Source organism: Neolamprologus brichardi, chromosome 2 (genome assembly GCF_056152115.1).
Source record: "Neolamprologus brichardi isolate AB-2024 chromosome 2, ASM5615211v1, whole genome shotgun sequence".
Taxonomy (NCBI): Eukaryota; Metazoa; Chordata; class Actinopteri; order Cichliformes; family Cichlidae; genus Neolamprologus; species Neolamprologus brichardi.
This window is the reverse complement of record NC_142105.1, coordinates 22335764-22477242: the sequence shown is the minus strand read 5'-3', so window position 1 is coordinate 22477242 and position 141479 is coordinate 22335764. Positions and strand designations below refer to the sequence as shown.

Below are 141479 nucleotides of genomic sequence, written 5' to 3'. Positions count from 1 at the left end.
CACATGACACTCTTTATCCAACTTATATGGGACATTATTACTCCTAAACACAAGCTGCAGTGCCAAGTAGAGACCACCAGGAGCAAAATATAAGCTTTTTCTCACCCAGAGAACAGTTTAGCCTTTCAGCAGACCTCCTACGATGTGTGGGATTTTGACTGTGCGATACAAAAACACTGCAAACACGGTCTCACGTTTCTTCCTGTAAGTGTAAAGACCATGAAAAACCTTCATATTTCACTGATTAAGTGTGGGACAATGTGAGTTCATGTTCCTCAGATAAATGACAACTGGAGTTGAAACCACACACACTGACCACTTCCTTGCCTTATTTGAATCATTGTGGTCACATTAACGTCTTGACTTCCGAATACTGTAGTCTCACTGACTACAACACCTTTTTCTCACTCTTTCCCCTTCCTTCTTGTTCTAATTTGGTTTGTTTCTGTGTGGGAGCTCCGGCTGTGTCATGCCACTGTGCCACCACATTCTTCCCTGACCAGTTCCTGTCCCGTCTCATAACAGAGAACGAAAGAGAGGAGAACAGAGCCAAGGGCTGAGGCTGGCTGCAGTGACAAATGGAGAGACGTCAAGAGAGGGTGGCCCAGTGAGATCACTGCGCCTCTGTGATGCCATGGAAATGCCGGTGGCCTCCGCTGGCCCCTGCGTGATAATTTTCAGTGAAAAAAACGAAATACATGTGACATAGCCAGTGTTCATACACTGATTGAGCTAATAGCAGAGCACAGTTTTAAGAGGAAATGGCCTCACAAGCTCCCCATTAAACAGTAGAGCTTCAGTCTATCCTCCATAAACACAGGGAAGCTGAAATAACAGTGTTTGAAGTGAGGAAGTTTAATTGTTGTGAGGATAAAAGAGCAGAAGTAGGCCATTTTTTCCCTTTTCGAAATAGCTTTTTGTTTTGTTGGCCTTACGGAAGAAATTTTTGTGTTTTGCTGTTAAAGTCGTGACCTTCAAGTGAATAAATGGGGAAAAAATGCCCTGGCTGGACACAATTCACAGACAGACAAAAACACAATACCACAATGGGGAGCCCTTTGTGGGGTGGTAGCACTTTCACATATTCCCCTCGGGTTTGGGCTATTTCAGTTTCATGTTAGTATTTTTACGCACACGGTCAAAAACACACTTCCTGGTTGTTTTTGGCCTTCTTAGTATCTATTAAAAAAGGCTATCCATTTTTAAAGGTTTAAAAGCTGAGCTTCCCGTTAAAGAGAACTGCCTTCATGAGCTTTTGTGTTTTTTCTATGGAATGCGTGTAAAATTATGCAAGACCCTTACTCGTTTATAACTAAAGTAAGTGTCCACCTCAGCCAGCAGACAAGGCCGGCATGCCAAGCATTACTAAGCAGCATTACTCTTTAACATTGCTATGTTAGGAGACAGCCAGGCACCAGGCCTTTTAAACCTGGATATATTATGCAGCCATGTTCAAGCTGCTGTGCTATGATTAGATCATTTCAAACACTCACCAATGGAAAAAAGTGTAATGAGTCTATTAAACATTGTCATAATGGAAGTTATATTGCAATTGTTCTTTCATGGCTTCAGTTTATGACTTTATTTTGATACCAAACTGCAGACAATCAAAAATATGCTTTACAAGCAGAGAATGATCAACAACCTCTGTTTAGATGTCAAAATGTATCCAATTCAATTCACCCATATGGTGCCAAATCACAACAACAATGACCTCAATGCAATTTTTATTGCAAGGTAAAGACCCTATGATAATAATAATAATAATAATAATAATAATAATAATGATGATGATGATGATAATAACAGTAGACAAAAACCCCTAGCAACCAGACAACCCCCTATGAACAAGCAGTGGGCAACATGATGATAAGTTGAGTGTTTTACAAATGCTCTTTCAAGAATTTTTGGAGATTGGTCTGTGAGACAGCTGGGTGTGATGATGGCTTTTTTAAGTAATGGTTTAATTCCTACCATCTAAAAGGCCTGTGGTATGTAGCCCAATACAGATAGATTGATAATATTTAATACTAAATCACTGATCAGTGGTAGGACTTCTTTGAGTATTCTTGTAGGAATGGAGGCTGATAGACACGTTGACAGTTTTACTAAAGATAACTGAGAAAGATCACTCTGAGAGAAAGAGTCGGAGTAACTATTAATAGTACTGAAAGTAGTGTCTTTGAGATGGTTATTAATAATTTTTCTCTCTTTGTTATTTGTTTATGAAAAGAACCATGAAGTCATTACTAGTTAAGGTTAAAGGAATGTTTGGCTGAACAGAGCTCTAACTCTTTGTCAGTCTGGCTACGGTGCTGAAAAGGGTTTTTTTTAAAAAATTTTCTTCAGTTAGCTATGAATAGTTTTACATACGGCTTTTTTTTAATACAGAGGACAGAGTCAAATGCTCTTGGTGCAACCTAGGTCCCGGCTGAAAACCAGAGGTGATCGTGCCTTTGCCATTGCTGCAACTAAACTCTGGAACAGTCTTCCAGCTGATATTTGCGCGTCTGGATCTATTCAAACTTTTAAAACACGATTGAAAACGTATTTATTTGATCTTGCATTTTAGATTAGTTAGTGATTTATCGGATGTACACTTTGTACTTTTATTGCATTTGTATGTAATTTTAACCTATTGTGTTGCTGGGGTTTTCTAGTTGATATTTCCGTGTTGATTTTACCTAATTTTTACACTAGGTGTGAAATATTTCTTTTAACATAGCACTCACGGGTTAATTAGTGCTTTGTTTAATCTGGGAATGTATTTGTACTTTATGTATCTGTATCCATATCTAATTAATTTTATTTCATATTTTATTATTGAGAAGCACTTTGGAGTACCTCTGGTCTTTTAAATGTGCAATATAAATAAAGGATTGATTGATTGATTGATTGATTTAGAGGAACAAACTCTTTTTGTAGATATAATGAAGACCTTATTTGTAGTGAGGATGTAGGACTATTAACAAGGCAAGGGAGCTGTGCTTTGTACTGTGTGGCATATGCCAAGATAACTTGAACTTAGTTACAGCACTTTCAGAGACATCTGCTAATGACGTTTATTCCCCACTGCGGTGCATTCCATAATTGTAAATTTAAAGGTTATTAAGAAATGAGCAGAGAATAGGAAATACCGTCAAGTGTTCAGTTTCTGTGCCATATGTCAGAACAAAAATTCATGTCAGCAGTAATGACACCCTATGACATCAATGGAGCTTGCTAACATTAATTTTGAATGAGTGTGTAACTTTGCCAGAATGAGAAGTGTGGAAAGCACTGATGAAGAAGCCATGCTGCTAGAGATTCAGCTAAGAGTTAACTGAATTGCCACAGTAAGCTAGGAAATCTTTATAAAGACACTGAGTGAATAATATGAATAAATAAAAAGGTTTACTCTGGAATTCCTATGAAAGCAATTACTACACTTTAAAGGTACAGAGACAAGACACAAGGTACAATAGGCATCGCAGTGTGGTTAGCACTGCTGCCACACTGTCAGGTTTTGAGGAGATAAGTGCGATGAACCAAATGCAGGCATGTAGAGGGTAAAATGAAAGACAAGCCTTTTATCCCAGCGAAAGACAGGGATGCAACAATGAGCAACACATAAAATACAAAAGGTAAACTAGAAACAAAGCGCCAGGAACTTAAACAGAGAAGAGCACTTAGGCTTGAAAACACAAGGGGAGACTGACTTGACATTGCAACAAGAAACAAAGGAAGGCTGAGACATTATAAGCACAATAGGGTGATCAGGAAAGTGGAGACAGCTGGGAACACAGCAGGGACAAATCAGAAGTAATGAATAAAGAGGCAATGCCTAACATAATGTGCATAAGACAAGGACTATGAAAATAAGACAGGAAACATGACAAATACAGAGACAGAGACTCATAATCATGACACAGAAACTGACGCAGAACGAGAGTAAGAAACACCCGATAGACAGAAAGAGAGTGAGACAGAGATTGAGGGGTGTGTTGGGTTGTGGAGACCAAAGATAAGCAAGCAGGGAGACATGACATGATAAACTTAACTTGATAAGAATAAGGGAACAGGATGTAAACTGGAGATCTCAAATATAGTAGCGAACTGACAGGGAATAGAAAAACTCAAACACAAGGAAATGAAACATAATAAATATAATCTAGAAACAATCCCACTTCTCAAAATCCAAACCATAATGAAATAATAAGTGTCAAAAAGACTAGAAAACCAAAAACAAGAATCATGACACTTACAGCAAGAAGGTTCTGCCTTCTCTGGGGCCTCTGAGCTCAGTCTGCATATTCTCGCTGGGTGTGCAAAGACAAGCATTAGGTTCACTGCTGATTTTAAATTGACTGTAGGTGTGACCGTGAGAATGAATGGTTGCCTGCGTCTTTGTGCTGGCAATGTTAACTAGCGTTTGGTTCCAGGGTGTACCATGTCTTCCATCCTATGGCAGATGCTCCAGCTCTACTATGACCCTAAATTGGACAAGAGGAAGTAAATATGTAAACACAACAACATCATTTTTAGACATAGACGATACGTACTATAATTCTCTGCATCAAGTTTTATTTCCAGACTATACGCTGCGAGATTTCCGATTATGTCTGTGATTATCTTCATTGCCTCGTCACTTCTTTTTCCTGTTTAAAATCAGTGTCCCCCCTGCTTTGAGATTTTGACTTGATTATGGTGGGAAGTTAAATGTCCAGGGAGCATTCACAGAGTAACTGTTGTTTGATGTTCAAGATGTTGCATCATGGTTGAAAAATTGTTCAGCAACAGAGTGGAGTGGCTGTTTCGGCCATTTCACAAACCAATAAACTGTCACTCAAATGTTGCTACGTTAAAAATGCCATGCATTCACTTTTATTAGGGCATTATGACTAATATCAGTCAATATCAGAAAGAGGGTGACACGGGTACTATTGGATTGGGAAACACTGTCTCCTCTGACCAACTACCTGACAACCACCTTGTATTTTTTGACCGCTGTCGGCCAGGTTTTATGAAGTCACTATTTCAACAATGTTTGCCAACAGCAGACCGCGATAACAACTGTGTTTGATCTCAAAATGTACTGGCAGGATTTCTGTGTGATATTGTCATATGGTGGCTCACTTGTGTATGATACATAAAGCACACAAACAGTTCAAATGCAGGAAATACAGGAAAGCAATAAATAAGGTGTGGCAGCAAAGTAGTATAATGAGGGCAAGGAGGGGCGGAAGTAATAAATGTAACCTGGGGCCAGCTTCTTCTTCTAACTCGATACAGGTAAGACCAGAACAGGACATGATTTACAGAAGGAGGTTTGACTCACAAAGATAACACTGTTTTACAACCTTGCTCGCTTAATCTCTCTCTCTTTAAAAGCAGAGCTCTAGGGCCAGCTGTTGTAACCCGAGTAAACGTATGACGACGCAGCAATGCTCAGGTAGCTTCAAAGCTCCTGCACAGTCAAACGTATCACATTGCTCCCATGGAATGTTCCACTGCCACAGAAATGGGCCTGTGTTTGATTGCTTTTATTGGAAAAGACAGAGAATCCCTTTGTTCGCCGCCGACCCATCTCAGTGGGTTCAGGCTTCAAGCCACGTGAAGAACTTGTTCGTATGCTGGGCTTTATTGAAGTTTCAGTTGCACAGTAGTACCTAGCCAGTGTATATGGAAACAAATGGTATGTTAGCTTTCCTTCAGGACAATGAGCAATATGTCTGAGGTTTCACAGCATTCCTCTAGCAGAGCAATCCAGAGATTATCTAAATTGTTTCCATACTTTGTTTACTCTAGGCCTTGTAAATGCATTTCAGAGACGGTTGAAATTGACATTCTTATCACTGAAACTCTGAAGGGACACGTAATGATCTTGGACCAGGGTTCCTGGTCGTGCTGGCAAATGCTCTCGTCATATTACATCAGCAAGAGCAGCAGCGGAGGGGATGTTATGCAATGCAGTGACTACTGAGAAGTCACTGCATTGCAGTGCAAAATGAAATTAGCTTTTTTGTTGTTTTTTTTCTTTTTTTTCTCTTTTTTTAAAATTACACCATAAGGAAAACATTAGGCCTTATTGTATGCATGCGGGATCATGAATGTTCCTCAACACAAAAATTGAATGTGAAATAATATAAGACCTGTAACCTAGCCAGGAGTTTCACCGAAAAAGAATGTTAAACCTTTCATTGTTGCCACTGGGACCAGTGAGGTCATCCAACAGTGAGCTAGAAACTTCTAAATCTGTTCTTTTCCGTGTCATTAAACACGCACAAAACTGATCTTTAAGCTACTTAAAGGAAATTTTGGTGAATTAATGGCCAAATTCTCAGTACCCTAGTCAATGACACAACACGGTACATTCCTTGCATTTTTAAAGAAAAAAATTACTTGATAGCAAAAACACGATCTGGTTAATGTGCAGCCATATTAACTTCCGCTTGTCATATGCTGTAGGAGTGTCTGGTCAGGTGTGGTCTAGGTTCCTGTTGCCCATCCCCTGGGGTGGATTTGGCCAGCTGTGATGGCTGCCCTTACAGCCACACAGTGGTAATATCCACCAAGTTAGTGTAGAGGCTTATACATAACATTGCATTCACATTTGTCTGTCTTTAAATATAGGAATTAATTTACAGGACAATAAATAACTGGTTTTGGTTTAGAATTAATTCACATATCCACACAACACTGCATTCTAAAATAAGTGCGCACATTTTAGTTTACACTATTATGTATGATTAATCTTTTGTTACCTTAGTTGCAGCTGTTCCAGTCCCTTGGTTAAGGAGCCAAGAGGTGGAAAAGGGGCGGAGCGAGCTTTAAAGGAAGACTACAAATTGGTTCATGCTATAACTCGGGACCATGGGGGGGGGGGGGGGGGGGGGGGGGAATTAGAGTTCATTATGTTAGGTTTAGTTAGGTTGTGTGTGTTTTACCCCTTCTTGTGTTTTTTGTGGGCTGATCAGCCACTATTTAAGTTTCCCCATTGTCTCGTAAGTTAGGTCAGTTTGTTTGAGTTTTCAGTAGTGCTGTCAACTTTAAGTAGAGTTCTGTTATTTTGACCTCTTTTATGGGCCCAAGATTTTGATTTGTTTTGCGTGAGTTAACCAATTATGTTTTTTGGATTAAATAAAAAATCTTTTTTTGGACTTTAACCTGTGCCTAAGTTTCTTTCACTGCTCAGTCCAGCACACCAGCGCATCACTTGCTTCCAGTTTCCAGGCCTCCATCTGGAGGGTTTTTAAGCCAGCGCTGCCTGCCACTCCTCGCCAGTTCGTCCTGCTACCACTAGTGGTAAACTTGGCCTCCACTGTGTTTGGCATCCATCCGCCTGGATCTTGGATTAATGTGTTCTCTGTCTCCAGTGTTCTCCAGATACATCACCCGTCATGCTCATCAGCAGCGCTGGTTCTGTTTTCAATCCGTTCTCCAGTCTACCTAGAACCCTAGGACTACATACCCACCATCTCCTCGGCCTGCCCTCCTGGCAGCTGTAATTGCAGCAAAAGGTCGTTCGACAAAGTATTGACTCAGGGGGCTGAATAATTACGCACACCCCACTTTTTAAGTTATTTATTTGTAAAAAATGTTTGGAATCATGTATGATTTTCGTTCCACTTCTCACGTGTACACCACTTTGTATTGGTCTTTCATGTGGAATTCCAATAAAATGGATTCATGTTTGTGGCTGTAATGGGACAAAGTTCAAGGGGGCCGAGTACTTTTGCAAGCCACTGTAGTTCGAGCAATTGAGTCTGCTCTTGAGTCCACAGTATTCTTGTTTGTGACACCGCTAAGTCCTAGATTACGTCACGTGACCTCCCAGAAAACTAGTCTCGAAACCTGCTCGAAAGGTTGGTGATAGAGCCATCTTCACTCTCTTTTCTGGCAGTTTTTTACTGTTTAGGGTTGGGCAACTCTGAGCAGGATGACCCAGTGATTCCGGTAGGGCTGAGTGGATTTAGACACACCTGCAGGAAGCTTTGCTGTCCATGCCTGTGTCATTGCCATTATTCCCAACTTGCAAAACTCCCAAATCTGGATGACTGCTGTTAGGTGTTTTATTTCATTATTTTCAGACAGTATGGTGATGGCGATCCTGATAAGACGTGCAGGCCAGAAAAATAAGTTAGCTGCTGTCAGAAAAGAAGCATTCCAGTGATTAATTATTTGCTTGGTTGTAGATGGTTAAACCATTTTATACAGAAATAGAAAGCATAACTCCGCCTCTGTGAGAGATCGATACTGTCAGCAGTCTCATTTTCGTACTTGGCAGGCTTCCTGCTGCTCAAGTCATTCCTGTAAATTAGTGTTGAGGCATTCTTCGGCGATGCTTTATAGTTTACGTACAGCCAACAGAAGGAGCCATATGACGGTTTGGGTGGGAGACAAAAAGAGGAAGACACAGAGGAAGTAAAAATTGCACTTCCTTTGTATTGCCTGCCTTGCCCTCCCTGTGGTTAATTTCTCAAGAAAGTTGAAGCAGTTCTTTTCTGTTCTGCTTGCAATCTAATGGCATCATCCGTATTACCTCGAGGTTTGATCACGTGAAACTCCAGTTACAAATCACTGAAACTGAACCTCCTCTCCACTTTCATTTTAAATTCAACAGAACCAGTTGTGTGTGTTTGTTGAGCACTTTGTGAGAAAGAAATCAGAGATACACCTGCGTCTTACTCATTTGTCGAATAAAACGAGAATCCCTGTCTACCTTACATTCTGTGGCTCCAGCATTCACACACATGCACGCACACAGACACAGACACCAGCACAGTATTAGGCCGCTTGCTTTTTATCCAGCTCTCCTCTGGTGCCTATGTAACAGGATCCGACTGACCAGCCTTTCTCACTGAATGGAGAATGTCACAACGATAGATCTCCACTCCACAGACTCTCCTGACCTTCACACAATGCTGCTTTTGAAACTAAATGTCTCTACACACAATGTAAATGAATGTGTGTGTGCGCGCAGTAGGCTATGAGAGGGGGAATCCCTGAGAAAAACAGATTTTTTTTTTCCTTTTTACAGGCGCAGCAATTATATGGTGCGTTTTGCCAGCATAAGCCTATGGAGCAGAAGTGTGTTGATTTGGAGAAGAAAATAAAGAGAAAACACATTTGTCAGTAAGTAAGACTGTCTGCCCTGGGTTTCCTTGACTAAGTGTTGCCTCCCGTGATGCCTTGTTTATTTTTCTGTCGTGGGCCACACTCACGTCCTTCGTCGAGGGAGTCTGCACACAGCCTCAGCTGCTCCCTGTGGATTATGTGAAATATGCAGAGGATGTGTGGGAGACAGACATATTCTGTTTGATACTGGAAATGAAACCAGTCTAAGCAGACAGACAGTCTGATGACTTGGCTGAAACACTGAGCTGACTGCGATGAAATGACATAGCTCACCCCGCAAAACAGATATCAACACTTGCACACGCCCAATTCCAACAAAGTTGGGAGATTGTGTAAAATATAAATAAGGACTCATATGGATTTATGAGAGGCTCATAAATCCATTTTGTATTCACGATAGAACATAGAAAAAAATTGAATGTTTGAAGTAAAAAAACCTTTTATTTTGTAAATGTCTGGGAATTGAGGGAACCAGCTGCTGGAGTTTTGGGAAACGAATGTTGTCTGATTCAGGATTCTAGCTTCTCCCCAGTCCTGAGTCTGATTCGTCGTATTTCTAATTTCAAAGTCTGGACTGCGGGGAGGCCACTTCAGCACCACGACAGGTGGAGTGTGCCATTTAGCACTGTCATGATGAAAAATGCAAGATATGGATGGGAGCATATGTTGCTCCAAAATCTGTATATACCTTTCATGATTGATGGAGCCTTTCCAGATACTGGAGCTGCCAATTTCATAGGCGCTGATGCATTCCTGTACTATCAGAGATGCAGGCTTTTCAACTGAATTTGAATTTGTCTGACCACAGAACAGTTTTTACTTTGCCTCTGTCCATTTTAAATGAGCTTTGGTCCACTGAAGAGAGCAGCGGTTTGGACCGTGTTCACACACACACGGCTTATACTTTGCACAATGGAGCTTTAACCTTGGTTTGCAAATGCCGCTCGTTCAGAGACAGGGATTTCTGGAATTGTTCCTGATCTCATGGTGTCTTTTCCATGGCAGAATCATGCCTGTTTTCAAAACAGAGCTGCCTGAGGGTCCAAAGATCACAGGCGTCCAATACTGATTATTAGGGATGGGTATTGTTTAGGTTTTATCCGATACCGGTGCCAAACCGGTACTTTTGAAACGGTGCGGGTGCTTAAACGGTGCTCAAACCGGTGCTTAAAGAATGGAGAACACAAACTTTGTCCAAAAACCTCTCATGTTCAGCTGTTTTTTTGTAAAAAGATAACAATGTTAGCCTTTTCTGCAGCTATGGGGCATATATGGTATCATTCTTGGCTGGAAGCAGTGCTTAAAGAATGGAAAAAACACAAACTTTGTCCAAAAACCTCTCATGTTTAACTGTTTTCCACTTTTTCTTTGGTCATTTTAGCCTTTTTGGCCAGGGTGAAGGGAGTATCTGCCATCAAACAAGAAGACAGCTGCATGTAGCTATGATGATGTTTGCTAGTTCACCTTACATGCATTAATGTAATAACGTGGTTAGCCTACTCAACGTAAATTACACACGGACAACATTAAGCTACTCACTCAGAGAAGAACGGCTGCTGCTGCCATCATCATCCATCATCATTTCTGCTACACTGGCAGGGCTAGGGGCCAGGACTCTACTCTTCGGGTTTTTGGGGGATTTTGCAAACTCCGGGTCCGATAACAGGCACCACACCCGCAGTAGATGTGCACGGTGTGAGGTCTCGCAGCAAGCTATCAAATACGGCGCATTTCTCGGCTTTTAAAAAAAACGCTATGCGTCGCCAGGTGTTTCATTAGATTCGAGGTGTTACCTCCTTTGCACAGTATCACCTTAAAGCACTTGTTGCAGGCTGCTGAGTTTGCATCTTTTGCTGTGAAGCAAAATGATTGGCTAGAATCTAAAGTGTATGACATCTCAGGAAAAAAAAGCACCGAAATGTGCTTTTCGGTCTGGTTACTACCGTTTATGACAGAACCGGTACCCATCCCTACTGATTATTGACTCTTTGAACCTACTAATGTCACCGACCTGTTGCCATTTAACCTAATTAGTTGTAAAATGTCAAAAATGGGTTTATGACATTTGCTAATCATTTACAATTTATACAGTGTCTCAACTTTTCACTTTATGGGTTTGACATTTGAGATACTTTGACAACCAGCTTGTTGAAAAGCCATAAATATGATATAGTAGGTTTATCACTGTTAAAAAAATCCACCCAGTGAAAGCTAGTTTTACATGTTACGTAACACCTGTAGCAACTATAGGTCAAGTGCTTTCCCACTGTTGGTTTAAACAAGACTCTACAGCCATGTGAGCTGTGAACTAGAGAATTTGAACGTCTTGGAATCATACCATGTTTTTTTGTTTTTTTGTTTTTTTTTTTCAAATTTAAGCCTATTAATATGTAGCTTAGACAGGATCAGAATGGGATCAACTCAAAAAAGACATTCATATGTGGGCAAGATTTCAGGTTTTCAGAACTGGAAGGTTTCTAGGCTGCATGCATGTAAATAGTCTGCGTGGGAAAATAGAAGAGGTTTGGCGAACTCCATCAGAAACTCTTATTCATTATTTAGAGATTATTGGATTATTGTCCTGTGGAACTTGTTTTACCATATTACCTGGTGGGAACCATCCATAAAGTTTTTCTTTATGTTGGTGGAGGTTTATCTGTGAACACGTAATTTAGAAAGACATCCAAAACTCAAAATCCCTTCAAGATCAGAGGAGAGGTCTGCTGAAATGTGTATCACTGTAATGTTAAAGAGAAATCACAAGAAAAAAAATCACAAAAAGATTTGAATATGAATCCAGAGGACAGCATGAACATTACATGTTACATTCCATCTAATAGCTGATGGCTTATTTCAGTCTAGACCACAGTTAAGGTTTACCGGTAACCTAATGATGTCAACTGCTGCAGTAATGCATCTTGGGAAACAAAGCTGTTACAATACTCAAGTAGAGAGAATAAAATGTTCTCTCCTGGAGAAGGTGTGTAGGGAAGTGTTGAAACCGGTGTCTGTCTGGGCATGTACATGAGCGCAACCTATGAACCTGCCGTGACATCACCAGGTGATTTCGCGACTCAGGAATGCAGTATAGGCTTCCCCCGTCTTCCAGGAGTCTCCTTGTGGTACTTTTCCAAACAAGAGCTTAATTACTTTTCCAAAACAACAGGAGAGACACAGCAACGTGCTTAACAGTTTATTACAGGACGCTTTGTTTAGTGCTCACAACATCCACTTTTACTTTTCTCCCTTTTATCTGTTGGGTTTTGTTTTTCCCCTGAATTTTTGGTTTCTTAAATGTGCAGCACCATCGATACCAACAAAAACACACGTCACCGTTTACAACAGTCAACAGATTCACAATTTATTGCACCGCTGCATCTGAGCCACTGTATCTGGAGAGCCTGTTCAGAGCCCAGAGGTTATAAAACACAGGGCTTGCCGAATGTGGCGGCTTAGAGCCCGGTTTACTCCACAACAGTTTTAGGTTTTTACGATAGGTCCACCTTTTTAAGACCTTTTTATTTTTAAGATCTCTGCAGCCTAGCAACCCGCAGCTTCCAAACAATGCGTGCAGGTGTGGCGAGAGACTCTAAAGATTAAAGAAGTCGAGATAGGGAAACCAAACATAGTAGCTATACAGTGCACTGTGTTTTCATAGCCAGAATCCCCACACCACCACCCCTACCCACCCTTACTCTGTATTTAGCACCCGACCCCCGCCTACATGACGGGGATCTACAGATCACCATGACCTCACCATCCAGGAGGCTTGTGCATCCACAGGATCGGGGGATGACATGATGTCATTAAACTGAACACGTACACCCCCCACTGATCACGACCTAGACTTGACCCCAACGTTAACACGAACCTCATGTTTGGTCTTCAGTGGGAGGGTATTTTTTCCCCAGAAATACACATGCTATTTAATGTTCTATATAAGGACTTTGATGAGAAAATGATTCTTCTTGAACGGACATATAGCAAAAAACTTTCCTTGCTATCAGTGTTGATCAGTAGGTGGATGCAAGGGTGTATATGGTTGTGTGTTATTAATACCTCAAAGCTAGTCAGTTGGGGCTGATTCGAGAGGCTTCTTGGGTTTCAGTGTTTCTGAGCTCACAGACAAATGTCCCTACATGGATGGTTTCTTCTCCAACGTGCTAACGACTTGGCCGCCTTGCTGGAGATGCCAGCCTAGTCCTGCAGGGCATTTCATGCAATCTATGCATTGTGCTGCCTGAGTAAGCACACATGCATGCCCACGCGTAGGGCAGCAGGAAACTTGTGACTGGGGTGTCATAGGTTTACTATTAATGTGATTTAATTACCAGCTTATTCGAGGGAAATCTATGTGGGATGGTTGACAACCAGTGTCAACGGTAGTTCAAATTTACAATTGTTAAACAGGATGCTGGAGCCCAAACTGTTCCCCTGGGGCTTTTTAGTGGTCAGCTAATCAAATGATTCTGATTCTGAGTCAAATGATAAAATTTGACTCAGAATCAGAAATATATTATCTTTCTGTATATTAAAGTTAATGCTTGTAATGATAATTGTAATGTAAAGGAAAAAAACCACCAAAAAACCTGCATGATGTGTGCACAAAAACTCTTGAGCGGTGACACAGCATGCCTATCTGTCAGCCACTCTCTGACCTTGTCTGTCTGTCTGTCTGCTTTAACACCATCATTGCAGGCAGCGCGCCTGCCTATCTGTCTAGCTGTCTATTTGCAGCTGCAGTCCTGTTTGTGTTTGACGGTTGATGTGCTATTTCATCCGCGCTTTTAGGTGATGTCATTCAGGTGCACTGTGCCAGGGCAGAAAGCTCAGGTGTCCATCAGCTTTTTTCAGACTGGACTGGAGCTTTCTGCTCTGATGCATGTGCAGCAAGTCTGATTTTGTGTTCCTGAGAGGTGAAGACACCTTCCAGACTTTTTTTTAAAACAATGCAAATGCTAGTTGTGAAGATATAAATCATGGACGCTCTTGCTTAATGCATTGTGCAAATTCAGAGGAAAGTCTGTTACCATAAAAGATATTGGATGTCACAGATTTAGTTTGATAAAATAAATAGTGACTAAAAGCAGTAATGCATAAAATCACATTACTGTAGCCTTTAGGAGACAAGACATTCACAGTGTTGCTGTTTCAGTACGAGCTCTGCAAACTACTTTGCGGCCCTCCTGCACATGTGCCTTCATTAATTTCTCCCTTAATTAGGAGATTTATGCATAAATGACTTAAAACATGAAATTATGGAAAGACAAATAAGAATTATGACATTAAATATGCCAACTTGTACCACCCACAATATGGCTTTGCTTAGTCTGGGGAGAATTTTAGGGGCAATGCCTACAACTCCAATGCATTTGTGCATACTAGGTGGCATGTTGTAAGGATGCAGATGTTTAACACTGTGCTGTGGGTCCGATAGCACAGCGTGACCTGTGGCACTGTTGTGGTCAAATTGTGTTTGAGTTTTAAATAGACAAACCCTTAGATTGGACTGTGGTGACTGATGGGCCACACTTTCCCTTCCTTGCTCTCTGGATGTCTGTGCATTTGCACCGCTATGATGGATGCCCATCCCTCCGTAAATATAGCCCTGCCGCAGCTAGTTAGCATGGCTGGCATGTTCCAGGCCGGCGGTCATAAGTTAAATATATATCCAAAATAAATACTTCCAGATTCAATTTTCAACTGTTGTTTAGACTAACTATAGTATAAATGTGAGAGAGAAAAGGGGTAAGAGAACCATTTCGTAACAAAGCAAAGTGCATGGTTTTAGCTTTGGAGCAATAAAAAGCTCTGAAGCCCACAGAGGGTTGCATTTTTTTTTAGAGAGCAGTGGAGGAAAACGCTGTGGTTCTGCAGCAGCCTATGGGAGCTGAGCCCAGAGCTGTGGCCACTGTGGTGACGAGTCACTGCAATGGTAACAAGTCATTGCCATGGTTTCCATCCAAACTCCGATTCTGTGTTCGAACGCACTGATGCTGTGGAATGGATGCTGTGGGTGGGGAATAGGAGACAGCCAGCCAGCAGAGACCGCAGCAAGTGACGTGAAATGAGAGACTGTGATGTTAGTGTTTCATTCAGGTGCTAAATGTAGATGGAAAACTCCACCTGCTTCATGCAGTTGCTTCTTGGTACTGACAGAAGAACAATGGCACATCCCCAAGGTGCCCTCCCGAAGGATCAGATCAAACAGCCAACACTGAACACATTCATCACCATCATCAAATCTGTAAGCTGCCGTCTGCATACACACCACAGAGGTATTCAAAAGGGGAGATTTTTTTGATATGGCTCACAACAGAGTCTTTGAGATCTCTTCAGATGAAGCTTATCACGCTCCCATTGTGACCACACTGGTAGGATGGAATGTCACTGTGTGAGAGTTTCTTTTCTCTCTGCAACAATAGAAGGCCTTCTCTGCTTGTTTCCACCCTGCATGACTCGCTGCGCTACAGTCACTCATACATATCTTCTGTTTTTTCCCTTCTGCTGTTTTTCTTTTATCTTTCAGACTATTGTGCATTATCACTTATGAAGCAGATTACACGGGAAAGCAAATGATAACAGTGTTAATAAACCGACCTTCCTTAAACCACTTGCCTAATGCTGTGTCGGCCAATCTCATGTTGCTACAAGTAGTGTTGGCATGGAAGCTGTGTAGAGGTCCTTTCCATGTGGGACGTTTGGAGACCAGGTGGTGTCTTTGTTCCATTGACTGTTCCTGAGGAGTTTTTGCAATGCTGCAGGGTCCTGAGGTTTGGTAGAGAAAGCTACTGTGGTTGGGGAGTGCTATTAGCAAGCTGGTTTTGACTGGGGCATCCCTCTCAGTGCATCAATACAAATATAACTATATAATGTTAAATAATATAATATTGTACTCTGAAAGCTTTACTTTATTCTAATTATATTATTCCTAACATGTCTTTTCAATGAAGAACTTGAAAAAAATGTGTGTGAGACATTGTTCAAATCAAATCAAATCAATTTATTTGTATAGCACTTTTCACAGGATCAAAACCACAAAGTGCTTCACAGTAATATAAAAAAGAAAAACATAAAATACATTAATAATAAAACACACAGCACAAATCTAATTAAAAGCCAATCTAAATAAATGAGTCTTAAGTTGCTTTTTAAAAGAATAAATACAATCAAGGCAACGTAATGATGTAGGGAGAGCATTCCACAACCTGGGGGCCAACGCTCTAAAAGATCTATCACCTCTGGTTTTAAAATATGTTCGAGGGACTACCAACAGCCTTTGATTAGAAGATCTCAGGCTGCGAGAGGGAGCGTGGGGTTCTAAAAGATCAGAAATGTAAGCAGGGGCATCACAATTCAAAGCTTTAAAAGTCAGTACCAAGATTTTAAAATGAATTCTGAAATGTACTGGAAGCCAGTGTAATGAACGTAACACTGGTGTAATGTGCTCTCTTTTTCGTGTCTTAGTTAAAAGCCTTGCAGCAGAATTCTGGACTAACTGGAGACGGTCAAGATTCCTTTTGCTCAAACAAAGAAAAAGGCTGTAACAATAATCTAAGCGAGAAGAAATAAAAGCATGAACAACCATTTCTAACTCAGATTTAGACAGCAAAGTTCGCAGTTTGGAGATGTTTCTTAGCTGAAAAAAGCAGTTCCTAATTAACTGGCGAGAGTGTTTTTCTAGGGACATGGCAGAATCAAACATCACACCAAGGTACCTGAGGCTCAGGTGAACAGATGAGCCAAGAGAACCAAGATGCTGTTTGATTAGAGATATCTGGTTGTCGGGGGCAATAATTAATGTTTCTGACTTCTCAGAGTTCAACTGTAAGTAGTTGTTGAGAAGTGAGGACAACTGTAAGTAGTCTTCACTTCTCAACAGGATAACACTGTCTTACATTTGTAACCAGACTGCATTGTGTTAACTCCATCACCTCGTAGCTGAATGTTGCGTTTCATTGCTGCTCTCATATAGTTACTTTTGAATTATGCTTCTGCGGTGAATCTATTTAGAGATTACAATGTAGCCCATGTAAGTGGCCGATGCCTTCGCCAATATTTATACCTGTATGGGCTGCGTCGATGGCAACGTGTAGTTATTTTTCTAGGAAGGTGCACGTCAGGCCATGGTGTAGGTGACGGTGTTGGGTTTCAGAAGGGTTTGTGCTTATGGCCTGTGGCACAGATTTAACACAGAGATATAACTATACTGTCACAGGGCCTAAAAATCTGCTGCTTTTAGTGATAGTTATTTCTAATTTCAGACTTTTCTGATTTCCAGTGAGCCCTCCCTGACATCACAGGTGGCTGTTGGTCCCTGGCTGCGCCACCCCATTTTAAAAAATCCATGTAACATGCCTGGGCGAAATCAGCTTTTCCAGCACTTTAACAAGAAGGTGACCTGTCAGTGTTTTTAATGTTGTGGCTAACTGCTGTACGCACACTTTATCTCACAGGGCTGCAGTCGTTTCCTGTGTCCCAGCGTGGTATTACTATGTGTTTATCCTATCTTGGTTTTGAACATGGACACAAATATGTACCGTTTTAAGTTTTTAAAAACAAACTGGTTTGGACATCAACTTTCTTTTCATGTATTTGATTTCTTCTTAGAAATATGTATTTTTAAAAGCCTAATAAATTCTTAAATTATCACTGGATTTGCACTAAAAACTGACTGCCATCTACACTGTGTGTGGCAGGAAAAGTTGCTGCAGGACCCAGCAGCAGCTTTATTGCTGAACTTGCAAGAATACACAGAACTTAAACCAGGCAGGTACTGAAGAATGCTAACTGGGAAACACTGAACAGGCAGAACACACAGCATTGAGGTATGAGGAAAAGAGGGGCTTAAATACACACAAGTTAATCAAGGAGATGGAATACATTACATAACACAGGTGAGCTAAGTCAGGAGTTAAAAGGGAGTTTTTCTTTCTTACTGTCACCAAATGTTTGGTAAAAGCGGGTTGTGTAATTGTTGGGATTGCTATGAATTGGCGCTATATAAATAAAATGTAATTGAATTAAAAACTTTGAAAAATAAAGAGCAAAGGCTTTTTTTACAGCACAGATTTTGACGTGTCAAAAGAATGAAGGTGTTTAAAATACCTCTAACAATGACTCTGAGGTATTCAAGTGGCGTAATACACCAACTGTGATGAGAATATGCGCAACAGCAGCATGCTGTAACAATGAGTGAGAAAAAGAAGTGCTAAGAATGTATCATTTTCACCCCTGCTTCTCCTTTTGTTGGAGATCAAAAGCCATGAAACCTATCTATTGTTTGTCACTAAGGCGTCATGCTGCATTTTCTTCAACACTGGGTACACCCACCTGAAGTTGTGTAAAATTTTCCAATACATACCTGCATGTTTGTATGTCCTTTCAGTTATATGCGAAAAGCTGCGCGACACAAAGCTCGTTTATCTGTTATCTCACTGTACCTCCACCCATCAGCTTAGCAGCATAACACGTGTCTGACCTCATATCCTGATATGACAAGTTTCACATTCAGCCTTATTTGATTCTAGAGAAAATCACTGTTAATCTCAGGAAAACTTATGAAAATATTTTTAAAAAAGCATGCTTTGGATTTTCTTGGCAATCTGCTAATGTGTGGCCCAAATAAAATAAAACACTGGATGGAAAAAAAACATTAGCTGGAACATGATACATAGCACCTCTCTGACACTTACCACGAACAATCTGGGGGCAGTTTGCTTGGCAGTTTATCCAATCAGTGCATCTAGTATGTTGGATCTCCCGCTGATCCCGTTTACCGCTTATTCTGCTTGTCTTGTCTTGTCAGTGTGATCATCAGTCCAGATGTAATCTTTATAATTACAAAAAAAAGCTTTGTTGCTCATGTTAAAAGTAAACAGTTTTTAAGGTCACATATGTACTTCGTGGGGAAAACTTGAGGGCCTACTTTACACTGCATTCATCCCGGTGGAGGGCACTGCTACTTCTCTGGCAGTTGTAATTTTGAGCCCTTATTGAGCCCCACTTTTTCTCTTTTACTTCAAAATACCAAAAAAAAAGACGCTACAACATTCGGATGTTTCAGTCAAGCTTCGAAATCATGATTAAAAATCAAACAAATTCATCAAAATACCACTTGATCAATGGTGACGTTTAATCGCTTTATATCATATAAAAACCTTACAAAGCTGGAAGCTAGAAAACCAAAAATAAAACCAAAATTTTTTTAACAGGCTTGTGGCAAACAGCCATCAGCTGCCGCTGGTTATGGAGTGAAGGGAAAATGATGAAGGGAACAGCACAGACAGATGTCAAACAACAAACTATAGGAGACATATGTGCAAATTAAAGCCCGTGGAGTGAAAGTGAGGAGAATGGAGGGGAGAAGGAGATCATCACAGGAGATCCCCTCTGCAGTCTGGGCCTAAAGTAGCAATAGAAAGGGTTGGATAACTCAACCCAGCCTTAACTATACCTATTGCTTTATTGGCTTTGATATGTTTATATTTAGTTGCCACTGCAACCTGTTACCTTTAACCTATTTACTCAATGATGATTAAATATGACAAAGAGTGCAAAGTGCAAGTGTGGCGTTCACCCCTTTGCCTTTGTTGGTGCATGGAAAATTTTTTCTTAACTCTTACGTTTGCTACTCCCGCATATCTCCATCCCAGCAGCTTGATGCCAAAGTGAAATGAACTCTGATAACGATACACAGTTCCCTTTAGTCTATTGTGCTTAACAGTCATGGCAGTGTTTCTGGTTAGTAAGAGGGATTAATAAAACCTGTATATTTGTTTTTAATGACACAGATGGTCCCCATCTGCACATAGGCGCTTTGTTCATTTGTTTTTAGAAGAAATTCATTTGTTGGGCTTTTATCCATGGATTATAGACTTCCTGTCTTCTCCAAATCCGACTTGGAAATCCTTGCTAGACTATTATGATGACCTTGTTTGAGATTCCTCGCCCATGATGACATACCAGTGGAGCAAAAAGTTCCTAAGTGAGAGCAGTGAAACATAAATATTTCTTTAACTGATGTATTAGTGTTAATGGCTGCAGCTTTAATGTCTGATACTTATATTATTAAATGTCTAATGCCCACAGTCTGCGAGGCCAGGCAACCTTTTTTTGACTCATTCTTTTTACTTCATACTCAAAGAATCCACTGATCCACTCAGATGACCCCACAGTGAAGGAGTTCCCCCAACATTAATGTTTAGCAGAGCTCTCTGCAGATGGTTGCAGACCACGTGGGATGTCCATCCCCCTGTGTGAAGCTCTAAGGAGCAAATAGCTGAGATGGCATGGTATCAATAAGAATTTAGACATGTCATCAGCCCTGAGTGATTCAGGATGGAGGCAGCAAAGAGCCCATTCCTGCCTATAACTCATGTGCCTCTTGTTCTCACCAAGCACTTAAACACACACACACACATACATACACACACATTCACTCAGTGCCTCTTTTCTCATTCCTTCCATTCCTCATTGATCTGCCATCCAGGTCCTTGGAGAAAGAGGAGGGAGAGGACGGGTAAAGTGATCAGGCCATGACATCATCTTCTGGCTACCTCATCCTCAACACTAGATCCTGCAAGTGTGTTTGTGTGTATGTACGCGTATGTGTGTTTCAGCCATGGAGACGAGGATAGACTCATACTTTCAACAACACTTTCCTCTCTAGACGTGAGGGGTCCGGGGATTAAAGAGAGAGAGAGAGAGACTAGACTAGTCTACAGTAATGATTTCCACTATGAATGAAAACATAGTACTTCCATCATAAGTAGCTGTTGTAGCTCAGTGTAAGCTTGCCCAAATCAGATGCAGTGCTGTACAAGATGACTCAGCCCGCCTCATGAATATGATCACTGAGGCTGTGGCTGAAGCAACCACAGGATGTGACATAAACAGACAGGTAGGGACACCACCTGGTGGAGAGAAGGTGGTCTGTCTGACATGCACAGGCAAGTGGGCGACTTGCAACACCCATCCATTATTAGTTGTGTGGTTGCTAGGCTACTTGGTTAATGCTGGAGGGTGAGGTTTTAAGTGTTTGTCAGCTTCTCGCCCTCCCATTTCTTATCTTCCCTCATTTTCTCACCGTCAAAGATCACACGTGCTTGCATAGTTGTAACCGCGCCCACTTCCTACAGGAACAGCCTTTTATGGGCATACAGGTAAGACGACCATAGGGATGTGACTTTCCTGGTGTTGTAAACAGACATCAAAAGGACGAAACATCTTTTGACACGTTGTGGCTTCTCACGGATGAAAGTGTGCCTACGTGAAGCAGGCACATCGCAGCGGTTCACGGTGCTGGGGTTGAGCTTCCTCCAGTAGGTCAGAAATCCGTAAAGGGTTTAATAACAGTAGTCACATATAAAATCATCAGTGGATTTTAAACGTCTTCTCTTTTAGTCTAAAAATACTTGATTACCTTACTTGTTCATTTATAACTATGCAAATTATATAAACTGACTCATAGTTCTGATACGGGTTAATTCAGGTCAATGCAGTTCCTTTATTTTCAATTTTATTCGTATATCACCAAAGCCTCAGGGGGCTTTATACTGTAAGGCAGAGACCCTACAGAGAAAAACACAACAATCAAACAACCAAGTGTGAGCATGCACTTTCTCCTTCTTGATTGATACATCTCACACACACACACACACACACACACACAGTCATGGACAAGAACCGCTCCATTTTATTGTGTCATGACTCAGATATACTATTAGTCACCGTTAATCAATTCTTGGAGGCTGCTGACATCCACTAATATCAGTGACTGCACATTCAGGGGGCACTTTGTGGAAAATGTCAGCACACCGCACAATTTATTCCCAAAGACTTCATGTGTCATCACCTAAACCTCTATCTCTTATCAGGCTGACCAAGCCTCCATGCCACCCACTCTTTTAAACATTCTTCATATTAGGCTTTTCCAGTGGTCAATCAGTGACCTCCGGTAGGTCTACATCAAAGAGACAATGTAGGTGGTTCTTGGGTGGGGTGAGGATGATGGAACTCCAACAGTTTGTGCGTGTGTGTATGTGTATATCTCTGCATGTGTCGACACACTGTGGGCTACAAAAGTGCCCACAGAACCATAACAATAACAGACACAGTGGAAAGAACCCAGAGCACTAATAATGATGTCATGGTGTCTGTTTTGTGTGTACCCACGATTGGAATTCACCTCAGTCAAACACAACGTGGAGGACGTGTCTGGAAAAAGCTGATTAATGTTAAAAGATCATTAACAACCTAAAATATTAGTGAATTTATAAAATGCATTATCCCTTTATTAAATGTCCCGACCACTGGCCGTCCCACTGATACCATAAGCGGTCTTGAATTTGCGTAATATTTGACACATTAAAGGTGTTAAGAGAAAATGTGCAGGGTCATCCAACAAAAAGAAAAAATGTTGCAAACCTTGGATTTTATGTAACCAAATGTATTTGTGTTTGTCTGGAAGTCATTTTGTACGAGGCGTGTCCGGAGGTTTACATAGATGAGTGTGTGTTCCCAAGGTGTGTCTTTAATAGTTATCCAGGTTGTGGTAATGTGGAATCATGGCAATAAACTTAGATGTATGACATTTCAGTGACTAGTTCATAAAAGAGGAAGTCATAAGAATGCAGACTGGCACGTAGTTTATTTGCTGTGAACAGTAAAGATTCGCTGTGCAGCTCTTACTCGCGGATTTTGTAGACACCCACTTTCTGAGTTATACATCTTCAGTGTCTTCCTTAGTGACATCCGTGGGAGGAATTAAGCCAATCTTATTTAAGTCAGTCACTCTCTAGATGTGAATGCACGCAGTCTTAGGATAAACAGGTATTTTTCTCAGTCATTCGAGCATATCTGTAGCTCAAATGATTGAGTGTCTGCAGCTGTCAGAGAGCTAGAGTACCACCTGGACTGACTGTCAGTGTATTTCAGGGCTAGAACAGAGATACAGACAGCCATTCACACTCACATCCACATCTACAGCCAATTTAGAATCACCAGTAAATCTAACATGCATGTGGGAGGAAGCATGGTAGAGAAACACACAAGTAAAGGGAGACTATGCCTCTCTCTGTGGACCCTTTTTTGCTCTGAGGCCACAGTGTTGACCATGTAGCACCAACAGATCATCCAATGAAAGTCTCAGTGTCTCACCTGGCCCTCTCACAAAAGGTTAGTAGATGTTCACATACCTTCAGGATGTGAGAGAGAGTCTGTAAAGTTGTAGTGGTCTGTGGCGCCCCCCAGTGGTCACAGTGTGATCTTACAAATTCAGACTGGGTACATTTTTTTGTGTTTTCTACGACTTACCAAAAATCATAGTGAGTTAATAATTTGCTTAAATAATTTACACACTATAAGACTTTCTTACTCCAAATGAACACATTAACGGGTCACTATCATATATGAAGGTTTATATAATCTGTTGTATCTTATGAGCTTAAGTGGTGTCCAAAGTTTCTGTGTTTTTTGGATCTCTTTAATTGTTTTTTAGACTATGAACTCTCAAAATATATTTTAAATAAGTCTATATTTTTTACATTGATGCATTGTTCCAAGGATGAGGAGTGGGGGCAGTGTCACACTACCTAATTTTCTTGTCCGTTCTGGCAGAATATCTCACTGATGTGTGGAGTATTAAATTAAAATAGTATTTCGCCTCCATTTTTAATGTTTCATCCTAAAACAAAGTACTTTAAAACTAAGCTACTGATATCAGGAAATAACCCGTGAATCAGATTGCTACGCTGGCGAAATTAAAGGTTGCATGACCAAAGATTTCCAGTATTTTAAAACAGCTTCAAAATAAAGGCTAAAGTATTGCATCAGAACAAAAAATACAAAGAAAGCAAGAAAAGAAAATTTTGTATGAGACATTTTATTGGCATTGATGTGTTGTTTTACAGCCAACTTAATCAAATAAGAGAAACACAATCATAAAATAAATATGAGGTTCTTTTAAAACACTATTTTCAAGTTTGTTTTGTTTTTCGAGATATTTGTAGAGAAAATACACACCTCAATAAACCCATTAATCAATAAACCTATGGATTTATAGTGTCTGCACATTACTAGTGACTTTAGAGTACGACCTGATTATCCTACATACACATTTTTGTTAGTACTTTTAAAGAGCGCCTCAAACACAAGGCCTTCTTGTTTGCATTTTGAATACCCAAGAGTCATCTATTTTGCATAGCACATAGCAGCAAATAAAAAATAAAACAACCAAAGACTTGCTGTCTTCAGTTGCAATGTGAAAACATTACAGGCTAACATTGGACACTCCATTTATACATTGTGTATTTTAAACCTAACAGGCTCCAGGAAGTCGGCCTCTACCCTCTATTTCAGGACCTTTTCCCCCCTGTTGGGGGTAAGTTGGGGGGATGTTTGTGGTAATAGTCTGGTGGGGTGGGATTGGGGCTTGTATTCATCCCTGTAGGGACATAATACATGCTCTCCAGGTAGCTGTGGTCCACTGGGGGATGATTCTGAGGCTCGGGCTTTGAACCCTGACCAGAGGGATTTCTGTAGCCGACCCCGGAGCCGCTTGGGTGCATTGCTGCTGCAGCTGATGCTTCGGGGTACCGGGGTGGCTGGGGCTGGGCCTGGGGCTGGGCTGGGGGAGCAGGAGCTGCATAGGGCATGTACTGTGGGGCAGGGGCGTACATGCTGGGGTTAGGGAGGGGTGGGTAGGGGGCTGCGGAGGGCGGATACAGGCCTGAATGTGATATTGTTTGCTGTGGGATGAGCACTTCCACATATTGGCCAGTCTCTGGGTCAAACAGCATCTTCCTCAGAGGCTGAACAGGCACCTCAATATAAAAGTACTTCCCTGTTTCAGGATCCAGGAGCACTCTGCGAGGCGTCTGCCCATAGCTGCTTTCTGAGTACAAACTGGAGCTGTCACCCCCGTATTCAGAGCCATAGGAAGGCCCTGCCATGCTTTGAGTGCCACATAGAAACTGAGGATCCATAGAGGGAAGGCCAGGGGAGTGATTGTGGCTGGGATCGCTGTAAGGAGCCCCAGTTATCAGCCCCGGTGGCTGCTGGTGGGGGGATCTGTGCACAGGAGGCCGTCGAGGGTCAATGTGCTGGGGTGGGGGCAACGAGCGGTCCACAGAGCAGGCCTGCATGAGTGAGGGGTGAGGAGCGCAGGGAGCAGGCTGGTGGAGAGGCTGGTATATTGTTGGCTGCTGGCTTGGACCAAAAGGGCTTGATTTGGGAGAGCCTGGCTGGTAGCTCATTGGCTGAGCATCGGGTCTGCACTGGTGGGGCCGAAGAGGAGGCTGTGCCACTGCGTAAGGTAGAGCCTGGCCCGGAGAATGCGTGGGGGCCGGTGGGGTGAGGTTATGGGGACTTCGGTGATGGTGAGGAGGGTGGAGACCAATGTGAGTGGGGCAACCAGCTGTGCAGGGGCAGGCCGGAGGACGGGAGGAGGGTTGAAAGCGATTTGATCTCAAGGGTGTCAAATCCGGGAGCGTCAGTGGACTGAAGCTCTCTCGTTCATCATAGCTTGGAGGGTCATCAGAGGCATAAAAATGCAGGTTGTCGGTCCTCTGTGAGCGCTCACTGGAGAGAGATCTGTGGCATGCCTGGTGCGTATATCTTGGCAGATGTGTTGTGGAAACAGCAGTGGGCTGTGTTGTATTGTTTGAAGTCAGTGGCACAGTTTGTTGTTGATGAGGGTTTGCTGCCCTGGGATACTGCAGCTGCCTGTCGCGATCCATAACAGCCGGCTGGCTTGGCTTGCTGACTCCTGCTGAGGCGGGTGCCGTAGTTTGGCTTGCAATCGTGTCAGAAACCGAACCTGCAGCTGAGGTCACACCTGAGCTGGTGGCTGATGTTGGAACTGAGGTTAAAGCTTTTTGTGCACATCTGGCAGTCTGAGGAGAGGCAGCTGGTTGCTGCATCTGCCCTCTGTCACTTATAGCCTCTGAGTCTGGAGGTTCTGCTGACTGGTTTGAGAGACTGGAGCTGGCAGTTGAAGTTGTTTTGCTGGGCGGAGGTTTGAGGCTGGACACCGCTGACACGGCTAGTTTTCTTGAAAAATTAGATGTTGCTGTGGAGTCAGTGGAAATCTTCCTGTAGATTGTTGGCGAGCTCACTACAATCGTCTGAGTCCTCTCGTCACTTTGTGACTTTGCAATCGATGTTGCTGCCGACAATCTATGCGCTTCATTTGATGTCACACCAAAATCCGCAGGTTTAAATTTGCAGTTCGGCTTTGGAGGCACGACTGGCTTTTGGGAATTTTTAGCTATGGATTTAACTTCAATGATTTGAGGCCTGCTGTTTCCACTAGAGTTTCCAGTAGAGCTTCCAGTAGAGCTTGAGGGAATGTCTTTTTTCTGTGGTTCTTTAGACATTGATTTCACCTGAATCGGCTGTGGTTTGAATCTCCTTATTGCAGGTGACCGCGGGGGGAAAGTGGGATCTAATCTCTTCACAGCTTCAAAATCTGACACGTCCCTCTGCTTGGTAGGGAGTGGGTCTTGTTCCTGAGAAAAACTCCTTAGTTTCGCAGTGTCTTTTTCTGCAGGATTTATGCTACCTCCCTCATCTTCCCTGGTTTTTGTGGTTGCATCTGTGCTGTCAGACACTGCTGAGGGGACGGAAGTGGTAGATGAGGAGGAGAATGTCCTCTCTCTATGAGACTCATTCCAACCTCCGTCAGAAGGAGCAACGGTCTGAAGGGGGATCTCCAGAGAGTTCACATGCTTGCGGGGAACTCCTTTAACTCCAGATGCATTCTGGCTGTCACCCACAACTGCTCCAATGTCAGCTTGGTAGCCTTTCTCCTTTAATAACATGGACACAGAGTGGCCACTAGTAGCAGGGGCACTACCAGGGGTAGTGGGTTTAGGTGAAATTGAAGCAGGCCGTGCTAGGATTGGGGTTTGGATCTCCATCTCCTGGGCGGGAGATGCAGATGTCCTGGTCTTGCTCGGTCCTTCCCTGATTAACACTACAGCAGTGGACACCTCTCTTTCCTTACTGGGCATTTTAGGAAGGTTTCCAAGCATGTGATGCTTCCTGTCTGTTCTTACAGCCGCAGGTTTATCCTCACTGTCTGGAACTTTGTGGATTTCTGGCAGCGTCTCTCGTGGTTCTGCTGTAATGTTTACACCAGGCTCACATGGTCTGGATATCTCAGTATCTGACGCTGTGTTGTTTGGTGCATTCAAAGACTGCAATTCTCTGCTCACATCGGTGACGGGCTTTGAAAAAACCTGGGATTTGTCACCTAGGTTCTCTGAGTCTTTTTTGACACGCAATGTTTTATTCTTGTCTTCTTTCAAGCAAACAGCTTTGTATTCTATTTGCATTGGCTGTGGACCAGACAGAGGCTTTCCTTTGCTGTGAGGTGGTGGAGATGGGGTTAACATTTTTGAGTCTTTTGCCTCCTCCTTCTCTTCCTCCGTCCTCTCTGCCATGAACTCCTCTGCTCTTTCCTCCCTCATCTCCTCCCTCCTTATCCCTTGTCTTAAATCCATCTCCTCTGCTGCTATGGCCTCTTCTTTATGTTTTTCATCAGCAGTTTCTACACTTTCTTCAGCACTAGATGCTTTAAAGGACAGATTATAAGTATTCTTCACGAGCCGCCTCACATCTCTAACTTTGTGAAGCGGGCCTTTTGCTTTATTGTTCTCGTCTCCGTCTTCTTCTTCTGTTTTCTCATCCATGTTTTGTCTAAAAAATATATCTGGTGAAGTACTCTCAGATTTGCTTTCTGCTTCAGGTGTGAGACACAGATTTAAAGAGGCTTTCTTTTTCCCCACAGCTTTCAGTTTGATCTCTTGCGTTTTAGACATGAAGGCACCGTTGTCACCCTGTTGCAACTGTTTCGGTTCCTCCCGGCTTTCACACACGCCCCCTCTCTTTGTTGGTCTGAACTGTGCGCTGTGGTCTGCGTCGGCAGAAGGAGTTTCTGTGGCATTTGCTGAGTCGTCACCCTCCCTTTTGTATGTTTTGCTGTAGTCTGCTTGTTGTTCTCCACTTCTGCGCTGCTTACTATCGAATGGCACCTTCAGTTCTGATCGCATTTCAGATCGCGACAGCACTGCATTCCTGCTTTGAGAATCGGCCTCTTCACTGTCAGTCAGGGAAAAGGTAACACTCCTGCAGCTGCTGGATGAGCTCGGCCTGTTACTAGATCTCACACCAAAGCTTCTGGGTGGTTTAGCTTCATCCTTGGCGCTTGGTTCCCCTCTCATGGGAATACTCTCCGATGAAAGGCTATAATCCGATTGAAAACTGGAACTTAGGTCATGTACGTCTGGTCTTGGTGATTCTTTAAGTGGTGCCACTTGACTCTCAGCTGGTGGACTGCTCTTCTCAAATGTGGGGCTCAATCCTTCGCCTGCTTGTTCATCAGGTTGTTTATCAGCACTTTGCATCTTTTTGGACAACACATTCTTGATCAGGCAAGAAGCCATCTGAGTTTTAGTGCATGTTTCATCCATAGAAGCAGATTTCTGGAGTTGGGATTTTCTGACATTGGGAAGATGGGGCTCAGGGCTGTGGTCAGATGGGTAGTGCTCGTGCATTGCTGCTGGTGTACTGTGTTGCCTCACAAACGTCCCTCTTGATTGACTTGCCTGGGAGTAGCTTTCCACCATGCTTGCTAGCCCAGGACTGCTATTTCCACTGCTTCCGTCTTGCTTCCCATCAGCATCATTCCTCTTTTTCAGCTGGATCTGTCTCTTTGGGACTCCTCTCCTCAGCTTCCTGGAGTCCTCCCTTTCTACAGCCACATCTACGCATTCAAAGCTGCCCAGTTCATAGCGCCTAGATGGATCTAAGCCATCTGAGAAGTATGCAGATGGTTGCTGGGAGGAGAGTTCATCATGGTCCAACTTTGGCACAGAACCTCTGAAGTCAGCATAGGCTTGCCAGGCAGTGCCGATCCCTGCCGGGCTCTCCTGGGTAGATGGCTGGGAGATGTTTGCGGATGAGTGGTGGCTTGAGTTGTACATGTCAAGGTAATCTATATCAGGGCTTGACAGGCTGCGGAAAGCCACATCTGTAAACCACTTCACCTCATCATCTGCCTCGTCAAGCTCACTCCCCATGCTGGAGCTGGAACTTCGGCCGGGCCTGTATGAGGCCGCACGTCCGGGAGCACTGCTCTTGGTTCGGGGTGCAGGAGGTTGAGGTCGTCTGCTGGCAGCACAACCCCTGGTGGCTTGTTGTGAAGCGAGTCTATGAACACTCTGTTGTTGCTGTAGCTGTCTTGTGGCAGACGAGCTCTCCGAATAGGAATGCGCTGTTGGCAACCCTTGTCGGGTCTCTCTGCTTGTGGGAGCTGCACCGCGACTCGCAGGTCCTTTTCTATTCCTGGCACTGAATGACAGCTCAACCTGTTCCCCTCTGTAACTGGTGTCCCCCTGCGACCCCTCCTCTTCCGTTTCAGGAACCTGCTCCTCCCTCTTCCTATTTCTTTCCATCTCCCTATCCTTTTGCCTCTCTCTGCCTCTCTGCCTCTCCTGCTCCAGTGGCATTCCCCTTTCCATTCCCAATTGCCTTCCTGGGCTGACCCAGTGGGCCTGTCTATTATTGTCGGGGCTTTCCCTATTTGTCACCACCTTCTTTAAATTGCCTCTAGGTGAGGATGCGGCAACATGAGTGGGACTGCGGCTTCTGTTCTGCCACTGTCTGTATGGTTTCTCAGGAGCGATGATGTGGACAGGTGTAAACCTGGTGAGTGGCGGAGAGGGGGTCCGCCTTCTGTTTGCATGATGGGACATGTCCTCTGTGAACCTCTCTCTGTTTTCAGGTCTAACTTTGGTTAACAGCTGTCCTCCCGAGGTCTCAGATGTAGATTTTAAAGAGCTGCTACTGTCAGAAGTGGGGGAATGAGCAGCAAACAGAGGCTGCGCAGGTGAATTTGATTTAGCCCCGTGAACAGGTGAGAGGTTTGGACTTCTCTTCTTGGGAACTAGAAGATTAGGAGAAGGACAGTTGATTTCAGAAGGGAGATTATTATCAGTGTCTTCTTTCTGAAAAAAGAGCGGATGAATATCTGTTTTTTCCTGAGGGAAAGAAGCTGCGCCTGATTTATCCTCTATATTTACTCCCTCTGGTGTTTCTTCTCTCTCTTCCCTTTGCAGTTTTAGAGGGCAATCTAACTTTCCCTCTGGTAAAATAGGTAAAGGAGGTAAAGGCAGAGGAGCTGGTGAACTGCCTTTGATTTCAGCAACCAAAGGTGGAGATTTGTCCCTTGTTACTGTCTCAAATAAGGGTGGCACACTCTCTTTTCTCAAATATGTGGGAGACTGTGTTTCTGTGATAACTGCTGAAGAAGAGTCCCTATCACTCAATAGGGTATTTAATCCAAGGGGAGGGTTGCAGTCTGCAGAGAGGGTTGCTGGTGATAGCTGACACCTGTGCGGAGAAGCAGCAGGTGATGGATCTCTACTTTTGTGCTGAGGTGAAGGACTTTGAAATCTTGGTTCAGGTGAGGAAGTTTGATGATTTGGCTGAGGTGAAGGTGTTTGGTGCCTGGGATGATGTAGCAGAGTTTTTTCAGTCTCTGGGGCAGAGCTTGTGAAGCAGCCAATGGACTCTGCTATATCGTCTCTGCTTGTGGTGAGGCTCCTTTCTTCAGAGGGGATGGGTGTATTATCTGGCTCTGGGACGGGGAGATGAGAGAGTTCAGGAAATGGGGGACTGCTCCTGTCCTCGGGTTGAACAACAGAGTAAGAAATTCCTGTGATGTGAGGGGAGGAAGTGAGGCTTCTTGATGGGGATGTGTCGAAGAGAGGCTCCAGCAGAGGAGAAGCTGATAAAGGTCGCTCTTTCCTGCCAACCTCAGGAGAGGATGCTGTAATCCTGATTTCAGGTGAGGGAGAAGTATATCTGTGCTCGATGGGAGAGCAGCTGTCTCTAAATGCAGGTGAAGGAGATAAACTATAACTTACCACAGGGGAAGTCGCCTGTCTTATTTCTGGTGAGCGTTCAGGAGAGGGAGTTGTTGACCCAGGTCTGGTCAGAGAGGCAGCGCTGAGCAGGCCAGGTGAGGGAGCTGTGTTTCTGAAATCAGGTGAGACCGAACCCTCCACAAGTTCAGGGGATGATGCTTTTGAAATGACAGGTGAGGAAGGGGTGTATCGTGGGCCAGGAGTGGAAACAGAACTGCCTGCTTCCACTGATAACCTTTGGCTTTCAGGAGTAGCTGCTGTTTCTCTTTCTGCAGTAGAGGGACCTGATGTGCAGGGAGAATCTTTTATCTCAGGCGTAGAGCCTCTGCTGAAGAGATCAGGTAAAGAGATCCTCCCTCTTAGGTCAGGGAAAGGAGATGAAGCCTGAGTGTCAGAGGAGGAGGACCTATGAATAAGCTCAGGGGAGTCTGGTGTTTCTCTTAAATTAGATAATAAATCTGTGGGTGAAGGTGAAGGAGATAAATGAGAGGTTCTTAATTCAAAGGCTGATTCTGTAAAATCCTGAAAAAAGTCTTTGGATGGGAGCTCAGCTGATGGACTGCTGTTTTGATTTAAGTTGGCAGCTTTTGGCTCAGGTGTGTCTTGTGCTACTCCAAACTCAGGTAAAAACTGAGGGTTCACCGATTCACAGCACGAGTGGCTGATACAGTTTCTGGGTTCAAGAGAGGGACTTGGAGTTAGAGACTGATGTGACGAGCTGCTGTTGCTGTCTTTGAATGAAGGAGTTGTTCTTATTGGTTCAGGTTCTGAAAGCGTTTGTTTTGGATCAGGTGAGGACGATGAAGGCCTTCTTTCAGCCGAAGAGGAGGACAAAGATGATAGTCTTCTCTCTGGACTGAAGATACAGGGGCTGTTATGTTCAGGAGAAGGTGTCCTCTCACCAGTGCTGGGATTTTGGAAAGAAGGGCTTGCTGTGCTAAGCTGAGGTGCTGGTGATTGCCTTCTTGGTTGTGAATTTGCGCTGCTGTCCCCAGAAACCTCTGGATGACTAGAGCTCAGCCCTTTGGCCTCCAGAAGCCTCTGCAGTGGGGGACTGTAAAGCTTGTCTCTCGAATCTTCAAAGCCTTCCTCGCCTTCACTGGAGCCCTGTGCTGTGTGGTAAGAGCCAGAGGAATCGTTCAGCTCGTCCAACAGAGGTGACGCAGCAGCCGTCCCATCCACCTCCCTCTGGGAAGGGACAAAGGGCCCTACAGCGGGGCTGCTTGAGAGAGACGCCGACTCACAGTCGTCTCCAAAAATGTCACACAGGCAAGTGGTCTCGGAGATGGCGCTGCGCTGAGAAGGGATGTTGATAATGTCGAATATTTCAACGTGGTTGGGGGTGCCGTCACGATGGCAAAGGGAAAAGGTGCGGGGGGCACTACGCAGGAAGGAGTAGCTGTCCCCCTGGAGAGTCCAGCTGTCCATTGCTAGTCCACAAGCTCCAAATTCTCACTGTGGCCAGTCCAGTCTGCTCCTCTTGCCTGTTCTGGGCTCCGTTCCTGGACTAGAAATAAGATACAGTCATCTGCACATTGTGTAGCTCATTCATTTGTAGCACCAGTAATAGCTGATAAATATCTGTGAGAGGCAAAAGTATAGAAATTACAAATGTAGAACCTAGAATTGGATTGATTCCTTTTACTTAACTTCCCTAGAGTGAAATTATCTTTCGGTGCCCTAATGTTCTAATAATAACTCCATCTACAATACCTTTGTTATGTAACTTGTAATTAAACCAATACAGCAAGCTATATGAACATTTATTTTGACTCCAAATCTTTTTGTGCTACAGACTCAAAATCTCACAAGAAGAGATTTTGAATCTCACAAAGAGATTATCCTAGATACATAGAGTAACAATATTTAAATTAACTTTCACCAACACATATCCCTTATCCAAACTTTAGAAAAAGCCCTCTCCTTGTGCAAGTAGACAGAGAAAGGCTGGTACTCTACCTTTAGCCACTGATGAAGACTTCCCAGGGACATTGAATTCTTCTTTGTTGTGGTATCCGTCCTAAATCGGACAAACTACCCGTTCAATCCACAAAACACCCCAAACTGACAAAACCTCTCTTCATAAGCTGAATCCAGGACTGAGAAGATCCGTCCAGCTCTGTCTGCTGGTGGCCCACTGACAGCACAGTGTCAGAGGCACTGCCATGTATCAGACTTGAATAGAAAAAGCAAAGAGGGGCATCTAACCCAGACATATTACATCTCCTGGACTGTATTTCTGCCCCTCCCTTCTGCTCTGGCAACAGGGAAAGTGCTTACTGTATCTAATGTGGATCTCTTTTCTTCTGCAGACTGGGGTTTGGTTGGGCACAGACTTTCCTGTGTGAGCTGGGATGGGGTGCGGCACAGGGGTGGGTGGGTGTATAGTTAGCAGCAGGTGCTGATATAGCCAGGACGGATGAGTGCGCCTGGAATCTGACACTTATAGCCAGCTCAGTCACAGGGCTCCTCTATATATAGACCAATACTATCGGGGCCAGATAGCCATAGTCATTTCACTGTGTGCTGGAGGAGAAAAAAAAGGGAAAAGTGGAATTTGAAGTACAGCACACACATTGTCCAGGTGTTAAATACATGCAACTTAATTTACACCTTTGCTTATCTGTGTGTATCTGAGGAAAAGGTCAAAGTCTAGCACAGATTATCAAGTTTTAATAATAACTCACATGCAGACCTCTGCTGAATTGCATTTTTGCGGCATGCAACAATTAAAGGTCTTAAACTTTCTACATCCTGCTGTTTTCCCCTAATAATATTGTTAAATATTAAGATCCGTGATCTTCGTAGCCTATGAACATCCTTAGCTTTAATTAAACATTCATGAGTGCCCATCAATCAAATGCATGTAAAGTGTTAAGCCAAACCTACCAAACAAAAAGGGGTCATGTCATTTTACTGTTCTTATTACTGTTGCTACAACTGTATTGCCCAATGAGTCTCAGGTTGCCTAAACATGTTGGTTGGTAGTGAGTGTGGATAAGCCCTCTGTCCCATACCTAATACCTCATGAGATTATCATTCAATCTCAGTCATTAAGTCATCCGTAGGAAGTGAAAAATGTTTGAGCACACAGGACTGTGATTATGTTTGTACAGTGGAACGTTAATGACATGTTTTGTGTATGGTATTGTAATTTCCACTAAGCCTATTCTATTGTATTAAGTGACACACATTGCTAAATTAAATTTTATGGTTGACTGTGGAATTTGGAGTCACTGACCTCTGTGGAGCTGTTTACTGTGGCTCTAATCACACAACATAAATACAGATATATGCTTTTTTTCCCCCAACAGTCATTGCAAAGATATCATGTGATTTTATGTGCAATGGGTTGCTGTAAAAAACAAACAAAACAAAACTGGGAATATCACTAGGGAAATGTGTAAAATATGGCTGTTCAGACCTGTAAAGTATAAACTGCTGGACAGAAATGCATGCATACTTGCATCAATGTGTAAGGGTGCACTGGGTGTGAGATAAAGGGTAAAGGAGGGCTGATAAATTTGAACCTCTGCGGTTATGGCAGTGCAGCAGACTGGAGGAGGACTCAGAGGGAAAGAATGATGAGCACCTCGGCAATGGGGAGCTTTGGTCTACATCACTGATAGATTAGTCACACCATACTGCTCAAGTCCAAAGACCTCACCCACCCTTGCCCTCATAAGTTGGGCATGAACAATAAGCTCCAGTTGTGCTCAGATGTTTACAGGCATTCATCACGGGCATGGATGTCATGGGAATTTGGGTTTTTTAAAGATTTCTTTGAACTGTTCTTTTTCCAGGTTGGAATGATTGTACAAAATGCATCTTTAATGGCTTAAAAAACATGAATTTAGTGCACCAGTTTGAATATATTTTGGATCTCCTCTCATTTGCATGGGGTCAAAGCATACATGCTCAATTCACTAATATTTGGTTAATTGTCCAGTATCAAGTTGCACCTCAATTAGATGCTTTTGGTAGCTATCAACAAGCTTCTGGCATAATTGTGCCTGGATATTTGACCACTCTTCTCAGCCTGTTTGGTATACTTCATCTAAATCGGTTAGTTAACTGGCAAAGACTCTGGTTTCAAGCTTATTCCACAACCTGTCAATAGGGTTGCAGTCAGGGCTTTGGGAAGGCCATTCCAGAAGCTTTAATTAGCCTGTTTATCCATTTGATGTGTGTTTGTTATCACTGTCCCGTTACAACACCCAGTTGCTTCCAAGTTTCAACCATCCAGCTGTTGATTTAAGGTGGAGTTAAAGAATTTAGAGGCAGTCCTCCTCCTTCATTAATCTAACCATTTTGTGTAATATACCAGCACCAGTGGCAGCAAAATAGCCCCAGAGCATGATGCTAACACTACCATGCTTGACTGCTGGTACAGTGTTCTTAGATTGAAAGCCTCACCTTAACTCATCCAAACATACCTCTTCTCATTGTGGCCCAGTAGCTCATTATCTTTCTCGCCTGACCATAAAACTTTTCTTCAGAAGGATTTGACTTGTCCATGAGAGCAAACGTCAGTCAAGCTTGAAGGTGTCATTTTTGGAGGAAGGGCCTTTTTCTTGGTGGGTACCCTCTCAATACACAAAAATTCAAAATAAATATAAAATTTAAGCACCCAAATCTTGTGTTTTTTTAAGCAATTAAAGATGCTTTCTGTACAATATTCCACCCCTAAAAAAGAATAACTCAAAGAAATCATTAAAAGCCCAAAATTACCATGATATTCATGCCCAAATTGAGTGCATGTAAACTTCTGACCTCAACTGTACATGCATAAAAAAAACTAGAACCTTGCACAGAGCTTGGTAGGGAGGCTGATGTTCAGTGTTCACATGCAGAGCAAATGCCAAATGCTGTCTGCTCACAGCACTCCCTTGTGTGTGAAGATAAACATGAGTTACTTAAAAAAAATCATTATAGGTAGGATACTTTTGCTGCTGGTGTTCTAACTGAGGGATATGATGCTAAACAAGGCTCTAGTCTCATGATGGGCTATTTAAGTGCCAGTATTTATGACAAACAGAAAGAATATAAACATATATATCACATTTCAAATCTATCTTTTTTGAACTGACCTAGTTGCTCTTTTAGGATGTGATTAACTTTGCACAGGCAGGGGCAACAGTAGACACACTTCCAGCTCTCTCTCTCATTATTATTTGTTTTCATTATAACTGATTTTTAAAGCTTCGCCAGAACTAAATGACACTATAGGTTGAGACATAATATTTAAAAGGTGACATGATAAATTTTCTACAAATAAACTCAGAAACTAAAATTGGGTTAACTATTTAGATTTGTTAATATAGATCTAAATAATAATATAGTATCCCGTGCTAACCACTTAACCTATGAACCGCATACAAGTATTAAAGTCTTGTACCCTTGAAGTCGTGCTTGAATTAGTCTGTCGCAGAGACACTGACTTTTATTTTGAAACGATACGTTAGCGTAGGATGCGACGCAGGAAGATCCGCATTACGGTGCTGCCGAAGTGTTGTCATAACACAGAAGTGGCTAACGCTAATGTTTGCTAAGTAATTAGCACGGCAGGTGAGTGCATTTTTTATTTAAAAAAATATCTGTCAAAATTCAGCTGAACCGCGACGTGTGTGTTGACTGTTAGGATAAGGCAAAATAGTGCAGACAAGCGGGTTGACATTCTCTCCTGAAATTATTTGGGCCTTGTCAGTTAGCAGATCGCTAACATCTACTAGTTAACTAGCTGCTAGCAATGACGAGCTTTTGTAGCCAGCTAGCGACTGCGATTCCGTTTGTTTATGTTAGCTGTGCGGCGGCTTGTGTTTTTTTCCTTAGTTAATATATTAATTAATTACGTAAAAATTTATGGTACTTAAAAATAGTAATTTTGAGTGAAAATAACAACGTAGGAAACTTGTCATTAAAACGTTAAAAGAGAAGTCCGTTTGAGCCTTAATGTTGGCTAGCTCCTTTACGGTAGGTGGACATATTCTGTTGTCGGCTTACTAGCGGTGAGCTACGGCAAAGCGTTACCATTAAGTAAAGCTTTTCTATTTAAAAAGTCTTAATTTCAGCATGCAGACATACAATGTTTAATATCATCACTTGGTTAAATTACAGTTACAGCTGAGACGTAAATAGCAGGCCGCAGCATACATTGTGTGCTTGTTTGTGATGTTGGTAGGCCTTGCTAATGTTATCACGTAGGCCAAACTTTGAATCGGGGTAGGACCGAACAGCTGTTGGAGGTATTTTAAGACATTATTACTGATCGGGCATACTTGTTTTAGAGGCAGCTGTGCGATAGTCATTGTATTGTCAGTGTGAAATAAAATTTGTTAATATTTCTGTCATTAAAAACCTGTAGTGTTTTATCCTAAATCTTGTGTTTAGCTCTTAAAATGTCAGATAAAAAAAAAAAATCTTTGTTCGGCTTATTTAATTACAAATGTTATTTGTTAAAACGTATCTTTATAGAAATGCACATTTGTGTTCACTGAGAATCCCAAAGATTCTTTAGAACTTTTAAATGACTTAAAATTTATTTAAGTTGGGGATTCCCAGTATGCGGCCATTCTCTGTAAATGGTACTATTTATCGATAGTCATGGCAATTTGCACATTAAAGAACATGAAACTGACCTCAGGCAAAGTATGCAAATGCTTTGTTATAAGGCTGGGGAACCCTGTAGTCAGTCTTAAGAGACTGAAGAAGATACGTGGATGAGTGACAAAACATTCCTCTCATTGAAAATGCAACTTCCAGATGATATGCAGTGCTGTGCAAGAGCTACCCCTCATTCCATTATAATCATGTATTTTTTTTTTCAAGTAGTCTAGTTCTTCAGGTTTTCTAAAGGGCATCTTTTACACTAATTTTTACATTTTTATTTTGTTGTTGTTAGCTAACAGTCACCTACGAATGACTCGAGTGTAAAAAGGCACCAACACATCTCAAGGTTTCAACAAGGTTTTTCCAGTGTTGTATCTACACATGAGTGAAAATTTGGCAATGAACCAATTTAGGATTGCATCTTTAAGCATTTTGTTAATAGGAGCCTGTTGCAGAAACACATAAGTTGTTGAATCAAAGATTTTTTTTGGTTCAAATCATGGTTGGTATTTACAGAGGAGGTAGGGCGAGAATGTCAACTGTCTGTAAAACATGGTGGAGGCTGTCTGGGTTTGCATTTCACCCAGTGGTGTTGGAGATCATGTCAAAATTGCTGGAATTTGAACCACCGTGAAATAACATGTGATTGGAAGAACTTAATTTTTCACCATGACAATGATCCCAAACACACTGCCAGTACAGTAAAAGCATACGTAGATAGAGAACACCAACATCCAAAGAAGAACTTTAAATATTCCTTCAAGAAGCCTGGAGAACTATTCCTGGAGACCACACAGAATAAATTACAAGAAAGCTGCTTAAGAGAGTTCAGGCTGTGTTATTATAAGTAGGCATATCAAATATTTCTTGTAGAATGTAAACAAATGATTGGTGGCTCAATACTGCATGCTACTGTATCATCACTACAGTTTCAAAAGTCTTTCAAATAAATATCAAAACATTTAGTTAATAACATATTTCTGTTTTTCTAGGTGTTATTGTTATTGTGTGTGCGGGTTCCAGCCTGAACCATGGAACAGTGTGCATGTGTGGAGCGGGAGCTGGAGAAGGTGCTCCATCGCTTTGTAATGTACGGCCACCAGTCTGAGGAGAGGCTAGATGAACTCCTGCGCAGCGTCTGTGAGATACGAGGACAGCTAGTTGCTTTTGGTAAGACTGAACACTGTTAGTTTAATATGTATCAATGATTGAAATTGTATGGAAGGTTCATGGTCTCTCTGTGCTCCATCTTCTCTGGTTTGGCACATTAAACCTTTACCTTTTTTCTCCAACAGGAGTACAAGATGCAGATTTATCGGTCCTATCACAGACTATGGCGCAGTGTTGTAAAAATATCAAAGAAACAGTGCAGATGCTAGCCTCTCGACACAAGGACATCCACGGCAGTGTGTCTAAAGTTGGCAAAGCCATTGACAGGGTGAGGAACGGCTACAGGTTTCTCTTCAATTTTCCTTGAAAATGTTTTAGAACATGTCCGTCACCTCTGGCATGCTTTTCTGTAGAATTTCGATGCAGAGATCAGTGCTGTTGTGGCAGAGACCGTGTGGGACACCCCAGAGAGACAGAAATACCTGAGTGAATCCATTGTGGAACACCTTTACAGACAAGGGATGCTTAGTGTAGCAGAAGACCTTTGTCAGGTAAAAAGCTGAAACCTCCAACCTTTATTTTTTATTTATCTATTTATTGCAAAATATTTTTGGCTGAAATGTTGTGTAATGCTGTTTTTGTGAAGATAAGTCTTAGAAATTCTTAAAAGTAGTTTTATTTTCTAGGAGTCTGGTGTAGTTATAGACATGAGCATGAAGCAGCCTTTCCTGGAGCTAAACAGGATCCTTGAAGCTCTGAGGATGCAGGACCTTAGGCCAGCACTAGAGTATGTGGTCTTTCTGTATCTATTGTTTTAATCATCTGCTTCCTTCTAACACAACTGATAAATCTTTAGTTGAGGAGTGTTTACATTCAGTAGCTGAGTGTTTCTTCCGTGTCTTTGTAGGTGGGCTGTGACGAATCGGCAGCGTCTTCTGGACCTGAACAGCAGTTTAGAGTTCAAGTTGCACCGCTTGTACTTCATCAGCTTGCTCAGTGGAGGAATCAGCAACCAAATGGAGGCCTTGCAGTATGCCAGGCACTTCCAGCCCTTTGCTTCACAGCACCAGAGAGGTAAGCATTATAGTATCTCCATGTAACAAGAATTTAGATATTTTCTTTTTCTTTTTGTGTGTGTGTATTTTCCACCACTTTTATGTATTCATTTTTTGAAGACATCCAGATTCTGATGGGCAGCTTGGTGTACCTGCGTCATGGCATTGAAAACTCACCGTACCGCAGCTTGCTGGAGACAAATCAGTGGGCTGAGATCTGCAACATCTTCACCCGGGACGCCTGCGCTTTGCTGGGCCTCTCTGTAGAATCGCCACTAAGTGTTAGGTTAGGAAAAACATGAACAGTCAACTAGATCACCTGTCATCAAGTTTAACACCGGAAGTGGAACAGTTCTTAGTGTCATCTTTATGCTGTCTTATCAACAATGCCATATCTATTTCTTTGCAGTTTTGCATCTGGATGTATGGCCTTGCCTGTGCTGATGAACATCAAACAGGTGATAGAGCAGAGACAGTGCAGTGGAGTGTGGACACACAAAGACGAGCTGCCTGTAAGTCCTTTTAGAGTTTTTCAAATGCAGTTATCCCTCCTCAGAATAATTTCTGAACCGTTAGCTCACTCGTGTCCTGTCTGTACCTGACAGATTGAAATTGACCTCGGGAAGAAGTGCTGGTACCACTCTGTGTTCGCCTGCCCAATTCTTCGACAGCAAACATCAGAGAGCAATCCTCCCATGAAGCTCATCTGTGGACACGTCATCTCCAGAGATGCTCTCAACAAACTAACCAATGCTGGGAAGTAAGTCAGCAAAAAAGGAATTTATTTATTTTGGAAGTCAGTGTTGGTTTGAAAGCACTTTTACTATTTTCCAGGATCAAAACGTTCAGATTTACTAGTCACCCAGATGCAAAGAAATTTAGACTTATAAGTTACATGCTGAGTCTGATGTTGACTGTAATTTCAGTCACTGCTTTCCCAAAAGATTTATTCCTGAACAAAATTATAATTGCAGTTAGAAAATAAAATACAAGTGGTTCACTGAAAGGTACAAATGTAGGATAAAAGAATTCAAAGATGCTAACACCTTGACTCTTGTCCTCCTCAGGTTGAAATGCCCATACTGCCCCATGGAGCAGAATCCGTCACATGCCAAGCAGATCTACTTTTGATACGCTACTCTCTCCTCATCAAGGATGAAGTTGCCTGGAGCTGTTTGCGTCTTCAGGACCTTTTGCTCTGACCCTTTTCCTCTGTCCCTGGCCTTCTGGCCTGTTATGGTAAGCATTAAGGTTTTTTCCCCCAGTGCTCCTCTGGACTGCCTTGGGCATCCCGTCACCCACCTCGGACCCTCTAACTTTGCATAATATAAGGAGTCCAGAAAGGGATGGTCCATTGACAAACCTGTAGTAGAGTGAGGAGTCAGTCGGTAATGGGAACATCCTCACGAAGCAGCACCTATGAGAAAGGATCATCTATTGGAAGTCGTTTGCAAATACCTGCAGAGTTATACGCTTATCCTTTTCAAGTATGTAATACTTGCTAGTGTTTGCTTTCTTGGCTTTATCAACTTAATTTGAGTTTGATGACTGCTTCTTTTTTTTCTTTTGTTTCTTTTCCTTTTATTTTGTTGGACAAAAGCAGAATGATAATGAATGGGTGTAGAGTGTGGGTACATGGTGTAGATAAGCAGTTTCTGATTTCAGGTTGGTAATAAACTTCCGTTATACATGAAAGCAACACGCTGAGTTACAAACTATTGAAGGTGTAATATTTGCTGGTGAGGGGAAACTGAAGGTCTCTCTTGAGCCGAACTCTGATTGTGACCCATTAGTCCTCCATAGTGTAATAAAGTCCTCACGTAGCTTAAAACTCACTGTCAGCTGATGCATCTGTTCAGATCAGATTATCCACCGACGGTGGGAACGGCTTTTCTTTTGTGTATGACCACACCAGCAAAACTTTCCTCATTATAGAAGCCATTTGTCTTGTTCTATGTATGTATTTAACAAATACTGAAAAAGCAAACAAAAAAAAAATATATATATATCTATATATACTACTGTGAAATGTGTTTTGTTCCTGTTTTCTTTTGGGGTTTTTTAATCACAATCACTGCAGTGGCTTGTGTAAAATAGTAAACAGAAGAGCAACAGGCACATTCAACACTACTACTGCGTAACTTTGAGAGCCGACGACTCCACAGATCACATCACGGCTGCGCCATCGCTTTACTGTGCCCCCTTGTCGTATGTCCTGAGCTTGCACGCCATGTGATTTGGAGATGTAAATTGGTGTGATGGTAGCCGCATGGTCTGGCTTGCAGTGACTGTAGGCTTGTGGTTAAGCTTTACTTTTTGTGGATACAGAAGCCCTCTGGTCACTGTGGCTGTTGTTTAATATATAGAAAACGCCTCTGCTGCGTAGGGTTGGCTTTTATTAGAGATGGAGTCTGAATAAGTGACATTTAAAAACCCCCTACATTTCCTCAGGGCTCATTGTAACAGTTCATACCACACTTTGCATTTAGTATTAAAGTTGTACATTTATAAAAGGAGTCTTGAACAAAGATTATACATCTATAGATGCAGATTGCTTTGAAGGTTGTGGAACCTGTGTGTGTGTGTGTGTGTGTGTGTGTGTGTGTGGATAAACAGTCAATTTCTGTAGTCTCACAACATCCAAGGCAATGTTTACCATGTTTAGATGTTAATAGTGCAAGTTCCTAGTGATGTCACCTCGCACATTAGTGAGGCTTTTTTTTTCTCTCTCAGCAAGCACTGCACCAGCATTACTCAGCTTTAGGTTTGATTTTGAATCAGTTCGGCTTTGTGTGGAGTTTCCTCTCCGCTTTCCTCCTCTTTGGTTGACAATCATTCTCTGCTTCTTTGACTGTCCCTGCAGATAGACCGCTAGTGCTTCGTACTACATGTATTAACTTTTTTTTTTTTTTTTTTTTTTTTTTTAAGCTGAATGTGTGTGTTTCCTGCTTTTGTGTTATGCGACTTTTATTGTAAATATTTATCCTCTAACATGTTTCATATACTTGCATCTGAAATTAAAATAAAAATTTATACTCCAGTTGGTTTATGGAGGCTTGTACTGGGACTTGGTGATGGACTGCTCCTACCACACGGGGAGGGATTTGTGTAGCTACCACTTGGTGGCACTAGTGTCAATCTAAATAGCGTTTGTGTTTGAGAAAACAGATTAGTATTCCAGTTTCACAGCTAGAAATGTTATCTTCTGAAATAATTCACTAATATTTAACAAGCACATTAATTTATTTGATAAACCGTGGTGCTGCCTTGCAGTGCTGCAGTACTCCCACAGACAGCATGACAGCATGTGAGAGGTAAGAATCTTTCCTCATCCCACTTCAGTAAATCACTCAGCCTCTCTGGAGCTGCACGGTTATATTAAGCCTTAGTTTATATAATGTTTTAAATGCCAAGGTAAGGGCCTCTGAGTCAGCTGCAGCTCGTATCTATTCAGATTATCACCCTGCATTATGGACTTACATGTGCTCTGCCTTTTTCTCACTTTTGTGTTTCCATTGCACATTTTTTCACCTGGAAAAAAGTCAGGTGTTAAACCTTCATTCCTGCCAACATTTTCTTGGCATTCAGTTCAGGCTTGTGCATTTGTTGATTTCTACAGAGGCACCCCCCACCAATCAGGGATCCTCCTATGTTTCCATCTGAGCTGACCTTCCACCTCTTTCCTGTCTGTACTGCAGGCGATGGTATGTGAGGGCTGGCTGAGGTAGAACAGGGAGGGCCTCAGGGAGAGAGTGAGATAAGGATCCAAGGATAAACCCCTAAAAGCCATATTAGTCCCAAAAGCCTGCACAACTCTGTCATAAAGCTCCTATCAGCGGGCTTTATTGGTATACTCTCTGTGGATTTTAAGCCCCTTCAAAGCAGGCAGGTCGAGTCCTTGAGCAAATACCATCAGTCACCCTTCTAACGTTTTCTCAAGTGATTTCTAGCCGTTCAGTTTGGGCTACGCTGTATAGAAAAGGGTTATTGTAACACTTTTTTCAGCCCAGATTTACAAAAAGGGATCTGAGCTGATTTTGCTCTTCTTCAGGAATAATTCACAAACCGAAAACAAATCTTTATACTGTACAGTTTTATTTCCAGTAAATAGACGTGAATCACAGTATGCGGAAAGGTCAAATGAGAGCTGGTTTTTGAATGTTTGTAATATCAATAATAACAATACCAGAGGACATATTTTCACTACGGGCATGCATTTGATGTTATGTGCTGGGTTTGTGCAACAAATCGCACCAAATAAGCATGGCAATCATAAATGCATCTACCAATTGATTTTGTTAAAGTATGCATATTTAAGACGACAGTGCTCTTGAAGTACCATGGCAAATAAAAGTTACAGTTATGTACAAAATACATATTTATATATAAACCTCACCTGTCTGGAAACTGAAGGAAGTAAGGTGAGTATTTCCAGTTTACTATGCACAGTTTTCTCTGCCTTGGCACCATTCTTCATAATTAACCCAAAGAAGCTGTTTGCTCCAAAGGTCCAGGTGAACCCTGAATTTATAGATCGTCTGCAAACACTGAAGAGGCTGTGAGATGTTAACTACTGTATAATCCAAGGGTCCCCAATCCCAGTCCACGAGGCCCAGTGTCCCTGCAGGTTTTAGATCTCACCCTGGGTCAACACACCTGAATCACATGATTAGTTCATTACCAGGCCTCTGGAGAACTTCGGTACATGTTGAGGAGGTAATTTATCCATTTAAATCAGCTGTGATGGATCGAGGACACATCTAAAACTTGCAGGGCCCTCGTGGACTGGGATTGGGGACCCCTGGTATAATCGGTCAGGCTCAACCCAAATCAACACAAAGCAGTCACAATCATCATGTCAATTTTCTCATTTACAGGTTTATCAATAAAAAGAAGTCTTAAGTTGGACCGTTTAGGTGCTTGGCTGTATTTTTTTTCTTTTTACAGCGTTAACACAACAAGGATAGACGAACCTCAATATCACTTGGCTCTGTGTGAGGTTGGGGGTCCAGCTTTAGCAGGAAAAGGGTTTTAATTAAACAAGGGTGGAGTGGAAGAGATGGAAGAAGGGTGAGCAGTCTGTGGAAGTCCTTCTGTACCATGAAAAGAAGAAAAAAATCAAAGAAAAGCTAATTATGCTAAAAATAAATACTCTTCAGTAAGTCCAGGTTGACTTACTTAATTTGGGATAATAGATATAAATTTTGATGTGATAATTTAAAAAAAAAAATGTAGCACATTAAATTTTGACCTATTTTTGTCTTTTTTATGGTCATCACTTGGAGTAGCGTATGATAGCGTATGATGCTTGTTTTTGGACTGAATGTTTGGTATCACATGTTTTTGGACTTACGGTTCAAGTCAAGAATTGGATTACACACAAAGTATAAAATCTGACTAATAATTTTACAGTTTTGACTTGTTAAATCAAAATTTTTAATCATTTATCCTTTATTTTGACACAAGTCTTTTAGTTTTTATTATTATTATTATTATTATTATTATTATTATTATTATCAGTAAATATTTGCTTGTTATCTCACAATTTTATTACAGCAACATCAATTCATTTGATTTTTTTCCCCCTTGTCCTGGCAGATATGGTCTTCCATAGACACACTTTGCATTGCAAACAAGTAGGTCACAGTCAAATTTCCGATGATTCGATCCGCTCTATCCACGGCAGACCAGGGGAAGGTGTGTCCTCTTGTTTGTCACCTGCTCTCTCTTTCCTAAGCTCAGGCGCTTCTTTTTCCAAAGTGCCATCTCTGCTTCCTCCGCCTGCTCCTCCACCTTGTTGCTCGCTGCTCGCCCTCAGCTGTTGCACTTCCCTCTCGAGCGCTTCGTTGCGGTGGTACATGTCTAAGTAGCTGGCCTGCAGCTCCTTCTGGTAGCGGATGACCTTGTCCTTTTCCATCTGCCACGTGTGCCTCTCTTCCTCGAAAGCCATGGCCTGGGCCTCGCTCTGGCGTCGCTCCAGCAGCAGTTCTGCGCGCAGACGCTCCTCTGTGGGGCCCCCGCACCCTCCTGCAGAGAAAGTGGTTCACATGGCTTCAGCTAGAGCCGTCGGGAGGGGGGGGGGGCTATGATGAAAAACACTGGCTGATTTTAAATTCCTGCCCCGGTTACTGAAACGACCTGATTTTTGGGTTGAGACATTGAAATGTCAGAACTGAAAATAAGCCAATCATCTATCTGAGACGACTCGCTTAGTTTAATTTTAAAAACACATCTGTGGCCTACAAACACTGTGGTGTGAAAGAGCTGCTGTGCCCAAAAGTGCAACTAACCCAAATATATGAAGACATGAGAGATGTAACTCTACCTATCGCCCGAGCAGATGGATTCTCTTCAGCTTCTTTTTCGTCTTCATGTGCGGCCTGAGAAGGTCGTCTGTGACGCTGTGTCCCCTGCAGGACAAGCTTTAAAGCATCTATCTGGCGTTCCCTGTTGCGCAGCTCTGTTCGCGTCTCCCTGAGCTCTGTCTTCACCTGGAAGATCTCACTCAGCTTCTGAGTTACCTCTGCCTGGGAGTCCCTCAGCTGCTGCTTCAACAAGGAGATCTCCCCCGACTTCTGGCAAACCTGAGAGGGAGAGAGTCAAAGGGAAATGAAGGAGGCTAGGGGTCGCCATGATTCAAAAAGGACAAACAAGGAATCCAGATATCTTGTCTCTTCCCTGTAGTTACTTTTATGTGCTTCTCCCTGCCATGAACTGTGACTGCCCTGGCCTTCCACAGCCTCACCTCCCACTGCGTCTCCTCCAGAGTCGGACTGGTTTGCCTGGGCACTGCTCCAGCCTCCCGGCACATTTCCTTTCTCATGCCGTCGAGCTCCTCTTGCAGCCGGTTCTTCTCCTGCTGGACCTTAAACAGCTGCAACTGCAGGCTGCGCTGGGAACGCTGGGCATGCTGGGAAACCTGACGCAGCTTAGCAGCATACAGGCGCTTCAGCTCCTCCACCTCCTTCTCCCACAGACGCTGCTTCCCTTCAAACACCTGAACGCGGTGTAGGAGATGAAAAGGTCAGACGTTAAAGGGTGATGAAGACGGGTGCGTAGACTGATGCTGAAGAAGAAGATGATTAGAGTCACCTGTGCGATGGCGCCCTCGCTCTCATCCAGATTTCTCTTCATTTGCTTGAGTTCATGCTCTTTCTCCACCAGGCGCTCCTCCAGATCCCGCACCTGGAAAAGACAACAGCATGAAGCATTTAGGAATCTTTAAATCACACCCACCACTCATCCCCCACCCCCCAGCACTCACCACCTCCTCCACAGACAGGGAGAGCGTCCATTCATAAGGAGGTGGAGCCTCCGCGCTATATGGAGCAATACGGCTCAGAGTAGCCATGCTTCGACATGCCATCTCCCCAATAGGCACGCCCCCTGACCCCACAGCCTTCATTCCCAGAGAGGTGCGGTCCAGGGAGCCGATGGTATTGATGTGGCCCATAGATGCACTATTTTTTTTTTAAAAAAAGAAAAGAATCCACAAAGGCCATTAAAATCTCTTCTATTATCACAACCCACACAGTCATTAACCATGAAAAAAAAATCAAATATAGCAACACTGCTTTTCAGCTCAAAGTATAGTTAAGACTAATACTGCAGCAGACCTGATGTGAGACAGGTGTGGGCGGAAGGGAGGTCGGTACGGCGGCAGGCTGCTCATGGAGTTATGGCCCGAGTCTGACAAGTTGTCATCTTCTTGGCCCATCCCACACACCGAGGAGAGGGCCTACACAGTCATAATTATACAGCTGTTCATCAGTGTAGCATTAATGAGCTGAAAAAAGTTTAATTTTAGCCATAAATAATGGATGGAAATGAATTTTATAATAAGTCGCGCATAGTTAATTGTTGTGCACCTATGATCTCGCTCCCCCGGCTCGCAACTCGCAGCTTTCCGCCAAGATTAACAAATGTAAGCGAGATAATAATAACAGGATGGATGAAGGTTGTAGCGTTAGCTCACCTTGTTGCCGGCTGACGTCGGTCCTCCGTGACGTGACGGTGAGGAAGAAGAAGACGAGGTGGAGACCGCTTTGGGAACATGGGCGTACGCTCTGTTCAAGCCGTTAGAGAGGCCATGATCCACGTCCTCTGATTTGGAAGACGGGTAGAGGTTTTGCATTGAGCTAAAATTCTTGGGGGTCACAGGCTTAAAGGCCGAAGACCTCAAACGTGCCTAAAGGAGAGGAAGCAAGATAGTAGCGAGAGGTGGCAAGGCTACGAAACATGAATCACAATGTCTCTTTTAAATCAATAGCGTTGATTAATTCAAGCAGGGAAATAAAGGTGATATTTGATTGGTGCAATACATTCAGAGCAGGTTGTCAATCTGTGCCAGTGAGATGGAAGATGTTTACAGCTAGGTGACAACGCCATGGGGGTATTTCAGCATGCTGCCAGTGATGTATAAATGTGATATGGATCAATTTACCACAGCCCTAGAAGTATTTCACTGACTGTAAATCATTTCTAAAAAGGAAACAATGGGAAGTCATTCATCTGCATTTGTGCAGATCTGTGCAGAACGCCTCATATTGACTGTTGTATTGACCGTTGTAGAGAATGCTATAGGTAGTTTTACTCAAATTACTAAAAATATTGAGTTTTTTCTTATATTTACTGAGTCTCCTTGGTCATGAAGTTAACATTTTGACTTTTATAGTTTTAGTTGTATTTTGCAGCCATGTAATAAACTTGCTGAAAATGAGAATATCCTCCTTTGAGTTTCTTTGATACATCAAGAAATAAAACTTCTGAACGGATCTATTCGCAGTACTTTAAAGAAACATAGTCACCTTTTCGTACTTGCCCGCGCTTGGCAGGGAGTTCTTTGTAAGATCTACCTCAGTGCCATCCTTATGGTAAACCTTAGCATAAACGTTATCCTCCTCCCGTGCGCTGACAGCGCTGAGGCCCGGGATAATATCCTTCTTGCCGTCGTTGCTCGGGCTCGCTTTAGGCTCTTTTCTGTTTGGAAGCAAAGTAAGCCTGCTTAGGTCAAGTTCTATCATTTTTATAACACCTTGCAGACTTTTTCACCTTCAAAAACCTGCTGTTTCGAATTCCTACGAGGGAACTTTTTCCTCATCAGGACCCACCTGTTGATGTTGAGGTAGTTGAGCAGCTCTCTCTGGGTGAAGCCTTTCTTCAAGAGCCCGTTGCTGTGTTTCGGTCTCACCTGGGGCACTGCTCGGTTGCCTTTAGTCGGAGAAACATCCGGCCTCTCCACCAGACTGCCTACACTTCCCATGCCGCAACGTGGGGACAGGGGTGGGGCTGGGCAGGGGTCGCGGAAGTTTTTGCTGGGGCCACGAGTCAAAGGAAGAGTCTGGACCGAGGTTGCCATTGATTACAGGTCACAGTGGGGAGAGAAGGTGCTCTGTAAAAAAGAGAAAAACAAAGAATTAGTTAATTTGATGTTTGTCCATAGCGTTTTCACTGTGGCCTCAAATGAATTGTTGACCTAGAGTTTTGTCATTCTTTAGTAGATAAACTGATCATAAATATTGCTAGTGGTAAATTTTATACATGTCAAACTATAGAAAAGGAGTCTGTGACTGTGGTAGCAGCTCTGCAGAGCTGCAAAGTCGAGCTTCCATTGTCATGCCATGACAATAAGCTGATGTTTACCACCAGCACTGTAGAAGGCATGCATTTACAAGGCATCTTTTGCATCGCAATGCAAATGCATGCAAACCAAAACACTGGGAGTAAACAGGAAGTAGAGGTCAGAGAATGAGTCACTGGATTAATACAATGGAAACCGCAGGGGTGGCTGTAGCTCAGGGGGTAGATCAGGTCATCTACTGATCGGAAGGTTGGTGGTTTGATTCCTGGCTTCCCCTTGTCTGCATGCCAAATATCCTTGGGCAAGATACTAACCTAAAATACTAAAATTGCTCTCTGATGCATCCAATGTGCTTGTGCGAATGGGTGAAGGCACAAGTTGTGTAAAGCGCTTTGAGTGCTCAGAAGAGTAGAAAAGGACTATATAAGAACCAGTCCATTTACCATTTACCAAACCATGAATATCTGTATAACAACAGTTCCAACAAAGGGATGCTGGATGGTTCTCTTAAAAGCTAAAGCTATAACTGCCAGTCACACAGGCACTGATACACTCATATACCATCAGAGATGCAAGCTTTAGAACAGAGCGATAACAAACCGGATGGTCCCTCTCTGTGTCTGGAGGTCATGACATCTATGTTTTCCAAAAGCAATTTCAAATTCCGATTCTTCTGACCACATAACAGTTTTCTGCTTTTCCTATTTTAAATGAGCTTTGGCCCAGAGAAGAAAGCAGTGTTTCTGGATCACATTCACATACAGCTTCTTCTTGATACAGCTTTAACCTATACCTGTGGATATAATTTCGATGATATCATGTACTGTTGATAATGACATATTCAAGGTCTTTGCAATTTCATGTTGTACATTATAATGAATTTGATATACTATTTGTAGACCCAATTTTGTGCAGATTTGTGAATACTCTTTTTATGCCCAGTCATGTTACTGAACTGCTGCCAGTTAACCTAATTAGTTATAAAAGTGTTCCTCCAGCTTTTTGTTTTTTAGTACCACTTATTTTTCCATCTTTTAACTGCCCATGTTCCAATATTTGGGGGGGGGGGGGGGGGGGGGGGAATTGGGGTTGTAATAAATGTGCCAATCCATTTATAATGTCCTGACATATTTTACTGGAAAGATTCACATCCAGTATTTTTTTAGATTTTCACTGTGGACCAAAATGTTGGAGTGACTGACACTGGCTTTTCTCCTTTGCTGAAATAAACCCCACCTCTTGCCCCTCTTACTACTGTTAGTGGATGTTAATCCTCTGAGGACGCGGTTGAGCTGACACGCGTTTGTCCGTACAGACAGCTGTCCAACAGCACAGCTAGAACAACGCAGCCTCCCACTGCAGCCGAGCACAGCACCGCACTAGAAAACAAACTTGTAAAAGCTGAGCTCAATGCGCGTTAGACGACAGCAATGAAACTGAAATGATGTAAAAAGAGGGCAAATCCCCAAAAAGTGTTATCACGGTTATCTCTGAGGCTTGAGTTATGTTTCCCCACAGGGAAAAGACCACAGGATTATGTGAAACGTGTACCCTGTCAGGGTAATGCTGTTTTCCTCTGAGGTCAGACAGCATATGTCCCATCGTAAGCCTGTTATGCAACTCTGATCCAGCTAGGTTACTACAACTCATTTCCTTAAAAAAGGCAGAGTGAGGTGCTTTTTGGTTGACAATGCACATTATGGAAAATCAAGTCCTGTGGCAGCTCATTTTCTTTGCAAATTTTCCTACCTTTCATGAAAGCCTGTCACACCGTGTGTTGTTTTATGACACTAAATTTACTGTTGGAAATACACTCATTTGCATTATCTGTTGCCAAAACGAAACAAGCTGTTAAATCACCAGAATACCCAAGTAAGAGGCCTGATTACTTTGTCAGCGTGTTCACCATACAGCCTCCCTCTCACTGCCGGCATATCCGCTCCTTTCCTTCTTTTCAGCAACCTCATTAAGGATCACTATTGATTTCACCCTTTTGACCCTCTCTCTTCCCGTGCATAAACACCCCCAGCAGCCATAAAACGTTCTCGAGACCATAAAACATGCAAGTGCGCCGCAGCCTTTCCGACTATAAACAGGACCCGAGGGAGGAGGGGGTTCCCTTCATGTTCAGCCAACTGATGTGGCACCTAAAGAACAGGTAGACTTCAAAGAGGCCATATAGGGACCTTTTACTTGTTTTAGCCCATTTACTACCAATCTCGAATACTTAGCATCGGTCCTGACCGCACATACTTGTCAGCAACTATCTGTATTTACATTATACATTAACAGACAGCCTGGGTGGAGGGGGGTGATAAATTTGCCTTCTTTGTGCAATTTGTCACTATTTGAGATGCAGCTGCCAAAAAACACTCTAAGGTAAAAGTATGCCAGCATGAGACTGAACCCGACAGAGCAAGCATGCTCTAAGAGAAGTGTGGGTATTTGATTATTTCTCTCCCAGGATGCTGCTTAGCAGGTGACTCATAAATCTCACAAGAGTCCCTAAAAGCATTGTAAAATGAGAGTTTTCTTGCTCCTACTGAAGCCTGCATTAGTAAGAGCAATAAAGGGAAAATAAGCAAAGACTAGTCAGTGGAACTGACTGCTAATCAGCAGCACATTTCCAGTTATGCAACAGCAAAATGCCATCAAAGTTAACACTATGTGCATTACTATGTGCATTACTTAGCAGGCACAAGCATGAAGAAACAGCCTGTACTTATTAAAGAGAAACTTCATGTGCAATTTCCATTTAAAATGTTGTGTTGCTTAACGATTCAAATGAATCTTGAAATTAGAAAAAAAAAGTCTGCGTGCCGGGCAGGAATATATTGGAGATCAGATCTAGGATCATCCCAGCTGATGACTGGGCCTTCCAGGTGTCGATTCACGTTCGTGACATACTCGCATCCTTATTTTATTCTTACTTTCTACCACATTTGAGAACAGACACCCACAGTGGCACTCCGGCATTTCCTCTCGCTTCTAATACAATCCACATTTATCAAGTGTTTTGCACTGCTGGCCTCAACAGTTATGGCAATTATGCAAATGGTTAAAATGGGCAGAGAGAGCTGTGCAAAGGCAGCTCCAGCCCACTCCATTCGGGGCTCTCAGCCAGGCCCAGATCAAAGCAGGCCAAGCAACTCATGTTTATATTCATGAGATACTATCTTCCCCCCCCCCCCCGAAACGTTAAAAAACAAAACAAAACAAAATTCCCACTAAAAAATCTGCTTCCTAATAAGCCGATATAACATGCTGAGCTCAGGCTGAGGAAAGAAACCCGATAATCACTGGTAATGAATGTCAGACGCTTTGTTAACAAGTGTGGTTCTCTGCTGCTGTCCATCTGAGACCTGGGTCAGAGAGTGACATGAACTATGTGAGTCAGCCTAAATGAGTGTGTGTGTTTGAATGTGTTTGACACCAAATGAATAAATCATGAGTGTGCCAAACCTAATGGGCACTGGTCAAGGTCTGACTCAGTATTTTTAGCCCGACTACTTTACTCGGCACGTGCCTTCTATCTACCAAATATACGAGAGCCCAATCGATTCTTGATGGGAAGCCGAGCTCGGGGTGAGGGGGTGGGCGAGGCAATGCTATTCCTTTTGGGTAGATAAGAGGATACAAATCCTTTCAGCAGGCAACCACAAGTCTTGAAGGACGGAAGAAATCTTGCATCCAGTTGTTTTCCATAATTGCTTTCTAGTTTATGGGCCCGAGTAAACTGGGAGACAAGGCCAGATTTACGGCCCAGCCCTGACTAGCCAAAGGGGCCCTGAAATGCAACACTCCCCCTTAAATCGCACACGTGCGTGCGTGCACATCAAAGCAGCACCTTCAACCAGCCTTGAATAGTTATAGTCCGATTCAAAGTAGTCTGCCCTTGATTTATGCTTCCTTTAAAGCAGCGATCAGCTTTTTTTAAACCTTTTTTTTAATTCAAGCCTTGTGAAGATAACAGATGCTTCCTATGCTTTACACTTTCACATGCACACGCATTCTTCTGATGTGTTTCTTTGCAAGAGATGCACAGGGGCTATGTTTTGCTAGCACCACTTGTCAACTTTGTTGTACAGAGCTGACCATCACGTCCTGTCTCCAAACAACACCATAATTGCAATTTCCAAAATGAGAAAATATTTGTCAGGAGACACATACTTCACACATCTTGCTAAACAAAAAAAAACCCTGCATGCGCCTTTCTCCATGTCCTCTAGAAAACCATACCCTTACCACTTTACTGCAATCACAAAGAAAACAAAACACGCCTTGAAGAAGAGCACTTCAAGGACGATCCCTCCTGAGATCTTGTAATCAGACCTCCTGTATGCTTTTCAATGAAATGCTCGAGTTTGAAGAGGGAACATTTCAAACCCTTACAACGGGTCTCCGACAGAGGAGAGAATCGCGGTGAAGCCAAATTCCAAAGATGCTTAGCAGAACACAAGCTCGGGCTCGTCAGTGTTTGATGCACTAAAGGCTCACTCCCACGGACATTCACTCACACTTGTGTGTGCGCCGGTCACTCAGCGCACTCCCGAAAAAAAAGAAAAGAAAGAAAGGCATGTGCACAACTCGCAGCTCCAGATCCCCTGCCCTCTTCCCTCGGCACTCACTCTCTCGCTCCCCTGCTCACGATCAAAGTTTGTTTACATTTGTGGGGTAAGTTTTACAGGTTACATCTAAAACTCCCACACAGCACACACTCTCTGTTTCATTATATAAGCTCTATCAAAGCTGCACTCGCTAGATTTTCTGTCAGTTGTGGAAAATGCAGCTGCTACCATTAGGCCGAGTTCTTTTATTCTACAGAGAATTCTGCAACTATATTTAACACCTACTCTGACAGCCTGTCCTGAGGGACACTTCCCATCAAAAAATAAGGCCGTGACAGCATCTTGTGGTAGTCATAATGCACAGTGCAAACACCTTATAGGAGCTGCTGAGCACGGTGGTGGGGATGTGATGATTTGGGCTCGTTTTGCAGCCACAGGACCCGGGCACCTTGCAGTTGTTGAACTGACCATGAATGCCTCTGTATAACAAAGCATTCTGAAGTCAGATATGAGGCCATCTGTCTGACAGCTGAAGCTTGACTAAAATTGGGTCATGCTACAGGATAGTGATCCAGGCATGGCAGCAGATCTACAACAGAATGACTGAAAAAGAGAGTGTCGCGAAGGCCCAGCCAAAAGTCCGGTGTTCAACCTGCCTGAAATGCTGTGGTGGGACCTTCAGAGAGCTGTGCACAAATAAATCCCTGCACATGATAATAAACTGAAACAACATCCGAAAGAAGAGTGAGAGACTGATAAAGTTATACATTAAACAATTACTTCAAGTTAATGCTGCTCACGGTGATTATTCAAGCTAATGAGTCATGGTGTTTACTTAAGGATATACCTTGATATACCCACCACACTAGTCACTTTGCATATGGCCAGCAACGTCATCGTTACAAAAATCAAGAGGTGCACTTTGTCCTACGGTGCCGTTCGGCAAGCACCGCACACCAGATGTAACAGAGTCCCGGGTGAATTTCCAGCACAAGCTCTATTCTTGTGTTAGTTATTCATTTAATTATAAATTGTTTAAAAACGTAATATACGGTAATTATTAATGTCCTACTTTAAAGTTTAAGAGTCTAAGTCTAGAGTCTAGAGTCTTAGATGGAACTGATGTAAGTGAATGTGAGTCTCGTTTTATATGAGCGTGCTTTGAGAGTCTAAATGTGTCAGCAGCAGGAACAGCAGCAGTGTGGTAAGCTGTGCCTGAGGCCGATAGGGAAGGTACCTTATACTACACGTGAAGCAAAGAAGAGCTCTGCTCTGTGATTGACTGTTACATGCTAGTCTGTAATGAGTGAGTGTGAGAGTGTCTCTCTGGCTTTGGGGCATGACAGCACAGGAGTGCTACGCAGCAGTCTCTAATTGTTAGCAGGTTATTCATTACAGACGGGCGATGTAGTTCCTCTCCACAGGCCCAGAGGCCATTCAGAAGAAACTAGACACTAAAGAGCAGGCTCATTAAATGTTATTTCTTCTGCGTCTCCGATGGTAGCTTTTATGTCATTTAGCATCTGTGAAGTCCAAACGGATGCAACTGGAAATGCCGCCTCAAGCACAAGTGCTTCTGGGTGATTCTTGTCTGCTTTCTAACTGAGGGACAGGGAGGGCGGCGCATGAAAGGTTAAACTTCATGTTATGAAACCCATGATGACAACTGGTCTGTCTGTGAAACATGGGCTATAATTTGCCTGATGGTTGGACGTGGCATTGCCCAGTGTTTGGTTTCAGACTGCCCCTATTCTTGATGAATACGCCAGAGGTTAACGGAGGTTAAAGGTCATATTTTGTCATGGCTATAGATACATGCTACTGAGCACATACCTGAGAGCAGACACAGACATTTCATTCTGCAACTTCCAAGAAGCAAGTGCCGATGGATTTTAGGAACCCTCGTCTGTAAACCCTACTATTACTGCACATGTTCGTTCATTATACGCTAAGCGGAAGGAAGGAGGCCGGGGACTGGTGAGTGTCAGTACCACAGTCTAGGATGAGACAACAAAGATCCACGAATACATCAGGAAGATGACCTCAACCGACCGCATGCTCAGTGAATACCTCAGGCAGCAAAAACCCAAGAAAGAGGAGGAAGGAGAGAAACCATCATGGAAGGATAGGAAGTGGCTAACATCCAGAAATCCTACCAGTGGCTGGACAAAGCTGGACTGAAAGACAGCACAGAGGCACTAATCATGGCAGCACAAGAACAAGCTCTGAGCACAAGATCCATAGAGGCTGGGGTCTATCTCACCAGGCAAGACCCCAGGTGCAGGCTGTGTAAAGATGCCCCTGAAACAATTCAGCATATAATAGCAGACTGCAAGATGCTAGCAGGCAGGGCATACATTGAACGCCATAACCAAGTGGCCGGCATAGTGTACAGAAACATCTGTGCCGACTATGGCCTGGAAGTCCCGAGGTCAAAATGGGAGATGCCCCCTATGGTGGTGGAGAATGACCGAGCTAAGATCCTGTGGGACTTCCAGATACAGACGGACAAAATGGTGGTGGCTAACCAACCAGACATAGTGGTGGTAGACGGCCGTGGTGATAGACGTAGTGATACCGAATGACAGCAACATCAGAAAGAAGGAACATGAGAAGCTGGAGAAGTACCAAGGGCTCAGAGAAGAGCTTAAGAAGATGTGGAAGGTGAAGGTAACGGTGGTCCCAGTGGTAATCGGAGCACTAGGTGCATTGACTCCCAAGCTAGGCGAGTGGCTCCAGCAGATCCCAGGAACAACATTCGAGATCTCTGTTCAGAAGAGCGCAGTCCTAGGAACAGCTAAGATACTCTGCAGGACCCTCAAGCTCACAGGCCTCTGGTAGAGGACCCGAGCTTGAAGGACAGACCACCCGCAGTGGCGAGAGGGGATTTATTTTTAATGATATCAGTGGCTGTTGTTTGATTTTAATTCATAAACTGTACCTATGGGGTCTGAAAAGCTGCAAAGCCAATGTGTCTATTAGCACCTGTGTTTTAAAAGGAGGCTCCTCTGCCTTAAAATTGAAGTTTGACTGTATAGAAACCTACAAGAAAGAAATTGTTAGAATCTCGCTTGATTTATGACCTCGGCAAACACTTTCCTACTGAGCTTATGGTCTTAATCACTGGTTACAGCATGATATCCATTTTGTAAATTATAGTTTCAGTTAGAGGAAAATGAATGATTAGGTAGGGTATGATTTAGGACTGGCGTACTGTGTGCTTGACAAGTTTCCACCATGCACTTAGATCCCAAATTTGTTGGAAAAAAACAACTTTATAATTTTGCCACCGCAGCAGTTTTGAAGTCAAACAATCAATATGTGATTGAAGTGAAGACTTTTAGTCGTAAATCAAAGGCTTTAGCAACAGTTTTGCATTGACTGTCTAGGCCACTTGTATACACAGTTGCCAATTTTCAGACTAAAAATTAATGGACAACTAACTGATAAGCGGTTTTATGGCAAAGTGAGGCCTGTTGCCTTATTATTTCACAAGCAGCAGCATATCTAAAGCTGATTCAGAGTGTTGAATTTGCAGTTTAGGTCTTTCACTGTTGCATTTCAGCCTCAGACAGTGCGAGTGATGGAGGCCATTATTAGGCTGGAGAAACAAAATAACACTATAAGACAGAGAGCACAAACTTTAGGAATAACCAAATCAACAGTCTGATGCATTCTTAAAAGGTAGGAATGCACTGGCCTGCTCAGCAACACCAAAAGACCTGGACGACCACAGGAGACAACTAAAGTGTATCATTGTCAAAGTCTACAATCAAGAGCCAGAGAGGGTTTAGATGAGGCGCAAACCATTGCTTACACTCAAGAGTGAGAGGACCAGATAAGACTTTGCCAGAAATAACCTGAGAGAACCTGCTTTAAAAAAGTATTTGAACAGATGAAACCAAAACACATGGTATTATCTGTCAAATGTGGCAGGATAAATGTTACTCCATGTGCACGCATGTCTGCCTGTGGACCCTGGTCACTGGTGTTTATTGGTGATGTGACTGCTGACTGAAGTAGCAGGACGAATTCTGAAGTGCACAGGGCCATACGCTCTGCTCAGATTCAGACAAATGTTGCAAGACTCAAGGCAAAGCAATCAGATCTTATCAATGGACAAGTCTGTCACCTGATCTCAACTCAGAAGAGCATGCTTTTCAGTTATTACACACAAAATTGAAGGCTGAGAGACCCACAAACAAGCAGCAACTGAAGGTGGCTGCTGTAAAGGCCTGGCAGAGCATCTCAAGGGAGGAAACGGAACAATGGGTGACGCCTGTGGGTTCCAGATTTCAGGCAGTCACTTGTAGAGGGTTCATCCAAAAGAATCATCTGATTTTAAAGTGCTTTCTGCAGCTGTTCTTTGGTAATGGTTGAAACACATAGTGTGCGAAAGAGTGGATTTGTAAGTATGTCTGTGAAGGTTCTCAGTCATCCAGGTCATTGTAGTCAAAGGAGCTTGCAAAGAAAAGCGTCTGGACTTCTCTAAGTTGCTTGAAGACGTTTCACCTCTCATCTGAGAAGCTTCTTCAGTTCTAAGGTCAAATGGTGGGGAGTCCCAGATTTAAACCTAAACCACAGCGGCCCATCTTTTATGTACTTTCATGTGGTGCAGTGCTTTACTTGAAATACCTCAAGGTCTCAATACCTCTTTTAGATTCAATTTAGCCAGTGAAGAGAAACTAATATGGTAGAAAAATGCTCTTCACATAAAAACAGAAGCCACTGAGCACCAGTACCACCAGTACCAGTATCAGCTGCATGTGGCATGTCACATATATTTACTACAAAATCCTGCCATGCATATCATTCATCTTGTTTTCCTTTTACTCTCAAAATTGATGTTGTCAGTGGATGTGAGCTGGCAACTTAATCGCTCTGATCCCTGAGTAGACAGATGAGACCTCGAACTAATAATTTTCGCAGCTGGATCAACAATTACTGACCCAGAAAAGAAAACCACGAAACTTACGTGAAACTCAAAGTTCAGCAGGGTTTTTTTTAAAAAAAAAAATCTGCAGGATTACTCTTAAGAGATTTTCAGCTCGATACAGAAGTCTAACGTTTGTGATCTGACTGGCTGCGTCTGCCTTTCAGTAAATCAGGTGATGACTTCCTCTCAGGCTGATGTGGGTTTCCTCACTTTGCATCAGTTTGCCTATCGACGCAGGCCTGCACAGTGTGCTTTGGCTATAATGTCTCTGTTGACTTCGCAGTATTTCTGCAAAGAATCCAATGACCACAGCTGTTGGTGTTATCTGGATTGACCGGCTGCACCATATTGATCTGTAGCTGACTGATGTTACATAAATCAGTTTGATTTTGGCAAGACAGCACAAGTGAGAGCCCTCGCAGGGACCTGCTCTCACAGCGCCACGGGTATTATTTGTGTTATTTATGGGGGGAATTTATTCACCAACCCTTCTGTGGTTTTTATGTAACTGTGACTCAGTAATAAGAGCAGGTTTTGTTAAAATATAATCAATTTGCAGTGTGAAAAGAATTGCATAAGTTTGTTTGGACAAATGCCTGCGTTGCTCCATCTGTGAGGTTATAAGTTCAACCTCTACATGTGGGTTTGTCTATGTTCATCTAGTCCTGATATGACTCATGTTTCGGGGATCCACATATGTTTACGCGATCACAGTATGAATCTGCGTCTCCCTTACGAGGACAAAAAAAATATTTATAGGTGTTTTAGGATTAGGCAAGTTATGATTGTGTGGATTTGTTCTGCTGAGGTGTAGATACACAGCTGTGTGGAGCAGCTGACCTCACTGCTGTTTTAGGTTGCCCCTTTCACTCCTTTACATATCACACTTCCACAAAGCATACATGCTTATCCATCCCACAGAGCAACTGCATGTCGCACCAGATCATCAACATCCAGCCCCTCGGTGACCCTGATGAGGACAATCTGGAGAGGATGGATGGATGGAATATTTAATTATTACAAAAAAATTATTAATTATGTGTAAAATTTTTTTTAATTATTTCATGGTTCAGGCTTTAAAGGGTTAAAGTATTGTTTTGCGTTTCCATCTTTATTTTTATCCTTATAATCAGTTGATTTTAGTGATATTAATGGGAAGGTTAACGTGTTCAAAGTCGTTTCCTCTTTTAGTGTCTGTGTAAACGTGTCGTTTTTAAACACTGCTCAAAGGAGTATGATTATGACTTATAGGTAGATCAAGGCTCGCAAACAACATAAAAGAAATGTATAACAATCAATGTAAATAGCTGATGATGATATAAGCTGTATGACATACAGGATGGGGCTGTTGCTACTCCCATCTTTTGCCATAACTTACACGTTCCTATTGGATTTCTGATGGTGCCAAATTGTTAGCATTTCCATATGTTCACAAATATAACTGTACAAATTCTGACTCAGGCTTTGGCTTGCATCTAATAAAAAATAGAAATGATACAGGACGACACGACTAGTTCCACAAGACGCTTTAAACGAAGCTTTAGAAAAACATGTGGATCCGCTATTCAAAACAAAAACTGCTCTTCAGCCACAAGAGACGATGAGTTAGATAGTAGCGTGGGAGCCGAGATGAAGGCCTTAATCTCTGAACAAACTAAACAACGTATTGTTCCATAAGCCCTTCCTATTACAGTACTTGTTGCTACAATAGTCTGGATCATAGTTTGCAATTACAGCAGTATCAGGTTTAGCAATCAGAAGTCCGGAGTTTACTGACAACTCTATGATGGGAAAAGAATTTGAAGCTAATCAGGAATCAAAGAGTTGCCAAGAAATTTTGCTGATTGTAGGTGTTGTTTTTAAAGCGACTTTTTAGCTAAGGAATGACACACGTGGAGGATATGAAAATAAAGAATGTTGCACACTAAAGAGTGCTGCTATTTTTTTGGTAGCTGAACTCATTAAAAATGCTAAGATTTACTAGAGAATTGTTTTTTGAAATGGTGTAAAAACAAAACAAGGACAAAAAAACAGAGAGAGAAATCTTATTTTCCTGAAACCAACAATATGCAGAGAAAGCCTTTTTTAGGCGATGCACTACGGAGGAAAAACTGAATCCTTGACCCCTTCAGTGATAGGATCCAGCAGCAGCTCTTCTTTGTTGGTAGGAGGCAGGTCACTTCAAATCAATATGGAGAAGAGAGTTGCTCTTTGTTCTAATAATATGCTTTTGACTTTTACAGTCCAGATTTACACCAAACTGAACATTTTATGGGAGAATTTGGACGTGTTGGATGTGTTAGTCAGCGCTCTCCACCGCCATCATCAAAACACAGAGTGCAGAAATATGGGGGAGAATGCTGCTCCCACCCTACAGCAGCGCTTTAGAGGAATAGAGAATAAAAGCCACGAAGAACTGAAGCTGTTCAATTCAGTGCAGTTTCATTTGTACTGAACAATAACCTCAAAGATATCTAACTTTATAAAGGGAAACCCAACGATCCAACAGTGCCTCTCCGAGCAAGCTCCTGATGACATGTGCCATCGTTCTTGTTTTTTCATTTTATCTATCAAGATAAACTTATTATGGTGATTTTCATGGTTCATTTCTCACTTTTTGCCTTCTAAATATGAGGTTCGCTGCTCATGAGCTGGTCAGCATATCACATCTTTTACTCTTTAGCTTATGCAATTTCAACTAACCAAGAATGACACAATTTGGCGCTGGATTATAATTTTCTTACTTTCATACTTGGATCTAGTCTGCGTGATAATTTTGTATTAATATGCAGTTTATGATGCCTGACATGCTGAGAAAATGCATGTCCGGCATTCTGTAAAAGGAAAATATCGATTTTTTTTCTGTATTTTCCGTATTTTAAAAAGGAAATCAACAGCTATGAAACCAGCAACATGCTAAAATATTTCTTTACTCACCTTCGCTGGCATTTGTAAGCACAACGGCATGATATTTATTACACTTGATTCTGAATCCGGTTCAAGTTCTGCTTGGTTTCTGTGGATAACACGTAAAGCCTGTATAGTGTTTGCCAACTGCTGCTATCAGCAGAGCCATGTTCAGCGCAGAGCATAAGTCCACCGAGAGCGGTGTGAGGAAACAAACCCACATTCCTTACATTTCTCACTGGGTAATGATTAAATGTGCCATGCCGTTACTTAACACGTGGAGCTCTGATGTGGCTGATGTTGTCCGTTTCCCCTGCTGGAGGACTTTGAGGGCTTTGGGACATTTTTAATCTGTTATCAAAAGTAACTTTATTCCCATGAGAACCTGGTAACGGCAGCCCAACAACAACAAGTCAGTGACCGATTATTCAGCCACATAATCATAGGCTGCAGGTAACATAATGTTAAACTGAGCTGATAAAGGCTTTTTATTAAATTCTTTACAGTAAGGAGGGGTGAGCAGAGGCTCACTGTGGCTTCTTTGTTTCCTGGAGCGGTTCACACAGGAGTCACCGTTCTGTGATTACATCGATGGAAATTGAGTGGTTCCCACATCAACCTACACCTGAACCAATTCCACTTAACAGCTGCAGTGAGTGTGCAAGCCCTGGATGTTAGGCCACACACTCGGCACAATCGACACGGGAACACGGATGCACCGCAGCTAAAAATTGGTTTGGACTCAGAAGCTAACAGGCACACGTGGAGTGACCCGTGTGCAGGTGAAACTGCTCTGCCGATCACATCCCAGCAAATCCTTCTGATCTCATTTGCACCAGAGAGAGAGAGAACTGATCAGGGATGATGTCGGGTAGTAAACACTGATGCTGACGAAGGCCAATGCCCAGTCAGAAGATCAGCGCTCCTCCCCCCCCCCCCCCAGGCTGAAGTTTCCCTGTAAATGACTTGAGTGCTACTGGAAAACACCTTATTCAGCCAAATGAGGTCATAGGTTTACTGTAGAGAGTTTACACTAACAACAAAAGCCGCAAGAAAAACTGTGATATGTGAAATATCACCTAGATGAGGTTGTTTTGTTTTGATTGCTGTTGCAAAAATAAAAAAAATCTCAAAAACAATTAGATTTAATTTAATTGACTGGAGAACACAGTCAGTTAAATTAAATCTAATTGCTCAGCCTGGGTACAGAATTCATGAATAGACCTCAGGGGGAATTCCAGAGACACAAATAGACCATCAGACCAGAGATAATTCAGATATAACAGAAAAAGAAAGCGTGATTTTATTAATGAGCTCTCGATGCACCGCTCGCTGGAAGGCAAGTACCCCCGTTTATTATTATTTGAGGACCGTACGGCTTCATTTTGCACCATTCAATAATTAACCGTTAATTAGCACATCACTTCCAAGCTGGAAGGCTGATTCTGCTGCTCCGAGTGACGTCACATCCCCGTAGGGAAAAGATTCAGTTATAAAGTTAGCTAATTCCAAATCAGCTTCACTGCAAACAAGAATTCCTCGTGGGCAAAGTAAATAACAATCAGGATGCTTCCCTCTTCTCTCTGCAGCTTAGGCTGCTCTTTGACAGCGCTGCCTTAAATCTCAGTGCATTAGAGAGCATTTTAAGGTTACTGGCATGCAAATTAGTCAAGTTTTCCCTGGAGAAATCGGGGCTGCGTATTAAATGCTAGTAGATACACGGATCTTTGAGCTGAAACCAGAATTGAGGTACTTTCACTTTTATAAAAGGAACATTGTAAACAAATCTAAACCCAAATCATAAGCAGACATGAGGTGAACAGAGAGGCAAAGTTAACTTTTCACACTAAGAGTGTCTTTAAATAGTAGGGAATGTAGACGGAAAAAAAACACTTGTTTACCTGTGTTTGTCCACCTGAAACTTCACTTCTCTGCTCCTGATCCCATGCACGCCCTGTTTCTCTCTGTCACCCTCGCGCTACTGATGATGACATCACATGACTCGTGTTTCCCAGCCTGCGATGGCAGCTGGGAGGTGTGTGGATAAAGAGGAAACTGCTTCAGCCACTGACCTGCAAGAAGACTTTGCACTGGTCTAAACAGATGGTTTGGTCCCATATCAACATTTTGGACTAAGCTAAGCGAGCTCTGTACGTTCCTAGTTACACTACACCCTTCCCTCCTGCTCACTTCTTTGTGCACTGTGAGGCTGGCCCTCTCAAAGGCCAGTGTGGTCAGACTGGTTCTTCCAGTTCCAGAAACAAAAGCCCCCGCATGTGAAAACGCTTTGAAGCCTTCAATGCAGACCTTAAATAAAACTCCCAGCTTCACTGGACAACGGCAACGCAGTGCGTCTGTTTGCTTGAGGATAATAAGACAATCAGGAGGGATTTGACTTAGGTTACAAAGCAGACAGCATAAATGGGGAAAGAAGGATGAGGGTATGAAAAGAAAATAAGAGGAAGATGGGAAGGAGGAAGAAGTGGAAAATGAGGGCATGTGGAGGGGGATGAGTCTGAGTGGACTGTCTGGACAAGAGTCTGAGTGTAAGTCTCCCTTCCTGAGAGGCTAACTTACTGGATGGGTTGGACACCATATCAAGTTACACATCTCAAACTAAAGATGCTGGGATCTGAGAAGGAAGAAGAGAGAAGACATTGTTCCCTGCTCTGTAACCAGAAGAGAGTGGCTCCTTTCTTCTGTCCTCACCATCCGATGTGGGCCAATGAGCTGAGGTGGGTATCCGGACCAACGGGTGGGCACACAAGAATCTCAGCTCATAAAAGCACCTTGCCAGCCAGGGATGCACTATGTTGAGACTGGCAAACTATTAAAGGCATTCCAGTGGAGTATGATGTTTTATGGTGCCCCTTGGCCTGCTGTAATCTGAAGAAAATCAGCAGAAAAATGAAAAGAGGGGCTAACCCCATCAAAGCTGGACAGCCCAGCCCAAAACCTGAGCAGGTGCTGTCATTACTGTATGTGTGGGCCCCTACAGGGCCTCAGATTTCAAAGGCAGTCACTCCCAGCTGGCTGATAGAGAAGTTCAACCAAAAAGAAGAAAAAGAAAAGAAAGAAAAACAAAGTAAGAGACGGAGGATCCTGAAAAATGAAGGCGGTGCATGCATGTGAATGGCAGCAAGCATTGCAGAAGGAGAGGAGACAAAGAAGAGAAGATAGGAACGTGTCAGAGCCTGCTTACAGTTACTGTACCTGTATGACCAATCAACTAAACAACAAACTCATTGTCAGCTAGACTCATTTCCTCTGGCTAATCTCTTCTGGACAATGTCATCACTGGAAAGTGCTATGGGAGGTATGCTGGCTGTCTGGTTCTTGAGAAATACCATTATCCTGTTTTAGACCGGAGCTTACTGTGTCTGCCACACAGGAGTTAGCTCTTGTAAACAAATTTTGCAACTCTGTCTGTAAGGATTCGGAAGACGTTAATGCGATTAGTTAACGCAACTTTAAAAACTGAAGAGTCACAAGTGTTAGACTGTTAGATGACAACACCGATGCCAGTCTCAGATCTGTACGGCAAACATACACAGCATTCAGTTAGCTTAGCGTAAAAAACAGGAAACCATTATTCTGGTTCTGTCCGAAGGTCACATAATCCACTCACCAGCTCCTGTAAAGCTCACGCGCTGGCACACAATGTCTCATTTCTTTAATTTGTACCAAAATATAAGCTTTTGGCAGGGCTGTATTACTGATTCTTCCCTGTTTCAAGCATGCGGCAACTGCTGGGATAAAAAATGAAGCCAATGCAACAGTGTAGCCACTTGAGGCTGTAAGCAGATAGGTATCTGTGTTTGGCTCATGAAGTGTGCGAATACAACTTGCTAACCAAGAATATAAAAACATAGCCTGTCCACATACAGTGAATCAGACATTTTTGTGGTTATGTTTGAAAACTCGGCTTTAAAATTGAACCACTGTATGGCACACCACAAAACATCACGGCCTACATCATCAAATTCGTGCTGGTATGGTTCTGACCTTGAAGGCACCTAAAGGCTTTTACACCTAGTGTGTGTATATATATATATATATATATATACACACTAGGTGTAAGAATGTCCATGATTTTTTTTATCCATGACCCGTCTCTAATGTTTCTTGTAGTCACTTTCTTTTGTTGTTGAATGTATCAATAAAACAATAAAGAAGAAAAGGAATAGAAGCATTTTATAACACAATTTCAGCCTTGCTTGTTTAGTTAGCTGCAGTTCATTAAAAGTATATTATAAAAGAAGTTATGTGTGTACAGATAACACATGTTAGACCTCAATGTCTTTGTTAAGGTAAATTAAACAAAACTTAAAATTAAAAACAATAAGGGGTCCATATCCTTCAATATTTGGTTTACAGAGTGAAATAATTATGAAAAGCTGGTACGCAATCGTGAAGCAATATTAAATGGAATAATGTTGGACATCCACTCACTGGACACTTTTTACAAGTACACCTTGATGGTATTGGGTTGGACCTCCTTTTGCGTTCAGTGTTGCCTTAATTCTTCATTCACAGATTGAAGAAGGTGCTGGAAACATTCCTCAGAGATTTTGGTCAATATTGACAGGACATGCAGTTTGTTTGTTGGCTGCACATCCACAATGTTGCTCTATTGGATTGAGGTCTGCTGACTGTGGAGCCCAACTGAGTACACTGATCTCATTGTCATGTTCAAGAAACTAGTTTGAGATGATCTGAACTTTGTGGCATGCTTTCATGTTGTTTACATCAACAGTCCCCAACCCCCGGGCCACGGACCGGTACCGGTCCTTGAGTCGTTTGGTAAGAGAGGGCGGCTCGGGTGTAAAATGTTATGGTTTTTCAGGATTTTTATCATTGACTCAGTTTCCCTGGGTCTTTTCTCGTGTTGTAGTTGTGCGTCTTATTTTAAAAGAAATAGTTACACGTTACTATAGCGGCCAGAATGCATTAAGGAGGGTGTTACTCTCAATGTTGTTGGCGGTTTACAGGAGGATGCTGCTAATAAAGTTAAACAATTACACAGGAAATTCGCGTTTATTATTATATTTGCAAAATACCACAGTTTTTGTCTTGGTCGTGTCATTTAATTTTGTTGTATTTATCTGCGACACCTTAAAGGACGGTCTGTGAAAATATTGTCTGACATTAAACCGGTCCGTTGCGCAAAAATGTTTGGGGACTGCTGATTTAGATCACGTTCTGACTCCACCGTCAAAACGTTGCAGTAAAAAATTGAGACCCATCAGACCAGGCAACTTTGTTCCAGTTTTCTATTGTGCAATTTTGGTGACCCAGTGCGAATTGTACCCTCAGTTTTCCGTTCTTAGCTGTGGCGTTTGGTGCGGTCTTCTGCTGCTCTGACCCATCTGCTTCGAGGTTTGACGTGTTGTGCACTCAGAAATGCTTTTCTGCATAGCTCGGTTGTAATAAGTAGTAATTAGAGTTACTGTTGCTATTGTTCTCTGACCTCTGATTTCAACAAGACATTTTCTCCAGAGAACTGCCACTACCTAGGTATCTTCCCTTTTTCAGATAATTCCTCAGAGATGATTCTGTGGGGAATCCCAGTAGATCTGCAATTTTTTAAAATACTCAGCCAATCACGCCAGATTCAAAGTCACTTAAATCACCTTTCTTCCCCATTCTGATATTTGGTTTAAGCTTCAGCAGGTCGTCTTGACCACGTCTACATGCATAAATACAATGAGGTGCTGCCATGTGATTGGGTAGATATTTGCATTAGATATTTGCAATGAGGGGCAGTTGATAAAGTGCCTGCTGAGTGTATATCAATAGCTGTCTGCTTGTGTTTGGTCTTCCAAACACTATACAGGGAGTGAATAAGTGTAAAAGCCAAATACAGCTTTAGCACTTCATCCTCCTGCCCCCACATATCTGGTTCCAAAAATTAAAAAAGCTAAAATCGAGCCATAAAAACAGGAGTTCACTAACCATTAGGTGACATTACAGCGGCTATATTCATACTTTTATACATAAGGGAGACACTAGGAGGTCATGGAAGCTCACTGTACCCTTTAAAACCACCACGTTGATTTCTTTTGAGAGCACACGATGTGACAGCAAACTGAAATGCCGTTGGAGAGAACAGAGCCGCGGCTGCCTCGACGACCGCTACTTGTACGCGCGGATATAAATACAACAATGCCCACTCACAGAGGAGGGCTTTGACTCGTGGCCTTTTGTTCTGCAACACTACAACTCTTCAGAATAAATAGGAGACACGGGCTGAGCGCAACGCAACAGACACACACAAAAGGTAAACGCTGCTGCTGATAACTACAGGGAGGAGGTGAGTGTGAGCGCTTCTCACAGTGAGATAAGCCCGATCAATAAAAACACAAGCAAGCGATAAGGCTGAGATGAGGTGAACAGGTTGCATTTGACTCACGGGAAAATGCTGCGTTCCATAAACGAGTCTGTAGTCCCAGGATGAGGCGATGCCAGAGTGAGCGGCGGAGCTATTCACGTCATCCTTCTGAGTTGGTGACATTTAAAGACAAAAGGGTCTGTCCGGCCTCCTACACTCTCAGACCTTTCCCCTCTAAAGGTCAAAGGGTTCGGTCTGTCTCATGAGGATGAGGTAATTGTTAAGCAGTCAGTTGGGAGGTCAACTAACCACGCAGTCAGTTATATACCACCAAATAATGGGCAAAGTACACTTTTGCAGGGATTAAATGTCAAAAAGTGAGTCTGGCAGTTAAACTGATTTTGATTGACAGAAATGAGTGTGGGCCACCAAGCCAACTCCCGATGATGCCAAATCCACCCATGCTCACTCACACTTACACTTAAAACTGTTATACATCATGAATCTGTGATGTTCTGTACTTTGCAGTACTTATGTGAAAGTGTGAAAGTTGGGGACTTTCAGAATATCTCTGGCAGATAGCGCTGGACAACTTTAGGATTAAACCTGCATAGCAGCCATGTTACCTCATAGCTAAACAATCGCAATCAGTGTTAGCCAACTGACACAACCACTGCTCTGCAGGTTTAATTTGCAAAGTTGTGACTTTGCTGCATTTAAGTTTCAAAATCTGTTAAGAGGAAGTGGCAGGAACGGTAAAATACTCCCAAAGATTAATCTCGAGCTATAAGGAAACACCTGCCACTTGGGGCCAATGATTAACTTGGGTGTGTTCTCTGTATGGGCACTTGTAACTTCTGAGTGAGAACAGGGGCCATGCTAATGCAGCGAGCATTGTGGTTCACATGGTTAATACGCTGGTTAGAAATTACACAGAACTTGCTGCCAGTTACTTACACAGTTCCTGATAGAAACTACTCTTGACTGTGGTGGGTTCGAAAGCTAAACAGCATTAAATCAAACCGTGGCAGAATAAAGGCTGGCAGCCCTGCACGCTTGGCCAGGTCCTGCAGTGATTTTCTTAACCTGGCCTGGCTTTAATTGCAGTGACAGACGGCCTTGAGTGCAGATCAGGCCAAGCCACGGGGAGAGGGATGAGCGAAGGGGAGGAGTGTTGAGTGTAAGAACATGACACTTTCACCTTAGAGCAATCAGACATGGAGTTTTGGGGATGACCGCACACAAAACGGACAAGGAGAATAGGGTAACGGGATAAGCTCGGGATCAGGAGAAGTGAGAACAGAGGTTGGAGGAAGGGGAAATCTGTGGAACGCTGAGGCAGACCAAAACCAGTGAGTGGAAGGAGAGCTGATTAGTGTTTGATTAGGTGGCTAGCCTGAGGGGAAATATCACATGAGGAGGACTGTGCCATTACTGCTGTGCTCTCCCCATTCCACCATCTGCTAGAGTGTAGTACACACGATTGGCTTTCTGTACACTTTTGTGCCACAAAATAATATCAAGATAAACAGCATATTGCATGGTATGGAGCACAATGGGGGGGGGGGGGGACATTCAGTTGCACCTTTGGTGCCTGCATTAAAACAAGCAAAGTATGAGGGTGCAGAGCTGGGAGAGCCCACTAAACATCAGTCTGATTGATGGACCACAATCTGGATCCTCTAATCTTTACTACGCTCACCAAATAGTCAGCAGAATATGTGTTTCATCAGCTGCTTGTGCTTTAGGGAGACAGACACAGAGGCACACTCACAAACGCACACTCACCGGGGGAGCATCAATCCCCCAGAGCTCAAACAGCTGAACGAGGAGCTCTCATCAGCTGTTTGGCTGATTCTGCTGAGAGAAGAGCACCAAAGACTGTCTGTGTCAAAAGAAATAAACAAAAAGCCCTAAAAAAAATCCAACAATCTCCCGCATAGAGCTTAGATTTAATATTCTAGAGTGTACAATGTGCCTATAAATAGTGTCACAGCCTTTTTTTTTCTTTAATAGATCGAGAGCACATGATCATTTGGGATTATTTGAGCTTAAATCAATATACAGTGTGACAGCCAAGGTATTAGTTTTACACTGACACAAAAGAGAGATCGTTATATTTGCTCTGCAGATTCTTCAAATAGTTATCAAATTATTACTTCTCTGTACATGTACTGATTGGCGTAACAAGTTTCTGCACACACACAAAAAAACAAACTACATGAAAGCAATCTGCTGTCACAGACACAGAGGTTAAAGCTCTGACTGCAGAATTTTATCTCCTGGGTGATCACACGGAGGAATGTGTTTTTATGTGGCGACTTGAAGCCTAAACAGCACTTAAGCTGTCTGGGTGATTGCCATGCAGTGACGAGCGCAATCTCACAGCAGCAGAGACAGCAGCATCACCCCGCCATCACCTCCAATTCTAAATTACAGGAATGGTTAGCGCGCAGTCTCCAACAACAGCCTGCACTTGTCTCTCTGATGTGCGCTTGCTCTTGCGTCAGCATACGCCCATAACCACGGCAGTCAAAGGACTCCTTCTGCAACGCTCCGCGACTTCTCGGGTCAGAGGTCACCTGTGGCCTCTGGTCTCCACGACGACAGCCTGGCAGTCCCCAAGACATCCCCCCACAGGCACCAACCTCCTTCCCCCTCCCACGCCATCCAAACAGAGACGCTCACAGAGAAACAGCTTTTGTCCCCAAACTCCTGGGCATCAAACAGAGAGCCAAACATTTACAACCGTGCAGGCCCAACAGTAGACGTGCAGGAGACCACCAAAGCTGCAAAGTGACCAGAGTTAAAGGCTAAAAAAAACAAAAATATATGGGTCCAACAACCCCCCTTCTCTTTAACATACTCACTGACAGGGTGAAAGCACTGCAGACGGCTGGGTAGCCGTAAGGATTAACCCTGATTTAGGAGCTAAAAACTTTGGGAGAGCGACACTGTGTCACTTTAAAGGCTTTAATCTGCACAGGCAGTCTTATCAAGCGCGGTCCTTTCACGTCATAAGTTTTTATTTATTGATTGATTTATTGGATCATCATTGACCACAACGCACCATGCACTGACACAATTTCCAGCTGCAGCTCTGCATGCGCAGCAGTGGAAGCAGATCACGGCAAGATTAGGAAAAACAAACTGGCACTCACCATATTCCGCATGCAGGACATCTCTGGAACCAGCACGGCCACTCTGCTGCAGTTCTGTATCCCGGTGCTTATAAGCAGGGAGGAAAAAAAGATTTAAAAAAAGAAGAAGAAGAAGAAAGGTGGCTCCCCGGAGGTATTTTCCAGTACTTTGGCGATCGACCGGCGTGCAGAGAGTGGAGTTCAGACTGGGACTGTGTGGTTTCCCTCTCAGAGGTTTGAATAGCGGAGAGCAGAATGAGGGAAAACACGAGAGGCAGGGAAACATGCGCCTGTCCTGTCCCCCGGTAACACTGACACACTTAGCTGAGAGGAGGAGAGGCAGCGACATCTACCGACAGTAGAAGCTCATGCAAGAAAATCAGAAGCAGCGCATATAATATGATTAATAATAGCAATAAAACAATAAAGTAATAATAAAAATAAATAGATAGAAATCTTTTAGGTGATACCAGATCTAGACTACTAGCAGGTAAAGAGGGCGAACACTACTGGAGTACTCACTTTTAGTAGCTTTAATCTATACAAATTTGTAAGAGAAAAAATCAGCTGATTCAAGTTTAACCAGAAACTAACCTCTCATCTTTTCTGTGGGACTCTGTACAATAATAAAACTGTTATCTACAACTTTATTGTACACATGCTCCATGAATAATACTTTGGGGTTAATAGGTAACAAAATGGGTAGAAAAGGAAGTCATAGTGAGGGCCAGTTTCCACTTTTTATCTCTGAAGTGCTTGTTAATTTATCACAACATCCATCCATCTTCTTCTACTTGTGTAATTCAACAAGGAGAGCTGGAAGCCAATCCAAGCTAGTGAGAAGTCAGGTGCACACGGTGACAGCACATCACAATACACCCGTTTATAAGGGAAATCTGGGTTGTTGCTGCACAGCCACGACGTGAATCCTCTGTTCTGCCACATCTCAAAGGTGCTCTGTTTGATTGTGACTGCCGAGGCCGTTTGAGTACAGTGAACTCATTGACAAACTTCATGATAAGGTCAATGGTCATAAAGGGAAAGAGGAATAGATATGGTCAGCAACATTACTCAGGTAGACTGTGCTCAGTTGCTACTAGAAAACATCCCACATACCATTAAATTACTGCCAGCTTGAGCTGTTAATTCAAGGCAGGATGGATCCATGCTTTCATGCTGTTTATGCCACCAGAAATCAAAATTCATCAGGGCAGTTAACCTTCTCCTAACCTTCTATTGAGCAGTTTAGCCTCAGTTTTCTGTTCTCAGCTGACATTAGCCACACCCGGCATGGTCTTCTGCTGCTGTAGTCCATCCGCTTCAAGTTCTGAAGTGTTGTACCACGCGAATATTTGAATTACTGTTGCCTTCCCAGCTTAAAGCAGTCTGACCATTCCCCTATATCACCAATAAGACATTTTTTCCTCCAGAGAAATTGATATTTTATCCTTTTCTTTTCATCTTCTGTAAAGCTAGAGATGGTCGTGCAGGAAAATCCCAGCAGATCAGCAGTTTCTGAAATACTCAGACCACATTCGAAGTCACTTAAATCACCTTTTCCCCCCTCTTATCCTGCGTTTACCTTTGGGAGGATCTTTCACAATGACACGACTGTCAGGCTTGTGAGTGTATGGAAATAAAAGTTTAATATACAAACATTTACCTAAACAAACACATTTCTATTCTTGAGCAATACAGTTTGGAGAGCATAATGTTTTGTTGTGATCATATATTTTTATCTTTAAAAAGAAGAAAAAACATTTAATGCTCAGACAGTCAAATCTCAGCTGTGATCTCTCACCACGACTTTCTGTCTGTAATGTCATCCAACTTATGGTTTCTTAGGTTTGGCTTTAGGGACCACTTTAATGGTTGTGGATGCTGAGTTGGCTCCTTGCATGTTCTGAGCAGTGCAGGTGTACGTTCCCTGGTCCACGTCTCTAACTTCATCCACGAGGAGCACAGACTGAGACTGCTGCTGAGCAGTTCCTCCGCTGACCGGAATAACGCTCTCCTGTGTGTACGGAGGTCTCCCAATCTGGACCAAGCATAGGAACACACACACACACACACACACACACACACACACACACACACACAGCACAGGAGTAAACATTACAATGAGTTATCATGATGCAGTTTATTTCCTCATGGCTCACCAATAAATACGTATCTATTAAATCCCTGTTTAAAGGGGATAAGGTTCAGGCAGTCCATAGGTTGAATACTTTTTGACTAATAATAAACTTGCTAAAAAGGCAACGCAAGCTAAACCGACTGAAGATATTTGCCAACTGCAGGACTTTTTTTGAGTAGTATTTCAGTTCACAACCTAGAATTCATGTTCATACTATTTCAGAAAGAAAGCTTATTCGAATTAATACAAAAGCCATACAGAACTAAGTTAAGTTTGTATTAAAGCGTACAAGCCCTGTTTCCACGAGTGTCTGACCTCTTGTCCTGGGTAATCCCAGGTGAACTCTATGGCCACGTTTCGTTCTCCCATCGCAGAGCAGGTGACACGTAGATTCTCCCCCACAGTCACTGTGCTCGGTGACGCTTGGATCACTGGAGCGGGAGGAGCCCTAGGATCTGAGAGCAAATGTGATGTATTAGTAAGTAAAATGTTGTGTCGTCACCAGTAATCCTGTAATTGAGGGTGATTTTCATCCTTAATTTTCAAAAGTTTTCATTGATTTACAATAAAAAAAACCCCATAAATTCTAAAATTCTGAAAAAATTTCTAAAACTTTGAAAACCTGAACTCACAGTTAACATAGATGAGCATGTACTTCATAGAGCTCTGCCGCAGGTTTCCCAGACTGGCAACACAGTACAAAGCTCCGGCATGATATGGCCGAGGTCGATGGATTGTGAAGCCCTTCTTGACATCAAAGGAGATCTCCCTCCTGTCCACGTCCAGCTCCACAGGTGGGTACTCACGGTGCAGAGTTACTTTAGCCTCAGGTGACGTCACCTGACAGGGTAGGACTGTAGGCCAGTTGCTCCTCAGCTGAATCACCTTGTAATAGTCAGACGATGGAACAAATAGTTCTTGTGGATCTGGTCCATACAGAGAGGAGATATGGCAGATTTATGATAAGATTATTAGAATGTAAAAAAGAGTCTGCAGTTCAAAGAAATGCAAGCCTAAGCATCAATAAAATGTATTAATCACACCTGGAAAGAAGACGAAGACTTTAACAGCTTTGCTGTATTCCTTCCTGCAGTCAGTGTCTTCACAGTACATTGGGTAGCATGTGTACTCCCCCGTGTCTGCACCAGTGGTGTTGACCAACGTCAGAACCCCATATCGCTCATACTGAACAATTCTGCACAGCCAGAGCAAAAAGGAGTGAAAGAACACATTTACTTCCTTACTTACTCAAGCTTATGCTGCACTTTATGATTAAAGATCTGTAGACATGAAAAGTTACCTGAGCCTCCCATCATTATCCTCCTCCAGGTATAGGGGGACGCTCCACTGCACAGGTTTGCCCCTGCACCTCAGCTCCAGAGTATCTCCTGTTTGCACATTTATGGTCTCACCCACCTTCTTAAACTTGCCTTTGTTTAACACCTTTATTAGTCAGACACAGACATGTACTTTAGTCGTGAACTTTGCAAAATCAAAAAGTTAATTTATAACATACGTAATACCTGCGTGAGGAGGGTCTGCTCTGCACGTGCAGCTTTGACCTTTGGTTTGACTGTTATCGCTCTGGGCCCTTTGTTTGTTGATTTCTCATGCTTTGGTTTCCTTGGCTTTGGTGTCCTTCCCAGAACAGCCTTCTGCTCTTGGGCATCTTTTTGGCAATAAGATACACAGTACGCAGAGCACATGTTTCAGAATATTTTACAAACAAAGACAAGGCTGCTACAAATGAGAAAAAAAGTATCATTTTTGCTTCTAGAATAAGCCACATTGTGCAAAAGACAGAAAGAAAATTGCCCTCCTCAGCAAATCTATGAATATCACGTTCACCGAATTGGATGACAAGGGACTAATGTCACTTACCCAACTCGAAGATTAAGGCACAAGTAAGGAGAGCAATGAGTACCAGTCTCCACTTTGACCCAGACATGTTCGCCAAAGGCATGGCTGATGAGCTGATTGTTAGTTCATGGAGTTCAACCCAGAGAAATATACAACAGAAATGAAAATGAGAGAAGAAGAAAGAGAAGGAAGGAGGAGGGCAAAGCTTGCAAAGTGAGCAGTCTGCTGTTTATTAGAGTCACGCAAATTCCTTTTCCTCGGAGTGGCATTAGTACCCTAAATTCCTTCAGTGTGGCTCAATGGAGGCTTTCAAGCCTGTCCGAACCAATGAGGGTCCAGAGAATGAGGCCCCTCCAATCTGGAATGGCACAGCCTGTTTATTTAGCTGCCGGACTGTAAGTGTGCTAGCAGCATGAGTCTGAGCCTCAGAAACACTGCCTGGAAAAGGAGCATTTGGTGTTTAATACACTTTATGTCCTTCATTACTGTTTTTTATGGGTAAATAAAAGTTTTGTCTCAGTTAGCTCTAGATTAATATGTTGTTGTTTTTTTAATATGCCTGAAAGATTTGCACCTGAAATATTCACACATTACTTAAAGTACATTTTTGACATGATGCAGTGGAAACAATGTAAACCTTTCCTTGTGAGCGGCCAGCTAAGCCGTGATTTTGAACATGACACAGATAAGCTTCTTTTCAAAGGTCCTTTTGTTCTCAGTCGACTCTAAATAGTGAGCCATATCTGCTTCTTTGCGCACGTCTGCAGTGGGAGTGAACTTATAGTAGTCCTTTATTTTTACCTCTTTATCAACACAGACTGCAACAAGGTAACTCCATATTTAAGTGTTTTACAAAAGCGAATCATTTAATTTTTAATTCAAGTGTACAGTGGCAGTCGTTTAGTTAACAATCGCATGCAGTTTCCATATTTACAAATGGAAGATGAAATCCCATAAAAGGTTTTCTGTATCAGCTCTGTAAAATATAAGGTCTTCAGTCAAATTCTGCACATTTAAAAATATATATTAAAATAAAATTAAAATAATGTAAAACTGAAATAAAAATAATTTACATTTTGCACTTGATAAGAAAAGTGTAAACCTGTTATTTCAGAATTATAAAAAGCAAATAATCTACAGAATATTTTTTCTTTGGAACAGGCTCACTAATACGACAAGACATACAGATAAATATCGTTAACAACAATGTGAAAATCAGTGATAAGTGAAGATCTTCTAGGTCCAAATATATCTTAGGGAGTGTTTCATTTTGGACCATTTAGATAACAAACAGACTGCGTTAGGATGTAATAAACCGTCGAGTTAACAAGTTATCTGGCCATTTGCTTCGGTGCTGTCGTAGATTGAAGACTGCTGAAAGGCAGCAGCACCGGTGCATCTCAAGCAGTGGTTATAAGTTAAAGCAAGTCGCTCACTGTAACATCTCAGTTTATCTGTCTTCACCCCGCTTGAGCTCAGAATTTCTCTTCTTTAATGGTATCCTTGTCTGTTTTGCCGCTGACTGTTTCGAGCTCTGTGTGGTCGGTCATGAGTCGCTTCCTCTGGACGCTGTTACGCATTCCGTAGATAAAATAGATAAGTAACCCTGCAGAAGAGAAGAAAAGAGAAGAGTGGTGGTCACCCAGCTAGATAAAGCCCCTTTAATCTTCTCAAACAAAAATATAGCCATCATACCTATTAGCATCCAGACAGCATATCGGATCCATGTTTGACCACCTAACTGCACCATCAGGTAGACATTGATTAAAGTACTCAGTAAAGGCAGAAGAGGGATTAAAGGTACCTGAAGAAGGAGAAAATGCAGAAATGTGAGATTCCTGGTTGGTGATTACAAGAAATTGCTTGAACCACTTCTTACCATGAACGATGCCTTCGTGGGATTCTCTGGGTGTCTCCAGATGAGGAACAAGTTGACCAGCAGGAGCACTCCAAAGATACAGACAAGCACGATGCTCCATGCTTGAGTGTTGGCAAGAGCTTCCATACCTTGGCTCAGAGTAATGCACAGTGCAAGAATGCACAGAACTGCAGTGGGAAAGTAAAAGACGAGGGAGAAAGATTAGAGGCGAGAAAGCTCGTCATGAACCTGTCAAGAAAAGAACTTCAGTGCTACAGAAGCATCAGTAAAGATGCCTCAGTGATGTTTTCCTTACTTACCAGAAAGTACGGTCAAGAGCGTGACTGTTCGCGCTGTGGAAGAGTTGGGTGTTTTTGGAGGTTTGAAGAAGCTAAACTTTTTCTTTGATTCTGTGATCTTAAGTTCTGTGTCTTCAGATGGACCCACCTGGTACCTACAACGAGCACAAAAAAATCAGTCGATTTGCACAGCAGAGTGAATACATAGCTGCAGGGTGTTAACAGATAAGTGTACCTCAGTATCAGGATGCATACTGCCACGAGTGTGTAAGCAAACAGAGTACCAATGGACATCAGTTCCACCAAGGCATTCAGATCAAACAGTAGAGCCATGATGGCTAAAGCCAGGGAGAAAAATGGAATTAAATGTTATTTCTAGCCCATAAACTTCGACCTCTGTGGATCATGCAGAACAGCATTAGCATAAGTACAAAATATTATACACATGACACCTACGGGAGCTGCTCAGCTATAGAAACCTACATCATGAAGCTCCTGGCACACAGTTTTTGTGCTGATGTTAATACCAGAAGAGGTTGGAGTCATCAGTGTTGGTTACTTTTTCTATGGTGGTATCCTATTACAGTACCACAGCATACCACTTAAGTCCAGTAAGCTCTTTAGAGCAATGTTCACATGCGATTGTACAGGCAGACTGCATGGCTGGATTCCAAACGCATATTGCAATGACAATAAAAAGAGCTGAATTCAAAGATTAAGAGTGAGAGTCAGAGAGACTTTATTTATCCCCAAGGGGCAATTAAGATAGATACCTTGCCAACCGTATCTCTGTTCATATAATGTATGAACCAAAAGCTGATGTAAGCATCATTAAAATAAGAGTTATTACTGGACACATTCAAAAGTATTTTATTACATGTACTATTTTTTGTTTTAGGTTTATTACTTCTATTATATTTACAGTACTTTTGTTTATAAAGTGTATACCTGTACCTGCCACGATGCCAGATGATATTGTAGCTATTGCTGGACTGCCTCTGGTGGTGACTTTGGACAAAGGTTTGAAAAGCAGCCCGTCTCTCGCCATGGCAAAAAGTACTCGAGGCATCGGGAACATGGAACCTAGCAGACTGGAAAGACAAACAACAAAATGAATGCAATTTGTAATCTAAATTCGTCATTTCATAAATCAGTGTCAAAAACTCACACTCTCTCTTAACCAACTGATGTGACGCATGGCTTGTTTTTAACAGCTTAATCTGCTATGATGACTGAAGTCGGAAGAATGTACTGGCAATTTCACAATTTATCCACCTAGCAAACATCACAGGCAGTGGAAGAATCATTCACAGCCTCTGGAACCTGACATGTCCTCCACACCTTGTCTGTTAATTATTACTTAGCTGAGTTATTTTACGTTAACGTTACATTGTTAATGAACTTTTTGAGTTAGCTACTGTTTAGTAGCTACTTTTCTAGATTTATTTTTCAACATTTTGGACTTTTCAACATCCATTACAATTTTTCTATTTTTTTCCAAATGAGATACATTTATTTTTGCACCTTTTTCTTTCTGACTTTGAGCTTTAAACATCACTTGATCCATGCATGCACTACCCATGCTGTCATACCTAGTTGACAGGGCACACAGTGAACCCACAGCCACGGCATATTTGGCAGGACCCCATCCAATGTAGTCAAAGGCTATTGGCAGTGGGCTCGTTTCACTTAGCAGGTAGTAGGGCATCATAAGGGTGAGAGCAGCAGACACAGCAAAGTAGGCCAGGAAACATATAAGCAATGAGACCACAATGCTAATAGGGACAGACTTCTTCGGGTTCTTCACCTCCTCTCCTAAAAGAAAGGAAACCAAGAAGTTAGTGACCCCCTTACAAGATAAATCTCCTGCAGGGGTTTCATGCATTGTTACACAAAAATCATAAAAACTAGTGGAGAGAATCATCTGCAAATTATGTCCTCAACATTAAACTTTGTCAGTCTGTTTTAGCCAATAAGATAAAGTTATCCCACTTCAGTTATTTATTTATTTATTTTTGCTACAAAATGGAATTGTCAAGCATACCAACACAGTTACTGAAACCTGCCATAAATGTTGCGTTAAGACGGAGTCAATCTGCTATCTCACTGCAACTATATGAGGTCAGTTTGGAAATTACATGTAATCTGTGTCTGATAACACAGACATAATTTCAAATCTAACTATTAATCTGCACTTCCTGTTCTATAGGAATGCAACCAGCTGCAGCCAGCTGAGTCCAGTTCCCTCGAGTTTTTCTCATTGATATCTGACTGATGGCAACATGCTGGCAATCTGTCTGCATTTATAAATCAGATGCAAGTTATTTGTAAATTTGTAGATCCCTCTGAGTGATTACAGTCGGTCCAAGTCCAACCGTGATTATTTACAGGAAGATTGTTCGTTGTTCATATTATTCCCAGAGTGTTGTCCCTGCATCGATACAATGTTGCCACACAAAATATTGCGATACAATAGCGTACTGTATCGATTTTTCTAACCCTTTCCCAGCACCACTAAAAAACCCACCATAAAAATGTAAAGAATCTATGGTGAAAAAAATCAGCTGCTCTATTAAATCAAAGGAGATACTCGGCGATACTGAGGTAATATTTTTAGTGTGCTTTATTAATGAATGTAGAGGAAATACTCATCATTATAATTGTCATTTACTCCTCTCTGGAATTAAAGCACTATTTCATCCATTATCCACGATTGCAATATTTTTTCCATCCATTCATTCTCTTCCAATTATCTTTGTCCTTTATGTTATGTTATGTTATGTTATGTTATGTTATGTTATGTTATGTTATGTTATGTTGGATACATAGTGTAGTGGTAAAAGATCCCCAGTTTGATCCTGGGAGGAGATAAAAAAAATCCCTTTTGGGGTTGTGTCAGTCAAAAAATTTTATAAGGAAGCAGCTGAAAGAAGCTTGAACTAAGCTAAACTGACAAATTGTCTTCTTACCTGTTGTAGCAATGCAGTCAAATCCAACAAAAGCATAGAAGCATGTTGCAGCTCCAGCCACGGTTCCACCAAAGCCATAGGGGAAAAATCCGCCCACTCCAAACTCGCTTGTTGCATTAGCAATGTCAGTTCCGTTTCTGCAGTGGGTAGAGAGCAATACTTTGTAGTTATTTCCAGTTAGCTCATCCAGGAGAACAATAATGCTTTAATTATATAGGTCGTGATTTACTTGAGTGTTTTTTTTTTGTTTTGTTTTTGCATTTATTTACATGGCAGTGGCGTTTAACACATCTTCTTTGCTGATTTTCCAGTTGGAGATGTCTCCCTTGATGAATCCAGAAATGATCACAAACAGCAGCACCAGGATGTTGATCGCTGTGAAGATCTTGTTGATCATCGTTGACTCTTTGACTCCAAAAGACAGGAGACCTTTGTGGAAAACGTGGTTAATTCAGCGATCTCATCCTCATTTGTGGTCACCATTTAACACCAGTTTTACTATTTTACCTGACAAGAGCACGATCAGAGCTGCAGCAAAGACATCTGGGTAAGGTGCTAAGCCAGGCAGGCCCATGGCAGCATTTTCTGCAAAGTATTTTGACATGACTCCCCCAATGAGTTCATCAAATGTTCCGCTCCATGCCAGTGCAACAGTCGATGTCCCTGAGCAGATAGTGAATAGATAGTCAATGTAATAAACTAATTAATCAGCCATAATTTACCTGCAGCCATAAACAAAAGAAAAAGAAACTTCCTACCCTCTTTATAACTCAGGGTTTTGAACCACAGTCCTGGTTTATGAGGTTATTATTGGGATTGTTGCAAAGCAGTGATGTGCTATGTATGTGCTATTGATAAAATTAATGTAGCAAGAGATATGACACAGTGAGGTAGAAAAAAAGCAGTCAAGAATTCGCTGTTCCACTCTTTGAAAGGTCAAAGTATTAAATAGTCTCTTAATGGTGGTTGATCATTTATGAGCATCAGAGGGTGGTAAAAAGATTATGTTAGGTTTATGCACTGTTTGCATATACAGCTAGGAGGAGAGATCACTAAATCATCAATAAAAGAAGAAAATATCATTGAATAATAGATGTTACAATTTGCACATACTCACCTATGACGTAGGAGAGCAGCAGATTCCAGCCAGAGATAAAAGCAAGGAGCTCTCCCACCGTCACATAGCTGTAAAGGTATGCTGAGCCTGTTTTAGGAACCCGGGCACCAAACTCTGCGTAGCATAGCCCAGCAAATATAGAGGCCAGGGCAGCGATGAAGAAGGAGATGATGATGCTGGGTCCCGCGGTGTCTCTGGCCACCTCTCCAGAGAGGACATAGACACCAGCCCCCAGGGTGCTGCCCACACCGAGGGCCACCAAGTCCAGAGTGGTCAAGCATCGATTAAAGGTGGACTCTTCCCCGTCGGGCTCGAGGGGCTTCCTCCGGGATAGGCTCACCAGAAAGGACTTCACTACGCTGCACGACATACTTCTGTGGGTTTGGATCAGGATGGAGGATGAGTGAACGAGAGAGATTTAAGGAGCGACCTAGTGGGGCAAAAGGTGAGGAGTGTTTTTCAGTGAGTGAATAATTGTCAGGTCAGCCTCCGGAAGAAGATTCTTTCTTCTGAGAAACATGATTTTCAAAGTCTATTAGTGTTTTTATTTGTGTAGAAAGAGAACAGAACGCTACTGTAATTAAACTGAGGCACTGAAGAGCACATGCAAGCTGTTAAGACTTAAGAAAATCTGTTTTATTAAAGCTTAATCATTATCACATGACAGCTAACATGCTCTCCTAACACTTGAGAGAAGTGAGACTAAGAACACATTCACTTACCTCTTTGGTGTGATCTTGTACCTCGTAGATGTGCTAAGAAGTAGGAATAGGATGTGTCATTCGGCTCAGTTACAGTATCCCTTTATAAATGTATCTCTTTATCATTCTCCTGATATGATAGTGCTGATACCTGAGATTTCCAGAATGCCACCCCCAGCACAGAAATCCACGCCCCGGCTTCAGGATTGCACTTTAAGCCTTCATTCACAGCACAATTACTTCTTTGAATATTTCTGAAGAGTCCAAAAGCTTTATGTGTTAGATGTGTTCTCACAGCAGCAGTGCCTTTCAGGGCTGCCCTTTAATCAACTACTGTTAAAATCAAATTAAATCAAATCAAAGTTAAGGCACAGTGAGAAAACAAAGATGACATAGCTTTTTCCTATATTTACTTTAATATAAGATCAAAAATTACATGCACCTATTCTTATTTTTGAGGGTTTTCTACAGATTTCTATATTTTATTTCTTGTCTTGTGATCATATAATTTGTCTATAAGTTTGCTCTTCACTGAAAGAAACCTGTAAAAATAAGCATTTCTAAACAAAAGGAACACAAAGAAATACCTTTTTAATGCTCTGTGTCCAGGATCTATGAATAAAACAATAACTGTGTCTTCTCAGAGGGCCCTTACATTGTTGTGTCGCTTAAAACCAAGCCTGCGGTCTTATTACTACAGCTATGTTGTGGAGTTTGTCCGCTTGCACTGAAGCAGCTGTATCTCCATCTCAACATGAAGGTGTGAGCCTGCCGCTCTAATGGCCCGGTGAGTTCATGACATAGGGGAGGACAAAGCAGCTTTTATGACTTATTCGGGCAGGAGGCTGCACACTTTGAGAGGCAGCATTTACCTTCTCATCTCCAATCAGGGGATTTGAGCTCTCCTAATCCCTTGTGGCATCTACCTCAGCAGGCAGGAGGTGAGTGGGGAGGAAGCCTGTGCGGTCAAAGTACTTTTGACTAAACTTAAGCATTCGTATCTGCGGATCTCACTTGCTGAGATAGCATATCGAGGGTAATGCTTAACTAAAAAAAACATGGTTTGTTTAGCCAGATGTCCCATTAATCGTTGCAGTTAAGCAGTTAATGTTTATAATGTTGTTTTTCGGCTGCCTACTGTGCATTTAAAGAAGCACAGTCATTAAAATGCACAGATTCTTATTAAAGAAAAGGTCAGGGATTTGAAACTGACGTCATATTTTTATGCAGCAGACACACAAGTTCATTACCTTGCGTTCAGTCCCACGAGGAGTTACTGGTGACTTCAAAAGTAGAGTGGAACGAAAATATCCGTGATGCTGACTTGGATGAAAGAAGCATGACTTTTACAGCGATATATACAAGACTGGCCTGCATGACCCTCCCACTCAGTGGAATTATTTACAAAGTAGCCTTTCTTACTCCCAACCAGTGTGGATCATAATGTGGTCATTATTGCAATGAAAGCACAGGGTGAGAACTGTGAACAGAAAATCCTGTTCAGAATGTAAAAAATGCTTTTGTACCCATTCATTTGTTGTTGCATTTCAGATTTGCAATTTGCTGTATAAAGTGCACGTATTTGATCAGAAATAACTATTACTGATGTTTGGAAATGTGTCGAAAAAAATATAATTATGTTTTACCAGATGCCTCTATAACTTTGTTTATTTTCTGCCATCTAATAGTGGTATAGATGTGGCTACTCCTAATAATCATGGCTTTGAATAATCTGTGTATGTGGATGTAATCACTGTGACTGCTCCTAATTCTTTATTTCCATCTGTTTTTCTGCTTCGGGATTTGTATGACATCAGTGAGAGTGAATAACTTAATATGGCACACAACTCTTGCTGTGAGCACAGAAACTCCACCCACCCACTGTTCAAGTCATTTGTTTGCAAAGGACAGCCAATCAGACTAGAGCTGCTTTAAAAACTCGCAGGCCTTAAACAGTAAGGAGCTTGATTCAGACAGAGGATGAACTGACCTCTTAGGGACTGAGTACAAAAATAAAGATACAGGGCTGAAAGGGAGTATAATAGCTTTGATGCTTTCACTGTAAAATGTAATATTGTGTTTAATTAAAAATATTAAATAGGCTGAACTCAGTTTTTATCAATTTGTTATCAGAACTCGATTTAAATAAGTTACCAGTACTTTTTATGCAAAAATGCTGATAAACTCAATTTATTTGAGTTGTCTTAACTTAGAGAAACTAAGTTTCTCTAAGTTAAGGCTCCGAACCGGCTCTTCAGGTTGTTTTGTTGCTTTAATTATTTAATCATTAACAATAATATAAAATTATGCAGAAAAGGAATTACTAATGTAAAATAAGTGGTTTTATTTATATATGTTTATATATGGCCCCTAGAGACAAAGCACGTACAAACTCCAAAACACATTTCTAGTGTTAACTGAACTTCCAAAACAGAGCTACCCAGATCACTTAAATTACACAACTGAAAGCATGTGTGTATTGTTTGTGTATTTATAGACAAGCACTCATATTTATTCAAATAATTAAAAAAATCATTTACCTGTTACTACCACACACCAAATCCGGTTGTTGATACTTCCTGGCTTGTGTAGCCACTAGGTAACAAAAGCTCAACACTGCGCCCAGCATCCTGGAGCACTTCTGTTGTGTTTTGTACGTGATTCTGAGTTTTTACGTGTTTTGGAGTTTGTACATGCTTCCGGGTTTGTAAGTGCGTCTGAGTTTTTACGCGTTTTGGAGTTTGTACATGCTTAGGAGTTTGTACGTGTGTTGGAGTTTGTAGGTGCTTTGTCTCTAAGGGCCACCGTAAATATACTTTTATTTATTCACTCCACATTAAATGTAATAAATAAATCATATAATACAAAAAACAACTATTTACATTTTAAACTTTTAACTATTTAAATTTTCAGCTTTTTCCTTTTAAACAAATTTAACGTGAAATAACACAAAACACTGCAAACCACAACACAATTAAATATAAATTAAAATATTAAAACAAAAAGAAGATGCACATTCTCTGTCATATGGGCCTGCATGTTTTCTGAATCCTTTATCATCTGCAACTGAAAATAGTGGATGATTACTATACCTTTCTAATGTGTTGTCCCTCGCTCTCTTTCTCTCTGGCTCTGTTCCTGTGCTACTGCGAGTGTAACTAACGCCCCTTCCCCCTCTGCCCAGCGCAAAGTACAGGCCGCGCGTGCAGAGTTTAGCGGAAAAAAGGGCGAGAGAGAGGGTGAGAGAAAGAAAAAAAAACTCACGGCTCCCAATAAGGAGCCGGCTCGCGTCGTTCACTTCAAAGAGACGGCTCTAAGAGCCATTTCGTTCGCGAACGACCCATCACTACTAACAAGTGCACTGGGACTGTTGTGACACTTCAAAGAAGCGGAGCGGCCAAAGAGTAAACTTTCAAAAGTAAGTTCTGAATATTATGTCACTTATTTATGTGCAAATGTTTAATAATGAAGAACATTAAAACATTACTGTTGGCCACATGCCGGCAAAGTTATGTGACATTAGCGATGTTTGTACTTTCAGCGTTTACTTTGATTTAAAGCCTTTACTTTAAAATATACGCCATTCGATAGTCGACCTTAATCTTACAGAGAATGTGATGATTTTGTGGATAATTAAAGTCAGTCATATATCCACAAACACAACAAGCTGAAAGTCAGTGATGCTGCTCGGTTTGCAGTCCTGAATATCACGGCACAAGCAGGATTCACTGCACTGTTAATGTTAGCTATGTTATATTGCTGCCTCTGTTCGGTGGTGTCGAGCCAAACGGACTTTAACGTGCGTTTGAATGAGCTGACGGTTCACTTGTTAAGCTGAAAGAAAGATGCTTTAATCACAGGAGTCACACATGTGTCCACTTTACCATCTGGCAACTCTTCTTGTTTAGCACTCGTAATAACACAAACAAAATCCTCCTCCTCTTGTGCTGTTTTGTAGCAGTGTATACACCTGAGACTGTCACCTGTCTGTCCTGCACTCTCTCTCTCTTTCTTTCTCTCTGATTGTGTAATAAAAGTATGAACATGTATTTATAAGTTACACTTGTGTTTGAATCCTGCAGCTTATCACACATTTGATTTGTGTATGACAACTGCAAGTGTCCAGAGTGAGGACAGACTGAGGGACCCACTGCTGCACATCATCTGTGAGGCTTTGCACCCCTGATGATCCACCAGGACAAACTCAGCAGTGTGTGAGGAAGAGCAGGAGGAAGAGCCAGCAGCAGCTGATAGATGGAGAGAATAGACAGACTGTTCCCTGTTTGTGAAGGACTGCTAGAAAAGTTTAGAATAACTAATTGTCTGTCCTGAATCAGTCTTATTAGGTAATGTTCAAATAATTTGATCATTCCAGTGTTTTCAGTGTGGGAGAAAGTACTCAGGGCCTTCAAGTTACACACTATGAAAGGCAGCAACAAGTTTAATATTCAGAAACCTAAAGTATGTATCAGCAGCAGAATGGACCTAAAAATAAATGTTTGTTTCAGTTCTATGAAGCTTTGAGTATTTTGGATTAGTAGTACTGCTGTGTTTGTTGCATCATATCGCTGTAATTGTTTATATGCTTTATATATTCTGAGGTAAGTTGATCTATAGTGTTACATCATATTCTATAAGGATGTTATGTGTTTGTATACTTTGTGCCCAGTTTGACCCATTTAGCAGAAGTCAGCCTGTTTAAGGCTCTGATATCTATTCTGTATGACTTAAAGCAGTTATGACATGGTCTGATTTTCTCACCCAATAAAGGAATATTTAATATATCAGTCTACTCTTCATTCTATCAGAAACAGTTATCACAGCTCGTACATTTGCTTCTTCCACACATATATAAGCACTGAGCCAAATTTAGTAATGCCAACATATTAAAAGAACAATATTTGTCTCTTATATATAATACATCTATATATACACTGTCACAGATACTTGTCTTTAAGTGAAGATTTAAGGTGATAGGAAATATAAATAAATGCAACTTGAATCTCTACTGAAGCTCAGTGTTTGGCACAGAATTCATGTTCACTGCTGTAATAACTAATAATGATTAATATAATATTGGCCATATTATATTTACATTACCAAAGTGAGATGACTTTAGTCTCATGAACAACATTAGCTAATTGTTATTTACTAGCTAATCTTAAATGACTGTTCAGTACAGAAATGAAGCCCAACAATCATGTTTTACAGTCCTGTGGTCTCAGCCTCAGATACTTATCAAATCACACAAAGCTCATGTAGAAACAAATGTACAAAATATGTTCTCCTTCATTTCTGTCAAACAAAGCTGTATGAAACGTTTCCAGCTGTTAGTATCATGATTGCTAGGCAACCTGGGCAGCGCGACGGAGGCTAGACCGTCCCATCTCACAAGCCTACAAGCCCCGCACTTCCGGCCGCAGCGGTCTTTGAGTACGCGGCCCTTGAGGACCGTTAAGGCTGCGTACTTTAAGGCTGCAGACCCTGAATTGGGAAACAGTCCCTGAATTGGGACACTAGCCATACATACATGTTGGGCCTTTCTCAATATGCGTACTTGTGCGTACTTGCGTTCTTGTGTACTCGTGATACGTCATCAGTCGGAGACCAAGTACTGTTCCAATTCGAAGTACGCATCAAGCCGAGAACGCGAAAAAGTCCCGGATGTGTTCTCGCTCCGCCCGTTTTATCGAGCATGCATCGGTGGTGACTTGTGTGGACTTGGTACAGCTAAATATCCCAGAATGCATTTCGTCCAAAACTCAAACGCGGCAATGGCGGACGAGCGGGGCTAAAAACTTTTAAATATTACTCTTTCTGGGTCACAAAATAAACTTTTAAGTTCTTTTCAAGCGAGAATGTAGCTGTGTAAACTTCAAATATCTGCTCAGTTTATCAAGATATCATATATTTCCAAACGAGGTCCGACGTTTTCGGAGACGTCTGTGACCCGCCAGCTCCATAGCAGACAGCGAGGTCGAGGATTATTACAGCCGGCGAGAACAGCCGACTCACGGCAGATCGTTTTCAACCCCCCCGCGGTCTTTTCGCTACTCAGGTTAAACAAACCCCAGTAGCTGTCTATTGTATTGAGTGTCCACTAAAATAAAAATAAAAGCGTTCTAACATCTCACCTGCTTGTTTTTATTAAGGTATGTACACGTATGTACATGTACACTATTTTTATTAATAGAGATTTCACTAGTGAGGTTAAACATGATATATAAGTCACTTAGATCACTTCTAAATGTTAATGTTTGGCTTATTTCGGCTTTTTATTTGTTCCTGAGTAAACCGGTTTGACTGTGATTAAAGTTAAGCTTCATAACATATTACTCACAGTTAAATTAAGGACGGCAGTAAAAACTCCGGACCTGTGACATCATCAAGTACGCTGGTGGTCCAATTGTACAAATCGCGAGTCAGTGCTCGCGTTCTCGGCGAGTCCGTACTTCCGTGCGTTCTCGGTGAGTACGTACCCGCCGAGAACGCGAGTACGTACTCGCGTACTTGAGAATTGAGAAAGGGCCGTTTTGGTTCGTGCAACTGGTCCGTCCAGTTATTGTCTCCCCAGAAACATTTCCGTTGTCTTTTTTCCTATTTCCGTTGTGTTGTGTGCGCTTTTGCAGCGTTGTGTTGTTTAAATCAGAGACCCTACGGTGGCCCCTAGAGACAAAGCACGTACAAACTCCAAAACACTTGCAAACTCCAAAACACTTGCAAACTCCAAAACACATGCAAACTCCAAAACACTTGCAAACTCCAAAACACTTGCAAACTCCAAAACACATGCAAACTCCAAAACACTTGCAAACTCCAAAACACATGCAAACTCCAAAACACTTGCAAACTCCAAAACACATGCAAACTCCAAAACACTTGCAAACTCCAAAACACATGCAAACCCCAAAGCACATGCAAATTCCAAAACACAACGGAAGTGCTCCAGGACGCTAGGGGCAGTGTTGAGCTCAATTTGCAAAATAAACGGCAAGTTTGTCTGTATGGGACGGTCTAGTCTCCGTCGCGCTTCCCAGGTTGCCTAGCAACCATGATACTAACCGCTGGAAACGTGTCATACAACTTTGTTTGACAGAAATGAAGGAAAACATATTTTGTTCATTTGTTTGTTTGTTTCTACAAGAGCTTTGTGTGATTTGATAAGTATCTGAGGCTGAGACCACAGGACAGTAAAACATGATTTTTGGGCTTCATTTCTGTACTGAACAGTCATTTAAGATTAGTTAGTAAATAACAATTAGCTAATGTTGTTCATGAGACTAAAGTCATATCACTTTGGTAATGTAACTATAATATGGCCAATATTATAGTTATTATATTAATCATTATGAGCTATTACAGCAGTGAACAACTCTGTGTCAAATACTGAGCCTCAGTACAGATTCAAGTTGCAGTTATTTATATGTCTTATCACCTTAAATCTTCACTCAAAGACAAGTATCTTTGACAGTGCATATATAGGTGTATCATATATAAGAGACAAATGTTGTTCCTTCAGTATGTTGGCATTACTAAATTTGGCTCATTGCTTACATATATTTATAAAAAGAAAATGTACAAGCTGTGATAACTGTTTCTGATAAAATGAAGAGTAGACTGATATATTGAATATTCCTTTATTGGGTGAGAAAATCAGACCATGTCATAACTGCTTTAAGTCATACAGAATAGATATCAAAGCCTTACACAGGCTGACTTCTGCTAAATGGGTCAAACTGGGCACAAAGTATACAAACACATAACATCCTTATAGAATATGATGTAACACTATAGATCAACTTACCTCAGAATATATAAAGCATATAAACAATTACAGCAATATGATGCAACAAACACAGCAGTGCTACTAATCCAAAATACTCAAAGCTTCATAGAACTGAAACAAACATTTATTTTTAGCTCCATTCTGCTGCTGATACATACTTTAGGTTTCTGAACATTAAACTTGTTTCTTCCTTTCACAGTGTGTAACTTGAAGGCCCTGAGTACTTTCTCCCACACTGAAAACACTGGAATGATAAAATTATTTGAACATTACCTAATAAGACTGATTCAGGACAGACAATTAGTTATTTTAAACTTTTCTAGCAGTCCTTCACAAACAGGGAACAGTCTGTCTATTCTCTCCATCTGTCAGCTGCTGCTGGCTCTTCCTCCTCCTCTTCCTCACACACTGCTGAGTCCTGGTGGATCATCAGGGGTGCAAAGCCTCACAGATGATGTGCAGCAGTGAGTCCCTCAGTCTGTCCTCACTCTGGACACTTGCAGTTGTCACACATGGAAATCAAATGTGTGATAAGCTGCAGGATTCAAACACACGTGTAACTTATAAATACATGTTCATACTTTTATTCCACAATCAGAGAGAAAGAAAAAGAGAGAGAGTGCAGGACAGACAGACAGGTGACAGTCTCAGGTGTATACACTGCTACAAAACAGCACAAAAGAAGGAGGATTGTGTTATTACGAAACGAGAAGAGTTCCCAGATGGTACAGTGGACACATGTGTGACTGCTGTGATTAAAGCATCTTTCTTTCAGCTTAACGAGTGAACCGTCAGCTCGTTCAAACACACGTTAAAGAGTGGCTAGACACCACCGAACAAAGGCAGCAATATAACAAAGCTAACATTAACAGTGCAGTGAATCCTGCTTGTGCTGTGATATTCAGGACTGCAAACCGAGCAGCATCACTGACTTTCAGCTTGTTGTGTTTGTGGATATATGATTGATTTTAATTATCCATAAAATCATCACATTCTCTGTAAGATTAAAGTCAACTATTGAACAGCGTATATTTTGAAGTAAAGGCTTTAAAACCAAGTTAGTACAAACATCGCTAATGTCACATAACTTTCCCGACATGTGGCCAACAGTAATGTTTTAATGTTCTTCATTATAAAAAACATTTGCGCATAAATAAGTGACATAATATTCAGTACTTACTTCTGAAAGTTTACTCTTCAGCGGCTCCGCTTCCGCCGTTATTTTCGGCAAAATTATCCACACCACAGCCGCTATGAAATCTGGGATATGTTGGGCCATGAAGGCTACACCGACCCATCCTTAAAATTCAGGGAAATTAAGGACGCATTTGAGGGCCGCCTTTGAATTGGGACAGCCTTCGTCATGTCGCTGTGACGTAATCGGCCTTAAAATGCGGCCTTTAAGGCTGCAGACCCCAAATCCGGTCATTGGTACTTCCTGGCTTGTGTAGTTACTAGGTAACAAAAGCTCAACACTGCCCCTAGCGTCCTGGAGCACTTCCGTTGTGTTTTGGAATTTGCATGTGCTTTGGAGTTTGCATGTGTTTTGGAGTTTGCAAGCGTTTTGGAGTTTGCAAGCGTTTTGGACTTTGCAAGCGTTTTGGAGTTTGCAAGTGTTTTGGAGTTTGCAAGTGTTTTGGAGTTTGTACGTGCTTTGTCTCTAGGGGCCACCGTAAGAGACTGCACTTGTGACAGAACAACAAATATTTTATTTTGATTATATAAGTAATGTAAGTACAAAACAAACTTGTGGTAGGCCTAAACTTATTTTCAGAATAATTACATCTGAGACTTTGTTTCATTGTGAGATTATAACAGTGATGGCAATATAATTGTTTGTTGTTCAGCAGAACAGTGTCCAGTATGTTGGCTGTTATACTTTGTTGTGTTTGAAAATAAAAGTTGGGCTGATTTTAACATCGTTACAAAAAGTGTTGTTAATTATTTTTAATCATATTCAGGTTACCACAAATTGTTTTTTCATTTAGTTGAACTTGGAATGTTTGTCAGTAAGTAAACAATTATTATTGTACAGTCAGAAATATCAAGTTATTCTTAATACTGCAGACTTGCAATGATGGCTGTTGTCCTAACAGTCATCTTAAGTAAGCTTTACTTTGTTTTTTTGAGGCAACGAGTTTCCTCAATTTTTTTGAGTTCTGGGAACTAACAAGGCTGTACAGTGTACTCAAAATGAGTAAGTTGCCCTAACTTGGTCATCTTACGTAAACTTGATCCAATTTTCTTGAGTTCTGGGAACAAATGAGCTTGTACAGAGTACTCAAAATAAATAAGTTATCCCAATTTAGTCATTTTTAGCTAAGCTTTACTCAATTTTTTTGAGGCAACGAGTTTCCTCAATTTTTTTGAGTTCTGGGAACTAATTCGATTTTACAGTGTTGTTAATTTTTTTTAAACAAAGATTTAATGTTTCATGCGAAAAAAGAGAGAGAAAGACAGAAGTTTGTTTGTTTTTTGTTTTGTTTTGGTTTTTTGGCTGTAAAAAGAGTGGAAACATCTGGGGAAAAGAAAACAGCTGATACTAGTCAAAGACAACAAGACAGGGAGGTAAACTAAAAAAGAGCTGAGGCTCAAAATACAAGAGAATATTAAAAACAAATATACCAATAAGCAACCTAAGAACCAAGAGAAGACTTAATAAGGAAGCATTAAAAGCCCCAAAAGACTGCAAAATTCAGAGCTAAAGACCCAGAATCCACAATCATAGACTCATCATAGATGAAATGTTTATTAATGATTACATATCTAACGAATACAGTTTACATAGTTTGAAAATTAATTTGTTTTCATTACAACAATAAATAAAATGAATATGCATTAATATATATTTCCCATCTCAGCCAGAATGAAATTGTTATGTTGGGTATGCAGTATATCTTCAAACCACAAGAGGTCACTGTGCAACAAAAGAAATTCCTCTCTGCTGCTTCACTGTTTCCACCATATGGACACCCCATTCTTTCAACACTGGTTGGGGGCGAAGATGAAAAGGGTACACTAAAGGAGAGGAAACCAAAAGAACAAAGAAAAACATATCAGCGGACTCATTTCATTCATAGATCAAAGCTAAAGCCTCTGACGTTATAGGTTTTTGCCCAATACATCCACTTTAAAGTTCATAGTACCAGAGGCACACACCAAAACATATTCTTCAAGTAACAAGGAGTACAACATTCAAATGTAAAACCTACAGGGCCTCCAAAACAGGACATTTTTTTCCTTTTAAACAGCTTGATCAACATTTACACAATGATCTAATTGGTCTAATCTAAAATGTTGCTGAAACATCACTACAGATGTTCATAACCACCTCCCCATCATCAGTCTGTCTTTCCCTCCCATAGACATAGCGTGCTTATCTCTGCTCCCTCCCCAACCTTTGAAGAGAGCAAACAGGGTTTAATGTTAATCTTATCTCCCTGTCTTCTGTGCCTCACTGAGCATATGATGTGCGAATTGCATCTGAACACAGTAAATAAGATCATTTATCAAGCACATAGACCAGGTGTAAACTTTTATCACATTTTTATTCACCTAATGAAATACTGAGTCATGCCCCCTTTTTTTTTCTTTGCTGTTGCGAAGTGGAGCACTGGACTCCCTGTCGGCTTCCTGTAAGTCACCTCTAGTTTCTCATCATCTCTTCCGTCACCTTTCTCTCCACATGCGGTGTCACCAGTATCATCATGAATGAATGAAGTAAAAAGCCCAACATAAAAGATCACAGGAAATACACATGCAACACGCAAATTTGTGGGCAAAACATGCATGCATGCATTCCAGGAATAGAGCAATGAATGCGGCACTCGTTTTACTGTCATACCGCAGCTATGCTCCCCCTCCCCTCCCACTAAACACACACACACACACACACACACACGCACTCACACGCCCCTCCACACTTACTGGAGGTCTTCTGACAGGACAGAAATAGAACAAATTGTCACGTCAGTGTCAGTAAGCTGCCCTCTGTTAAAACTCAGACTCGTGCGCATGTGCCAAAGTTCAGAAAGTTATGCTTGCCTGTTACCAGCTCCAAGTGGTGGCTCAATATATAAAAGAAAGAAAGGTGTCAATTAATCGTTCATATATATATATTTATATATATATATTTCAACATTAGGGTGTGGGGGAAATAATAGAAATAAGCAACTATTACCCAGTCACATTTACACCCGTGTTTGAAGCATTTTCTTGCATTAAGCACGTATATATCAAAGCACCGCTCTCTCTTTCTCTCTCAAGCGCGCACTTTCTCTCTCTCTCACACACTCGCAGACATGCGCGCACGCTTTACAGAAGCCGCGCGAGAGAGCGCCGCAGTCACCACGTCACTGAGGACGAGTAACTGGCCGGCCTGAATTCATCCGACCGGGGGGAAAAGACAGACCGAGTTTAGGGGCCGCTGTCACTCTGCACCGATACTTCCTGCACAGAGAAGGTAAGCTCTCTGTCGTTCGCTGTCGGCTCCATATAATGGGTCACAAATTAACAGAAAAGTTTGCTGAGGTTTCATTTTTAAATGTGCCCCTGGCACCCGTGGCTGCATAAGGAACGGCTGTAATAAAATCCAACTCGAGGAAAGTTTAAAATGAAACTTAATTCAGAAAAACAATATGCCATTAGATTTAAAGCCTCTGATTTAAAGAATATCCTTCGGTGTGTGTGTGTGTGGGGGGGGGAATTAACAGCGAAGGGTGTGGCCCTGTGTACATATAAAGAGAGAGAGAGAGGGAGAGGGAGAGAGAGGCCGAGAGGCCCTGTCCCCCGTCCCCCAGACCTGTCTTCTGATATTAAGATAAACTGCGCGCGTGCTATTTTTGGGAAAGCCTCACTGGAGTCTTAAACAAACAGTACACGATTTCAAACCATGTGGAGTACTCTTTTCCCCCCTCAATTTAGCATAAATTCTTTATTCCTTAAAAAATATTTGTGTGTAAGTTCAGTGTAGCCTACTTCTGTGTTGTGATTCTTAATTAAGCATCGTCAGTCTAGAAGAAGTAGCTTCTCTGTACTGACGCCTCAACATGTTTACCTTGTCTGAATGTCTGCATTATAGTCAGAATATAGCTGCATGGGAAAATGTGGCTCCAGCTTTCCTGCAAGTTTAAATAAAACATATTCCATCCATCAATGTATTTTTGTGTGAATATGAGGTTGAGTCGAATAGAAAGCAGGCCCCCGTCTGCTTTTTGCTCCTGCGCTCTAGCTAAGAACAGCCTGGATACTGAACAGTACCTCTTTGTATTTACTCAGGAAATAAAGATCATCATTGTTTGCAACATAGTTTCAACCAAAGCTGAGGTGAAGGTCACCTTTCACATTGCAGGGATGTTTTCCAGTGCAACTGGCTACCCGTACCTCAGCATTTCTGTTTTCCCTTTAGGCCTGAAACTATTGATTCCTGAGCAGTGTTGACATATAAGACCCAATATAGACATGGTAAGTGGACAAGAGCTTGGTCATCTGGCCTTGTATCATGTTAGCTATAATCAAACTGCAGACCAGATCTTGTATCAGTGCAGCAGAATGAATTGTTTTGTGTGACGTGGATAGAGTGAGGCTGCCATCTGCCACCATGTGAGCCCTGCGCAACATCAAAAACAGGAGTGTAGAGTGTCAGTGCTACCTGCGCCACCTCGTTATACCTGACGGCATTTTTCCAGAATGACTTTGTAAAATTATTTAAGGTTAAACACAAACTAACTCTTACCTCTTTTAAAGTTTGGGCACCAGATGAAACAAGCTGCACTTATAGGGGGAGGGATGCATAGAAATCAACTTAATGTTATTAAATTTACTTTACCGCCCTTCTGAACCGTGATTAGTTTAGTTAAAATCTGTTGCTAGGGGCTTGTGTTTGTGGCCTGTTGCCACGTGGGTGAAGCTTTACAGCTGTCCTGAGGAGTGATGTTAAGCAGAGCATATACAGTGGCTTCTGTAGCTGGGCGGAGAGCACAACTTGGCTGACAGCCTCAATGCAGCAGTAACCTCGAGAGCAGCTGCTGCAGTTTCATTTTTCAGTACATGGGCCGTTTTTGTGAAGATCTTATTATTACAAGATCATAATGTTGATATTTTTCATCCTTTTTGAGCTATTGCATATTAGACGGTCGGATGTGTAAAAGTTCTGTGTGCAACCCGACCCTGTCTACTTTCCCGCCCCTGCACAAACAGGCAGGCAACATACACACACTCTGATCTGTTGGGGTGAGACAGGTGCAAATTCTCAGCTGCTGTCACTGCTGCTACACCACTCCACTACTCTCAGCATGCAAGGAGGTGTGGGTTGAGATAATGCATTGTTAGAGAATGGGACATAAAGTGCAAATCTATTAAAAAAGCAAAGTGTGTGGTTAAAAAAAGGGTTTACAACTGGTCTGCTCTGGAGGTGAGCAGCATATGCAAAGTCATAGCAAAGCCAAGCCCACTGCTGTTTCGAGCCATCTGCAAAATGCAAGCTGTGGCTCAAAATGTGAGATCCTCTTCTCTCATACTAGCCTTTCTTTTTTAGTCTCCTTTTTTCTACAGAAAAGCTACACTGATATGTTGTAACATGAAGAATGCTCACGTTTGGTTGTGTTAGCATAATTAGCACAGAAATGTAGTGACAAAAATTAGAGGAATTTATCCTGATGGGAACATTAATGTATCAAATTTCATGGCTGTCGACTAAAAACCCAATATTTTAATGACACATGGCAGTAGAGGAAAACTGTATGAAGCAGCAAAGTCACTGGACTTGATGACTGATTGTATCAAGCTTCATAGCAGTCCATTTAACGGTTTTAAAATGCCATCTCCAGAATCACATTGCTAATATAGCAAATAATCAAAAATACTAATGTAGTATATTTATGTTGTATCAGGAATTGTAGACCCTTGTTGTTGCTCTTGGCTGGTAGCTGGTGGCCTCACCTCTGTAACCACAGACCAGTGTCATTGCTGTATTTATTTATTATTCAGTTTATTATTAAAAGACACCTTTGACCTAACCATACCGAACAACAGAAATCTTGTTTCAGATGTACTTTGTGCAAAGAGGACTGATATCATATGTTCTTGTCACTTCTTATTTAAGCATGAAAGAGTAGCATGTCTGTGTTATTTATTCTTATCTTAACTGAAAATGTTTGAAATTGACTTGAACTGTTCACTCTTTCAGGTGTTCAGAGGTACAATAACAGACGCTCCCGATTTTGACCCCACCGCTGATGCCGAGGCCCTTTACAGTGCTATGAAAGGCATTGGTGAGTGCCCCGCTCCTCCGTGATTCTTGGCCACGGAGGTGTAAAGGTCATCGTTTGTCCTCCTCACTAGTCAGTTGAATCATCACTTGAAGAATTTCTCGATGCTCTCTAAGATGAGTTTTTAGGTCTTTGTTGAAAATGTTTCTTTTCTGTTTCTCAGGAAGTGACAAAGAGGCCATCTTGGACCTGGTCACCTCTCGAAGCAATGCGCAAAGGCAAGAAATCATCGCAGCTTACAAAAGCAACTTTGGACAGGTAAACAAATACATTTTTAAATGCTACAGCTGTGGTCAGAAGTTTACTTGGCATTCATCTGTTAATTTCAATGATCTAATGATTTATTTTAACTATTATTTTTTCCCAGGTTGCAATAAATGTAGAGTATACATATTTAATGGGTTTAAAATAAGAATTAGGTGCACAATTTTGAATTTATTTTGGAGTGTCTTCAATCCATGCAGGGTCAAATGTATTTTACTGACCAATATTTAGAGAAACTCAGTAACGATCTAAGAAGGACAATTGTAGATTTACGCAGTTTGGGAAGGTCTCCTGGAGCCATTCCTAACCAGCTGCAGATTCCAGGATCATCACTACAAACAACTGTACGTAAAGTTATTCAGATGTGTCACCATCTTGTCAAGGGAGTAGACCAAAACTGCCATTCTCAGAACCCAGGAACCACCGAGGCTCAAGCCTGCCATGAACTGGAAACTGTTGGAACACCAGCATTACTGTCTCCAATGAAGAGAGTTTGAAATCACCACGGACCGAGAGGATAGTGAGGAGCATCTACTCCAAAATCAGCACCTTCAAGCTTGACTGAAATTTGCATACCGTTGTAGAAAAGTCAAATACTTTCTCGAGAAATCTTTATGGTTAGATGAGACAAAGATTGAGTTAACTGGCCAAAATGATAAGAGGTATGTTTGACGGAGTAAAGCCGAGGCACCCAATTCTTGTTTTTGTTTAAGCCATTAAAGATCTATGCCATATAGTCATTTCACTGTGGGAAAATAACAGCTCAAAGAAATTATTGAAAGCCCAAAATGACCAGACATTTACGCCCATGATGAGTGTATGTGAACATCTAAGCACAACTGTAATTTCCAGACATTGCTTAGACACTTTAAAAGCTTAAGATAGCAGTTTTGAGTCCAGCATCACTGAAATTCTCTTTCATCAGGACCTGATTGATGATCTCAAATATGAGCTCACGGGAAAATTTGAGCGCCTCATTGTCAGTCTGATGAGAACCCGGGCCTACCACGATGCCAAAGAAATCCATGATGCAATCAAAGTAAGCCAAAAATGTAATTCGCTCTCACTCCGTATTAAATGAGGCAGAAACTGTTTCACATCCGCCTTCATACTCTGTTTTAAGGGTGCTGGAACAAATGAGAGATGCCTGATTGAAGTACTGGCTTCTAGGAACAACAAACAAATACATGACATGGTTGCAGCATACAAGGACGGTAAGATGTTTTATCTAAGACGTCACTTGAATTACGCATCTGATAGTATTTAGAACTGTCATCTGTGTACCCAGCCTATGGCAGAGACATGGAGGAGGATGTAATCGCAGACACTTCAGGCCACTTTAAGAAGATGCTGGTTGTTTTACTTCAGGTGAGTTGACTAAGTAGGAAACTCAAACACACTTTGATCACTGTGCCTTTAACCTCTGACTAATCTTCAGTCTGTTGTTTTGATTAAATACTTCTAGGGGACCAGAGATGAGTCAGGAGTAGTGGATGCAGACCTGGTTCAGCAGGATGCCCAAGTAAGCATTTTATAGCCAACATAAAAGCTAAACATGCACATGCTGTTTGACTTTACACAGCCTTTGTTTGAAGAATACTTGAAGTGTCCTGTTGTAAGAGCATCCTTTCCTTTCCTTTTAAAGTATCATATTGGTGGCAGTGCTGAATGGCCTCTGTTGCTTTAAATGAGTATTGTGCTGACATGTGGAAGCGCTGCAGTCAGTTTAGCAAAAATTAGTTCAGCAGATGTGTATGCATTTTTTTTTAAATTAAGACTAAACATAAAAGCTAATGTCAATCAAGAATTTTAGGCATCCAGGATAGTGCAGTGGGTATTTGGCTTATTAATTAAGGTCAGTACAGCTTCCTGTGACCCTGAGATAAATCTTGCACCAAGGTTGTTATAGTTAACTAAAACTCAACTAAGAAATAAATGTAGATGTGGAAAAAACATTTTAAATAACTAAGATAAGAATTAAAAAGTACAGATCAGAATAAAATCAATTAACTGAAATGATTTTCTGATTTTGTAAAATTAACTGAAATAAAATAAAAATATAAATATCATTAGTTTTAGTGTTTGTTATTGTTGTTATTTTGGTAAAATTTCATCAAAATTTGCCTTATGAGGCTTTCATGAACGTATTTCTAGAAATGTTAATGTCTATAAGACTGTAAGTCAGCTGCTCAAAAAGTCCTGTGTTTCTGTTGTAATACCTGTACTGATTTACTTAAATCTTGCCTCTGACACGATGCCCTGCTCACAGTAATAATTACTAAAGACTAAAACTAAGACTGAAAGTAATAGAAACTAAACTAAAACTAAACATTTTCAAACAATAAAAAACTGAACTGAAACGAGTAAACTCACTCTGGAAACCACCTGAAACGAAACCGAATTAAAACCAAAAAAGTTAAAACTAAATAAAAATGAAATATAATTACAAAATACAAAATTATAATAACTCTGCCCTGGACCATATCTGTTTTCTAAACTCTCTGTAGGATCTCTATGCAGCTGGAGAGGAGCAGTGGGGGACGGACGAGGCCAAATTTATCATGATCCTGGGAAGCCGTAGTGTGACCCACCTCCACATGGGTGAGCTCAGTTCTCCGAGAAAATATCTCAACAATGAGGCGTTCCAGTCATCCCCACTCTGACCTCAAGTGACTCAGAAGCTGGCGGTCCTCAGTATTAGCCTCCTGCTACTATGTGTGTTACCTAAACTTGCTAACATGCCAGGACAACCATTTTAGTCAAATCTGGGGGGAATTAAAGCACAAAGGCAAACTCAAGATTTTACACAATAATGACCCAAAAGGATGAGATTGATACTTTTGTGCAATATTTTCCTCTGTTTGTTTAGTTTTTGATGAATATGAGAAGATTGCAGAGCTGAGCATTGAGGACAGCATTAAGAACGAGCTGTCTGGAGACTTTGAGAGACTGATGCTGGCCGTTGGTAGGAAATACACTGAATGCACCATTGTACTTTACATTGTGACACAACACAGTGCCTAATTTGGTCATTTTTCTCATAGTCCAGTGCATAAGGAGCGTTCCCATGTTCTTTGCCAAGCGCCTCTACAAGTCAATGAAGGTAAGCTCAAGTAGCCATTCAGTTTGGTTCCAGTGTGTTTGTAGGCAGAAAGGCCTTACTGGTACAGTTATGATGAATGAGGTCTTGTTAGTGACAGATTGTTAAATTTATTAAAATTGCTTAGGATTACTTAACTGTTGCCACAATGCATCGTCCCTCAATCCCTCCAGGGTCTCGGTACAGCTGACAACACTCTGATCCGGATCATGATTTCTCGCTCTGAAATTGACATGTTGGACATTCGAGAGTGTTTCCGCCTCAGATATGAGAAGTCACTTTATAACATGATTAAGGTGAGAAAGAGAGGTACAGCATGTTTTATATGCACTCTGTATGTGAATGTAGAGCACTTATATGACTTTGTGTGTGTGTATGTCAACCAGGATGATACATCAGGGGATTACAAGCGGACTCTGCTCAACCTCTGTGGAGGGGATGATGAGTAAGTTTTAGGAATGCTGCATCCAGAAGGGGGTGCTAGAGGACCACTGTATGGCGTTACTACTGTTACTTTGAACTGTATAAAAGCTTTATTATCTTAATGAATGCTGAGGCTAATGGAAACTTTTTGTTGAAGCTTATAATTGAGTTAAACAAACTTATGGTGCAGAGACTGTATTTTAGTCTTCTTCCTAGAAATGTTCCCACTATTTACCGCTTGAGGTTCTGGCTTTGCTGAGTGTGCTATGTTTTGTCAAACCGGTCATTGCAGCTTAGCTGGAGAATTCTTCCCTGAAGCTGCTCAGATAGCCTACAAGATGTGGGAATTAAGTGCCATGACCAGAGTGCAGGTTTGGGCTCTATCTGCTCCCACCTTAGATGTGTGATTGCATGTTTGCCTCAGCAGAGCCTTGCATCTCCACTACCTGCTGGCCCTGTAATGATGTGCTATGGCAATATGCTAACAGTGTTATGTCTATACAGTGAAGGCTTTGTCTAGATGTGATCAGAGTGCTGTTCGCTGAAACACAAATAGTTTTCTGTTAGAATGAACTCTCCAAACCCCCATTTGGAGAGTGAATGTCAAAAAGATCTCAGCATTTTTGACAACAAAAGGCTGTCTCACTAATGCTTCCTGAAACTGAGCTGTTTTTCATCCTACCAACCTTTTGCATTGTTAGCGGTGTCATGAATTCTAAACTCAAGAGGGCACCCGCCCCCTCAGATGTCAAGAGATTATTATCATAAAGCCAAATGTGTTGCTTCATAATTTTTTATCAGATAATAAAAAAAAATCTTGAATAACAAATAATTTATTTTGCATGTTCTTCAGACCTCTTTGTGCTTTTAGTTCAAGCTTACAGATATGGATTTAATTAACGGATATTAGTAACTTTGCCACTCTGTGAGTAAATACTAATTGTCAGTCTTTCAAATTTGTAATGTGCACTACCTCAGCTGAGGCCTACAGTCCGCCCGGCGCCTAATTTCGACCCTGCTGCTGATGCACAAGCACTGAGGAAAGCCATGAAGGGATTTGGTATGCAAACCCTGCTATATAAAACACACTGACACTATCCTGGCAACTTTGCAAAACTCTTTTGTTTTACATATGGCATTTCCTTTTTCTTTATAACAGGAACAGATGAAGATGCAATCATTGATATTGTTGCACAGAGAACTAATGCCCAGAGGCAAGAGATCAGACAGGCCTTCAAATCCCTACTTGGAAGGGTAAGACACAGGAATGATAGAAAATATGGCTAAATCACAAAATATTACCTTTATTCATTTATTGTTATATGTCCTCCACTGGATACGACAGCTTTTAACAACTCACTGTGTTCGGCGTTCCAGGATCTGATGAAGGACCTGAAGTCTGAATTGTCAAAGAACTTAGAGAGGCTGATAATTGGGCTCATGCTGACGCCAGCTGAATTTGATGCCAAAATGATGAGAAAAGCAATGGAGGTAAAGTAGGAGTTAAACCAAAACACCCACTGATTTCTCTCTTAAATGACACTCCAGTGCTAATATGTTACATTTCTATGAGTAGTGAACACGGTTCACATATAACCCTCCATATACTGATACCTGTTTCCCAAACATGTGGTGGTTGATATTTGGCCGAGATAAATTACACAGAACATATTTTATAGTCAAATAAAAATGTATTTATAACTTTTCAACCTGACTGAATTTCCTTATGTGGCAAACCTGACTCATCCTCTGCTCTCAGCAGAGAGCACTTGCGTGCAGATGGTGTTTCATAATTGTTTGTGTCCTCGTTTTATGCATTTTCAAATACTGAAATATAATAATTTGGTTATTTGAAGGCAAACAGTCAAATTATCACCTAATATGGGAACTGAACAGATGAAACCTGTTTTGGATAAGTAGTAAGTCTTGGATGTTGACAACAGCTTGGAAGTCCAGTGTGTTATTTAGAATTAAACAGGCAGCTAAACATTGAAATGGGCTCTTGTACCTTTTTATATTTCTCAAAGCACTACCTTGCTGGGTCCCACACATACAATAATCAGCATAGAGTTAGAAAGCCTATTTCTCTAAAAAAAAAACCAACAAAAAAAAAAAAAAACAGGCACCAAAATAGCAAAAAATGACGCTCACACTAGCTTCTATTTCCTAGGGGGCTGGGACTGATGAACACGCTCTCATTGAGATCCTGGTTACCAGGAGCAATCAGGAAATACATGCCATGAATGCTGCCTATCAGGGTGGTAAGTTTGGCACCAGAATAAGGCTTAAAGAATCACTTGCTTTGTCCTAAAAACCTTTGTCAGGGCATGTAATATATCATACTTTGCAGCCTATAAAAAGTCTTTGGAGGATGCCATTCAGTCAGACACATCAGGCCATTTCTGTCGGATCCTCGTTTCTCTCGTGCAGGTAATGTCTGTCATCATCATGAGAACTCACACTGTGTGTAATTTCCACGCCCACTCACAAGTTGCAGTCTGGTAGTCTGGTTTGTGTTCTCTGTTACACATAGATCTATTTAATCACCTCCCTAACTGTCTTTTATAGTGTCTTACAAAAAAAAAAAATACGTTTTTGGTTAACCGCTAGCCTTACAGAGCGGCACTAATTTGCATTTAATCTCCTTGTCTGTTCAGGGTGCAAGAGAGGAGGGCCCTGCAGATGTAGAAAGAGCTAATGCAGATGCTCAGGTGACTGAATACATCCTTTTCTTTACTGTGTTTAAATATGAAATGGAAGAATGGATCTGAAGGTTTTGTGTTCCCACTGTTCTTCCTGAACAAACCAGGAACTTGCCGATGCATGCAATGCTGACTCAGATGACATGGTGATGAAGTTCATGAGCATCCTGTGCACCAGGAGCTTCCCTCATCTCAGGAAAGGTAAAGGTCATCACAGATATGTAGGTTGCAATGATCTTTACAAGTGTTCAACTAAATTTCTCCAACAAAATGCAGTGGATTCAGGTCACAATAACTTTCCGTGCTCTTTGCTGTTCACAGTGTTCCAGGAGTTTGTCAAATGCAGTAACAAGGACATTGAACAGATTATTAAGAAGGAGATGTCTGGAGATGTGAAAAATGCATTTTATGCAATAGGTAATAATTATTTTTCACTACAGACTTTATTCTCTTTTACTTTCAAGTTTGCCACAGCGGATGATGCTGTTGATGAATCCAATCTGGGTGACAACTTCTCAGCTGTTGCATGTTTCTCTTGTCTTTGCAGTGCGCAGTGTAAAGAACCAGCCCTCTTATTTTGCAGACCGTTTGTACAAAGCCATGAAGGTATCTCTTCATTCTGTTTTAGATGAGTTAGGGTTAGATCAGTTATTCAGCATGTCATCTGGATACTAGATGTCAGCCATAACACGTGATTAGGTCACTTTTATTGGTGCAGAATCTCTGTTGTCTATGTCAGAATATACAAAGTATTTATTGATCTCCTCTGCAGGGTCTTGGTACAGACGACAGAGCGCTGATCCGCATCATGGTGTCCCGTAGCGAGATCGACCTTTTTAACATCCGAAAAGAGTTCAAAGAAACTCACGATGCCTCCCTCCATGAATTCATCCAGGTAGAAACTATGATTGTAAGTCTGACTCTTTGTCTACTAACACCTCTACTTGGCATGCTGTGTTCACATGTGACTTGTGTGTCTGTGGAGGTTTGGTTTAATTGCTTTGGTCCCGCTGTGTGCAGAGCATGCAGTGCACATCCTTTTTCTGTTGCTGCGGTAAGGTGGTGGGGTACGGTAATCTATAGCTCTCTGCGGTGGACTATGGGTCTGTGGCCACAACACAGCTGTTTAGGAATTTCCCTCTTGCATGCTTCCTCTATCTCTGCTCTGTGATTGGCTGACAGATGCAGAGACAGGAAGTTCCTAAAAGCAGTTCTATAATAACTTACAGATGAAATCACTGTGACACCAATAAAAACAAGCTGCCCTGGATTGGTTTGGAAAACACATTTCCACATTATGCAAGAGCAAGGATTGCTTTATCTTGTTTTTATGAGTTGTGCAGAGAAATAACTGAATTGATCATTTATTAAATTAATTCAATTTAATTGTACATTTTCAGTTTGCTAGCTTCAGTTACAAAAGCGGTTTCGATTTGAGCAGTTTCTCAAAGTTTAAATCTGTGCATGTTTTGAGAAATATGCTTATTTATGTTCCTCTGAGAGTTTGGGGGAAAGCTTCAAATCCCAATCTACGCTATTAATCCACCTTCCAGCACCTCTTAAAGCCAACAGCAGGAGATTTATTGGTTCTGTTGCCTCTGGAAAATGCCAGCTTGTGTTACCCTTGTTTCTAAAATGTATACTAATATAAGCTAACCAGTTGCCCTGCATAGTTTCGTTTTTGCCATACAAATGTGAAATCTTGATCGAGATTATAAAGTAGAAATCTTTATCTACTGTATGAGTGTCAGCTGATAAACAGGGGAAATTCCACTTTTAACTCCTTTGTTGATATAGACCGATTTCACAGCTTCTCTTCTGCATTTAACTATTGTGTGAGCCAGAAATAAGCACTGCCTTCCAAAACATGACCAAATGATTTTTCCACTATTTGTGTTTTTATGACCATGCACAGGGTGACACATCAGGAGACTATCGCAAAACCCTGCTGACTCTCTGTGGAGGGGAAGATTAACGCAGTTACAGCCCCGCTGCAGCTCAGTTCACAGACTTTAGTGACCACAAGACTGTTGACAGAGTGAAACTGTGATGGTTCACGTCAGCATCTTTTCTCAGTGTAACTGCTGCCACTCTTCAGCCAAATCAAGTGACCTACGACCTCGCAGCCTTGAAAGCCAGTTTTCTGCTCTCATGTCTCAACTTCCTGTCCAGCAGGATGAGATGGTTCTTTTTTTACAGTGTTATACGCTCACGATGAAGATGATCATGTTTGCATCTATAGTGTATTTAACAAGTAGGTACTAAAGCAGAACCTTTAATTTATAGGCCATCCAACAAATACTGTGATTTGAAGGTAACACACACCTGAATAAAAAAAAATACACAATTGAAAACAGTTGTCTCTTCTGTTTTTTCCTACATGTTGTTATTACAGTTTTTAATTTGTCTCATCAGACCACACATTCTCTTGCTGTACCTTTTTTATGACGTGGGTTCCTGTATTTGACAAGGCACTTTAATAATTAACCATGTTGATACTGGCAACAGTACAGAGGTGAGCAAAATGGGAACTAGAATATTTAAGATCAGGAAACCCCCCTTCCATTTTAATACCTCTTCTGCTTAGCAAAAATACCCATATGTTATTGTTACTCATAAAAGAGAACTAGTGTAAATAAAGGCTGACAATGCCAGAATAGCATCTTATGCAAAGCAAAGATTTAAGATATTGAATAGCAGCTAATAGATAGTTAACACGCTCATATTAGCTCTTCCACATTTGCGCGTATTAACACGTCACTTTACGCTTCATTTCATGTGTGTCAGTTGCACTTGTACACTTGTTAATGCAGAGGAAAAGTGCAAGACAGCTGTCTTTTTCTTGTTAGTGTTTCAGCTCATTGCATATGTGTGAGCGCAGCTGTTGTCGGGCCACTGCAAGTTAAAAGAGGAAAGAAGAAAAAAAAGATGTATGTGGCGAGGAAATCCCCTGCAGTACGCCAAATCCAAGGCAACAAATAAGAGTCTGCAGCTCTTGCTGCTCTCAGTGGCACACCCAACTTGAAATTGCTCTATTTGATCATAATTACAGGAGATTAAGAGATTACTGCAATAACACTTTGTTAATGTCAATACATACACTGTTCTTGAATTTCCCTTTTGATAACGGGGGATTTTTTTTTTTTTTTTTTGCTGTAGCAATGATGAGCTCGTACTGCATAAATTAAACGGATTCAAGTTTACATATTTCAAAGGTGCTCATTTCTCAGAGGGAGTCGAAGATATTGCTTTAGCCGTTGACTTCATGTTGTTATAGTTTTCATAACTGTGGTTCCTTCATGCAAACAAGCCAAGCACTGTTCTGCATGTAGGCCTACCACACTGTGCATACGCACTAGAATAAGTTGTCTATGCATTTTTCTCTGTTATACCTGTCACATTATGTGCCAAGTGGCTCTTTTGTATCATTCAGTATTGTAGGTTTTTTGCCATGCATCCTTATATGAAGCACGTGCATGTGCTGCAAACTGCAAGCTGCTGCACATAAATGATTTAAATGTATACAGCTTTCCATTCATGTGTTGGCAAAGGCAGGCCAAACAGTTGGACACACACCAGGTTCTGAGCCTTCAGTATCAGGCCATTTTATGGGTTATGGGAATTCCCCAAGTCTCACAGTGAAATCGCTTCCCCCAATTCACCAGTTTCCTTAAAAAGTGCCTCTCCGATACGAGCTAAATGTGTGGGTGAGTTGTTGTTTATTTGTTTTAACATTTGAAATGTAAGTAAAGAATATTTTAGATGTGTGAATATTTATAGATATGTGGATTTTTTTAAATATAGTTTTGGGTGGGTCAGTTTTTGTTCTCAGTTATAGGCTGCCCTTTGTTTGCAACAGAATGTTTTGGGCAAATGGAACAGTGAAAACATGCATCACGCTAGAAAAGAAGAGATTTGTGATAAATATTGTATAAAAATCTGTTGTATATACTAACCACGGTGTATATTATCATCACTCTCAAAACTTGTTTTGCTTTTGTTTTTTCGAGTTTTCAATACGTTGTGGATTATAAAAACTGAAGATAAAAGAACTCAAATTATACTTTAAAACTGATTTACTCACTATCATAAAAAAAATCTGTTAGTATCCATTACACACAGGCCTAGACGAACTGTATTTGTCAAGCTAATACAAAGTCTTGGATTTTATAAAGTCTACAACTTTAACTAAAATTGATGTAAGTAACCTGTAAAATGTTAAAATACATTTGTATCTGTTGCCAGTGATATGTAGCCCAGTTCTTGAGGTTTTTTTGCATTGCGATAGAGTCTCAGCAGCAATAATGTCCCTGATTTAATGCCTCGAGAACGATGGCTGGTCACTACTCGGCTAACAAAAGGACTTTTTGTATTAAGTAGCACAGAGCTAATGACTATCAGCTGCTAATTTCCACTGCTGGGAGATGAGAAAGCGTCCATGTCTCAGCAGGGTGAGGTGCCTACTCTGTGCTACAGACAAAAAGGGTTTAGAGAAGGGCTCAAATTTGAAAATTTCTCATTTAAAAAATAAACAAACAAACATACCATGTGTTCATTCTGCTAGCTTTGTGGAGTGCTTTAAAATATTGTCAGATGTTGGTGGGAGCATAAGAAAAAGTGTGCAGTTTGTCACCCAGCAAGACTGAATGATGGGTGACATTTCCTGTATCCTCAGGCCTGTAGTTTTTGTTTTCTTCTAGCAGTCTCAGAGTCATCAGCATGTTTATAATTTCTGTACACATCACAGCAGCCCGAAGTGGAAACACTTTGCACCAAAAAAATATGGGCAATGTAAATGTTGGCAGGCACAGGAATGAGGAAAAAACAACTTCTGTTTGTGTGACAGCCACATGAGCTGTGCTGTTGCTTTTTCCTGTAGACACTAAATGGCTCTCTGGGGACCACAGTCACACATTTTTACCAGACTTTTATGGCCAAAGGGATAGATACCCTTTGTGTGTGCATGTGTGCGTATGCCTATTGTTTCATTGTTGTACGTGGCTTTAGTTGAAGCATGTGACTTTTCACTTGACTTGAAAAGGGCATTTATAGCTGATTTGTGAAAGGATTTTCAAATAAGGCGTGTTGTCTTAAATCACATGCTGTCCACCCACTGTCTCTTGTTTTCTCACTTATTCTCTTTCTTTACAGTAAGATTTTCTGTCAGAGAGGTTAAGTCAAAGACATCAATGAGTAAAAGGAAATTCTATTGAAAGTCAAGCTGATTTCTCTGTTAAAGCAGTTTTAACACTATGTCAGTAACACACCAGTAGAGTTTTTACATGACAGGAAGTAACAATAATAGAAAAGCTAAACACAAGTATAAGATTAGATGAGGTTTGGTATAAATTATGTCATGTATGGCAGTTTTACTTGTTATTTGTGTAAGATTTTTATTACAAATTACGCAGGAGGCTTCTTAGCTGGGAATATCCTTGTGTGTTTCAGTGTGATTGTGTGTAGCCACAAGCTGAATGATCAAGTATCACACTTTGTGTTTCCAGCTACCAGAGGAACAGCGTACATTACTCCCTGAGGAAGAAACACAACCGCAGATTATCTGTTCGTCAATTCCCACAAGATGTCACTATTGCTCCAAGTGATTAATTTTAGCCTTCTTGGGGGGTCTTCAATAAAGTTGGGACAGTTCTGGTGAAATATAGTGAGCAATGTGTGAGAAACACGGTTTTAAGTAAAAGTTCCATCCAATAAATGATGAGTCTGTTAATTTTGCACTGTACATGTTTTCCTTGTCTAACAATATATGGGTGTTCCTCCTTTCCTGGGACAACACAGATATAACTGAAGTGGACAGTTAATTAAAAAGAGTTAGGTCAGCACTGAAAAAACTAATATTTGGGGTTGATTGTGTTATAGGTACAGTGTGCACTCTTAATACCTCATATTAATGGACTGGAAAAAAGAATATTACTACTGTAATATTCACATCTCACAGGCTGAACTCTTATACAAGCTCAAAAAACATAAAAGTCAGTTATTCACCTTATTTATAAAACATATTGTTCATCTTCATTTTATTTGTTATATCACAGTTAAAACTAATCAATTTCTTGATCAACTAGATAGTTAATCAGGAAATAGACCAAACACAGTGTGTTTGGACGTTTTTCAGGAAACTACTTTTTTAAAATGTATTTTTTAACGACATTTACGATTTGCTCTTTTTTTTTTTTTTTTTTAAATGTAAACAGATGTTTAATTTATCCAGTATTTCATTTGCATAAAAATGTGGATGGAATAACAAGTTTTCTTCCAGCTCTAAACTCATCACTACACATCTCTTAACAATAATTTAGTTCAGCTTAAAAAAAAATCTGCGTAACTCGAACTAAAACGTATTGCCCTCTCAGTTCAGAGGAAATATGTGATGCAATCACAGAAACCCCCACCAGCTCCATCTCTGAATTTATCAATGAGGGAAAAAAGTCACTGAGTGAAAAAGGTCGGGGTTTGTCTCATGACTTTGGGGGGATGGGAGTGGTAGTCGGGGTTCAGTGAGTACACAGTAAAAACAATAATAATGTTAATACGAAATATAATTAAAATGATTAAAATTCAAGAGAAAATATAGGGGATTTAAAAAATATTATTATTATTATTATTATTATTATGAGTCTTACTTACCATCGAATTATTGCATCATTCACTATTTTGCCATATATGGATATTAGTGCCTAAAAGTAGATCATGTGAACAGGTTTGGCAATTCTGGTAATACCGCCACGGTTAGAATACATGTAGAGCGTTTGCTCCAGTGTTTACATTAAGGTCAGCTGCTCCTGTTGGTGCCCCTCTGATAGAGCCGAGCTGCGATTGGCCACGTTGCTGTCAATCATCGCTGTTTACCAAACGTTGCGAGGTGGAATTTCCCAGGTTACAGCATAGACTCAGTAGACCACTTCCGCAATACATGTCTGGGCAGACGAGAGGCCACTGCGAGCTGAAAGGTACTGAGCAAAAAAAGCCACCTCTTTGTTGTTTTGGCTTGGCGTTTATCTCCGCGTTTCCAGCGATTTACCGAATCGATTACAGTCTCTGTAGAGGAAAAATAAGGGGAGTTTAGCGCCTTCGTTTCCCGCACAGTCATCTAGTGTTAGCTAGCCGACAGCTAACGAGGATGTTGCTAGCAATTTGCATGACAACAGCGAAAACTAATATTAGCTTTCTTCAGCCAATCAAGGTAGCTGTCATTTGCTAGAATGTGGTGTATTTGAGCCTGGTCTCCTGGATAGATGTGTGTTACTTGGATTTGCATTACATTTTGTTTTGTTTTGTTATTTTTTTGCTCTGCTTTTGTTCCCCTTTTCCCAGGATAAGAACGTTGTAGTTGTCATATTTTGCCATCACCATAGCTAACACATTTTTGCCATATGTCCGACTCTGTCAGGGTTCATAGTACAGCATTTGTCCTCTCAAAGTCGTCGTCGGATTTTTATTTTCCGTCCAACGTTTCGCTCATAGTCTACAGTCGTCCTGTTAGAAATGATAACTTAGAAACAGGTCGTTAGTGTCACGCTGTATAGTATAAAACAAAAAGCGGGTGGTATTAATGTCATTTGAGCATATTTGCTTTTACTTTCGAGCTCCTGTTATAAAACTTTATCTTATGTTCAAGTGTTCAACTTTGAGAGAGAGTACTAGCGTATTTGGTGATCTTGTGGTGTACCTGTTATACTTTCAAATCACCTATGTCACTGACACAATTTTAAGTCGGAACTTAAATATAACCTCACAATGTAAAAATTGCCAAGATTTCTTTTTCCAGTTGTTTACTTTTTCAGCCTGTTAGAAAACTCTTTGTTTTCTGGAAAGGTCAGCTACTCCTGACTTCTTCTGTGTGTTCTTGTGTCTCCTGCTGCGTAGCTTCTGATATTTTTGTTAAGTTAAAAATACCAGTTTGTGTCTTCTTTCCACAGTTCAGAGGACAATGTGTAGGAAGTGAGCAACTGCAATGGAGGGGAAAGGACCATACCGCATCTATGATCCAGGTGGGAGTGAGGTCAAGGCCAGGGATGAGGCTGGAGGAGGGAGCAGCTATCGGCAGCTGCTGGAGGAGAACAGCATGCTGAGAGAACGGATGAAGGGACTTAAGAGCTTAGGTATGTTTCTAAAGACTAGTTATCTCAAGTTGAAGTTAAGGCCGTGTGTGTCTGTTTGTGTGTCAGTCCTTTTCAACCCCTGGGGGTGTGGTGATCCTTTACCAGAGGCTTGGAAGTTTGAGTTCTGTGCAGTATCTAGGATTGCACTCCTCTGGACAGCGACCTCTGACATTGTGCCTGGAATCTGCTGGAGCCATTCTTTCAGTCTTGGGGTTACACCTGCTAATGCTCCTTTTACCAAACTGTTCCAGTTTTTCTTTCAGCCACTGGTACTTTTTTGTTTTCTTGTGAACTCGCTTTCAGATCATGCTCACCACTGGCATTACCATGTCTATCGCTGCTGCATTGTGATAGACGAGGCTTTTTCTGCTCTTTGTCGTCCACCACTATGGTTAGCAGCTACACGACTGTCTGGAACTTGAAATCCTGTAGGACCTTAGGCTTGTTGTTCTCACCCATCCTTGGCTGTATCTCCCATCAAGAAGTGTGGATTTTTATTCCATATGTAGCACAGATGTTCCTGTACACTATCCCAGCCACTTTATTGTGCCGACAATGCACTACATAGTCTCCGGGGCTCCTTTGCACAGCCTTCAACTTGGGTCCTTGGACCCAGTGCTGTTATTTCCAGTGCTCTTCTGGTCTGCATGTGTCATATATTGACTCATGTGGCCACTCAGCCTAGTTCACGAGACCCTGAGTTGATCATCCATGTTAAGGGGAAGCAGGTAATTGGCTGGCTTGTAGTTTGATGGTGTTGTACCTTTGTGGGGGATCCTTCATGCTCAGATTGTTCTGGCCTGCAGTGCGGAAGAGTACCTGCTGTTAGCAGTCCCTTTTATTTGTGCTGCCAGGTGTGTTATCATCTTCAATTATTTTAGGTCTTGGTGCTGTCTAGCTCTTCATTCTTGGGGCTCGTTGCTGGATGTCTGCCTTTGTGATCTTGATTGGCACTTTTTCTGTGAAGTTGGTGCTCTTAGATCCACCAGCCACTTGGCTTTGGTGTTGTGTCGTTTCTCTTCTCAGATGTTCTTCCATTATTTCTCCAGCCTACTTGGACTAAAAGTAGATAAATATTTTTAGGATGATTGTGGCAGTGACATATATAAGCTCATTGGTTTTAGTGATATTGGTAGTCGGGAGAGCTAGAGGTAGAGCTGCGTTCACATCTACAAGTATCTCCTGTGATGGGATTTTGTCAGTGAGTGAGGGGAGTTGTGTCCTTTGTTTCGGGTCTACCTTTTAATTTTGTCACGATCTTCATCCTCAGCTCAGTAAGATGGAACGTCTACTTCAGTTAGACTGCTCTTTTCGGCTCATTATGTCCGTAATACCACTGGATTTCCAACTTCGATGGTGGCTTTCTTTTACTGATGTTAGAGTGCCGAGTCACCATGTGCTTCTTGGTCACAGTGGAAGCTCATAAAGTTTTTTCCAAAATTTTCTACACAGAAAGTTGAGATTGTTCAGCTTGAATTCTGTAGCAGCAGAAAGTTGAACAGACATTTTAAATAACACATTTGTTATTAAAACAAATTTGACATAGGCACAAAGACAACATGTGATGTTGTAGCATCATATATGTTTGTAGTCAAAACAAAATCCTAAAGTGTCATTCAGCAATTGTGGTGAATGTAGTGAAACCTGAAAATCTGCTTTGGTCATCCAGTTAAAAACTCACATGCTAACAACGTGAATGGCTCAGTGACTAACTAAACGAGTCCTTACTTTCTCACAGAGTTTCTGTCACACGTTGTTTGATGTTGTGCTGATATTTTTAGTGACAACAGGGTTTGCCGGTAGAAACAAAGCAAGATTAAGTGAAGGTGTTACTAGATACTCTCTAATACCTGCAGGTGATTTGCTGGAAGAGTCTCAGTCAGAGGCGTCGAGGCTTCGACAGCGAGTGGAGGAACTTGTGAGAGACAACGAAGCCCTGAAATCGTCCAGCTTCGCAGCCAGTTTGTGTATGGGAGGGCCCATTCAAACTGAGACACAAAGTAGGTTTTACACACTTAAAGGCAACGAAGAAGACTTTTCTTCACATTTTTGGATTATTACACAGTGTGGCCAGCATTTGGCTGATTGTTACCATTAATATTCATTTGGTGTATTTCAGGTAATAAACCCTGTTTACATACCACAGCTGAGCAGAAGGAGGAGCAATCGAGCTGTTTAGGAAAGACTCTTCAGCCAGAGAAGCCCAATGTAAATAATTTGTTTCTGCTTTCTGTTCAGGTAGAAATGACCCTGTTATTATTTTAAGACTAGATGTAGGCATTATCAGGGCCTAAAGTATAACATCCGACTGGAGAATGTTCACTTTGTTGTTGTTTTTTGGGATCATGTTCAAGTTGTGTGTGTGTGTGTGTGTATATGTTTTTTTATAGGATGCCATGTCAGAGTTTGAGGTGGTGAATATGGAGGGAAAGACTTCAGAGGCATTGACAGTACGTACCAGATGAATAGCTCAAATCTATTTGAATCATATGGTTATTTTTAGCATTTATTCTTTACCCTTTAAAAGGATATTATTTTGTATAGGTTTCTGTTTAGTGAGGTTAAATTTAATCATTCCTCTTTATAGCCATTTCCTCAATATTGGACATACATCCTTGGTGTGTTGACTCACCAAAAAACTCAATACTGGTAGCTCCAGCCTGAGTCAGTCAGGGGAAAGTCCAGGATTGTCACTGACTAGAATTACACCGCTGATTCATTCACATACTAAATCCCAGGGGATGTGTTAACAGGACACGAGGCCAGTGTTGAGGTGAACACGTTAAAACCTATGCTAGTGGCCAGCCTGTCACATATTCTAACAAATTTAGCCAACCTTGCTATCTAAAATATATGTTGGCGAAAGTAGAAAAGCTAATTGTAGTCTGTGGAGAGTAAAAATAAACCCAACAGGACCAACTAGTTTGCCTTTCATACAAATCGGCTGCTCCCTTTCATAGAGAATGATGACTCTTACAGAATGGTGTTTTCAATTCATATGTAATTGAGAACACGCTCACTGAGTCAGCTTGAGAAGAACAGGTGACTGACTGGTTACTTGTGTGGGTATCTTCAGGCCGGGTCAGCAGTAGGAGTAATTCCCCTCCTTCCTCAGGAGAACATCGAGCTAGCAAGCCAGCTGAAGAGGCTTGAGAGCTCATTCAGCATATTTGCTGAGGAGTCCAACCCAAACCAGCTGTTAGCGCACCTTGGCCGCATGGCTGTGGAGTTTCATCATCTTTCTTCAAAAGTCCAAAAGAATGAACAGAGGACCTCCCTCCTACAGGTATTGCGCACAACTACTGTGTCATAAAACTAAAAAAAAGTGTTTATACAATGATCAGTCATGTTAAAGAAAAATATAAAATCTGAATTTTGTTATAGCAACTCGAAACTATCACGCTAAATACTACTGCTACGGCACACTCGGCATAACTTGATGACTTTAAAAGCATTTTTGTGTGAGATTTGACGGGTCGCGAGAGTGAAACTACAGATACAATAATACTTTGTTCGGACAGATGTGGTTTCAGAACTTGAACAGTAATTTAAGTGTGTTTTGTGGTAGAACAAGTATTCTGGAGACTCAATAACTTAAAAAACAAAACAAAACTAAAGCTGCATGTAGTTGGTGGTCTGTGTAGAACCTCTAAAACATTCAATAAAATATTTTTAAAGTCTCACTACTTTCACTACACCTTATCTGTTAGATTATTACACGTGACTTGTAATCCAACGTAATTTAAAACTCACCATAAGTTTATCTTTGTGCCACTGGGTTGATGGCATTTCTGGATATGTGATTGAGTACAGATAATAAGAAAATGTCAGAACGGTGTTTAATATTGTCCTCTCTTGGCTTTATAGACTCTCTGCGAGCAGCTCAGACAAGAGAACAATGAGCTTCGAAAGAAAATGGAAGAGGATCATCATATCAGGAATCGAGACTTGGAACAGCTGAGGTAATGTTTCTCCTTTTGATGTGACTGTGCTACAAATAAAACAATACTATCGCTCTGACATCTTGTTCTCTTTTCTTCTGATCTGTTTTTTAACTTTTTTTTGTGGGACTGTTTTGCTTCTTATAATCGTTTGATTTTATGTCGAGTCAAATTCTCATTACTGTTAATAAAATATTTATCGCCTAATCTTTACTTTGCCCTTGATGTTAACAATTAAGCGAGCTTTCACTTCTGAAGGGGATTACTCCAGGGCTTTCTGGTGTTGTAGGTTCTTCCCAGAAGGCCTCCAGTAGCTGGAGCATGATGACGGCCATGTCTTAGAATGAGACCTAGTTCTCAAACACTATCATTTTCATTTTCATGCCGGTGTAGACAGGAAAATCAGAAACTTAAGGAGTTGGTCACAGGAGCAGCAGCGGCGGCAGCATCCGCGTCGCCACCTGACGCTGAAACTCCAGAGGCCAAAGAGGAGCCGGTGAAGGAGGAATCTGCGGCTGTCCGACCCAAAATGGAGGCCACCACACCGCAGAAGGTAGTTTCAGTTTAATTAAAATTGATTTATTTAAATTTGTACACATACATTATTTGCTGTAGCTTCATATTTAAAACATTTCTATAAAGTTTTTTTTTTTTTTTTTTTTTTTACCTAAACCAGTTTTTAATCTGTGTTCTTTTTAAAGACATTTAATTAAATTATTCTCAATAATCTTGTGACTGAGAATTTCCCACTCGTGACCTCTTACAACGTGCGTAATGTAGTAATGTTGTGGATTTAGGAATATTTTATGTTCCCCCAACCCCCCAGAGTGGAAAAGCTGCAGAGAAAACCCCAACTAAACCTTGTGATGTCGAGGTGTATGAAAAGAAGATCAAGCTTTTGGAGAAGCAGAGAAAGGATGTGAGTCTTGCTTGCTTACTTTCTTACTTACTGCTCATCCTCTTTTGCCATAGGGGAAAGTCTGTGTATTTTGTTTCCTACATGTTCAGTGGTGTTTGTTTCGCTTTCTGGCTTCTTACAGGTGCTGGAGGTGAACAAGCAGTGGGACATTCAGTGGAACGCCATGAAGTCACAGTTTGAGCAGAAGGTACAGTAATGACTTTACAGCTGCTGTGACGGGTGTGGGAAGGCGTTACGGTGCTCTTGACTGCTTAAAAGAATTTTAAATTTCTTTTAGATTTCTTTTCTTTTTTTCAAATTTTTTTAAAATTTCAGGCCTTTTTTTTTATTTTTATTTTTTTTTTTAACATTTTCAAAATATTGAATCACCTGCATCAGTCAGCTCTGTTTGGTCCAATTTAGTTCAAAGAGATGTTAAATGCTCTGTTGGACTTAAAGTAAATCACTTGTACCCAGTAAGAGTGATTTAACAAGTGTCAGTACAAGTGAGATACCAGTCACAAATTTCATTGGGTGTCTCTCCATAACACCACACTCAGTGATTTGTGTGTTAAATGGATTACATGCTATGAAAAGCTGAAACTGAACTAAAGAGTTCCACTGTATTGTACACTGTATTCATTTCAGCATATAAAGAAGCTAAGGTTAGTTACCTGTGGGGTTCAAATATTGTCTTAATTACTTATTTTATGAATTAAAGTTGCTTCTGGTGTCTGTAGCGACACTTTTTCCAAGTGATGGTTGAATTTAGTTTCAAGTGTTTTGCCAAACTAAGAAAAAATATTACTGATCACTGAGCATCGTGACATTAATTAGGTAAAATATCGTGATTCAACAGAAAAACAAGCAAAAAAACCTGTTATGGGTGAAGTGACTGATGGAAGGCATTTTATAATTTGAAAAAAACTTTAACAAACAGGACTTTCAAGTTTGTGTTTATGACTTGACAGAGAAGCAGCTGTGTATGTGTCTAGTTTTTTTTTTTTTTTTTTTTTAAATGTGCTTGTCCAGTGGAAAAGGTGCAATCGTGCAATAGCTTGCGATCTGAACATGCTTACCACAAGGCCTGTCACACTTCAGTAAGAATTCCCCTTACCTCTCCGGTACCCGCTGACTTCCTGCTGTGGTGCAGTCAGAGGGCAGCAGAGACACACAGACGTACACACTCTCACACTGACACTCACACACCTATGTTGTGCACACCCACAATTATGTATAAACCTACATTCACACTTCGTTCAGACAGGGACACCGTGCAGCTTTGGGTTATAACCACAGAACCCTAGATATATCCATTTGCGTCACTTGGTTCGTTCATATGTTACACAAAAACAGCAGTGCGTGTTTGCGAATTTGATGGCTTAGTTTTCTATTTAGATAACATTTCTGAAGCTAATGCCGGAGGGTTATTACTTAATCGGTTTTATTTATTATTAAGCACTTTATGGCAATTTATTTAAAAAAATGGATCTTTAACAGTGTGATCATTTCCTAAACTAAAAGATTGCCACTTTTCCTCAGATCACAGACCTCAGACAACGGCTAGCCGAGTCACAGAAAACTGTGCTTGAGCTGGAGGCTGAGCGGGAGCAGAGGCAACGCGACTACGACAAGAAGCTGCTGCTGGCCAAGTCCAAGATTGAAAATGTCCAGGTAAGAATACAGATGTGGAAAAGGCCAGGTGAAACTGGTCTAAACGAAAGCAGGGCACAGAGTGACTGTGGAAAAGGTGTTTTTAAAGCCATGGGGTGTGCGTGCGTTCGTTCCAGGGGGAGAAGGAGTGTTTAAACACTGAGACGGCCGAGCTGAAGCAGAAGATCCGCTACTTGCAGGATCAGCTGGTGCCCCTCAGCAAACAGAGAGAGTACCAAGAGAAGGAGATCCAACGCCTCAACCGAGTGAGTGTGGAAGAGTTGCAAAAAGAGTAATCGGGCGCAGGGACGTTTCTGTCAGGGTAACATTGATTTTTGTCTTATTCAGGCTTTAGAAGAAGCCTTAAACCTACACTCACCTTCATCCTCCCAACAACCTCCTGGCCAGGGCAACTTTGCAGATGCGGCCAACAACTTTAAGAAACAGGAGCTGCTCACTCAAATTGCTGTACTTAAAGAACAGGTCAGATAAACAGAACATTTACACACTCCTGCAGTTACGTGTGGATTTCCCTTCAGCTGCTTTTTCTTTCTTTGCACTTCAGGTAAAAATCTTTGAGGAGGACTTCAGAAAAGAAAGGAGCGACAGGGAGCGAATGAATGAAGAGAAAGAGGACTTGAGGCGGCAAGTTGAAAGACTTCAGGGTCAGATTACTAATTTGACCAATCAGGTAAGATCGTGCTCATGTAACACATATATATATATATATATATTTTTTTCCTCTGTATATAATTTGACCAGGAAAGCTTTAGCTTTTGTATAATTTTTCTGCTAGTGGCTATTCTAGCTGACCTGCCCTAATATGAGGTGCTTTATTTGTCTTGTTGTGTACTTGTTGGTGTGGCGCAGCTTCATCAGGCGCAGAACGAGTGTCAGAGAGAGCGTACAGAGAGATGTAAGCTGGAGAGACTGCAGATGCAGCATCACAAACAGGTACTGCTAGTGTTACATATACACTGAAATGGTGGATTAAAGGGCGCTGTCACACTGAGTAGGTGAAATATTTGTTCAGTGTGGCTCCTGAAAAGAAAGTGCCAATAGGCTACAGGTGGTGGTAAAGCTTGCAGACTAGTGCCCCCTAGTGACAGAATGGTGGAAGACTAGATTGACTTGACTGTAGTAGGTTCATGCCGAACGAATCACAAGAGCCTCACTGCAGCTAGCTTGTTTCGGTCAGTGCATTTGGGAGCAGCGAGGTGAACACTGGCACGCCTCAGTGGGAGGCAGAACCGCAGCAGGGTTGAAGGTCAGCAGCGTCCCGTGCCACAACAGGGCCGCTGCATTCGCTGAGAGTAGCCACAAAGCACTGATTGGGGATCACATGTGTACTTGTGATCCCTCGTAGGGGCAGCAGCAGGAAAGACGTACCTCAGACCCCACGTCAGACTCAGTGAACGGCCCGCTGAGCCCTCCCTACTGTGGTCCCTTTGTGCAGGTGGGACCGCAGGGCCTTGAAGGTTGGCCCATACACTTCCCTCCCCGGATGCCCAATGCAGCAGGCGCCGCAGCCGCAGCCGCCGCAGCACCACCCCCTGTACGAGACTTCCAACCCGTTACCCCGGTAAGGGCGCTCTAAAGCCCCTCTGTCTTTGTCTCTGGAGTGACTCTGGTTCACTGAAGAAACAAGGCTTTCTTTTTTTTCTTTTCAATTTCTCTCTTACCTCTACTTCCCTTACTTGCTGGGGGCAGCACGCTTACATTCAATAACCAATATTAGGTTATGGCAAAGACTTAAGGGCTGCTGATTGCGACGAGTAAGAATAGAAATTTTAACACAATTGTTCTGTTTTTGGTTTTTTTGAATCAGGGTTTTCCTTGGCAGTTGTCATTCAATCCACCTGAGAGGGGGTTGAGAGGGGCCAGAGCAGTAGGAGAAAGTTCACGACCACCACCAGAGAATGCAGGTAAGATGCAACCAGTCATATGTAGTTTATTTCTATTGCACAATACATGATGGTGTGTATTCAAACAGATGTACTCTTAAAATGTAGTGGAAAAACAATGAGCCAAACTTTGTCATTAGTTATGCTTAAAGTTCTTCAGCTCAGAGGTGTAAACTATAGTGGGGTAAGGCTTATTTATCTTCATACTGACTATTAGCAGCACTATCCGTCCATGCAAATCACCAATGATTCTTTTGAAACATGATGCGATAATTTAGTTGTGCACCTTACTTTGGTGTCCGTAGATCAGTCAGCGGCGGCAGCAGCAGCAGCGACAGGAGCACCTGGAACAGGATTTGGAAAAAGGGAGCGACAGAACATTGACCCTGGAAAGCACTAAAGCATCACCGTACCCACTTAAAAGGAGCCTGGGTAGTAGCATGAAATCAGTTTGTTTTTGAGTTGACAAGGTGTGATTTGATCTATAATTTTCCTACTGAACTGTAGATATCCTATTGTAATGTTGTTTATACTTGCGTTTTATAAGGCTATTTGTGACGCTATTCTGAATATACACATGAAATATTGTTTAATTTTTTTTTTATCGGCAACTTTAAGTCATTTGTTAAATAGGTTGGAATAATTAACATAGATTTTTTGTTTTGTTTTGTTTTCCAGACAATATACCTATGTGATTGTCTATCTGCAAGTATGTAACAAGTAGTTTGTTACTTGTAGGGTCACAGGAAGCCATTCCCCAGTAAGACTAAGACTACATATACTCATTCCAGCCATGAATGATTATATAGGTACACTGAATCATAGAGCTTACAATGTGAATGTTAATTGATTTATGAGGGTTTTCAGTACCATCGATGTTATAGAACTGTCCCATAACTGTGTAACTGTTCAAAAGTTGTTGTTGAAATACAAAAATTTTGGGAAATGAATTTTGATGGTATCATACCAAAAAAAACATGATTGTGATTACTGATAATTTATTTATAACCTGCTGTTTTGATAGTTGCATTGACTAAGTGTAAATCATTGTCTTTAGTAATGCTGTTCTTTCTATGTTGTTAGTGTAATCCCAATATATTGTAGCTATTGACATTGTATGTTTGTATCAGACACAATACGCAGTACATACACAATCTTTTTTTTTTTTTTTTTTTTTTGGTAATTTCTCCCCCATGATGATGGACCTAATCTCATTAAACACTTTGACTTGATTTGACCACTCATTCCGATATTTATGCTCATCTCACTGCATCCTGTACCACTGCACACAGCATATCCCCAACACAGTACCAAGAGATTACAGCAGCAAAATCTTAAGGCAGCAGCCGCGTCCTCATATACCTGTTATGTCACATAACCTCGCTGAGTTGTACTTACCAGTACAAAATATCCAAATTCAGCTCAAGGAGCAGAATGAGGACGATTTTCATCAGAATTCAGAGGCCGTGGTTAAACACGTTACAGCAGTACAGCCACCCCAGAGGATAAAACCCTCTGTCGGGATGTCTCGACTTTTTGTTTCCATCCACTTCAACAACCAGCAACCCACACCTTGCCGACTGACCTGTGAACTGCTCTAACGCAGTCAAAGTCGCAATAACAGATAGCGGATCCACACCTCCAGGTCACACTATTAGGAAAAAGTTCAATCTGATCTCCGAATCAACAAGCCTTGCCTGTTTAAACTGAATGCCAGTTACGATTACTTAGTATAGTGTATTTTGACTAGTCAGATGAAGGGCTTCAAAAAAAAAAAAAAAAGGTTTGAAATGGCTTACTTTTATCTAGCAAGATATCAACAGGGAACAAAATTAGGATGGGCTAGAGCTGAGATGAGACATTAACAGAATTGCACTTTGAAAGGTATGCTGTAATTTATGGCAGATGTATTTTCCTGGTTTTTAGCCTTTTTTCTTTTTTTTCTCTTTTTTTTTGCTGTAGGAAAAAAGCACATGTGAGACTTTTTGTATTTGACTGGCTTAATAAATCTATTCTAAATGTCTCATTAGTATCTTGCCGTGTCTTGTTCCACAGAGTACATCGTTTTTACCTTTCTGTGACACAACACTCATGTTTGTTTCTCATAAAAACTGCACAACACCGTGTTATTCTTGATGATTTATTGAAAGTAATTAACATTTAGACAGTAATGGTTAACAAGTCCTGAGATGGGAAGATGACATGGTGCTATGGGATTGCAGGGCAGCCTGAATGCACTGAAAGGCTGGCCTAAACCCCAGATTCCAAAGAGGCACCACAGAGTTCCTGTTTTCAAGCCTCCTCTTCATTCAACATGCCATCTTCACGGTACAAGAAACTGTAACATTACTCATTTTCAGGCTACCTTAGTTCTACTAATCATTTGCATCTGATTACACTTAATTCATTAGACAGACAATACTAAATGATCGATCACATCTAATTAAAGACATTCCTTGTGTATTGTTCGAGCAGGTATCTCCGGATGTCAGCTCGGACCACAGAAATTTTGGTGGACGGCTGCCACCTCATCACTGGCTTCCCATCCATTCCCACCAGAAACTTCTCAAAGTTCCACTTGATGTCGCTAACCTTTAGAGGCTCCCAGAACAACCGGCCGTACATGGGACCGAAGTCTTCTCCGACAGCGGGACAAGAGCTCTGCGTGGCACAAAGAACTTTTAAGTAAGACTCAGAAGAACACCGCTCAGGGCCATATGTTTTCTCTGCGTTTTTAAATGCTCATGAAAGCATGAATTATATCTAGTGCATCCAGTCTGTTTCAAATACAGTGGGGCAAGTAATTATTTGATCCCCTGCTGAATTTCTAAGTTTACTCTCTTCCAAACAAATGAACAGTCTCTAATTTGGTTTCATTTTAATAACGAGGGACAGTCTCCATTGATATCTACCAAAATAACCCCCCAAACAAACCACATTGCATAACAGCTATAAACTTATTTGCATGTCATTGAATGAAATAAGTATTTGATTTCCAATAAAAACCAAGTTACCAAGCGGCAGCCAAGAAACCTAAAGGATTTGTTTCTGTAAAGCGGAGTGGCCCAAAATCCCTCCTGAGATGAGCCAGTGACCAACTACAAGAAACAGCTTGTTTACAGGTTTACTTATGGATAAAATACGTATCCGCTCAATGATATGCTAATCAATGTACAGCTTTTATTTAATGTGATTTTTTTCTGGATTCGTTGGTTGATATTCTGTCTTTCTCTGTTAAAAAGAAAATGCTAAAATTAGAAAGCTTATAAATTCAACAGGGTATCAAATAATTATTTTCCCCACCGAATATAACTAAACACATGTAAAGAGTCCAAGCATTGAGAGCAGACAGTAGCATTCATAATACACTTGGAAAAAAATAGTTTATCCATCCATTCGCTTCCGCTTATCCTTTTCAGGGTCGCGGGGGGCGCTGGAGCCTATCCCAGCTGTCATAGGGCGAGAGGCGGGGTACACCCTGGACAGGTCGCCAGTCTGTCGCAGGGCCAACACACAGGGACAGACAACCATTCGCACTCACATTCACTCGCACATTCACACCTAATGACAATTTGGATTTTCCAATTAACCTATCCCCACAAGCTGCATGTCTTTGGACGGTGGGAGGAAGCCGGAGTACCCGGAGAGAACCCACGCAAACACGGGGAGAACATGCAAACTCCACACAGAAAGACCTGATGTTGGAATTGAACTCAGGACCTTCTTGCTGTGCGGCAACAGTGCTAACCACCGTGCCACCGTGCTGCCCCTTAACCTATCCCCACAAGCTGCATGTCTTTGGACGGTGGGAGGAAGCCGGAGTACCCGGAGAGAACCCACGCAAACACGGGGAGAACATGCAAACTCCACACAGAAAGACCTGATGTTGGAATTGAACTCAGGACCTTCTTGCTGTGCGGTATAATAGTTTAATAACATGTAAAATACAAAATTTAAATGTAAGTTTCAACTTACAAAGACTCAACTGAATTTCACACACAGTTTCTTACCTTAAGGAAAGTATAAACCTCTTGCTCATTTTTCCCATTCACATCACCTTTCTCAAACAGCAGGAAGTTTGGAACGAATCCATTGCCAGGCCTAACGTATCTGGAATCCAGAAAAAGGACATCTTATCAGTGGACATGCCCCTGAGTACTTTGCTGCTTGGCAGCTGCCCTAGATTCCCTACAAGCCGAGTAAAGCCACATAGTGTATTGCAAAGGCTTTGCTATGGATGTGTGATGACTGATGCAATCTGAGACATACGTTCTGGGTGTGCTGCAGAGACTCTCGAACAGAAACTGCCAAAGGATGCTTTCATGCTTTAATGAAGTTTTGTTGATTGACAGAGGATTTACCATTATTGCACATTCCTGTCTACATGCTGCTTTAAAGCTTCTCACCTTACAGCACATATATACGGCCTTGCGATAAGCGTGTGACTCAATACTAGGGAATTTAATGTTATCACATCAAAATCCTATTGAGTTCTCTGGAAAACCATGACCTTCATCGACCCCAATTCATTCATGAGTATTTTTTAAACAGTGTTTTCTATGTGGCAGACTTGAAGTGCAGTGAAAGACAAAGATTTCTCACTTTAAAGCTGGCAGGATTTCATGCATTTTCCCTGGTTCCTGTTTTCCAAACTGGTGGCAGGGGAAGCCAAGAATAGTTAACCCAAGTGGGTTCATCTCCTCATACAGTGCATTCAGTTCTGATGAAAGAAGAGAAAAGAGTTCAGGTGGAGAAACCTTTTTTCCCCCCCACCTCTTTATTTCTTTTTTTAACTGCAGCACAAAACAACGCTGCCTGTGCCATCTCTTACCCACATATTGAGCGGTGAATGCTCAGTATGTAGCCACGTTGACAAAGAGGACAGCCTTGCCTGCGTAGTCACTGAAGTTCACAGTCTGACTACCATTTAGAGTTTTTGCTCTGTATTTGTAAATGGTGCCTTCCACGGATGAGTTGCATTGCTGCAGATACAGACAAAAGGTCGAAGCACGTTATGGTTGCTTTAACTCACTAACAGCCTATACAGTTAAGGTGAGCAAGAACACAGAGAGTCTGAACATGAATTGCTTCAAGAGGAACACAATGTGCTCTCAGACTTCCAAACAACACACAATATATATTGAAACACAAAAACCTGAAGCTGGACTTAACGTGGACATAACCTCTCACCTCACACAAATGTTTATGAGGGGTGTGTTTAACCTTTTGTTCAGTCACCCTTTAAATGATCTGCCACAGTGAATGACTGAAAAATGACAATGTTTCATTTGCGTTCGCGTTGGGTCCTGCTAAATGTTTTTTCACCTAATGACCAATATAGCAAACGATTAATCACAGGCAATCAGCCAATAAGTAGAAGCATAATGAGTGGCAAATATTTGCAGGTACAGAACTTGCCATTAGAAAGGAAGATATTTATTAGTCTTATGTGATGGTACTGGCAATCTTTGGGATCGGGTGTCTCACATGGACAAAACAACACATAGGAAAATCTCATTGTCAGCTACTTTTTCGTCTCGTCAAGGTCAAATAAACAATCACCTGGACAGTCTGACCTGTATCACCTGGACAGTCTGACCTGTATCCACTACGGATGTCAGGAGTTTGTTTGTCCAAATTGATCTTGAAGCTTTAACCAAATAAGCAGCATCAGGGACAGCTGCAATACTTCCCCTTCTTCCCCCTCCACACCTGCGTTGTTGTGTGGGCAACAGAGGTCCTTGCAGTAAACATCAAGCTCTGTGTCAACAGGAGAACTCTGCTGACGAACAGTTAAAGGGACTTTAGCTGTCAAATTACCCTCACCCAGCCAGAAATCTTTACGTGAAATTACCAATGCAGCAGATGTGACTATATAAAATGGGTATCACAATATTCAAAAACATGAAAGCAGAGGGCCATTACAGTTCCAAATGGCTCTGTTTTAAGCTATTCGCTTTTGTTGATGCACTTTATCTTGTCATTATGGCTGATGATTGCCAGATGCTTCCTTAGACTGTCATTTTTCACAATAAATCAGCACAGCTTGGAAAAAGGATGCAATCATGCTTAGAAATTCACCAACAAAAGAAGCCCAGAGTAACAGGTGTTTATGTTTCTATTCAAAGGCTTGCTGTGCAGCATAAGCTTGAATAAGCAGTAATAAGCAGAAGTTATTGAAAGAGATGTGTGTTGAGCACAGATAGTGAGCAATTGGGGAAGTTATTGTCGCTCAAACTTCCTCATAATTTAACGCAAATAATTTGATCTTTGACAAAGAACATTCTGGAAAACACTGACACAGGGCCAAACAAACAACAGCAAGAGTAAAATAGACCTATGCTGTGGAAGACTGTTTTTCCATGAAAATCAAGCAACACTCACCTGATAACCTACAACGTAAACAGGTAGCAGCAGACCGAGCAGCAGTAGCGGTAACACGGCCCGCATCGTGCAGTCCTTCCCCCCGACACGGCGACTGCTCTCTGTGGATGTCTGTCTTCTAGATAAATGAACTGGCTGAGGTGTCGTCATCTCTTGACGTGCACCGATTGTGAGCGCGGATGAACGTGTCAGTAGTCTCCAGGTCAGAAAAATAACTATTCGTTCTTAGCGCTAATGTTGTGAGCAGAACAATGCTTGCGATTTAGTAATCAGTGGTATGGTGGCTTATATATGCCAAACAAATAATAAACCATTACAAAAAACAAACAAACAGGAAATTATTATTTTATTCGTCTAACCAAGATTTAACCCACAAACAAGACAGGGAACACGTTACATATATACAAAGAAAAAATAATAGTAGATGTACGTTTATGTGTACACATAAATGTCGTGTGATGTTGTCAAAGTTATCGGGGATTTTGGACACATTGAAACCGCTGCAAAAGTTAAAGAAGAAGTACAATCCTGATCAAAAGTTTAAGACCACTTGAAAAAAGGCAAAAAATCATATGTTGCATGGCTGGATCTTAACAAGGTTCCAAGTAGAGCTTCAGCTTTAGATCATGATATATTAATAAGAAAACTGGAACGTTAATGTGTCAGAGGGTTAGTTTTAAATTGGGTCCGGAGTTATTTAAGTGACAGGAAGCAGTTTGTGAAATTAAATGGTGGTTGCTTGTGGTGTACCCCAAGGGTCAGTTTTGGGCCCAAAATTCTCCAACTTATAGATTAATGACATTTGTAAAGTGTCCAAAGTATTAAAAATGGTACTCGTTGCTGACGATACTAACATTTTTTGCTCTGGTGATGATATGCAGAATTTATTGGATGACATGACTAATGAAATAAGTAAAGTGAAGTTCTGGCTTCATAAAAACAAATTATCATTAAATTTGAATAAAGCTAAAATTATGTTATTTGGAAATAGTACTTTAAATACAAATGCTAAGATTCAAATAAATGGTGTTGATATTGAAAGAGTAAGTGAAAATACATTTCTGGGGGTAATAATAGATGAAAAACTTAACTGGAGAACTCACATAATATATATTCATTCCAAAGTATCACAAAGCATTGCAATATTAAACGATGCAAAGCAGGTATTAGACAGGACATCACTTCATATTCTCTACTGTTCACTGGTTTTCACCATACTTAAGCTATTGTGCAGGGGTCTGGGGCAATAACTATAAAACCACATTACATTCACTTTTTACTCTTCAAAAAAAACAAAAAACCAGTTCGAATCATCCACAATGCAGGTTATAGTGAACATACAAACTCACTATTTTTGCTGTCTGAAATATTAAAAATTGCTGATCTAGTGAAATTCCAAACAGCACAAATTTTATTCAAAGCAAAAAATACAGAACTACCAGGTAATATTCAGAGTATGTTTTTTTTTTTGAAAGAAGTAAGTTATAATTTATGGAGGACCACAAACAATTTAAGGGTTTTTTGTAACTTCAAAACAGGGAAGGTATGTACTACAAGAAAAAGCATTTGTGTTTCTGTGCATGGAGTGAAACTGTGGAACAGTTTGAATATATAACAAATATAAAACAGTTAAAAAAGAGTTATAAAGACATGATCTTCTTAAACTATAAAGAAAGGGAAATTAGGTGAATGTCTCTATTTACAAAATTTCATGATGTGATATTATAGTATATAGTATATCAGAAATCTGTTCACTTTTTATTGCAGATTATATCAGTAAGGAAGCTGACTAAATATTGACTGATAACTTATGGCAAAGGGGTGGGATTAAATAAGTGTGTACTTCTTCCCACTCCCTTTCGACGTGTAAATGAATCCGAACAGAGGCACTATTGAAATGTACTGACTTTATTTTGTATAGTATTTTTTCTCTAATTTTCTTTACTAAATGTACCTGTATATTGTTTACATGTTCGAAATAAATTAACAAACAAACAAACCCTGCTTATGCAGTTCAACAACCTGACCACGTTCAAAAAGGGAAAGTTTTTTTGCCTTTGCCATCAGAATGTCATGACAATGTGACTACCTGACAGAAAATGACAATGAATCCACAGTTTTGCACAGATTTGGATTTCTTCTTGTTGCATGTTGAAGCTCTACTTGGAACCTTGTTAAGTTCCACAGAAGACAACTAAAGTGGATGATGACAGAATTATTTCCATGGTTAAGGAAACCAACTTTACAGTGTTTATCCAAGTGAAGAACACTGGGAGAGCTAAGACTATCTTGTTACACTCTACAATCAGGAGACACCTTCATGAATCTCTAACTTACTATTCAGACAGAGAACATGAGGTTCTGTGTGCATGGCTAGCTTAACTTCCTTGGATTTGTGTGTGTTTGTCTGTTGGATTACTATTAAACAGAACACTTTGGAATTAAGCAACAAGGGGCACATTAAACTGAACAAATCAGGATCTTTCTGCTTGACTTATCAAGCCAGTTATGCAAGATTAGTTTACCCTAACCGAGGACCTCTCTTGTAATGTGTTGTTTTTCTTCTGTTTGGAGGATTAAATAATCATGTCTCGTGAGTCTGAGATTGGAAAAATAAATACATGTAGAACTCAGTGTGTATTGAATACAAACCAGCTGAGCTGCACATCAATAATGAGTTGTACTTTCAAATCTGCCACAGCACCGACATGGCAGCAGCTTTTGACACTATAAACTCAGCACTAACCTGTTGTGTTTATAGTAGTTTATAGTGTCAAATCTCACCTATTAACAGAGATACTGCAGTGTGACATAGTTTCAAAAGTGCATATGTTACTATAATTGCTGCTTAACTGGTTGTAAAGATTCATAAAAAAAACAGTCAGTGTGCTTTGAATGAAACATTTATGCTAAAGTAAATGAATAAAAAGCTCCTGCGGTGTTACAAGTTGAACTTACCCGAATCTTCATGAATGCATGAGAGCTAAGCGGCCTACTGTTGGTTTATTTTATTCATGGATCATTTCTCTTCCTCTCTCCTCTCCGGGATCAGCTGTTGCCATGGTGAGCTGGTACTTGGCCATATGCCCTGTGGGTGGCTGACAGGAGTCTTTGCAAGCCTGTTCGAGTGTCTCGCTCACTGTATTTTGTACACAGCGTTCGGCTCAGATCCGCAGGCCAGAATAAGTTGTTATGCAGCGGGGAAGCAAGAGGCACCAGAAGGGGCAAATATCCCATGAATTTCTCTGGTTAAGGAGAAATACTGAAATTTAATTGATTATGATCAGTTACAAGGGGCTGTGAGGACATGAATAAGTGCACATACAAATACTTTTATACAGTATATACAAAATAAAATGCAGCTTTGTCAAAACTCCAGGTAACACAACAGAAACTTGGGTGCAGATTCCTGCCATATCTTCTTTGTGTCATCCTGAGATATTCTTGGACTTAATCATTACTGTTTAAGTAGAGACAATTATAAGAAAAATGTGATTCTTTCTAATAATATGGGGGAATAAAGGAAACAAATATTGTTTTTAAATCTTAAAGTTTAAAGCATAAAGATAAAGACCTACACTACTGTAGATGCTTTAGTATTGCATGGATCAAAATTTGACTGTTTCTTTCCGGGTTTGTTCATAATTCCATCCATTTTGTATGAGATCTACAACACTGCTGACTGAAATGCAGCCCCAAATCATGACAGAGGCTCCACTGTGTTTTATTGATGGCTATAGACACTCACTGTTGTACCTCACCCCAAACCTGCTCCAAACATATTGCTGATAATTTGGACCAAAAATTTAAAACTTGGATTCATCACTCTGCAAGATCCGTCTCCACTGATTATCAGTCTAGTTCTTTTGTAATTTGATATACCTCAAACTTTTCTTCCTGTTTTTCATTCGGCTAAAGAAATGGGAACAACAGGCCACAAACACAAATCTCACACACAACTCTGGCCAAAACATAAACGTGGCGTTTTCTATATTCACCACACGAGGGCGACGATGAGCTCACTGTTTTCTACAGTCATTGGTTTCTCCAGCCAAGCAACCAGCGGTGACATCAACACTAGCAGACGGTCCAGTGAGTCGCTGGGCTCGTCTACGTTCCTTGGAGATGGCGTCCCTTCTGCAGCCAGATAGAGTTGTCTATCTGGTTCGTGGGGAGAAAAAAATTAGAGCCCCCCTGTCTCAGCTTTATTTCTGTCGCTACTGCAGTGAGCTACGATCTCTGGAATGCGTGTCTCACGAGGTACGTTAGTGTTTTTCTCATCATCCTCCGCTAACAGTTAGCCTTTTCTAGCTACTTTGTTACCTGCTGTTAGCTTTGACAGGCGGGAGGGACTAGTTCAGCCATATGCTGAGTTGTCTGGCCAAGCCGTTTGTCAATCAAACGGTCCCCTAATCTCATTGGTTGTACGGTATCACTTCCGCTTGTTGAAAGAAGCAAGCGCAAGCTAATGAGCCGTTGCTATCTGTCTGCTTTAGCATTAAACGCACCGGTTAGCTTATATAAAGATGTGGGTGGCATGTTCTCTAATTAAAACAAGTACACAAGCAAAATATTTTGATGTCGGTCTGTCCTTGCTAACGTCCTCACTGTTAAAATCTTGTAAACCTAACTCAAAGTTACATACACCACGCCCAGAGCGATTTAGCTAGTAGCATCACCATCATCATAGGATACCCTGACGAATATTTGTTAATATACTATTACTTGAAAGCTTAACTTTTACTTCATTGAAAAATAGATAAAAATGAAATAAAACGGGTTCCCCTGTTTTTCATTGTACCATACTGTTCTAAGGAATGGTACAACGATAATCCTATTTATTCCTCATAACACTGTTGGTAATCCAGCAGTTGGGAAGCGTGTTTAAAATACACTTTAAGACTGACTTCTCTGTGTTCAGGTGGACTCCCACTATTGTCCCAGCTGTCTGGAAAACATGCCGTCTGCAGAGGCTAAGCTTAAAAAGAACAGGTAAGATTGATCTGCTTTTCTTTGCAGATTCGTAGTAAAAGCTTCATGTTTATATTCCACCCCTTATGTCACTATGTAATTAGCGACCTTAGTTTCATTCTTAATTATTGGTGTGTCTGTTGTAGGTGTGCAAACTGTTTTGACTGCCCGTGCTGCATGCACACACTATCTACTCGGGCCACCAACATCCCAGCTCCTCTGCCTGATGATCCTACCAAGACAGCCATGAAGAAAGCGTACTATTTGGCCTGCGGCTTCTGTCGCTGGACCTCAAGAGATGTGGGCATGGCTGACAAATCAGTTGGTGAGTGCTAGTTCACTAATCCTAGTTAACCTTTTTTGGTCAAGGCTGTATTTGTTCTCTGTGACTGCCTAAAGTCTGATGTTTGCATTTTGTTCACTGCAGCCAGTGGTGGATGGCAGGAGCCGGAGAACCCTCATACTCAGCGGGTAGGGTTTTTTTTCCACCCTGTGGCCATCTAAATTTTTCTCAAGTTGCTCACATGTTTCTTGATAACACATTGCTTCCTTTTAAACCGATGTGCCCCTGAATAAGTGACACCCTTAATAACACAACCCAGGCTAAACTGAAATAGCTGAACATTTGCTTAGGCTACAAAACTGACATGCACGAACTGCACATGCTCCCATTTATTTATTTATTTTTTTGCAATGAGCGTCTTTACACACATGTAGTTATTGCAGGAAGTCAACTGTTTTAATTTTTGCAGATTATTATTATTCCACACTTTTCTACAGCTTAATTTAATACAATCATACGAACTTGTAAAAAAAAAATTACATAAGCTGCGTTTACAAAGACCAGTATCAGCCAATAATATTCACCAAGCTATTAATTAAGAAAAAAACTATATTGCATATAGGAACATAATAAATCTGTGTGATAATATAGGTATTGATATGAACCTATACTATATGTAGCATAATGTATCCAGTTCTCTTTTAAATTACAATATAGTCTGTTTTTATAAAAGTACATAAAGAACTGATTCTTGTTTGTTTGCTCCAGATCAACAAACTGATTGAGTATTACCAGCAGCTGGCCCACCGAGAGAAGCAGGAGAGGGACAGGAAGAAGATGGCCAGGAGACGACAGTGCATGCCCCTGGCGTTCTCGGTACTCTGCTCTCTCTGAGCCCCACAGATGAACAGCTTCATGTTAGCTGTTGCCTCTGTGTGATTTGTCGTTATTGCGAATAGCAGCAATAAATTGCAAATAACAAACTAATTTACATAGACTTTGATTTAAATAATAAATACAGAAATATTTCTTTGTGTCAGTAAGGATGTCATTTGATTTGCATGCTTTATGCCAAAGCAGGCGGGAATAGACTTGCTGTGCTTGGTTTACAGATTCACACCATGCTCATGCTGTTACCCTGCTTAAGAAACAAATGTCATAGTAGTCACCAGTGTGATTTGCCTGAACGTAGCGGAAAATGTGCACAATGAGTTTTATGCCCCCCTGCTTTGGATGTGGTCTTCACGCTTCGTTATCTTGGTGCATTGTTCACACCTGCTGTTTCTTTGACAATTAACATCCATTAATGCAAACCCGTCTTTCCTATCGCGCAGTGGAGCCACTTAAGCTGTGATATCCTGCAGTTGTTTTCCATCACTGATGCATTTCTGTTGCCGTTGCATGTCACCAAATACCAATAATGTTTTGCTTGATCGCTTTGGTTTCACCTTGTTCTTTATTCTCTCTTTTTTCCTTTTTTTCTTTGCTTATGCACTCTGACATTTTGGTTTTTATCCCCCAGCAACACACTATTCATGTGGTGGTGAGTTGTACTTTTTCACAATTTGGGTATTCTCATCTTTTACAGTAGCACTGTTTTCTATTTCTATCTGTTTTTGTCCGCTCTGTTACTGACTGACCTCACAGATCACATGAATGTTTCTTGGGTAAATGAGACCGAGATCCACACAAGGAGAGCCTTTATGTTGATTAGAGGGAGGGAAGCAACAGAAGATCTTTCTCTTTCAAGACATTTGTTCATTAAATATGAGTTGATTCTCTTTCTCTAGTCTAGAGTACAAAGGCTCTTCTTTCTGTCTCTTACCACATGCTCATTTTAACAGTTTGTTCTTTATTTGTTGTTTTTCCACTTCTTTACATTTTTTTTATTCTCAAAACTTGCCATAAACTCAATTTTTTGGGTCGGGATGTTGTGTTGTATTTGTCATGTAGATAAATAACTGTAGATGCATATTTATAATCATCTTGACATTTCAGTGTTCACTAGGCTAGCTCTCTGATCATGTTTCGTCCTCCAACTCTACTCAGGAAAAATACGGCCTTGGAACCAGACTGCAGAGGCAGAGGCCTGGAGCTCCACTATCAAGCCTGGCTGGCCTTTCGTGAGTTTTTTTAAAATATTTTTATTATCATGTTTATCTGCAGTTATTGCAGCTTTTAACACATCCCATCAACCGGTTTTGTCCTTTTGAACTTCTTTTGACTTTCAAGGTCAGCACCTGTTTTCTGTGTCTCACGTCTTTGACATGCATATTATCAGTGACTCAGATTAATTTTCTGCCGTCCACAAACCATTAGTTTGATTAATTTCAGGGTGCCATAAAAATGAATTTACAGAGCCTTGAAACTTGTCTTTAGATACTTATTGTAGTTAATCCATCACAATGAACAGTTTGTCACCTTTTTTCTTGTTCTCAAGTTGCATCATCACCTTGTACTGATATAATTGTTAACAGAGATCGCTCACCAGAATTCATTCAAGGACCCTGCCTAACATTTTGGATTAATGATTAGCTGACAAAAGGCAGCGTATTGATAAACTATGCTGTCAGACCGAGGGGACGAATGTAAAGCTGGCGAGGACTCTCCGAAAAGAGTGATGTGTACTTGGTTGTCTCTTGTTTCAAAGGACTCTTGTTCAGTAGCCAAGTATGAAAAGTTGGATGCCCTTGAAGGCATCAACCTTAAGTTTTCCAAAGTTTCTTTGTTCTAACTGTAACCGTGCAACTTTTATGTGAGTAGGTTATTTATAAAGAGCTAGAGCCTCCAAAAATACCTGCACTGTTTGCTTTGCAGTATATGTAATTAACTTCCAGTTACTTTAAAGACTGTCATTAAAGAGAAATAACAGCTGTTATTTCTCTTTTCTTTCTTAAAGGGAAATAACAGCTTATTAAGCAGTATTTATGTTATGTTAATCTAATTAGCCTCAAAGAGGGTGAAGACCAGAAGGAGATCACCATTGAACCAGCCCAGGCACTTGATGAGGTGGAGCCCCTGCCTGAGGATTGTTACACCAGGCCCATCAATTTACCTGAAGGTAAGGTCTTATCTGGAGCTCGCTGAACAGTACAGAGAGCTTGTCAAAGTGAGGTCAAGTTGAATCTGTAATTTCTCTTGTCTTGCAGTGACCACGCTGCGACAGCGGCTTCTGCAGCCAGACTTCCAGCCTGCAGGGGCGTCTCAGCTCCACCCAAGACACAAACACCTCCTGATGAAGCGCTCGCTTCGCTGCAGGGTCAGCACCACTTCAGGCTTTTAGTGTTCCATATCTATCAAAGCCTCTCTTTTTTTTTTATTATTTATTTATTATTTAGTTTATATTTACGTGAGTCTTTTTTTCCCCCTTCTTCAGAAATGCGAGCACAACTTGAGCAAGCCAGAGTTTAATCCTACTTCAATCAAGTTTAAAATTCAGCTGGTGGCTGTGTGAGTGCTGCTCTTCTGTTTATGTTTGAAACTTTTTTCTCTGTGAAGTTGAGCAGTTTATCGTCAAGTATAAATGTCGTTTAGTTGGATGACTGTATAAAGACGTCGGGACATTTTTCATGCAAATGCATGAGCACATTAACCCTCCTGTTATGTTGCGGGTCAGATTGACCCAGAACAGAAGAGATGTCACATGTCATCTGCATCACTACAGAAAACAAAAAAAATCAAAATTATAAAAGAAAATTGTAAAATAATCAATGCCAGTGTTTCTGACACTTTTGGATGAGTAAATTTGCCCCGGGTCAAATGAACCCAGGAGCATAATTGGTGTTCCTGGAAACCAACATAACAGGAGGGTTAAGTGGAGACAGTTTTCACTGTGTGCTTTTTCTTCTTTTTGTTTTGTTTTCTGGAGTTTAGACATTAGGTCACTCTGACCGAATGTTTAGTGATCTTTGGTGTGTTAGTGTATTGACTGTCTGCCTTCCTCTTCCTCCCACAGGAGTTATATCCCAGAAGTGAGAATTATGTCCATTCCAAATCTCCGGAATGGGAAGGTCAGTGTCTGCACGAACTTTGGTAGATTATCTTGTATTTTCGATTTTTTCTTTTTAATTCTATGCACACTACCAGTAAACAGTTTGTACATGCCTTCTCATTTAATGTTTTTTCTTTATTTTCATGGTTATTACATTGTAGACACATCTCTGCACGTGTACACGACATCTGCGATTTTCCAAAATGAATTTTATCTGGTCTATTTTTAATTAATGATGCATGAAAGCTCTGGGAATTTGAAGTAAAAACCATTTCAGGTGACTACACCATGAAGCTCACTGAGAGAAGGCCAAGGGTTTGCAGAGCTGTCAACAAAGCAAAGGGTGGCTACTTTCAGGAATGTAAAATATAAAACATGTTTTGAGTTATTTAACACTTTTTTGTTTACTACATGATCCCATATGTGTTCATTCATAGTTTTGATACGGTCTGTGAGAATCTACAATGTAATTAGGCATGGAAATAAAGAAAAACCATTAAATGAGAAGTGTGTTCAAACTTTTGGCTGGTAGTGTACACATAAACTTGGAAACTTATTTTTTTTCTTTCCTGCCATTCGCTGTTTAGGAGAGCCAGGTGCTGCTGACCCTGACCAACCCAGTGGAGAACATCACCCGTGTGTCATTGACCTCTTGTGAGGAAAATGACCCTGATGAGATTAATAGCACTGCAAAGGTATTTTATTTATTTTTTTAATCGCTTCTATTGACACACAGGCACAACAGTCGTTCCGAAATTGATACAAAACTTTGTAACTTTAATGAAGTTTTTAAAATCTCTTGTAAGTTCTCAATTTTTTTCTTTTGTTTTGGCTATTGACATTTTAGAAAGCAACCACAAATGCATCCAGTGAAAGAAACTTCAGACTGCAAATATTAGACTTGTTTTCAAAATGATAACCAGAAGAGCCGCTCTTATAGATAATTAAGGACTTATCTGTTATTTTTAACGGAGGTTTGTAATATCTTTAATAGGTTCAAAGAATCCAGTTGTTTCACTGATTTCCTTTCTGAAATCTGTATCTTTGTGGTAAACGAGCCCAGGTGCTTGACTGGGTGTGTGTGACCGGTCACTGATAGAAAACATTTGGTGTGGTGTGAAACAAAAAATATGACAAAGGAGGCCCTCAAGCAGCAAGATAATGCATCGAGTGAGAAAAGGAAAGTATTTGGATTTCACAAGTGCAGCAGTTGGTCTCCTCAGTCCGCAAGCAGTGATAGAAAAACAGGTGATGCAACACGGTGGTAAACGTTTTTTTTTTTCCCTAGTGTGCTGGCACCAAATATAAAATGTGCATATGTTAGCCATTTTGTTCTATACTTATTTACCTTATTTATTCAAATTTTACTCAGCAGCTCGGCTGTTTTGCAAATTGGGTTGTCTGTAGCCTTCGCGTCATCTCTTCATACTGTTAGTCACAGCTAACAGTGCTGCCTGGTGCACTGAGGCTCTCTGACTATAGGCGTTTTTTTTATTACCAGCCTCTTTAGTGATGAAGTCATGGGCCAGCTCGGGTAAAGTGCAGGTGGCCGAATAAGAGCATCCTGATGACCCATTTCCATTGACATTATGGCCAAACGGAGAGTGCAGTCCTGGCTTTCTGCTCGATCTGATATACAAACACCTGAGGGATATTGTGAACCATATCAAGCTATGCTCGGTTGAGTTTTATCGCCACTTCTCATGGCTAAGTTCACCCACCTCCTACATATATTTTATGTACTACATCTGTTCTCTCTGTAAGTCTGTTGACAGCTGAAAAGAAGCATCAGTTTTAGCAAAAAGTGTGATTCAGTTGACTTATTTTCCTCCTTAAACACAACACAGATATAACAGACAGACGAGCATGAGTTTTTATGTGAGGTGTCAACTTCAGTAAAATACATCTTTTTATTTAATAACCACCATTGTTCATGCGATTAACTTAAAAAGAAGTGTAATAATTCATCTTAATGTGACTCTAACATTTAAAATCTTGCTGTAAACATTACTGCTTGTTATTTTTTTCAGGTTTTAGTGCCCAGTAAGGAGCTACTCTTAGCAGGAAAGGATGCTGCTGCTGAGTATGATGAACTAGCCGAACCTCAGGACTTCCAGGACGACCCAGAGTGAGTTAATACGCAAACCCACGCTTGCTCTTTAACAGTAATGGCATGAGAAAACACCCTCACTCCACCTGACATCTCTGTCTTTTCCACAGTGTTGTTGCCTTCAGGAAATCCAACAAGATTGGTTTCTTTATCAAAGTGATCCCTCAGAAAGAAGAGGATACGGATGTCACCGTTTCTTTTAAGATCCGACACGACTTCCGCAACCTCGCTGGTCCCATCCGGCCGAGCGAGGAGGGAGCCGACACTGCCGCTGAAGCCATTTGGCTCACTCACCACGTGGAGCTGAGGCTGGGACCCCTCGCTTCCTGAACCCAAGTACTGCGTTCACCAGTGTTAGGCTCTTCGAACTAATACCTTCAAACTGGGATTAATTTACTTTAAAACTGATTTCTGATTCAGCTCATTGAAGCTTAAGGATAATTTGGCATCTTTAAGGCTTTCAGATGCCGTTGTTATGCTTTGGCTTAAGTCACATCAGCAGATCCCTATGCTGCACAGTTTATAAAACTATATGAAACCATGACTTGTTGCACACTTAACTGATAACTATAGATTCTTGGTCCGGTTTATTGTTGCCTAATGTACCAAAAACCTCCTCTTTCTCATCTTAAACACTTTATAGTTCATCAGTAAGAGGCAGTTTAGCATGTGGTTATAGATAGAGGGGACAGATCCTTATTATATGCATATCGTTTCCGACTAAAATGAAGCTTTAATTTGATTAAGTATATATGCCGTATTTGTTGCTCCCAGCCTTTCTCTCCACACCCTTGACGTACGTTTTGTCTCAGCTGTGTTGTGCTGTGGGTATTTTTGTGAGTTTTTTGTCTCTGCTGTTTATAGATTATAGAAGTTTAAGTTCAAAGTCGAGGGAGTGGGATTATAGAAAGATGAGTCGATGAGCAGAATCAGAAATCAGAATAGAGAAAAATCTGTGTGAATCCCAGCCATGAATCTCACACACACACGCCTCTGCGCTTTTAGCTTGTGTATCCTTCAGACAGCAGTAGGAGAATAACATGCATGCTTCACATATATAATAAAAAACCATACATGCTACACAGTATCATCACAATTATTGATTCTGTAGTTTTGTTTAAAAAGGATCTCCTTTGGATAAATATGATCGTTTTATTATTGTCTGAAGTTGCACAGTAACTTAATGGCACTGTGAGGAGGATTCATGAGAAACTGTACAAATGACATGAAGTACAAAGTGCCCGTCATTTCTGTGTATTGAAACACTATTTTTGTCTGATTTGAAAACTTGCTTTTGGTTCATAGACCTCACTGACCTCAATGTCAGTGCGTATTATTAGCTGCTGCCAGTTTTTTTGGTCTTGGTTAAAAAACAAAACAAAAAAACTGTCCTTACATCACAGTTAATCATCTGTGCTGGCTAATAAATAATGTTGTCAAAGAGAAAGCGTAAACGTCTTATGTTCTAGGGTGATGCGAGTTTTAAAGTGGTTATTCCAGACTGTGCTCCACTCTGCTTTTGACATAAAGCTGGGTTTCTACCACTTTTCCTGCTGCTGTGCCTGAAAACAGTGCTATTAAAGCAAATGGCTTAAAACTGTAAAGCTGCTGACTTGAGATTTATTAGACTGCCTGTTATAAAAAGAAAAAAAAAGTATTTTAGAAATCTCACACACACTGTCACACTGGATTACATAACATCCAACCAATGAAACAAATTTGTCCAGGAATGCAAGTAAATGACTGTAATTTGGCATCTTAATTAAAAATAAAGAATTAAAAACTGTACATTAAAAAAATTAATAGATAACAATAATTATTTTTTGGCATAAAAAATAAAAAACTCTCGCACATACTGGTGGATTAACTATTACAGACACTCAGAAAATGGATTTTACCATTGCTGTTAATTTAGGGCAGCTGTGATGTAAACCTTACATTGCATTGCGAATAATCAGTTGCATTAAGGTTCAGGTGATATTTTTCCAAGTTCATCACTGCAATGAGCCAATGTAGAGCGATGGCTTTAAAAATATTGTCATATTTTAAAGCTTTTTTAAAATAAAAAACTTAATTCATGTAATAGGAAACACATTTGATTTGATCTCTATAACTATTTCTCTATGAATCTTTATATATTTCTTTCTTTCTATATCTTCCTTCAATTAAACCTCCATTTATGATATAGATTTTGTCAATGTAGTCTGCACTGTAAAAATTTAAGTGTAATTAATATTTATAAAATGACCTACAGCAATGAGAAGAAGAGAGAAGTAAAGATGATTCTGTTTTCAGCTGAAGTCTTCCAGTAATTCGTTCCATAATAAAGGGTTTTTTAAAAATTAGGAAGGCAGAACTCTTCTATATCAGTTTTGCATATATTGTATCATTTGGATGTACACATAATACATAAAGTAGTGGATCTGAAGTAACATCAGTTCCCCAAATCTGTTTAATCTCGTAAAAAGCTTTTTGATCACGTGTATCAGACTTGCATTTTTGTCTGTCATTCATTCTCACCACAAGATGGCGCCATAGCCAAATAGTTTTTAAACATCAGCCACACAAGGAGCTCTGGGAGGACATGAGAGCAAGCACAAGGCAACCTTGATCTTGAATCTCTCTGCATGCTGAAAACATCGATCGTTAGCAACCGTGGCTGTGAAAACGCACAGTTTTTTTGCTTTAATCTGGGAAAAACATTTTCATAATGAGCGCAAAGCTGTTTATCAGCATACAAATCATCAGAACGAGATGCCCTCTTATCACCACGAGGAACAGAGAGTAAAAGAATTTGTTTTATATATACCGTTTTATATTTAACACGTATCCGTCATGTTGGGAGGGATGATTTGCGTGCTCGTGTCATTTATTGCTTCTGAAAAGGCAGATCAGATATGTGCGATGCTGGTATGTTGCAGCTCCCCGATGAGGCCCTCCGCTGTGTAAACAGACCCACTCTGTCTGGGTAATAAAGCCATGATTTTCTTTTATCTTCACCAGATATAAACAGCCCAGAAAAGTGGTCTCTGTGAGAGCCATAAATCACCACTGAAGATGAGGTAATAAAGCACACATGGGGCGGGGGAGTGCCATACCACTGAAACAGCACAGGCTCCCTCTTCAAACACAGCTGACGATAGCAGTAGCTGATTTCAGTATCCTGCAGTGGCGTACCAAGCAAGCACTTGCTGGGCTCCTGCTCTACTACTGTGAAAAAAAATGTATTGTATTTCAAAAAGGCAAATTCTAAATGTGTAATTCGTGGCCATCATGTTTATTCGCCTAAACCGACGTGACCGATGGAGAACGACTGAATATGGTGATTTATGCAGTCATCTTTTAACTGACTCATGAGCAGCCCTTGAATGATCCCCAAACACACCGTCTGGAGGACAAATTCTGGATCGCTCTGGTCAGGATAATATTTTCCTGGATCAAGACAGGAATTATTT

General features: G+C 41.2%; 9 protein-coding genes across 18 annotated transcripts; 4 read left to right on the top strand and 5 right to left on the bottom strand.

The window, feature by feature from the left end:
• Positions 1 to 23991: 23991 nt before the first annotated feature.
• si:ch73-43g23.1 (uncharacterized) lies at positions 23992 to 33378 on the bottom strand. Its single transcript, XM_006781643.2, has 2 exons — positions 33009 to 33378; positions 23992 to 32556 (listed from the first exon to the last, which is right to left on the bottom strand). The coding sequence occupies exon 2, from the start codon at positions 32475 to 32477 to the stop codon at positions 24474 to 24476; it is 8004 nt and encodes a 2667-aa protein (XP_006781706.2). The 5' UTR covers positions 32478 to 32556; positions 33009 to 33378; the 3' UTR covers positions 23992 to 24473.
• A 3138-nt stretch (positions 33379 to 36516) lies between these two features.
• On the top strand, positions 36517 to 42991 carry rmnd5b (required for meiotic nuclear division 5 homolog B). The gene is made up of 10 exons (XM_006781644.3): positions 36517 to 36617; positions 38651 to 38828; positions 38954 to 39096; positions 39182 to 39319; positions 39455 to 39555; positions 39676 to 39842; positions 39944 to 40109; positions 40233 to 40335; positions 40429 to 40583; positions 40891 to 42991. The coding sequence occupies exons 2-10, from the start codon at positions 38690 to 38692 to the stop codon at positions 40952 to 40954; spliced, it is 1176 nt and encodes a 391-aa protein (XP_006781707.1). The 5' UTR covers positions 36517 to 36617; positions 38651 to 38689; the 3' UTR covers positions 40955 to 42991.
• A 2324-nt stretch (positions 42992 to 45315) lies between these two features.
• On the bottom strand, positions 45316 to 71577 carry n4bp3 (NEDD4 binding protein 3). Of its 3 annotated transcripts, none has more exons than XM_006781645.3 (10): positions 71307 to 71577; positions 48934 to 49214; positions 48631 to 48802; positions 47799 to 48011; positions 47440 to 47561; positions 47088 to 47283; positions 46916 to 47008; positions 46569 to 46820; positions 46149 to 46407; positions 45316 to 45850 (listed from the first exon to the last, which is right to left on the bottom strand). In XM_006781645.3, the coding sequence occupies exons 2-10, from the start codon at positions 49179 to 49181 to the stop codon at positions 45471 to 45473; spliced, it is 1935 nt and encodes a 644-aa protein (XP_006781708.2). In that variant the 5' UTR covers positions 49182 to 49214; positions 71307 to 71577; the 3' UTR covers positions 45316 to 45470. The 3 variants fall into 3 exon arrangements, with proteins under 3 accessions (XP_006781708.2, XP_006781709.2, XP_035765564.2); XM_006781646.3 differs by lacking the exon at positions 71307 to 71577 and adding an exon at positions 68227 to 68322; XM_035909671.2 differs by lacking the exon at positions 71307 to 71577 and adding an exon at positions 63716 to 63912.
• Positions 71578 to 72912: 1335 nt separating this feature from the next.
• LOC102793987 (platelet-derived growth factor receptor-like protein) lies at positions 72913 to 75582 on the bottom strand. The gene is made up of 7 exons (XM_006781647.3): positions 75304 to 75582; positions 74946 to 75091; positions 74723 to 74865; positions 74466 to 74617; positions 74055 to 74348; positions 73738 to 73877; positions 72913 to 73323 (listed from the first exon to the last, which is right to left on the bottom strand). Exons 1-7 carry the CDS (start codon positions 75383 to 75385, stop codon positions 73117 to 73119), a joined length of 1164 nt encoding a protein of 387 aa, XP_006781710.2. The 5' UTR covers positions 75386 to 75582; the 3' UTR covers positions 72913 to 73116.
• Positions 75583 to 76132: 550 nt separating this feature from the next.
• Positions 76133 to 83573, bottom strand: LOC102794279 (cationic amino acid transporter 2-like). Of its 3 annotated transcripts, XM_006781648.3 has the most exons (14): positions 83477 to 83573; positions 82378 to 82480; positions 82248 to 82280; positions 81526 to 81899; positions 80916 to 81071; positions 80678 to 80837; positions 80409 to 80545; positions 79032 to 79254; positions 78394 to 78530; positions 77675 to 77777; positions 77461 to 77594; positions 77162 to 77328; positions 76978 to 77086; positions 76133 to 76888 (listed from the first exon to the last, which is right to left on the bottom strand). In XM_006781648.3, the coding sequence occupies exons 4-14, from the start codon at positions 81893 to 81895 to the stop codon at positions 76758 to 76760; spliced, it is 1827 nt and encodes a 608-aa protein (XP_006781711.2). In that variant the 5' UTR covers positions 81896 to 81899; positions 82248 to 82280; positions 82378 to 82480; positions 83477 to 83573; the 3' UTR covers positions 76133 to 76757. The 3 variants fall into 3 exon arrangements, with proteins under 3 accessions (XP_006781711.2, XP_006781713.2, XP_035766815.2); XM_006781650.3 differs by having other exon boundaries at positions 81526 to 81955; positions 82248 to 82480; XM_035910922.2 differs by lacking the exon at positions 83477 to 83573 and having other exon boundaries at positions 81526 to 81955; positions 82378 to 82687.
• Positions 83574 to 94338: 10765 nt separating this feature from the next.
• On the top strand, positions 94339 to 106123 carry anxa6 (annexin A6). Of its 2 annotated transcripts, none has more exons than XM_006781653.3 (25): positions 94339 to 94474; positions 95420 to 95475; positions 97199 to 97283; positions 97444 to 97538; positions 98470 to 98583; positions 98668 to 98758; positions 98833 to 98912; positions 99010 to 99066; positions 100052 to 100145; positions 100414 to 100509; positions 100589 to 100647; positions 100818 to 100940; positions 101031 to 101089; positions 101360 to 101438; positions 102046 to 102127; positions 102227 to 102321; positions 102445 to 102558; positions 103238 to 103328; positions 103418 to 103497; positions 103725 to 103778; positions 103877 to 103970; positions 104091 to 104186; positions 104317 to 104375; positions 104542 to 104664; positions 105685 to 106123. In XM_006781653.3, the coding sequence occupies exons 2-25, from the start codon at positions 95473 to 95475 to the stop codon at positions 105742 to 105744; spliced, it is 1983 nt and encodes a 660-aa protein (XP_006781716.2). In that variant the 5' UTR covers positions 94339 to 94474; positions 95420 to 95472; the 3' UTR covers positions 105745 to 106123. The 2 variants fall into 2 exon arrangements, with proteins under 2 accessions (XP_006781716.2, XP_006781715.2); XM_006781652.3 differs by having other exon boundaries at positions 104542 to 104679.
• Positions 106124 to 107372: 1249 nt separating this feature from the next.
• Positions 107373 to 122311, top strand: tnip1 (TNFAIP3 interacting protein 1). 4 transcript variants are annotated; one of them, XM_006781655.3, is made up of 18 exons: positions 107373 to 107476; positions 111707 to 111889; positions 113746 to 113889; positions 114009 to 114097; positions 114280 to 114339; positions 114966 to 115175; positions 115757 to 115851; positions 116224 to 116383; positions 116657 to 116749; positions 116871 to 116936; positions 118271 to 118402; positions 118519 to 118647; positions 118730 to 118864; positions 118947 to 119072; positions 119252 to 119335; positions 119748 to 119963; positions 120210 to 120306; positions 120591 to 122311. In XM_006781655.3, exons 2-18 carry the CDS (start codon positions 111742 to 111744, stop codon positions 120683 to 120685), a joined length of 2079 nt encoding a protein of 692 aa, XP_006781718.2. In that variant the 5' UTR covers positions 107373 to 107476; positions 111707 to 111741; the 3' UTR covers positions 120686 to 122311. The 4 variants fall into 4 exon arrangements, with proteins under 4 accessions (XP_006781718.2, XP_006781719.2, XP_006781720.2 ...); XM_006781656.3 differs by lacking the exon at positions 107373 to 107476 and adding an exon at positions 110617 to 110737 and having other exon boundaries at positions 115005 to 115175; XM_006781657.3 differs by lacking the exon at positions 107373 to 107476 and adding an exon at positions 110617 to 110737 and having other exon boundaries at positions 119838 to 119963.
• A 100-nt stretch (positions 122312 to 122411) lies between these two features.
• Positions 122412 to 126800, bottom strand: gpx3 (glutathione peroxidase 3). Its single transcript, XM_006781659.3, has 5 exons — positions 126670 to 126800; positions 125117 to 125267; positions 124888 to 125005; positions 124296 to 124395; positions 122412 to 122946 (listed from the first exon to the last, which is right to left on the bottom strand). Exons 1-5 carry the CDS (start codon positions 126733 to 126735, stop codon positions 122725 to 122727), a joined length of 657 nt encoding a protein of 218 aa, XP_006781722.2. The 5' UTR covers positions 126736 to 126800; the 3' UTR covers positions 122412 to 122724.
• Positions 126801 to 130707: 3907 nt separating this feature from the next.
• On the top strand, positions 130708 to 139471 carry dctn4 (dynactin 4). 2 transcript variants are annotated; one of them, XM_006781661.3, is made up of 14 exons: positions 130708 to 130929; positions 131591 to 131661; positions 131787 to 131965; positions 132068 to 132111; positions 132692 to 132799; positions 133446 to 133466; positions 133973 to 134046; positions 134872 to 134984; positions 135073 to 135182; positions 135300 to 135373; positions 135879 to 135933; positions 136502 to 136609; positions 137945 to 138042; positions 138135 to 139471. In XM_006781661.3, exons 1-14 carry the CDS (start codon positions 130795 to 130797, stop codon positions 138352 to 138354), a joined length of 1410 nt encoding a protein of 469 aa, XP_006781724.1. In that variant the 5' UTR covers positions 130708 to 130794; the 3' UTR covers positions 138355 to 139471. The 2 variants fall into 2 exon arrangements, with proteins under 2 accessions (XP_006781724.1, XP_006781723.1); XM_006781660.2 differs by lacking the exon at positions 133446 to 133466.
• The last annotated feature ends 2008 nt before the right edge of the window (positions 139472 to 141479 follow it).

Excerpts from the sequence above, each read along its gene's own strand:
- si:ch73-43g23.1 (XM_006781643.2), bottom strand. The coding sequence starts at position 32,477 with ATGGACAGCTGGACTCTCCAGGGGGACAGCTACTCCTTCCTGCGTAGT.
- rmnd5b (XM_006781644.3), top strand. The coding sequence starts at position 38,690 with ATGGAACAGTGTGCATGTGTGGAGCGGGAGCTGGAGAAGGTGCTCCAT. Across the intron at positions 38,829-38,953 it reads AGGACAGCTAGTTGCTTTTG|GAGTACAAGATGCAGATTTA; the intron begins GTAAGACTGAAC and ends TTTCTCCAACAG. Across the intron at positions 40,336-40,428 it reads CACACAAAGACGAGCTGCCT|ATTGAAATTGACCTCGGGAA; the intron begins GTAAGTCCTTTT and ends TGTACCTGACAG.
- LOC102793987 (XM_006781647.3), bottom strand. The coding sequence starts at position 75,385 with ATGCCTTTGGCGAACATGTCTGGGTCAAAGTGGAGACTGGTACTCATT. Across the intron at positions 75,092-75,303 it reads TGCCTTAATCTTCGAGTTGG|ATGCCCAAGAGCAGAAGGCT; the intron begins GTAAGTGACATT and ends ATTGCCAAAAAG. Across the intron at positions 74,618-74,722 it reads GATAATGATGGGAGGCTCAG|AATTGTTCAGTATGAGCGAT; the intron begins GTAACTTTTCAT and ends CTGGCTGTGCAG.
- dctn4 (XM_006781661.3), top strand. The coding sequence starts at position 130,795 with ATGGCGTCCCTTCTGCAGCCAGATAGAGTTGTCTATCTGGTTCGTGGG. Across the intron at positions 135,934-136,501 it reads CAAATCTCCGGAATGGGAAG|GAGAGCCAGGTGCTGCTGAC; the intron begins GTCAGTGTCTGC and ends TTCGCTGTTTAG. Across the intron at positions 138,043-138,134 it reads GACTTCCAGGACGACCCAGA|TGTTGTTGCCTTCAGGAAAT; the intron begins GTGAGTTAATAC and ends TCTTTTCCACAG.
- tnip1 (XM_006781655.3), top strand. The coding sequence starts at position 111,742 with ATGGAGGGGAAAGGACCATACCGCATCTATGATCCAGGTGGGAGTGAG. Across the intron at positions 113,890-114,008 it reads CATTCAAACTGAGACACAAA|GTAATAAACCCTGTTTACAT; the intron begins GTAGGTTTTACA and ends GGTGTATTTCAG. Across the intron at positions 119,964-120,209 it reads ACTTCCAACCCGTTACCCCG|GGTTTTCCTTGGCAGTTGTC; the intron begins GTAAGGGCGCTC and ends TTTTTGAATCAG.
- n4bp3 (XM_006781645.3), bottom strand. The coding sequence starts at position 49,181 with ATGGCAACCTCGGTCCAGACTCTTCCTTTGACTCGTGGCCCCAGCAAA. Across the intron at positions 48,803-48,933 it reads AACTACCTCAACATCAACAG|AAAAGAGCCTAAAGCGAGCC; the intron begins GTGGGTCCTGAT and ends GCTTCCAAACAG. Across the intron at positions 47,284-47,439 it reads CCACACCTGTCTCACATCAG|TGCATCTATGGGCCACATCA; the intron begins GTCTGCTGCAGT and ends AAAAAAAAATAG.
- LOC102794279 (XM_006781650.3), bottom strand. The coding sequence starts at position 81,895 with ATGTCGTGCAGCGTAGTGAAGTCCTTTCTGGTGAGCCTATCCCGGAGG. Across the intron at positions 79,255-80,408 it reads TGACTGCATTGCTACAACAG|GAGAGGAGGTGAAGAACCCG; the intron begins GTAAGAAGACAA and ends CCTTTCTTTTAG. Across the intron at positions 77,329-77,460 it reads GCTCTTGACCGTACTTTCTG|TTCTGTGCATTCTTGCACTG; the intron begins GTAAGTAAGGAA and ends TTCCCACTGCAG.
- anxa6 (XM_006781652.3), top strand. Across the intron at positions 98,759-98,832 it reads GGTTGCAGCATACAAGGACG|CCTATGGCAGAGACATGGAG; the intron begins GTAAGATGTTTT and ends CTGTGTACCCAG. Across the intron at positions 100,510-100,588 it reads GAGACTGATGCTGGCCGTTG|TCCAGTGCATAAGGAGCGTT; the intron begins GTAGGAAATACA and ends TTTTTCTCATAG.